This window comes from Anabrus simplex, chromosome 14 (genome assembly GCF_040414725.1).
Source record: "Anabrus simplex isolate iqAnaSimp1 chromosome 14, ASM4041472v1, whole genome shotgun sequence".
Classification (NCBI taxonomy): domain Eukaryota; kingdom Metazoa; phylum Arthropoda; class Insecta; order Orthoptera; family Tettigoniidae; genus Anabrus; species Anabrus simplex.
Window position 1 is genome coordinate 7,021,720 of NC_090278.1, and position 144,179 is coordinate 7,165,898.

A 144,179-nucleotide genomic window follows, 5' to 3' on the forward strand; every position below is an offset into this window, starting at 1 on the left:
TCACGGGGGGCTATGAACCATACTGTTCATGGGACAATTGTATTGATTTTAGTATTGGATATTGGGATTACACAAGGCCACCCACGAAGCCATTGTCTTACAGTATATTTCATAAAGGAGTCCAGAAGAAGCATTCTTGTGTGAAGTGAGCTAGAGCGTCATTATGAGAAATCTCCAGAACCTCATTAAAGGGAGTTATGTCCCAAGCCACCTCTTGATGAAGATTGGGGACGCTTCCTAGATCCCGGCAAAACTTATATTAGGAGGGAAGAAAGAATTAAATTAATATCTTTGGTTACGGAAGAGTTGCATTGGATTTTATACAAGAATTGCAACCTGCATAATTTCTGCTTAATTTTGATATGCATTAGGGCTGCATTCATGAATGCATTCATTAAATAGAGTACTTGGCGGGAGTTGCGCAGGAGAACGGCAAGTCGCGGGCGCGCGTATCTTGCACGCGACCAAGCGGCGTGATGACGCTATACTGGATTATAAAAATAAGGCCGCCTGGCATATCAGTCTCATTCTTTGACCGGAAGGCCGCTTGAACAAGTCGTCATACTGCGTGTTGGTACTGAGAACAACGCTTTGTCTTCGAGCTGCACATACTACTAGTACGACTGTACCTGCGAGGAAGTAAGTAATCAACTTGAATATTCAGCTGAATTTAAGATTTTACCTGTGAGGATAGGCTATGGGGAGATGAGGTACTGCTTGTAAGAGACTAATGAACTAGTAGCTTCATATTTCTGTGAGGTCAAGGTTTTACTGACGAAATGCTAGAATTAATATTGGCTCAGGATAGTAATTCAAAACAACATGTTGTCCGAGTGAAGGGATGAAATAACCGTGACTAAAAGTAGTGAAGAAATTATTGTGTACCAGGTTTAAAACTCTGAACGAGACTTGGTCAATGTGACGTGTGAGACACGATAGTAGTGGAAACAGGCATCGAGTTTGGACAGTCTGTAATGAATGAATTTGTTTTCAGTTACCCCAGCATCAAGTCAGAACGAGTGTTTGACATCAGCATTGCGAGGAAGCCACAACCAGGAGCTGAAGCCAACACGACAACGGGCATCGATCCAGGAACGTTGGGAGCACCTGATCAGCGCGACGCCGAAGGGGACATCTTCCAGCCACATAGGGAGCTGTACGAAGGAGCCACACAAGAAAGAATGTCTCCAAGTGGTCAACAGTATCAGATGCAAGCGCCGCAGTCTATCATGATGTGGTAAATTCAGTGGTCCACAGGGAGGGCCGCTTCGTCATGTCATCGATAACATAAGGTCAGAGCTTTCCAATTCTGTTTCAAGCATGTCATTTAAATTTAGATAGGAATATGGGGGCCGTCAGTCAACAGATTAGTTATGGTAGGAAATTTTCTTGGTAATAATGAGCTAGGCCTCAAGCTCGAACCCCGTACATTAGGGTAGATGATATTTTGTAGATTCCTTGTTAGCGTGTTTATATTTCATTTCGATTGTATTATTTTTACGTACGTGTGATTTTTATGGGTCTGATCGAACTCCTTTGGTCATAGTAGGTTAGTCTAACAGACAGGCACTTTTTATTATATCGCATTTAGGCATTTGTCTCTGCAAACGTAGATGTGTATAGTTGAGACCAGGATGGAACCCGTAATTCATCCAGCTTCACTGATAGAGCGAGCGAGTCCGAATATTTGAGAGATATGAGCCCATGACAGGCAGAAGTAAGATTTGCGATTGATATGAGAGAGCCCAGCACAGTTGAGAGGATATTGGATGTATTGGAGATGCCTAGTATGGCCATGTGACTATCGCTTAATGATTAGTGTTTTGTAGCACCAAGGCTGAGCCCGTGAGAGGCGGAAGTAAGATTTGCGATATTGCTGGTGATATTGAGACGAGGGCAAATCGCCCAGGTGTATTTAAAAGAGTACTTTTTAGCAGCCCGGTTACGTGAGGTATTTTGAGAGGCGAGATGTTTTTGCTGGCAGTCAGCTGAGCTCATCAATTATGTGGACTGTCGCTGGTGAAGTGGTTGCAGGGGTGAGGGTGCTATGCCTGACGTCACAGTCTTGAGAATTGGTTTTTGCTGTCTGCAGCTTGTCAAGTGTGCCAAGGGGAGGAGGACCTTGATGTTTTGAAAGCAGGAAGAGATCTTTTTTATGTCCTATTTGTTCTACGTTAATTTTTAACACTGGCCCGTTTGATATTGACACCCGTGGATATGTTGGTTGTGTTCTTTTTATTTTGTTTGCATATGAATCTTATACGCCTTACTCGTCATGGGACTAGGGTTCGTGACCGAGTCAGGTCATTGTACATTCTGTGTTGATATTTGTTAGCACCGGGGTTCGACGGTTCGAGGCATAGTAAATTTTGTGGGAATCACTGTTTGATGTGTATTTCAGCAGATATCCGTTTTTATAGAGTTCGTTACTTACACTATTGTAACATGCTTGTTACAGCACAGCTGTTTTCGTGAAGGCAGTGAACTGGTTGTCATCGGCTCAGCATTATCTTGACCCAAGCATTTTAAAAGCTATTATATTTGTAAATAATTCAATTTTATGTAATAAATCCCTATTTGTTATACTTTGAATGCAGCGATGTTTTCTGTTAGATACTTTATTTTATTTTAATTTAGCGAATTCTTACCTGAGTAGGCACATGTCCTAGTGTTTTATCTTTATGTTGCCCCGTTATCCCCATGTTATCCCTGAGTAGAGCGCTCTTATCCGGCTGAGTGAAGAGGAATGTGTTCAGGTAAGACTATGTGCACCAGCTCACGTCTGTGAGAGTTCTTTCACTACTGTACTCTGGGTTCGAGACCGGCTTTCGCCTGGCCGGAACTTGAGAGTCCAGTAGGGCACAATATTTTTTAAATGTGTTGTAAAGCATTTTGAGGATCCAGATATTTATGGATGTTTTTAATATTTGTGATAACTGATGAAGATCCTTTCTCAAAAAATGTTTGCTATGTCTGTCACTGTATGCATTAGGTATTGACAGAGCAGACCCAATAAAGAACCTTTGAGTATTATTATTGTCATAGTCAATATGGAGCATCTAGGACCAAAAAATTGTCAAATTTGTTAAGCCTTGAATACTACGCTCTTTCAGTTCATTGATGTCTTCTTCCTGACAGTTTATTTTATACCTTAATTTTGAAATCCCCCTTCACCGGTTTGCTATTATCCTTGTCAATTTCCTCCATTCCTCTCTAAACGACATTGAAATTTTAAATTTAGTTGCTGGCGAACAGTGAGTATTTATACTTACACGCTCCATAAGATCGGGATTCTCAGAAGAGAGCGAGGTTGAAGCTATATCATTTTTATTAGAAATCCTGTTCCTTTTACCTAATGGGTTTGCCGAAACTGGGCTTTCTTCGATTAGCCACCTTTTCCGGGATCTTCTTTGATTATATGCTCCCTTTTTGTGAAGTGGGAAATTTTCAAACACTGAGGGAACAACTGTAGGAAGCAGTCTTTTTTTGGTCGTACTAATACTAAAATCCGGTTCTTTAAAATGCTTGCCACACACATAAGACCTATCCTTAGGCATCCATAAAGAACCCTGCTGATCCCCCTGCCGTGAAATAGCTAAAGCCCATTGTTTTCGAAGAGATACACAGGATGGAAATTCGTGAAAAGTTACTCCTTCAGCACCCGATCTTGACTTGCAGTATGGCACACAACAGTAAACCATTTTAAGCTTGTAAAGTCGATCCCACCACACACACACACACACACGCGCGCGCGCGCGCGCAAAAATACAGCTCTAATTTGAAACAAAACTATTTTTTTAATACGTGGCCGCATTGGGATACAACACTATGGAACGCGAACTATGGAATGGGACAGTACAAAAGATCGTAGCGGCAAAACTGAGAACTTATATACTTGGACCCGTGGACCATGTTTTGAAGGTAAAAAGCGGTTCTATTTGACGGTCTTGTGTATAGCGTAGGCAACGATATAGACTTTTTTCTAGTTTCTCTGGTTACCTTCGATCGTATATCATATTAATGCTCTAAGGGCGTTACCCAACGGACAAGTTTGGAAAAATATATCCAAATTATTTGACGAGGAACGGCATTGAACGAATCACCCACTTAGAATTGAAATCCTGTGCACAAATAAAGCATATTTAGGTTAAACTAATTGAACAAACTGTCTGTCGACTTACATAGCCATTATAAAACAAACAAACAAAAATATTGTAAAGTACCGTAATTCGAAAAAAAAAAAAAAACCGCAACCTAAACCACTCTAAAACCTAATATGCCATATCGCCATTCAATTCTTCAACGGGTACGAGTTAATTAAAGCGATTACACGATATGTCATAACAACAAATTTTTAAGACTGAGCCAATATTTTTATTTCTCTGTCAGTCACGGATTTCCATAATAGGGAACATGCATGATCCAGGGTTTTAATTAAAAATGTGCTAGTCTGATTCAAAATTTCAAGCAGAATTCAAAAATGTAGTCGGAATGTAGAAATAATAACTCCAAACACGATAAAAATCCAAATTAAAGTACGAAAATGTCAGGTAACGCAAGTACGCGATCTCATTGGTCTGACGTCATCGTACAGGTTGACGGTATTAGCAGACGAAATAACACAGTGAGCTGTAAGAAACAGGATACTCTAACGCTTTTCTACTTTATGTTAGTGTCTGCTATAATAAAATTCAATATCTGTACATTGTGAAATAATCTAAGTGTTATTTTCTGGACTTGAAATGAATCCTGTCCAGACAGTTAAGCTGAAAACTTACAAATGGTGCATAGTTCCGATGTGCACTAATACGTCGCATACCACCCCAAACAAATTGTTTGTAAATGTGCCAAAAGACCCTAAAACTAGGAAAAAATGGATTTTGGCGAGCCGAAGAAATGCCAGTGATATATCGAACAAGTCTACGGTTTATTGCTGTGAAGATCATTTTAACGTAAGTTGAATTTCTTTGAAGTTTCAATCACTTTTCCATGTCAGCTGTTCTGGTGGAATAATATAAATTTTAATGTATGATGCCTTAATTAAATGCTTCAATCACGTCTTGAAATATGAAAGTAATAAATAGTGCATCAATTAATGCTGATTATAAAAGTATTCTCTAAACCTAACCCAAGTTTCAGGTAGGCCATGTCAAAGTAATAAATCAAAGGTTTTATGAACCAAATTGACAACCCTAATTATACCAATATATTTTGGCATGCAACATTTATTTATATATTTATCGAATATCTTACATTTGCAAACAAATTTAGTCTACAAGTAAATATTCTATGTATGTTCAGTCCGTCAGCGATGCCGCTGGTGGGATCCTCAACAGCTCTGCCATCAGCTGTCATAGATGGCCTAGGCATCACTGAAGAGGCGTACTAGGGAAATGAGGAGTGAGGTAGTTTCCCGTTGCTTTCCTCACCGAGCCAGAGTTGCTATTACATATCAGTCTGCCAAGCCCACTGAAATGCATACAGCAACCGACCCTATGAGCAACATTTTCACACCATTCATAGCAGGGACTGGCTGCATAAGGATTGGCATTACTAGCATCGCTCATACCTCAGTCACTTTCATATTGTCAAAGCCAAGGATAAGACAGAGACAGATCTATGAAAGTAACAAAATTGCTCTAGCCTATACCAGAAGACATAGTGCACTATAAACACTAGGTTCTGCCAGCAAAGGCAGAAATAATATAACATAAAGTAGGCATGTACATCATGAAAGAAAAATGTATAGGCCTATCTCTACAAAACCAGTGCTTTTCGGTTGGGGTGCTCTCAGTCTTTTAAGTTAACTATGGTCAGTTTTAATAATTATCATAATATTAATGAAATAAATAGCACAATTGCACACTGCAGTGAAAATGCATTACTGGTACTACTTACTGGTGTTTAAAATATTGTCCATACTTAGGCTAAGTTTTAGGTTATACATACCGAGCTCGATAGCTGCAGTCGCTTAAGTGCGGCCAGTATCCAGTATTCGGGAGATAGTAGGTTCGAACCCCACTGTCGGCAGCCCTGAAAATGGTTTTCCGTGGTTTCCCATTTTCACACCAGGCAAATGCTGGGGCTGTACCTTAATTAAGGCCACGGCCGCTTCCTTCCCACTCCTAGCCCTTTCCTGTCCCATCGTCGCAGTAAGACCTATCTGTGTCGGTGCGACGTAAAACAACTAGCAAAAAAAAAAAAAAAAATTAGGTTATACATGCCAAAACAGTACCGGTAAACCAAAGGGTAAAAATCACAGCACTCAAAGACATTCCTATACTGAGTGACAAAAATGTCACTAGAATGTTCTTGCTTGATATGCTCAGCTTGTGAAAAACTAGATGAAGTCATATTTGTCTTCAGAAAAGTAGCAAATGGTCAGTAAAGCTCATAAGTTATCATTTATTAATTAAAATGTTTTTAATATTCTTACATTTTGCTTAATCTGTAATTTTTCAGCTGGAAAATGATATGGAGAACTGGGTTAAATTCAGAATAATGGGAGGTCCAATTAAAATGAAGTCTGGAGTCATCCCCCACATATTTGAATGCCAGTCAGACAGGAAGAGGACAATGATTCATTCACTGAGGCCTGCTGCTGCCAAACGTTTGCGAGCTGAGTTGATTGAAGAAGTGCTTAGGCCAAAAGAAATACAAGATACCCTACCACAGGAAGTAGCTAAAGAAAGTGATGTTGAGGGGGCAGAAGTAAACACCTTGTCCTCACAAGAAATTGAAAGGTCTACACCTAATACCAGCACATCAGATGTTGGAATTCAAGTAGTTCCTCATTTTCGAAGTAAGGCCATTCAAACTAAACTCCCTGTGACAAATACTGCCTCATCTCCAATTAAATTCAACCATCTGGTTCCATCCCCAATAAAAACAGAGAGTTCCAGACAGAGCTGTAGTTCTGACTGTGAGAGTAGCGACTCTAATTATGAAGTTGAAGATGGTGTCAGTGACGAAGAACTAGACAAGGTACTTGTAAGTGAAATTTAATTGTTAAAAATAAAATAGTTAAGAGTAGGCTAGAACTAATAATTAAATGTATGCCTAAGCTGTATCTTGGATTGCCAGAGCAATGTTTATATGTATTGGACTTGCTTGTTAAGCAAACTAACCTTGAAACACCTTGTCCTCACAAGAAATTGAAAGGTCTACACCTAATACCAGCACATCAGATGTTGGAATTCAAGTAGTTCCTCATTTTCGAAGTAAGGCCATTCAAACTAAACTCCCTGTGACAAATACTGCCTCATCTCCAATTAAATTCAACCATCTGGTTCCATCCCCAATAAAAACAGAGAGTTCCAGACAGAGCTGTAGTTCTGACTGTGAGAGTAGCGACTCTAATTATGAAGTTGAAGATGGTGTCAGTGACGAAGAACTAGACAAGGTACTTGTAAGTGAAATTTAATTGTTAAAAATAAAATAGTTAAGAGTAGGCTAGAACTAATAATTAAATGTATGCCTAAGCTGTATCTTGGATTGCCAGAGCAATGTTTATATGTATTGGACTTGCTTGTTAAGCAAACTAACCTTGAACCACATTTTACTAACACTAAAATAAATTAGGCTCGCTTAACCATTTAATATTCTAGCAGATGACTGAACTAATAATTAAATGTAAGCCTAAGCTGTATCTTGGATTACCAGAGCAATGTTTATATGTATTGGACTTGCTTGTTAAGCAAACTAACCTTGAAATGAACCACATTTTACTAACACTAAAATAAATTAGGCTCACTTAACTATTTAATATTCTAGCAGATGACTTTGGAATTTTGGCCAGTTGTACTAGTTGCATTTTTTGTAAAACTGCCCCATTATTGTTAGCTCAGTGTCTGAAGGAATTAATATTTTGGCCTGAAAGAAGCAAAATTGTACAGTTTTTGCCCATGCCATTCAGGGCAAGATACAGTAATGTTCAGTCTATTATTGACTATCTAGAAATAGAAATTGAGAAACCATCCAATTCAGTGCACCAAGCACTTACTTGGTCAGAATATAAACACTGCAATACTGTCAAGTATCTTATATCTTCCACACCAGATGGTTTCATCAATTTCATTTCTGAAGGATATGGTGGTCGCATAAGTGATTCCCTGTTGTTTGAAAAATGTGACTTCCTCAAAAAGTTACCTTCTGACTGTGCAGCTGTGGCTGACAGAGGGTTCAAACATGTGGAACCACTTCTGATAAAAAAGGGATGCACACTGGTTCGACCACCTAGTGTACGTATTGGAGCAAAAATATCAAAGGAAGATGTAATGCAGACCAAGAGAATAGCCAGCTTAAGAATTCATATAGAGCGTTTAATTAGAAGACTCAGAGAATTCAATATGTTGAAACCTCATGCATGTGTTGATAGCTGTGTGTGATGAAGTTATTGTAATAGCTAGTGCACTGATTAATTTACAAGTACCACTGGTAAGGTATTAAGGCTATTTATAGAGTGAGACAATTAACAATAAATATATATATACTGTATATATGTAATCAACAAATGAAACCATTTGCATAGAAGCAATCTGTTCATATATATATATATGAACAGATATCTATATATATAAAGTAGCTTGTCCTGACTGACTGACTGACTGACTGACTGACTGACTGATTCATCATCGCCGAGCCAAAACTACTGGACATAAAGAAATGAAATTTTGGGCATATATTCATATTAAGATGTAGGTGCTCGCTAAGAGAGGATTTTTGGATATTCCGTCGCTAAGGGGGTGAAAAGGGGGGTGAAATTTTAAAATGAGTGTGTCTATATCTCAAAACTTTAAAAGTTTACAGATGTGAAAATTGGTATTTAGAATCTTCTTTAAAAATAAAGAAACACGTATTTTTTTTTTTTTTTCAGACAATCCCAATAGGAGTGGTGAAAAAGGGTGAAAAAGTGGTTGAATGCCTTTAATCAGGATACGCTACTTATATCTCAGAAACTGAAGATATTACAGACCTCAAAATTGTTACTTTTGATCGCTGTTAAAAATAAAGAAACACATATTTTTTTCTTTTTGGAAAATCCAATTAATGCGAGGGTGAAAGGGGGGTGAATTTTTAAAATGAGTGCATCTATATCTCAAAGGTTTTAAAGTTTAGAGATGTAAAAATTAGTATTTAGAATCTTCATTAAAAATAAAGGAACACGTATTTTTTGTTTTCGGAAAATCCCAATAGGAGGGGTGAAAAGGGGTGAAAAATGTGTTGAATGCCTTTAAAGAGAATACATATAACTCAGAAACTGAAGATATTACAGACCTCAAAATTGGTACTTTTGATCGCCTTCAAAAATAAAGAAACACACATTTTTTGTTTTTGGAAAATCCAATTAATGCGAGGGTGAAAAGGGGGGTGAATTTTTAAAATAAGTGCATCTATATCTCAAAAGTTTTAAAGTTTAGAGATGTAAAAATTGGTATTTAGAATCTTCATTAAAAATAAAGGAACACGTATTTTTTGTTTTCGGAAAATCCCAATAGGAGAGGTGAAAAGGGGTGAAAAATGGGTTGAATGCCTTTAAAGAGAATACTTATATCTTAGAAACTGAATATATTACAGACCTGAAAATTGGTATTTGGGATCTACTTTAAAAATAAAGAAACAGGTATTTTTTCGTTTTGGGAAAATCCAAATAATGGGGGGTGAAAAGGGGGATGAAATTTTTAAAATGAGTGTATCTATATCTCAAAACGTCTAAAGTTTATAGATGTAAAATTTGGTATTTAGAAATCTCCTTTAAAAATAAAGAAACACGTACTTTTTCGTTTTCGGAAAATCCTAATAGGAAGGGTGAAAAGGGTGAAAAATAGGTTGAATGCCTTTAATGAGGCTACTTATATTTCAGAACCTGAAGATATTACAGACCTGAAAATTGGTATTTGGGATCCACTTTAAAAATAAAGAAACAGGTATTTTTTCGTTTTTGGAAAATCCAAATAATGGGGGGTGAAAAGGGGGTACATTTTTAAAATGAGTGTGTCTACATCTTAAAATTTTAAACGTTTACAGATGTAAAAATTGGTGTTTAGAATCTCCCTTAAAAATAAAGGAACACGTATTTCTTTGTTTTCTCTAAATCCCAATAGGAGGGGTGTAAAAGGGTGAATAATGGGTTGAATGCCTTTAATGAGCATACATATATCCCAGAAACTGAAGATATTACAGAACTGAAAATTTGTATATGGGATCTCCTTTAAAAATATGGAAACACGTATATTTTTGCTTTTGGAAAATTCAATTAATGGCGGTTAAACAGGAGTGGCAAATTGGGGTGAATTTTTTGAAAGACTATATCTACAGAATATCTGAGAAGCGTAAAATGTTACAGACGTAAATAGTGGGTATTTGGAATCTCCTGTAAGTGTAAAGAAACATAGGTGATTTGTCTTTGGAAACTCCACTTAATGGGAACTAAAATGAGGTGAAATTTTAAAATGAGAATTTCTACAGTATATCTCAAAAAACTTAACATGTACACAAGTTAAAAATGGTCATTTTTTTATCCTATTAAAAATAAAGAAAAGTGTATTTTTAGTTTTCGGAAATACAACTTGGGTAGTGGGGGGTGGGGGCGTAAAAGTGACTGAAAATGGTGTTGAATTCTTTTAATTAGGCTACTGATATCTCAAAAATGAAGATGTTACACACGTGAAATTTTATTTTTGGAATCTGCTTTAAAAGTAAACAAACACGTATTCTCGGAAAATCCAATGAAGGGGATTTGGAGTGTTAAAGGATAGAAAAAATTAATTGACTTAATTGTATGAGAATTCATACATCTAATAAAAACTAAAGTTGTTACAGACGTGAAAATTGGTATTTTGATCTCCTTTAAAAACAAAGAAAAGCGGGTTTTGGGGGGGAAACAATCTTGGGGGGGGGGGGCGGGAGTGAAAAGGAGTTAATTCCTTTCATGAGGACACATAAATCAAAAACTGAAGAGGTTAGAGTGGTGATAACTGGTATTTAGAAGATCCTTTACTATTAAAGGAACAAGTATTTTTTGCTTTAATATCACTTTGTGAGGGAGGGGTGGGGGGAGTGTGGAAGGAAGTTAAAAACGTGAATTATTTTTAAGGGGATACTTATATCTCAAAACTGAAGGTAATAAACGTGAATATTGGTATTTGGAATCTCCTTTAAACATAAAGAAACACGCCTTCTTTTAATTTTTTGGAGGGTGGGGTTAAATAAACTTAACGGCGGTGGGGTGTAAAAGGAGGTGAGACCAATTGATTTTACTGTTCGTAATGTACTTATAAGGAGCCTCCGTTGCTCAGTCGGCAGCGCGCCGGCCTCACAGCTGGGTTCCGTGTTTCAAATCCCGGTCACTCCATGTGACATTCGTGCTGGACAAAATGGAGGCGACACAGGTTTTTCTCCGGATACTCCGGCTTTCCCTGTCATCATTCATTCCAGCAACACTGTCCAATATTTCATTTCATTAGTCACTCATCGATCATTGCCCCAGAGGGGAGCTTCGGCAGCCGGCACAATTCCTATTGTCGCCGCTAGATGGGGCTTTATTCATTCCATCACTGATCCTGTCGAATGATAGGAAACAGGCTGTAGACTTGCGATGTACTTATTCTGATCATAAACCGATCATTTTTAATCTTTCCTGGGTTCTTTTTCAACAGCCATATTTTCCTTCGGAGAACGTTCTTAGATTAGAGAAGATTCTCCTGGCATATAAATAAAAATTTAAACACATTTGAAATAAACGATAGGAATGAGATTGGCCGTCAAATTGTTCACCTCTATAATAAGGTCAATAATACACGGAGGTATGTCATTCGTATCGCCAGAAATTGCGCACACTTGCCTACGCGCAACAATGGTGCTGGTCACATTGTTAGCAATGACAATGGCAGCAGATGTATTTTACCGCCAAGTAGTGGTCTTGCATATTGCTGTGGGGTCCAGAACATCAATAATAATAATAATAATAATAATAATAATAATAATAATAATAATAATAATATCCTGGACCGTCGTCAACATGTGCGGACCGTGCTGGAAACGGGTCCTGGACGGGTAATGACTACGATTGCAGTCCGGCCGCCGGTTTAGTACCGCCAAGGCACCTAAGAGGACACCACGCCGGATCTCCTCAAGGATTTGATCCACATTAAAAATGCTTATAGGAAAGCATGGCTAAGATTTAGGAACCCAACTGACCGGGTGGAATACCTGGACCCAGCCCGGGAAATACGAAATCGATTGCTGGAAAGAAAGATTGAAAAATGGGAGGAACGTTGCCGTAATCTCTCAGTAAACGAGTCAGATCACGAATATCGGCGGGTTGTATATAAAACGATAAGCATTCAATTATAAATTTCAGTATATTACCGTAGCGAAGCACGGGTATCTTGCTAGTATATATATATATGTGTGTGTGTGTACTGGTATATATATTTACATTTTGAAATGAATTAGGCCTACCTACTTTACTTTGCACATTGGTGATAATCACAAAATTGTATTTTATTTTTTTATGATATATATATATATCTTTAAGGTGCCTTTTATACCCCCATTCCACACTCAACTCCACCCACCATCATCACCACACACATTCATACCTGTCATACATGAAGAGCAGCTTTTTATTACTATTCTTATATCAGTCCATGTTAGCATTTGGGGTTATTTTTTTGGAGTACATATGGGTAAATATAGTAGGCCTATTTTTCCTGCAAAAGAATCTTAAAAATACAAATCAAACTCTATAAACAAAGGCCAGCCTACTTAATACTTATGGGACTAACACTTCTCATAAGTACTGGAAATATGCAGTCTTTCCAGAATTTCTCTCCTTCAGTAATGGCTCTAATAGCCAATTACCTATCATAGTCCACCCAATAAACTGAAATACTGTTTGTTACTTTAAAATTTGGATCTGCAACACAAAAAAAACACATTTATTTCATTTTAGAAAAATGCATCTGTATTTGAATCTGCAGTAGGAACTTGTCCTTAATTTTTGCCATTGTTGACATAATTTCCTACTGTAGCTTCTCGAGCTGGACACTTCACTTCAACAACAAAGTCCTTTCCAACACCATCTGGTGAAGCTCCCATCATAGGATGTGATGCAGAAAGCAGGGGACCACATTTTTGTATTTTGATGCCAAGTTGTGTTTGTACTGTGGCTATGACATCCGTTTCGAGTGTACATCCCCTTTTCATTGTCTTAGTCTGCTTTGTTTTCACAGCACCGATCACTCGTTATGCAAATGTCCCATCTGTTGTTTTGCACCTAGTTGCTTCATAGAGCTTGGATGCTGTGATTCTCATATATCTGAGTTTATGCCAAGCTGGATCATCATTTTGTTTCAAAGTTTGCCTTTCTGCTAACTTAATAGACTCAAATGGCATGTTCTCCTGAGCAAACTTGAAGAAAGAATCACTATCTCCACCTCTTTCTGCAAATTTAATTGCAAGATAGTGCAATGACAGCTTTTTGATGCAGCTGCTTTCTGTGAAATACCTGCACAGTTGATTTTTGATTTTGAGCTCTTTACCCGTAACAACTACAGCATTTAAGAAGCTGCCATTAGAGACACTGCTGTTAGTTGTTACCCCAGTACCTTGCTTTGTTGTTCCCAAGTCTTTTGCAGTGATAAATTTTTTTGATGTCCCAACGGCAGATAGCTCTGATTTTTTTCCAGTACCACTTCACAGATGTCGTAGCTTTCTCCTCACTTTGACGGTGCATCCACATCAGAAATGCTACTGCATGTTTGCAACCACCTGTATTGAAAGAAATCAAAATTATGTCACCTGTGGGTTTTCTGATAGCCTAAGGGGGCAAAGGAAGGGAAAAATCATAGGCTGTGGTTGTATAGGCCTGTTAAAAATGTATAAAATCAACAAATGAATGAACAAATAATAAATTAAAATAATAGTATGACAGAATGTTATACTTTCCCGTCTGCTGGCTTTAAGTAGGCCTACATACTGTAAATTATTAAATTTGTTTTTTCTGTTTATATTATAAAATTGTCTAGTTAGTTGCTAGTATTATTGTTATGTATATACTCTACTTTATAAGTTGTTGTGTTTCTCTCTCCACCATATACATTTAAGACTTCACAGTACATATCTATCTTTATATGAATGGAAACTTTTTCCCTCCAAAAAAAGGTGTAATCATTAGCAAAAGACTTTAAAAATTTTTAGGCCTAGTTTAGTGTTTGCTAAGTTTATTTACTCACCAGATGATGCAGCACAGTCATGACATTCTACACTGTCTATGCAGCACTGTTCCTCATCCACAATTAGTGTGACTGTATAGTTTTTGGATCTGACCTTGTGCTCAGGACATATTTTGCATTTTACTATGCATTTACCACTTTGTCTCTTTACTTGAACATAACCTATAGCACTGTCACCATAATTTTCTCTGCCAGCACTGTAACATGAATATAGTTCATTGTTCAGTAGTGGTATAGAAAAATGAACTAAAGATATTTAATATTTCTCTTTCATGGGTGTAGGAAGAGGGAGGCCAGTTGCCCCAACCATAAATATATACATATTTCAGGAATAATAGGTTATAGAACTACAGTACTATAATGCTACCTGTATTTTTATGTTAGTGCTGAAGTCCGATTTGTTACTTTAGTTATGGCGAAAGCCCAAAATGTAAAGTTATTCTCTAATATGGGAATCAATCTAGAAATAAATGGCAAAGGTGATTTAAGCGATTTCTATCCATGTTGATTGTTACCCCAATATTATGAGTTACAGTACATTGTACGTATATAAAAGATGTCACTTTCCTATTTGCTTTCGACCCGCGAATTTCTGCAGCCACAAAACAGTCGCTACTTTTTAAGAATGATGCCACCATTATGGCATCCACACATGGTAGATTGTCTGACTGTGCTTTCTTGAAACCTTCCTCAGTCATTTTCAATTCACGATCACAAATATAGAACATTCAGCTTGTAGTAACAGCTGATGCACAATGGCTGGGAGAGCTGCATGTGGTACTGGATCGTGACGTCACAGCCCGTCGCTTACGTCAGAGGCCGTTTTACTCGCCTTCCAGAAAGAGACTTTTAAATATACTTTTAATGGTAGAAAACAAGGCAACTTATCACAATATAATATGTTTACATACTATTTCATTGATGAACTTTTCAAAAATTATATTTTCGAAAATTACGCATGTTCCCTGTTCTTATTCTTTGTATTTGATTGAACTCGGATTGAACATGAGAGACCAGTTTAATACTAGAGAACACCGGTTCGGATACAGGAGTTCCGTAGTCCGTACAGTATCACAGCATTGCAATGGTGAATCCCTAGTAAGTAGAAGGGAAGGCTATTCTTAAGGTATCGTTTCACATAACTTTTCAACATAACTGCTTCTCAAACATGCGAAACCTACCAAGCTCAATAGTTGCAGTCGCTTAAGTGCGGCCAGTATCCAGTATTCGGGAGATAGTAGGTTCGAACCCCACTGTCGGCAGCCCTGAAGATGGTTTTCCGTGGTTTCTCATTTTCAGACCAGGCTGTACCTTACCACAGCCACTTCCTTCCCACTCCTAGCCCTTCCCTGTCCCATCGTCGCCATAAGACCTATCTGTGTCGGTGCGACGTAAAGCAACTACAAATAAATAAACTTTTGGTATTTCCACCTATTCAATACAAAATTTAATGCTCTTATTCAATTACAACATTTATAGAATTATACAGAACTAGTTTCGACGCATAATAGTGTCATCCTCAGCTGTTATTGAAAAATAGGCATACATACAATTCATAATATGACTTAAAGTGGGTGTGGAAAAACTATTTAAAACTGTTTTGAAAATATTAACACATTAAAAACATTTATAACAAGTAAAGAACTTGCAAGTCAGTTATATGTTAAAATAGTTCATTAAGGTCTCTTTATAAACAGGCGGTTGCGATGTTCTTGAATTTGTGCTCTTGATAAAATGCTGTGTTTCATTCATGTGTATAATGCAACAAAGTCATAAAAGTTGTGAAGGCTTGCAATTTTTAGTTTATGTCCTAGGCTTATGAGGTGGAAAACATTCAGATGGCTTTTTAAGATCGTACTAGAGGTTATGTTTCTTAGTTCAATATGGAACCCGTCATGAAATGAAACGCCGGTAAAAAACCTATATTGGAATTATCTGAGTCGGTACAACCTGAATGATGAAGATGAAATGTTTTTAAAAGGGGGAAGACTCACCTCAAACTGCCGTAGGAAGAACCTCTTGTTATCCGCACGCTATGACCGGCGAGACAGCACTGAGTGTGTGTTCGCAGTCGGACGATGTTAGGAGGGGGGAATGGGGCGGGCTGAGGCGGCGCGTGTGGGTCGCAATGCAGGGAGAATCAGGTGGGCGTGGGCTCCAGAACGAATACTGAGAGAACTTATTGTGTATTATACGTAGAATTAAATGCTTGTTTGGAATCTGGACTTTATTAAGAAATGTTATCAAAAAGTCGAAAAGAACTTTCAGAGTTTCAGAAATATCAAGAGATTAAGATTGGCATTAAAGTATTGGTCTATATGATTGTAGCATAATTCCGTAGCATCGAGTAATGGTCCTTTACTCAAAGATTCTAGTATTTGGATATCCTGTTCCAAATTTGTAAAATTATGTTTTAAATCATGTATATGTTGCCCGGCAGCGGAGAATCTATTATATTTTACTGCGTTGACATGCTCAACGTACCTAATCTTAAACTTGCGCTCTGTTTGTCCTAGGTGGGCGCTGCCGCAATCATTGCATTGAAATCTGTAAACACCTGAACTTAAATAAGGGTTGGATTTATTTAAGGTAGCTGTGTTGTGTAAAACATCGGAACTTTTATTATCTGTTCGAAAAGAAATCTTTACATTGTTCTTTTTTAAATATGTTGGTAACTCTATGAATGTTATTATTAAACGTGAAGCTTGAATAAGAATTATGACTTGGTTTATCCCTAATGACCTTAGTTTGTGGGCGATGTTTAATCTTATTGATTATGCCTTCAATAAAAGAAGTCTTGTAGCCGTTAGCATGAGATATTTTACGGATAATATTCAACTCTTTATTTAAATCGGTTTTTGACATTGGAATTCTAAAAGCACGGTCTACTAGTCTGAAATAGGTGGCTCTTTTATGAGCTTGTGGGTGTATTGAGTCATGCCTTATGGTTATGCTGGTTTGTGTTGGCTTCCTGTAGATGCTGAAAGAAAATGACGGGGCTGTCTCTTAACAGTTAAATCTAAATAGTTAATTGATCCCTTATTTTCAGTCTCCAAAGTAAACTTGATGTGTGGGTCTATGTCATGGAGTTTATTTAAAGTGATCTTAGCATCTACTATCCTTTTGTCTAAGACTACGTATACGTCGTCTACATACCTAGACCAAAAGTGTATAGTGTTGTATTGTTGAATATGTTCATATTATCAATCATGGAACCTTCCAAAAAAATGCATATAAATTTCTGCAAGTATCCCTGAGGAGGGAGACCCCATGGATAGCATGTTTTGTTTATAAATCGTGTTGTCAAAAATGAAATAATTGTTGTTGATTAACAACTTTAATAAACTCAAAGTCCTGTATCTCTAGTGCACTAAGGTGACTATAAGTTTTTAAATTTTTATAAATGATCGGTATTATCTTACTGGTATTAACACTTGGAAACATGTTAACCACGTCGAACGAATGTATTGTGTGATATGGTTGTAGTTCAAAGTAACTCAAATTATTAACTAATTCAATGGTATTCTTAATTGATTTATTAGCACTAAATCTATAATGTTGTTTTAGAAATTTCTGATTGAACTGTGCTACTTTGTAAAAAGGACTTGGCCTGTAATTAATTATCGGTCTAATGAGGATTCAGGTCTTGTGGATTTTTGGAAGGGCTTTTACTGTTGGAAGCCCTGGGTTCATTTTAATTAATTTGGTTTTTTCTTGTTCTGTAAATAGAAAATTTGTTTTCTTTAGTGTTTGTTTTAATTGTTTTTGAAGTATCTGTGTTGGATCTTTCTTAGTCACTGTGAAAGTCTTATCTTCAAAAATGTTTAAGTTTTTTGAATGTAATCCGTCTTGTGCCTGATAACTGTCGTATTACCTTTATCCGCCTTGGTTACGATAAGTTCTTCATCTGTAATCTTCTTTTGAAGATCTGTGATGTGCTTTCTTTCGGTAAAAGTAGCTTCTGAATTGCCGTCGGTTCTATTATTGTTCACGATGAAAATTTTTTGTAATTGCCTTTTTACATCTGTCCTAACATCGTATTGCAAATCCTGTGGCATTTTTCGTATTGCTACTTCAGATTCTATCACTAATTTGGAAGCTATGTTGGCTAAGTTTACATTAGGGCAATTGTGTTTGGGCCCTTTAGACAGAATACTCTTTTCTACTTCATTTAAATCAATTTTAGAAAAGTTAACTAGAGGAGTATGGAATTGATTCGTTGAATCTTTATTGGCATTATATTTAGGTTTATTAGCGGGGGGGTTTTGCTAGAGACTACTTCATTATGTAACATATTGAGTTTCTTTTCTAGTGTTGTTTGTTTGATGTTAAGCAAATTGGTAAGCTTATCTTGAACCTGAGCTTGAAAAAGGTTCCATTGAGCCTTCGTGAGTAAAGCTGTGGCCTTAGGTGAGCATCATACAGTTTCTGGTTTAAAAAGGATTTTTTCTTATGAAGAAACTTTAGTTCATTCTTTAACCATAACTTTTTAGCTTCTAAATGAACATCGCTTTTGTGTTTAAGAACTTTAGGCAAAGACATAAAATTTATTAAACAGTGTATTACACAGAATTTGACCCCCAAATTCCTTATGAGCATTTTAAGAAAACCTAAAGTTCTTAAACACCAAAGCGATGTTAATTTTAAAGCTAAAAAGTTATGGTTAAAGAAGGAACTAAAGTTTCTTCATAAGAAAAAATCCTTTTTAAACCAGAAACTGTATGAGGCTCACCTCAAGGCCACAGCTTTACTCACAAAGGCTCAATGGAACCTTTTTCAAGCTCAGGTTCAAGATAAGCTTACCAATTTGCTTAACATCAAACAAACAACACTAGAAAAGAAACTCAATATGTTACATAATGAAGTAGTCTCTAGCAGAATCCCCCCCGCTAATAAACCTAAATATAATGCCAATAAAGATTCAACGAATCAATTCCATACTCCTCTAGTTAACTTATCTAAAATTGATTTAAATGAAGTAGAAAAGAGTATTCTGTCTAAAGGGCCCAAACACAATTGGCCTAATGTAAACTTAGCCCACATAGCTTCCAAATTAGTAATAGAATCTGAAGTAGCAATACGAAAAATGCCACAGGATTTGCAATACGATGTTAGGACCGATGTAAAAAGGCAATTACAAAAAATTTTCATCGCGAACAATAATAGAACCGGCGGCAATTCAGAAGCTACTTTTACGGAAAGAAAGCACATCAGAGATCTTAAAAAGAAGATTACAGATGAAGAACTTATCGTAACCAAGGCGGATAAAGGTAATACAACAGTTATCAGGCACAAGACGGATTACATTCAAAAAACTTAAACATTTTTGAAGATAAGACTTTCATACTGACTAAGAAAGACCCAACACAGATACTTCAAAAACAATTAAAACAAACACTAAAGAAAAATTTTCTATTTACAGAACAAGAAAAAAACAAATTAATTAACATGAACCCAGGGCTTCCAACAGTAAAAGCCCTTCCAAAAAATTCACAAGACCGGAATCCCCATTAGACCGATAATTAATTACAGACCAAGTCCTTTTTACAAAGTAGCACAGTTCAATCAGAAATTTCTAAAACAACATTATAGAGTTAGTGCTAATAAATCAATTAAGAATACCATTGAATTAGTTAGTAATTTGAGTAACTTTGAACTACTACCATATCACACAATACATTCGTTCGACGTGGTTAACATGTTCCCAAGTGTTAATACCAGTAAGATAATACCGATCATTTACAAAAATTTAAAAACTTATAGTCAGCTTAGTGAACTAGAGGTACGGGACTTTATGAGTTTATTAATGTTGTTAATCAACAACAATTATTTCATTTTCGACAACACGATTTATAAACAAAACGGGCTATCCATGGGGTCTCCCGCCTCAGGGATACTTGCAGAAATTTATATGGATTTTTTGGAAGGTTCCGCGATTAATAACAATAATGTTATTTGTTTTATGTCCCACTAACTACTCTTTTACGGTTTTTGGAGATGCCGAGCTGCTGGAATTTAGTCCCGCAGGAGTTCTTTTACGTGCCAGTAAATCTACCGACACGAGGCTGCCTTAACCGTCTGAGCCACTCAGCCCGGCGTGATTTAACTATTAAGAGACAGCCCCCGTCATTTTCTTTCAGCATATACAGGAAGCCAACACAAACCACCGTAACCATAAGGCATGACTGAATACACCCACAAGCTCATGAAAAGCCACCTATTTCAGACTAGTAGACCGTGCTTTTAGAATTCCAATGTCAAAAACCGATTTAAATAAAGAGTTGAATATTATCCGTAAAATATCTCATGCTAACGGCTACAAGACTTCTTTTATTGAAGGCATAATCAATAAGATTAAACATCGCCCACAAACTAAGGTCATTAGGGATAAACCAAGTCATAATTCTTATTCAAGCTTCACGTTTAATAATAACATTCATAGAGTTACCAACATATTTAAAAAGAACAATGTAAAGATTTCTTTTCGAACGGATAATAAAAGTTCCGATGTTTTACACAACACAGCTACCTTAAATAAATCCAACCCTTATTTAAGTTCAGGTGTTTACAGATTTCAATGCAATGACTGCGGCAGCACCTACCTAGGACAAACAGGGCACAACTTTAAGACAGGTACGCTGAGCATGTCAACGCAGTAAAATATAATAGATTCTCCGCTGTCGGGCAACATATACATGATTTAAAACATAATTTTACAAATTTGGAACAGGATATCCAAATACTAGAATCTTTGAGTAAAGGACCATTACTCGACACTACGGAATTATGCTACATTCATATAGAACAATACTTTAATGCCAATCTTAATCTCAATGATATTTCTGAAACTCCGGAAGTCCTTTTAGACTTTTTGATAACATTTCTTAATAAAGTCCAGATTCCAAACAAGCATTTAATTCTACGTATAATACACAATAAGTTCTCTCAGTATTCGTTCTGGAGCTCACGCCCACCTGATTCTCCCCGCATGTGCGACCCACACGCGCCGCCTCGGCCCGCCCCATTCCCCCTCCTAACATCGTCCGACTGCGAACACACACTCAGTGCTGTCTCGCCGGTCTTAGCGTGCGGATAACAAGAGGTTCATCCTACAGGAGTTTGAGGTGAGTCTTCCCCCTTTTAAAAACATTTCATCTTTATCATTCAGGTTGTACCGACTCAGATAATTCCAATATAGGTTTTTTACCGGCGTTTCATTTCATTCCAGGTTCGATATTGAACTAAGAAACATGCACTCTAGTAAGATCTTAAGAAGTCATCTGAATGTTTTCCACCTCATAAGCCTAGGACATAAACTAAAAATTGCAAGCCTTTACAACTTTTATGACTTTGTTGCATTATACACATGAATGAAACACAGCATTTTATCAAGAGCACAATTTCAAGAACATCGCAACCGCCTGTTTATAAGGAGACCTTAATGAACTCTTTTAACACATAACTGCCTTGCAAGTTCTTTACTTGTTATAAATGTTTTTAATGTGTTAATATTTTCAAAACAGTTTTAAATAGTTTTTCCACACCCACTTTAGGTCATATTATGAATTGTATGTATGCCGATTTTTCAATAACAGCTGAGGATGGCACTATTATCTGTTGAAACTAGTTCTGTATAATTCTATAAATGTTGTAGTTGAATAACAGCATTAAATTTTGTATTGAATAGGTGGAAATACCCAAATGTTATTTATTTGTAATTCTTAGTTCAATACGGAATAATGAAATTTTTTACGTTAAAAAAAAATGTAAAGCAACTAGCAAAAAAAAAAAACAATAAAAACCGCTGGGGATACCTCCTTATTTAAAAATGAAAACCGGGATGGTGGTTAAGGTTACCGTGTTGTGAAGTTTAAAAACTAGGAGCATTCAGTCAATCAATCAATCAATACTTATCTGCATTTAGGGCAGTCAACTAGGTGGTAGATTCCCTATTTGTTTTCTTCCTGGCCTTTTCTGAAATGATTGCAAAGAAATTGGAAATTTATTGAACATCTTCCTTGGTAAGTTATTCCAATACCTAACTCCCCTTCCTATAAACTATTATTTACCCTAATTCGTCCTCTTGAATTCCATCTTTATCTTCATATTGTGATCTTTCGTACTTTTAAAGACACCCCCTAAACTTATTCCTGTACTAATGTCATTCCATGCCATCTCTCCACTGACACCTCAGAACATACCCACTTATGATATAGATGTTGATTCCCATAGGGAACCTGAAATATTTGTTCCGAATGTGTAAATTTATAATACCAATATAAATGGTCCGATATTGGACATTATAAATTTTCCAGCTAATGCATTCCATGGCCAATGCACTATGAGAGACTTTGTCTCTTTACTGAAAATTGTTTGCCGGTGGCTCCAAGTAGCCTACGCTGTGGCTTCCACGGTTTGCACTAGCCATGCGTCTTGGTGGGTGTGCTATGTACCAACTGATGAGCCCAACTTAGCACTCAGGAGCAAAATGCTGGCAACCAGGCATGAGTTGGCTGGAAAATTTATAATGTCCAATAACGGACCATTTATATTGGTATTACATACCCACTTAGTCGAGCAGCTTGTCTTCTTTCTCCGAAGTGTTCCTGCCCAAACTTTGCAACATTTTTGTAACGCTATTCTTTTGTCGGAAATCACCCAGAATAAATCGAGCTGCTTTTCTTAGGTTTATTTCCAGTTTTCAAATCAAGTACTCCTGGTGAGGGTCCCATTAACTGGAACTATAGTCTAGTTGGTGTCTTTCCAGAGACTTATATGCCCTCACCCTTACTGCAACCCTTAATACCCTCATAAATATATACAGAGATGTGTACCCCTACCCTTTATTTACAATCATATTTATGTGATTACCCCAATGAAGATCGTTCATCATATTAGCACCTAGGTACTTACAATGATCTCCAAAAGAAACTTTCACCACATCAACGCAGTAATTAAAACTGAGAGGATTTTTCCTATTTGTGAAACTCACAACCTGACTTTTAACCCCGTTCATCATCATACCATTGCCTACTGTCCATCTTACAACATTATCAAGGTCATTTTGCAGTTGCTCACAATCTTGTAACTTATTTATTACTCTGTACAGAATGACTTCATCTGCAAAACACCTTATCTCTGATTCCGCTCTTTACTCATATCATTTATATATAAGAAAATATAAAGTCCAATAATACTGCCTCAAGGAATTCCCCTCTTAATTATTACAGGGTCAGATAAAGCTTCACCTGTTCTGATTCTCTGAGTTTTTTTTTTAAATACAGCCACGCATTCAGTCACCCTTTCATCGAGTAGTCAAAGAAATATGGGGTGCGTAAAAGTGAGAATTCTTATAGACCGTCACCTACTGTCGGCTGTCACCTGCTGTCAGCTGAGAAAGTACAACAATTCTCAGGGCTTGTCATCCATGTGGCACATCAGATAATGAATCTGTGTATAAATGTTAAAATATTTTGTCGTTTCACGGGGCATGTTGCCATCTTGAGAATTGTCTCTAGGCACGTGCATTAAGATCATCCTTATATATAGGTTGATTTCATTGTTACAGTTATCGTACCGAGCTCGATAGCTGCAGTCGCTTAACTGCGGCCAGTATCCAGTATTCGGGAGATAGTAGGTTCGAACCCCACTGTCGGCAGCCCTGAAGATGGTTTTCCGTGGTATCCCATTTTCACACCAGGCAAATGCTGGGGCTGTACCTTAATTAAGGCCACGGCCACTTCCTTCCCACTCCTAGCCCTTCCCTGTCCCATCGTCGCAATAAGACCTATCTGTGTCGGTGTCAGTGCGACGTAAAGCAAAAAAAAAAAAAAAAAAAAAAAAGAGAAAAAACCAGTTATCGTAAAGGTGGAAAAGAAATATTGGCATTAACATCAATAAGGATACTAATCCAAGATATGATGACAAATACTTCAAACTTTAGCTAACAGACAGCGCAACAAGCTGAAAACTAAGCCAGTATATAAGAGCAGAGATTTCTGGGGACCTTCCACAACTGCTGGTCACAGTAATATGGAGATCTCCGGGGCAGGTCTTCAGTGTGTTAAGAATAAACAAAGTTTTATTTAATGTTACTGAATGGGTATTTATCAAGGATATTATTTACCTTTTCTACAACATTTAGTTTAAAAAATTTAAATTGTAATATGTATGTTGTTTTGGTGGTTAAAGTCTATTTTTCTCTCTATGTATGTACATATACAATCGAACCTCTTTTCTGCAGACACCCTTGTTTCCATGGAAGAATGTCCGTTGCAAGATGTGTCCGCTAAAACAAGGTAGTAAAAATTAATTGAACATTTTAATGTTAAAGAACATCCACCTTAAATATAAGCATACATATCTATTTAGATTATTCTAAATAATTTCTAACTAAACATTTGTTCGGGAGATATTACAAGTGAGCCCTTACATTCATTACACCTTTGGAAAATTAATCATTCAGCTGGGTGTACAAATTTAGCACATTTTTCTTTACTGCGATATTCTCAAAAAGGGAATAACAACCCAGCATGACACACAAATTATTTGCGGAATTAAACTCAACTTTCAGGTTATTTGTGATCTTTCACATTTTTTTTCTTGTAACATTGACCTTCACTCACACTTTCTTTGCTCGAACAAACTTGAATCACTTATGTGCTACAATGTTCAGTTCTGCAAAAACTGACTCCTACTTTATTTTCATTCCTCGATTCCTACTTTTTAAAAATGTCATTCTTATTCTTCACAGTTGTGCTGTCTCACAGTTTAATTTTTCAAGGAGCTTTTCTCAATAAATGTCCTTTTGCACTACATTTTTACTTGCTTGAGATCTAAACATGCTTGTCCTTCCTACACATGTTTACTGGGCAACTGAAATGCTATGGCATTTCTGCCTCAACAATCAACACATGAAGTTGCAAGATATGCTGGAAAATCCTTTGGTAACTTGTGAGTAAGCAGTCACTGGTAGCATTCCCGGGCAACTAGAATTCTCAGAATGTACACTAATGAGAAGACAAGATGACCCTTATGAAAGATTTGGAGAGAGCCTTGTGCAGAACAATTAACTTCACGGCTACTTCAGCATTTGATGTGGATGTTGATTCCCATAGGGAACCTAAAATATTTGTCCCGAATGAGTAAATTTATAATACCAATATAATGGTCCGTTATTGGACATTATAAATTTTCCAGCTAACTCATTCTTGGTTGCCTGAGTTAGCTGGAAAATTTATAATGTCCAATAACGGACCATTATATTGGTATTATAAATTTACTCATTCGGGACAAATATTTTAGGTTCCCTATGGGAATCAACATCCACATCATTTGATGGCCAGGCAGGCATCAATTTTTGGAAATGAGACATAGCTCTCATAGTGCATTGGCACTGCTGGTGGCTTCAAGTAGCCTATGCAGTGGCCTCCACGGTATGCACTAGCCTTGCATCTTGGGTGGTGTGCTAAGTCCCAACTGACGAGCCTAACTTAGCACACGAGGGCGAAACGCAGGCAACCAAGAATGAGTTAGCTGGAAAATTTATAATGTCCAATAACGGACCATTATATTGGTATTACTTCAGCATTCCTATGTATGTTTCTTTTGGTTTTCCTTGAACACGAAATAGTACAAACATTCGAAAGGAATTCTCGTATGTCTGCAGAAGGATTTTAAAAGCAAGAGTGACATAGCCCTGTGTAAGGGAAGTGTCCTTGACCGTGTGAAGTGTCCGCTCAAGACAAGTAGACGAGCCAAATGGCAGTGTCCACTGTCCGGAATTCAAGGTGTTTGCTTAAATGTGGCTTATTTAACATATGTCTTATGGAAAATAAAATTGGTTCCATGGAGAATTGTCCATATAGGGAGGTGTCCATTGAATAAAGGTGTCCATTAAGGCAGGTTTGACTGTATATATTTTCTGAAATTCTATTATGCCGTTTTCCCATGATGTCATGGCAGATAGACAAAAGTATTGAACCTACTTTCTACTTTTGTGTATAAAATCCAAAATTATAATTTTATTCTTATAGATAATTTGTTATTATATTATGTGGTGACTTGGAGAATTATAATAATATTTATTTACAGTGTCCACTTGATGTAGAAAACATGGAGCAACCAGTCAAAATCAAAGCTGAATGGGATGTTATGGAGGATAATGAGGAGTCTTCGTTTGTGGTGAGTTGCACACAGAGTTTTTTTAACTGTTATGGTATTTGATGTGGATTTGATTTAGAGCTCTGACCTGTGGCTATTTCTTGATGGATGTTGTATATTTTTATACCTTACTACCTTTGTTTTGGCTCAGGACAGGGAAAAATGTAGCTTCTACTGGAGTCTCATTCTAATTTGTGACTGCATGGAATTGTCTGACATTTGAGAGGTCCTCAGTAGTGATATTCAGTGACACTAGTGCATCTGTATGTTATGAAAGATGCTACTGATAGGTCCAGTTCCACTACAATAGTATAAGGGCCATTCAAAATGAAGCAAGCTGAAGGCTATAAGATGAAAACCTGTACTGTTATTTCAAAAGTATTGCCCAGCACTGTTGAGGCACTTGTCCCACTGTGACACATGGCAGTGAATGGCCATCTCGTAAAATTCCTGAAGGTGCGTTGCGATCTAGTTCCGAACGTACTGCTTGACGTTGGTGTCCAAGGTAAATCGTTTCCATCTCAGAGCCTTCTTTAGTTCACATTGGATTTTTTGGGTCGCGGCGACCCTGCATGCTTCCACCGGAGACTTTTTCATTTTTACTCAGGTTTCGAAGTGATGACACCATGTCTCATCTCCAAGACCACTCATGACAGGAACTGATTCCCTTCTTTGGCACAGTGCAGCAGATATTCAAGAGAGAGATCCATTCGACATGCTTCCTATGATGGTTGAATAGTGTGAGGCGCCCATTGGGTGTACTTTTAGTGAAATTTCAACCTGTCCGTCATGATGGCCTGAACACCTCCGACGCTCACTCCGACCTCTGCGGGAATGGTTGCTACTGTAACTTGCCGGTCTTACATAATGAGGGCATTCACCTGCTGGACAATGGCATCGGTAATGCGGTGTGGTGTTTCAGACTGTGTATCATCGGCAAACGACATGTGTTCTTCCTTGAATCGTTCGGTGCCATATCTTGACCCTTGCAATGGACATGCAGTGTTATCCATACACTTGTGCCGTTCTTTGATGAATTTGTGTTCCCCTCACGTCTTCTGCTTTCAGGAAACGCTTTCCTCTTCTTTTGAAGCCTCTATTTTACTGTTTTCAGCACAGCTGGGTGCAGTGGACAATCAACACATGTGTGTGCTTGCTCTCTTGTCACATGGTGTATACCCATGTCCCTCCAATGGTGAGTTTAGGATCTCGGCTCTCTTATAGGGACTGCACCTTCTTCTGCAGGCAGTTGCATTATGATCCTTTCAGCAATTTTAATTTTATAGCCTCCAGCTCCTTTCTTTTTGAATGGCCCTCATACTTTATTGTCCAGTGAGGAAAGCATTGGCAAAGCACCTCACTCCTCATCTTGCCTGGTGTGCCTGATTAGACAGCGTTGTCATTATTTCTGTTTTCCCATGATGATGTAACTAGCAATCGAACAACAGTAGTACTGAACCTGCTTCCTGATGTTGTGTACCTAATTTGAGATAAAAACATAGTATGAGGCAAAACTTTCGAGTTTTCTCTGAATATTGTAATTTTATTTATAAATATAATTTGTTATTGGATTATGTGGTGACTTACAGAATTTAATTGTATTTTCTTACAGTCTCCGCTCGATACAGTAACTATGGAGCAACCGGTCAGTATCAAGGTTGAATGGGATGTCCTGCAGGATCATGGGGAGTCTTCATCCGTGGTTAGTTGCAGAGAGAGTTTTCTAAGTCTTTCAGAATTTTTATGTGGATATGATTTTGTACATATGGATATAGATTCCCTTAGGGAATATAAATTATTTGTCCCCAGTGAGTAAATTTATAATACCAATATAATGGGTCTGTTATTGGATATTATAAATTTTCAGGCTAACTCATTCCTCTTGCCCCAGTGTGCTAATTTGGGCTCATCAGTTGGTAATGCCAATGCACTATGAGAGACTTTGTCTCTTTTGCAAAAGATGAAGCTTGCCAGGCTATCAGATGTTATGGATATAGATTTCCTTTGGTACCGGTACCTAAATTTCAGGGTTACCATGTAAGTCTTAGAATGTAGTGACTTGGGGTATTGTAATCATATATATTTATTTATAGTGTCAACTTGTTACAGTAACCGTGGAGCTTTATTAGGCAGCACCATTAGTTCCCATGTTCAGAATGGGTCTGCGTTACCTATGAGCAGTACCACTATACGAAGAACACCACATGTTTATGTTACCTGTGGATAGTACCACTATGTGAGGAAAACCACGGGTCTGCATTGCCTGAGAGTAGTAGCATTATGTGAGGAACACCATGGGTCTGTGTTGCCTGTAGGTGGTACCATAGTGTGAGATACGCCGTGGGTTTGCATTGCCTATGATAATACGTGTGAGGAACACCCTAGGTTTGTGTTGCCTGCAAGTGGTGCCATTGTGTGTGGCATACCATGAGTCTGCATTACCATTGATTAGTACCACTGTAGGAGGAACATGATGGTTCTGCTTTACCAGTACCGGACAAGTTGGCCGTGCGGTTAGAGGCGCGCGGCTGTGAGCTTGCATCCAGGACATAGTGGGTTCGAATCCCACTGTCGGCAGCCCTGAAGATGGTTTTCCGTGGTTTTCCATTTTCACACCAGGCAGATGCCGGGGCTGTACCTTAATTAAGGCCACGGCCGCTTCCTTTCATCTCCTAGGCCTTTCCTCTTCCATCGTCGCCATGAGACCTATCTGTGTCGGTGTGACATAAAGCAACTTGCTTTACCAGTAGTACCATTATGAGGGGCCGGTGACCTGGATTGTGGATCCCTTTTTATAACAAGAATCATCTCAGAAAAGAAGGAATTGTGAACTGTATCCACTCATTAGTTTGGACTCATAGTCGTTTTTTTCATCATCATTCGTTTTATGTTTTAGTCAGTGGATAAATTTTGAAGTTTTAATTGCCGTTTCATTTAATTGCACTTTGTACCATTAGGGGCTGATGACCTAACTGTCAGGTCCCTTTAAACAACAAACATCACCATCTTTGGTGGTGTTATCTGAGGACCCAATTTCCTGGGCTGGAGACTTAACAGACATTATAACCCTATATGTATGGTCCACCTGAAATTAAATAAAACGCCCAGTTTCGCCCAATGAAATCGTTTCACAATACACGTGGTTAATCTTGTAAAAAAATCTCAGACTAAAAGAGAATTTTTCTTTTTATCTTTTGTGATGGTATTTGTCAAGGCACTGAAAGTCTCTCAATATTGTAACCAAAACATTTTGTATTATTTTACACACTTAAAGATGGAAGATATGTCAGTCCAGTCACCTCTTAATTATTACTGAACAGATTTTCTAGTTATGCAACTATTACAAGACCTAATAACTTTCAAACCTGCTAGACTGTCTTAAATTTGAAATAAAACTTTTCCCACATAAGTTTTAGCATGTAATGTTTTTGGGGTATTGTAATCATATTTATTTACAGTGTCAACTTGATACAGTAACCACAGAGCAACCATTTAATATCAAGGCTGAACTGGATGTCTGGGAGAATCATCAAGATCCTTCATCCATGGTGAGTTGCACACAGAATGTTTTACTGTTATATTTTTTGATGTGGATTTAATTTTTTCTGTGAGCAGTAGCATACTTCTTGATGGGTGGAGTATTTTTGTACCTGTCTCTTGGCTTAGGCTAGAGGAGGCATGTCAGGGTCATAATTTGACTGAAGTTTCTGCATGCATAAGAAACAGCTGTTCGAATCACAACCCTGGGACATTATAAGATAGTGCAAGCGTTGAGAGGTGTACATTACATGTTCATAACTAGGGTCCCGATGTTCATGACATGTCATATTTTTTCCTGTTATATTCTTTCCATAGAAAAAACTACTTAAGCATGATTATAATACCAATATAAATGGTCCGTTATTGGACATTATAAATTTTCCAGTTAACTCATTCCTGGTTGCCAGCGTTTTGCCCCCATGTGCTAGGTTGGGCTCATCAGTTGGTACCTAGCATACCTACCAAGTCGCGTGGCTAGTGCATACTGTGGAGGCCACTGTGTAGGCTACTTGGAGCCACCGGCAGTGCCAATGCACTTAAGACTTTGTCTCATTACCAAAAATTGATGCCTGCCTGGCCATCAGATGATACAGATGTTGATACCTATTGGGAATCTGAAATATTTGTCCTGAATGAGTAAATTTATAATACCAATATAAATGGTCCGTTATTGGACATTATAATTTTTCCAGCTAACTCATTCCTGGTTGCCAGCGTTTTGCAATTTTCATGGGTCATATAAAGACATATTCTGGCCTTTTTTGATGTTTTTTGTCATTTCCCAGTAATTTTCCATATTATGGTCATATTTCCCTATGAATTTTCATATTTTTGTCATATTTTTATCTTTTGTATTCCATTTTCCCATACCTGCTTCCAGTCATCTCAAAGATGGATTTTTCACATATCCTGATTGTTATCTGTAGTTTCTTACAATTATCTTTCTTAGACATATATCTTTATGTGAATTAGGAGAGTCTCTAATGAATCCATCAGGGAGAGATTTGGCGTTGCACCGATTCAGGAAAAAATGTGTGAGAGTTGTCTGTGATGGTTTGGACATGTACTAAGGGCAGACGTCGACACTATTGTAAAGACACGTTACACGTTAGAAGTTGCTGGTAAGAGACCAAAAGGACCACCAAAACAGCGATGGGCCAATACCCTTCACAAAGATCCACTCTGACATGACCCATTACAGAACTAAATGGAGACGAATCCATGTAGCATGCCCCATCAGCAGGAGGGACAAATGCCGAAGAAAAAAGAAAAAGATGATGTGAATTAGAAGAATAAGCTGTGTGGAAGAGACAGATGGGTCGAAAGTGACAGAAAGATGAGCTTCAATTGAACTCTAATGATTTGACATATTTCAAATGGGCACCAATAACATCCTGCGATGTTGAGCGGTCTTTTCCCTGTCGCAAGTCTATTTGCATAAAAATAGAAGATCGTTCCTGTTTGAACACTGTAAAATGTATGTACCGTATTTACATGAATAATTCCGCACCCTAATTTTAGGAAGGATAATTTTGAAAAAATTGAAATGAACTAAAATTCCTTCCAGCGAAAGAGTACCGTAGCCATAAACAAACATTTCATATCACTCCTGAAGTTCCACATGGTCTTTACGCAAATATGAACATGACGGATATAACTACTTTGCCTGAACATATTTGAGATGATATAAATGCCTTATCACTGCTATAAAATATATTTGCCATGAAAATTAGCAAGTACCGGGCGAGTTGGCTGTGCGCGTAGAGGCGCGCGGCTGTGAGCTTGCATCCGGGGGATAGTAGGTTCGAATCCCACTATCGGCAGCCCTGAAGATGGTTTTCCGTGGTTTCCCATTTTCACACCAGGCAAATGCTGGGGCTGTACCTTAATTAAGGCCACGGCTGCTTCCTTCCAACTCCTAGGCCTTTCCTATCCCATCGTCGCCATAAGACCTATCTGTGTCGGTGCGACGTAAAGCCGCTAGCAAAAAAAAAAATAAAAAAAATTAGCAAGTAGGCCTTCTTGCGTGACAGGTATTTTATTAATCTGAACATGCAATAGGCTCGATTCGCTGCAGATCGGAAGATTCTTTGTCTCTTGCATCACTAGAATCCTCTCTTAAATTACTTACAAATTCATCACACTCCACGTCTAGAAAACTTCTCACAAACAGTCACCTTTTACTCGAAGAGTAACACGATCAGTGGTAGATAATTCTTTTTTTTTGCAACGTAAACACTTGAAACAGGCACACCTGCGAACTCGTTTGTTAGTTTTCCATTACAGTAAAATCCCATTAATTCGAGGTCATAGGGATGCAAAAATGTGACTTCGAATTATGTTATTTTGAATTAACTGCCAACTCGTTATTCTGAAATGTCAACCCTTGCCAAGTCACGAAAGATTATAAGACCTGGTACTGCATGCAATTAACATTGATTCACAATTTAAACCTTTCAAATGCCACAGAAAAAAATCTATTTCCACATGTATCCAATGAGGTGCATATACAGTATTCAAATAATGCACTTGGATAACTCATTGGCAAACATAACCTCACGCAATAAAAGAACATAGATTGAAAGATGAAGAGAAATCTATGCAGGCTCCCCTTTGCAAGTACTTTATTCATTGGATTACTGTACTGTATGCATTTTAGATGCCTTGTACTTACACAGAATGTAGCCAATACCCTTAACACGTTGTACCGTTTTCATCGTCCTAATATCGGAGTGAAGTTTGCCATGCACGGTAATGATCGCGAAGATTACGTAATTGGGCCATACGTCACAAAAGAATGCATATATTAAGTAAATTAGGCCGTGATTTCAAAGTGTATACATTTTACGAGCGTGTATATATTCAAGAAGGCCGTGCACGTGACGGCAAGGATATTTATTTGATGAATTAAAGATGCCTAGATCACGGGTCGAGACGGAAAGTTATCAAGGATCCATGCGGCCGTGGTAAAATAATAGAAGGTTTTAAAAAATTGTTAAAAACAAGAACAAGAAGCTGAACAATAAGAAAAATCCGTAACGTAAATCGAAATAAATTTATCCTCAAGAAGTAAAGCCAATCTTCGTGTGAATAGAAGGGAGATATTGTAGTAGTTAACGACAGGAGAACCTGCGAAGCAAGAGAATATTTGGAAAACAGACATACACGAAGGAATATCGTGAAGAGCGAGTTAGGAAATACCCGAACAGTAGTCGGAGTGGATACTCAAGTCCGTGCGAGCAACCAGGTTGAATATTACGTAGTATAGGTTGATTAGCCGAACAAAAGAAAATATTTACAGAGATAACTTGAAATAATTTAACTGATAAATTGCTACCAAAGATTAATATTGAAGTATTGTCCTAAAAACCTGATATTAGAGACAAGCCTGATATTTATTCCTGAGAATATGAATATGAAATTAATTCACGATTTGGAAATGTTTCTTTCTGTTATGATTGACTGCAACAACATGATGAGAGGCTAAACCGAAAAATGGAGCCGGCTGTCTGACGGAAACCGCCCAGCTGTTACTGCTATCCCGAGTCCTAAAACTACAACCGAATGGTGACGTAGCAGAGGATGGAGCCGTACGACGCAATCCCTAGATGACAACATCAAGGCCAAAGCCGACCATCTAACGTCAGTGATCACAAGATAAGTTCCAAAGAGTTATTTTAATTTCTTGAAATTGATATGTAATAAGTTAGTAGTGGTAGTTAAAGTGTATATTTGGTACGTTGTTTACCTAGTTCTTCGTGATAAAATCACAGACGTTACTATCTTCGAAACGAGATTGCCCATGTAGAATTATTACTATTAATAGGGGAATAGGTACTTCTTCCAGACTCTACAATCTATGCCATAATATAAGAATGCTTTAAACTAAATCAGGAGAGATTTGGAATGTAATTTCTAACCTTTATGGGACAAAAACATCGTATTTAAAGTGACGTAACCTTAATTTTATATTCTTGAAGAAGATAGTTGATTTACGAATAACCTAAATGTGTTTGCCGATACGACGCAACGAAATGTGAGTACGTATTAACTCATTTGATTTATATATGCATTTCATTTTTAGGCTAGCGTGTTTACGCGTATAATATATGAATTCTAACCCAAAAGAGTACCATTGTAGTAAAGTAATGTGATGTTGAAATGATTTGCCGTCATGTTGGTGATGATAAGTGTTTACATAGAGAATTTATGATTTGAGTGGCATGTTAATGTGCAATTGTGAATAATTATTCGTCGTGATATGTTTATGAGATTGAATTATGAGACATTATGGTAATTAATGGTAGTAGACGGAAAGATAGATATATTTATGGGTAGTTTTGGCGGTAAATACGACATATTATGGGCCGATGGTGATGATTACCATTTGCGGCAAAATAATGAAATGGTAATGAGTGGTATATAGGGTTAATAGTACACGCGTACAATGAAATACATCGCACATTTCGTATATTTGGGTTACCATATACTGTCTTCGGAAGAAATATCCAAGTAGGAAATAAATGAAGGGAAACTTGTTGTCTTCATAGTTATTTTATACCAACGTTGTACTAAATATTATTGGAAGTTTGTTGTCAAGAATGAATTTGATTCAAAGAATAATCCCATAATTTAAAATCTTTACCGCAATTAAATATAAGAGGTAACCAAATGCATTCCTACGGAATCAGTGAAACCTGATTAATTATTGCTAAACCCTAAAACATGTTTGGTACAATTTCTATTAGAACTACAATTATAATTAGACTTTGAACGATACCTACATTTATTTAAGGTGTTATTTGAATATTTTAATCATATGATACGGTCGAGGAGATCAATATTTCTCATTTTAAGAACAAAATATATTTAAAATAGCCATTTTTGGGCCAAAATATTTGGAACTTACTTGTGATTACTAACGTTAAGACGCCGAAACGAGTGAATAGTGAAAGAATGTTGAAATGATAATGATGAAAATAAGCATTTTTTTAAAATTATTTTTTTTAATTATCGGTTTTTTTTTTATATATATATAGAAGAAACAAGAACTGATGGACTTAAACTATATTTTATTAAGAAATTTAATTAGGATTAGGGACTTAGACTTATTTTCAACCTAAAGATTTCTTTATTAGAGAAGAAGATAATTGAAGATGATAATTATTTGTGGATTTTCTTTTGTGATTCCGGAATCAAGAAATAAAATATAGATTTTCTAATTTAGAGGTTATTATTCTAGGAGATAGGCTAATATTATTAGGATTTAGATAATTTTGAATTAATCCATTAAAAAAAAATATTTTATTTATTTTCTTCACTTATATTCGGATGATTGGACTTGGAAAACATAATAATGATTTAAGATGATGAATGGTATCGATAATAATTTATTGAAGTAGAAATGTGGTGCCTCAGTTGACCTCACGGTAAAATAGTATGGTTCAAAAAAGCAATTTAATTATCCCTGAGAGGTGTCACGAGGCAAAGTAAGGATTACCGTATCATATATTCTGATAGGAGAATTCTACGACATCGCTAAATTCTATGAAGCGATAATTGTCTATACGAAGAATATTAAAAGCGAACTTAGCCAACGACACTTGGCATCACATTTATTATGCATTCATCCATTTAATGATCTATTAGAGCGATGGGTGATTGAGGGGAAAATAGCCCGAGCAATTGTTACCCAAGTTAGCGCTCATATTAAAAATGGTCGCCCAATATGGTGCAAGGATGAAACTACCCCTCAGGATGGTGCATATTAAAAATGGCGCCCAACTTCGGAGCAAAACTGAGGACACCCAGACCATATTAAAAATGACGCATAATTTCGTAGCAAAACTGAGGACACCATTTATGGCGCATATTAAAAATAAAATAACGCCAAACGTTGGAACAAAAATTGAGGATACGCAGGGGCAGTGACAAGGTAATTGCAGGATACAGTAAATTAATGCCCAGCAATAAAGTAAGATTGAAGATACCTTAGCCCAAATGTTGAATTGGCAATTCACCGTTGAAACATGATTGAGGATACTCGATGTGGGAGTATGGGAGAAAATAATGAAGGAGGATGGCTGAGAAAGATAATAATCAGCAGTGAGGCGAAAAATAGATGATTATCTGAGATCGGATATTTTCAGAAGATACCAAGAATGAAAGAAGAAGTTGAGAGAAAGATAAACAATCCAAGGCTATGGAAGAAAGGCGAAAGAAGAGATGGATAAAAATTATTAAAATAGATTGTATTAATAATTTAAATAATTAATTGGTTAAGATAATTTATAATATTGTTTTCAATCATTATATTGTATTATGCCTAGATAACAGTAGATAATAGGGTAGTAATATAAAAAAAAATGCTTATTTTCAATATTTTAGATGACTGGGTTGGTAGGACGGCTGATTAGCGGGGGAAGTCAGATAGTCGGTGTCCATATTGATTGAGCAATTGATATAATTTTTAGTGAATTTAAGTCATAATTTAGAGAATTTGGAATCTTAAGAAGGTTGGATAATAGTAAATGCAAATATGACGAGTTTGAACCAACTTCGTTTACAATTAGAGGAATATCAGAAGGAGCAGGGAGAGAAACTGCAAGGACAGGATGAGGAGATAAATAGAATGATAGAGGATGCAGAAAAGGCAAAAAGAGAATAGGAACAGAAATTTAAGGAAAAGGATGAGCAGATAAACCAGATAACCGAAGAGTTAGGCAAGACAAAGGACGAACAGAAGGGAATAATAGAAATGTTAAAAGAAATGATGAGGAAACAAGAAGAGAAACAGCAAGAAATGATGAGGAAACAAGAGGAGAAACAGCAAGAAATGATGAGGAAGCAAGAAGAGAGACAGAAAGAGCAATTGGAAGAAATATTTGGAAGATTTCGAGAAGAATACCGACAGAAACAAGAAGAGTGTAATCAGAAACAAGAGGAGTACCAAATAAGACAAGAAGAGAGGCATCGAAGCCAGATTGAGGAGATGAGGAAAATGGAGAAGAGGCAAGAGGAGATGATTAGAGCAGGAATTGGCAAGATTGAAGAAGAAGTTTCCCAGATGAAAAACGGGATAAGCGAACTTCGAACTGAAATGATGGAAAAGATGGAGGATAAAAACAAAGAGATCCATAGTGAAATGGATAAAATTAAAGGAGAATTAGCTGAAAATAGAAATTATATCCAGGAATTGAAAGAGGATGAAATTAAGAAGCTAACGGAAAATATGGAGTCGATGAGGGTAGATTCCCAAGAAAAATGGAATCAATATGAAGAGAAGTTAAAAGACATAAATGAAAACGTAATAACAGCAAATAAAACGCTGGGAGATAATTTTATATTAGCACGTGACCATATTGGAGAAGAGATGAAAATTTTAAATGAAGAGATGAAGAAGAACAAAAATGAAACGGAGAAGAGAATGATTAGAATGGAGCAGGGAATTGATGAGATGAAGAAAGAAATTCAGAATATTAGGGGTGAAATTCAAACTACAAAATTAGAGATGTCAAAACAATTGAATGAACAGAGAATCGTAGATATAAATATAAATGACAGGGAAGGAACACCGACAATTTCGGGTGAAACTGATCAGAGCAGTAAGGACGTTATAGTTGGAAATATTGGAAATGGAAGCCCAGCCATTATAAATATTGTAAAAACGTACGATGACAGGCCCAAAAATTTTAGCAATACTGCGGCAATGTCACCAAAGAGGTTCTTGTGAGAAATGGAGGAATATTTTAAAGAGAATAGAATACCTGACGAAAAGAAACTTAGGATAGTGGAAAAACACTTAGATGCAAATCCGAATTTGTGGTATCAGGCATTTAAATATACTTTCCACGATTACGATGAGTTCAGGGTCGCATTTCTCAAACGATTTTGGAATCCAGAGATTCAACAAAACCTTAGATTGGAGTTTTATTCGAAAAGATATTCATCGGTAGGACCAACGAGATTTAGTGACTACTTTTCGTACCAGTTTCATAGGTTCCAGGACCTAGATTCTGCACCCAGCGAATTAGAGGCGATAAAGACAATTCAAAAGCAGTTTCCTCCAGAAACTCAAAGATTATTAGCTGCTGCAAATGTGACTTCCGCAATAGAAATGGAAAGCATTTTAAGGCAGTTGGATATGACGTCGAGTCATCCGACAGCAAGAATCCATAGGAACGCAAACAATCAAGAAGAAGTGAACGTAATAAATTGGGAAAACGCTCAGAAGAAATCGGTATCCGAGAAAAGAGAAAACGATAGAAGCTCAAGGAAAAGAGAACTTAGTGATGATGATGAGAGGACAGGTGATCGAAACCGATGCAGATGCAGGCAGAATGGGCATGATAGTGGAAGGCAGAATGAAGAGAGACGATTTTTGCCATATCATCGACAGCCTAGCCGATTTAGAAATGAAAGAGAAAGAGGAAGTTACAGACAGAGACCAATGTATCATGGAGCATCGATGAACAGGTACAATAATAGGGAGAATAGGAACAGACAGTATATACAGGAATTGAGAAAAGAAACTAGAGAAAAGAAAAGATGGGAAGAAGCGATCAGGGATCGAGACATCAATGGAGACATAGAAGGAGCCGAGAGTCTAGAGCTTCAGGAATACAAAAGAAAAGATAGAGAAGGGCAAAAACTGAATCCAGAAGCTCAATCGTATCAAACAGACTCCCAGAGTAAAAAAAAAAAAACGCCAATTTCGATGTAGAGAATAGGAAAGATAATATTTTGGAAAAATTGGGTAAAGAAATTAAAAGTTGGTATGTACTACAAATTGAGGCTTGGGATATCGATCCGGATGAATTACTAGATGAGACACAAGAAATTCACAAAGAAAATAAATCGTACTTACCCATTATTACCGCACGAATAAATGGCCTGAAAACACATTGTTTGGTTGATTCAGGAGCGAGTATAAGTGTTATATCAAAAGCGTTATTTGTTGAGGTAAATCAAGAAGGAAAATTGCCAATTATACCAGTTGCACAAATGAAAATAAGAGGAATTATACCAGATAAATCTGTTGAATGTAAAATACAAACTTATTTAAATGTCAGGATTGGTAGATTTATATTTGAACACCCATTCATAATTATGAACAAAATTAAGTACAATGTGATTCTTGGGGTGGATTTTATAATAACAACGGAGATGATAATTGACTTGAAAAATCAGGAAGTAAGATTCCCAATCGTTAAGGAAAGTGGAAAGATAATCAAGGAAAGGATAAAGTTAGAGGGAAAGGCAGAAAACGCGGAGCATATGAAATTTGAAGCTATTGAAACTGAAAAGTTAATGGAAGAGGAAATACCGTTAAATGAGACTGAGGAAATGGAAGAAATTATACATAGCTTGGAGAAGATTTTGATAAAAGATGAAGAAAAAGAAGAGTCAGACATTTGGAGAAAGATCGCAGAAACGAAATTGAGTCCGAAATAAGAAATTCCACCCACCATTCCGGGTTGATGACCTGGTAATGATAAAGAAAGTACCAATCTCTAACGTTTCAGAAAGAATATTCGCCAAATTCGTTCATTTATATGATGGTCCATATGTGGTAAAGAAGGTTTATGGAAACAACGCCTATATGATAGAAAGTCTAGATGGGACATATCAAAACATATACAACGCGTCAAACATGAAACCATATTATAAAGAAGATCAAGAATAGAGTACTAACTAAAATTCGAAACATATGATATAAATGAGCGAAATCAGGCCGATGAAAAGCTACATCAGTTTAGAATAACAAAAATTGAAATAAATATACTGCGAGCAGCATATTTATTTATCTATGGCAGGAGGATAAATGTACCGTTTTCATCGTCCTAATATCGGAATGAAGGTCGTCATACGAAATTATAAGTTTGCCATGCACGGTAATGATCGCGAAGATTACGTAATTGGGCCATACGTCACAAAAGAATGCATATATTAAGTAAATTAGGCCGTGATTTCAAAGTGTATACATTTTACGAGCGTGTATATATTCAAGAAGGCCGTGCACGTGACGGCAAGGATATTTATTTGATGAATTAAAGATGCCTAGATCACGGGTCGAGACGGAAAGTTATCAAGGATCCATGCGGCCGTGGTAAAATAATAGAAGGTTTTAAAAAATTGTTAAAAACAAGAACAAGAAGCTGAACAATAAGAAAAATCCGTAACGTAAATCGAAATAAATTTATCCTCAAGAAGTAAAGCCAATCTTCGTGTGAATAGAAGGGAGATATTGTAGTAGTTAACGACAGGAGAACCTGCGAAGCAAGAGAATATTTGGAAAACAGACATACACGAAGGAATATCGTGAAGAGCGAGTTAGGAAATACCCGAACAGTAGTCGGAGTGGATACTCAAGTCCGTGCGAGCAACCAGGTTGAATATTACGTAGTATAGGTTGATTAGCCGAACAAAAGAAAATATTTACAGAGATAACTTGAAATAATTTAACTGATAAATTGCTACCAAAGATTAATATTGAAGTATTGTCCTAAAAACCTGATATTAGAGACAAGCCTGATATTTATTCCTGAGAATATGAATATGAAATTAATTCACGATTTGGAAATGTTTCTTTCTGTTATGATTGACTGCAACAACATGATGAGAGGCTAAACCGAAAAATGGAGCCGGCTGTCTGACGGAAACCGCCCAGCTGTTACTGCTATCCCGAGTCCTAAAACTACAACCGAATGGTGACGTAGCAGAGGATGGAGCCGTACGACGCAATCCCTAGATGACAACATCAAGGCCAAAGCCGACCATCTAACGTCAGTGATCACAAGATAAGTTCCAAAGAGTTATTTTAATTTCTTGAAATTGATATGTAATAAGTTAGTAGTGGTAGTTAAAGTGTATATTTGGTACGTTGTTTACCTAGTTCTTCGTGATAAAATCACAGACGTTACTATCTTCGAAACGAGATTGCCCATGTAGAATTATTACTATTAATAGGGGAATAGGTACTTCTTCCAGACTCTACAATCTATGCCATAATATAAGAATGCTTTAAACTAAATCAGGAGAGATTTGGAATGTAATTTCTAACCTTTATGGGACAAAAACATCGTATTTAAAGTGACGTAACCTTAATTTTATATTCTTGAAGAAGATAGTTGATTTACGAATAACCTAAATGTGTTTGCCGATACGACGCAACGAAATGTGAGTACGTATTAACTCATTTGATTTATATATGCATTTCATTTTTAGGCTAGCGTGTTTACGCGTATAATATATGAATTCTAACCCAAAAGAGTACCATTGTAGTAAAGTAATGTGATGTTGAAATGATTTGCCGTCATGTTGGTGATGATAAGTGTTTACATAGAGAATTTATGATTTGAGTGGCATGTTAATGTGCAATTGTGAATAATTATTCGTCATGATATGTTTATGAGATTGAATTATGAGACATTATGGTAATTAATGGTAGTAGACGGAAAGATAGATATATTTATGGGTAGTTTTGGCGGTAAATACGACATATTATGGGCCGATGGTGATGATTACCATTTGCGGCAAAATAATGAAATGGTAATGAGTGGTATATAGGGTTAATAGTACACGCGTACAATGAAATACATCGCACATTTCGTATATTTGGGTTACCATATACTGTCTTCGGAAGAAATATCCAAGTAGGAAATAAATGAAGGGAAACTTGTTGTCTTCATAGTTATTTTATACCAACGTTGTACTAAATATTATTGGAAGTTTGTTGTCAAGAATGAATTTGATTCAAAGAATAATCCCATAATTTAAAATCTTTACCGCAATTAAATATAAGAGGTAACCAAATGCATTCCTACGGAATCAGTGAAACCTGATTAATTATTGCTAAACCCTAAAACATGTTTGGTACAATTTCTATTAGAACTACAATTATAATTAGACTTTGAACGATACCTACATTTATTTAAGGTGTTATTTGAATATTTTAATCATATGATACGGTCGAGGAGATCAATATTTCTCATTTTAAGAACAAAATATATTTAAAATAGCCATTTTTGGGCCAAAATATTTGGAACTTACTTGTGATTACTAACGTTAAGACGCCGAAATGAGTGAATAGTGAAAGAATGTTGAAATGATAATGATGAAAATAAGCATTTTTTTAAAATTATTTTTTTTAATTATCAGTTTTTTTTTATATATAGAAGAAACAAGAACTGATGGACTTAAACTATATTTTATTAAGAAATTTAATTAGGATTAGGGACTTAGACTTATTTTCAACCTAAAGATTTCTTTATTAGAGAAGAAGATAATTGAAGATGATAATTATTTGTGGATTTTCTTTTGTGATTCCGGAATCAAGAAATAAAATATAGATTTTCTAATTTAGAGGTTATTATTCTAGGAGATAGGCTAATATTATTAGGATTTAGATAATTTTGAATTAATCCATTAAAAAAAATATTTTATTTATTTTCTTCACTTATATTCGGATGATTGGACTTGGAAAACATAATAATGATTTAAGATGATGAATGGTATCGATAATAATTTATTGAAGTAGAAATGTGGTGCCTCAGTTGACCTCACGGTAAAATAGTATGGTTCAAAAAAGCAATTTAATTATCCCTGAGAGGTGTCACGAGGCAAAGTAAGGATTACCATATCATATATTCTGATAGGAGAATTCTACGACATCGCTAAATTCTATGAAGCGATAATTGTCTATACGAAGAATATTAAAAGCGAACTTAGCCAACGACACTTGGCATCACATTTATTATGCATTCATCCATTTAATGATCTATTAGAGCGATGGGTGATTGAGGGGAAAATAGCCCGAGCAATTGTTACCCAAGTTAGCGCTCATATTAAAAATGGTCGCCCAATATGGTGCAAGGATGAAACTACCCCTCAGGATGGTGCAACGTTGAGTGCCAGACCAATTTTCATAGGATTGCCGTCTAGTGCCGTGAGCTAATAACATTTAGTTACTCCCTGGTGCCAAAACGTTCACAGGCTTAACCAAGCACATGATCGCTGACATGAGGATGTATTTATGATATATTAGGTTAAATTATTATGTATATTAGATAAAATATTGCGACCCCATATGGGGTCGTATTGGTCATTACAAACTGTACACGTACACGTGCCCCCATATGGGGTCATACTTATACAGTAGTTACTGACACGAACCTCGGTAATATTTATGTTTCCCTTTGCAGGGACGCATTAAATGCTGTTGATTATGAGAGATGTGTTAGCTTGTTCATACTGGAGCCGTAAAAATGTATGATCCCCGATTTTAGGTCAGGAAATGTTTGTAAATGATGATCTTCCGATTTTAGGTTAGGAAATTTTCGTATAGAATATAGTTATATAAAGTAATGAAAATCATGTGAATTTGGTAAATTAGGATGCAACAGAATAATATTATAAAAAGAATTAATAGTTAAGTAATACTGAACAAGTATATAATTTTGTCTGTATACATTTTAATTTGAGTAAGAGAACCTAGCAGCGATGATTGTTCAACATGGAAAACCAGTGACTATATTGGTGAAGACGGTCATAATTTTTGCAACAGCTGGCTTAGACACCCGGATGACAGTGGGGATACGTATGCTGAAGACAGTAACATCAATGTGGATAAACGTGCGAGATCGCTATTTGCTCTGTACTGGGTTTAAAATCACTGTAACTATATACTTCGTCTACATCATCATTGTCCGACTTGTTCGATATATCGTCCAGGCTATCTGCACTAAATCTTTTACTGTTCAATTTACTCGTAATGACAAAAAAGAAAAGAAAACTCACAGCTCTGCACACTTACATAAACAATCCGTGCGCGAGATAGGCAATGACTTTGTCACCCTACAAGGCACTTTGACGTACCCATATGGGATCGCGCCAAAACAGGAATTGAGGAATGGAAGGTGGACTATGCACGTACTTAAATAGACGACCAACAGATGGCAGGAAGAGACTTCATAGAGCTTCGAAACACATACCTACTGCGCACCCAAATGGGTTCGCACAGTTCTCGAGTTAGAATGAACGTACGACCCCATATGGGGACGTGAAGTTCAAAAACTTGACTACTCTCACATACCCAAATGGGGTCGCATGGCACTCAACGTGTTAAAGCACTGTGGTTTATTGAACATTTGTATGATGAGGGGAGGAAGTGGGAAGTCTCTCGCTTCCATGTGTATTGCAACACAGGACAGTGCGATTGTACGAATTGATTATAATTATGAGCCACGCTTTTTCGTCAACTGTCGGCATCACCAGTGTTCATGGATTCTCTTTCTGCGCACACTGCCTCCTATGCAGGGCCGGATTAAGAGGGGGGCTAAAGGGGCTCTTGGCCGACCCTAAAATTGTATAAAAAGGCCTGCTGCTCCACCTCCGTGCATGTATATGAAAATTTACGCTCGCAAAATATCAAACACGCACTCTTCCTTCCTTCTTATCAGCTGTCCGCGTTAGTATTTCGTCACTGCTAGAATCAATTACCGTCCGGAGACACGAATACTCGCTACTTACGCACTGTAATTATTGTAAAGGTTATTGCTGACGAAAATTTAAATCTGGCAGCTTGGGAGTACGGGCAGAGGGGGAAGGGGTCTAGGAGGTGAGCGGGAGGGGACAGGGGAAGTACGGTGGAATGCGCATGCTATACTATATCTTTGCTTCAGGAAGAGAACTTCCAGTTCACCTCTGATTATTGAACCATTCTTAAGTTACAACTGTAATGTTTTTGTAAAATGGATAGAAAATATCCTAGTGGTGCCACAAAACGTAAGTTCTGTTTTGTATGTCGATTTGATAGTGATGATGAGACAAATGTAAAATATGTTTTGGCATTATGAAATATTAACATGAAAAATAGAGAAAAATTGTAGTCTATTTCAATACTTCCCTATTCATTAATTTAAGTGCAAGTAGTTCTATAATGACTTCAGTATGCTAGTCTTACGTGATGTTACGAAGAAGGGGCCCCACATTTTTAAATAGCCCAGGGCCCCCAAACACCTTCATCAGCACTGCTGCTATGTGATATTGTGGCGAATCCGTAAAACGCTGAATACTAACAAATTATGATTTCTCTCAAACTTAGCAACCATGAAACACACTGTAGACACACTGAAGCGAACGAAAGTGTGGAGAGCTACCCTGCACATTCTGGAAGACGTGTTCTACCGTGACACCGAGAACATTTGAATTTAAATTACTCTGTAAAAACTATTTTTTAGAATGTAAAGGCAGTTTTGAATTAAACGTTTGAGTTGTTTTCTGTTTAAATATGAAATATGGGGGCAGTTTTCTTCCATCTGCAGTTACACAAAGCATAACTGTACATCCAACATCGGTAACTATGTGAACAAGGAGCGTGTTGCCAACCTTGATGCAAATAAAACCCACACCCCACTTTCATGCGCCTCAAAATTGTTTTAAAAGTATGTGGGGATTATTTGCGTAAATACGGTAATTTGCTATTGTAATTCTTTCTGATCGCCCATCAAATTGTGACATTTATTTCATTCTGTGCAGAGTCGAGAGTTACCTCTGGATTGAGTAATTAAATAAATTCAAAATACCGTATAATAATAAAAAATATTATTACTTAGGTCCGTTTATTGTTATTGAATATACTAGATTTTAAAAGTATATTTTCCACGAACCGACTACGCTGGCGTAGCAGGGGGAGAGGTGATACTCCCACGTGGCGCGTCCCAGGTGGCGGATAGGGGGTCCTAACCGGCTTGCTGGCGGACTTGAGGGAAATAAAATACCTCTCGCGGTCCAAACACACTACCCCCTGCGGGTGGGGGACGCACATGTAGAATACACCTGCGGTACCCCTGCCTGTCGTAAGAGGTGACTAAATGGGGCGACCAAGGGATGATTGTCTTGGAACCATGAAACTACTTGTGATTAGTACCACCACGCGGAGAGCATCATGGGTCGCTTTTACTTGCGTGTAGTACCACTATATTAGGTACCGAATAGGTTTGTGGTTAGTAGCACACAGGAGCACCATGCGGTCAGCTTTTGCAGTACCTGTGATTAGTACCACCATATGAGCAGGACCATGGGATGATAGCTACCATGGTTCTGCCTTGCCTATGATTAGTACCCACTATATGAGGAACACCATGGGATAGGGGAAGGTCCCTGTGGTTAGTACTCTTACGTGATGAACACCATAGGTTTGCGTTGCCTGTAAATGGCGCTGCAAAGTGAGAAAAACCATAGGTCTGTATTATATGTCGCATTTCATAACCTGTGAGTAGTACCATAACGTGTGGAATACCGCAAGTCTCTGCTACTTTAGATTCATACCGCAACATGACAGATACCATGGTTCTACTTTCCTAGCGATAATTACCGTTATGAGGGGCCGATAACTTGGATTTTGGACCCCCTTTAGACTGCAAGCATCATCGATTCAGTGTAATGCTCTAGCAGCAGTCCCTTGGTCAGTAATCCTATTGTTTTACGTCAGTTTCAGTGAATGTAAGGCATTGCGGGTCGCATCCACTGATTGTTTTAACTTCATGTCCATCCATTCATTCTTCGTCCTCACGTTTTGAATTCTGGTCAGTGGAGAATTTTTGACTTTTAATTTGCCATTCCATTTTGTCTCATTTCGTACCATTAGGGGCCGATGACCTTGATGTTAGGCCCCTTTAAACAACAAGCATCATCATCATCAAAAGTATATTTTGAATATAATATTAACTTAAACAGCGGCAAGATTTTGAAGATTTCAAGAATGTTAACAAAAAAATTTTATTGTCATATTTTAATACTTTTTTAGGTCATAAATGCTTGCATATTTCCATAATTTTTAGGTGATAAACATCCGGGCCCTATTCATAACTATGGTATTCCATACAATACATAACCTCCTTCTGTGGATCAATGGTAGAGTGTCGACCTCAGAGGTGGTCGGATGTTTTAAGGGCAGAAAAAAGCGCATTGATCACTCCATATCGTATGATGTCAACTTGTAAAAGATTTGGTGTTTACTCAAAAAAATTAATTAAAACTCAGCCATAGACACTGAAGAGAGCGATTCGGTTTACTCTGCCATCTAGTAGGCCTAGAGTAAAACAGAACGTTGAAATTGATGAGCAAGCAGCCAGATGGCGTCTAATGAAAATTCTTGCATATGGTAACTGAGGCCATATGATTATTTTTATTCTTTAAATAAGGACATACATAATGAAATGTGTTCAACAAGACATTTGCACAATCACTGTGTACCAGGAAAATAAATAAGATTACCATAAGCAGTAAAATACAAAATACAAGACTTTTGTTTAGGGATTTAACATGTTGAGCTCTCCTATGAATAATTGTATGCAGGTCCAATGTATGTATGTACATCTAACCCTTGTCTCTTTTCTCTATGGACCGGGCAAGTTGGCCGTCCGGTTAGGAGCGCGCAGCTGTGAGCTCGCATCCGGGAGATAGTGGGTTCGAACCCCACTGTCGGCGGCCCTGAAGATGGTTTTCTGTGGTTTCCCATTTTCACACCATTTTCACACCATGCAAATGCTAGGGCTGTGCCTTAATTAAGACCACGGCCGCTTCCTTCCCATTCCTAGGCCTTTCCTGTCCCATCGTCGCCATAAGACCTGTCTGTGTCGGTGCGACTTAAAGCAAATAACAGTTTTCTCTATGGGGTCGGGTATGAAATGAGATGAATTTCCATAGCGAGTTTTTAATAACCAAATGCTCTTTCTGACTTCAACCTCTTCAAAGGAGTTAATGAGGTGAAATGAATCAAGTGATATATCATAGTAGGAAGGGAGAGGGTGAGACCTGGTGCCAGCACCTAGCCTACTCCTGTTGAATAGCAACAAGGGGTCTGATCAAGCCTTAACATCCCCATCTGACAGACGAATCACCATCATGACTTCACTCTATAATAACACTGCAGAAAGTTAGTAATGAAATCCAGGATTTTGGAAATCAATCCAGTGATTAGAAACTGTATACTACCATCTTTACTTGCCTGCCAGCCAACATTCTGATGGTGAACATTTTTTCAACCAGTGAGACTTAAATCGGTGAACCACAGTGTCAGACCAAATAGACATGACGCCACAATGACCATGGTAACCAGGTCGGCTTCCAATGAACAATTATGATGAAGAATAATGTCTAATTCTATGCTGCTTCTATATTATTTCTGTACATAAAGTTATGAATTTTTTAAACTGTTCTATTAATATACTTAGAGATTGAACACAATTTAATAATTTGGCTATTAAGGGCTTTCTGATCCTCTCCTGCAATGTCCTTGTAGTCATAAGAAAGATACACTTCATAGTGTCTCCACACATTAACTTCTTATATTTATATGTTATGTTTTTTTCATCCAAGACACTGTACTTCCACTCGACATGTTTCAGCCATTACTTGTAGACCACATCTGGTAACTGGGGCTTATCATCAGTAGTTGTGCACAGTGATGAGTCAGCAACATGGGGAAGTACAAGCTGACTGGTATGTGGAGTGAGGAATAACGTTTTGGTGTTATTATTACTCTCTACATGTGAAGAGAGATAATACACCTGATAGCCACTCCTATTAGGGAATGGAAATGAATGGCATTTAATCAGTTCATGTGAACAATATTTCTCTTATCTCTTGTTTGGGTGAAAGCAGGGTTTGTGTTAAAACTCAGAATTAAAAGTGTCAAACATCAGGTGGTCTTTTTGATTTTATTGGAAGAAAAAATCCAATACATGGTGTTTCAGGTTAGGGAATACAAATGGTATCTAACAATCACCCAAGAAATGTTCAGAACAGAGTCTACTATGGTCTGGACAATGAAGTCCAGGATTTTTTGCATTTGTAGGAAGTTCTGCATCTCCTTAGGAATTGTCCTTATAGTGCCAATCATAAACTCAATGACTTCCCATTTTTTAATCTCTTACTTCTTTCTAAGATTCTCAGAGCTTGCTTGATATATGACCTTTCTTTCATCACACACTAATCAAGGTGGTTGTTCATTTTCATCAAATCATATAGTGGGATCAGTCACCATACCCATACCTTCAATTACAACAATAGAATACAGCATTTTGAGCGTGCTCACTTGATTTGTCAGCAGTAAATAATTTGGTACAGTTTGGAGAAATATGGTAGTGTACTTCTGATTGAAGGCTTACATTTTCATGGATCTCACAGTGTCACATACTTTTGCTCTTTAAATTTATACCGTAATATTCTGTTCCAGGATTTTGATAGGCAGCAGGACACAGACTTCATCTTTGTCAGATGTAAGCGTGAATGGAAAAGCGAAATTGAAGAAAATACCCAGTATGAGCCAAAATTGAGAAATGAGGCTGAAGGAGATGTTTTCCATAGTAAGTTAATTATTTCTCTTTAAATTCTCCTTGCTTTATGTTTCAAAACTATAAAGATTTCAATGTTATTAGCACAGATATTTTGTTGGTACTTCCTAGCCAGTATCATCACATTGCAATTGGATCACGTGGCCTGCGCACAGCTATAAGACATTTTGTCCCAAATGTCCTGTCCCTTGCTCTTTCCTGCCATTCATTCCCAGTGCTGATCTGTCCCCGGGTTTGATGTAGTCCATCACTCCAACTTTTCCTAGTTCTTCTCTGGCAGGGCACAAAATCCAGCAGTTTCACAGGCCATGTATGTATGAGACATACTCTGTCCACACAAGATGTTTACTTCTTATGCAGCTTAGATCTTTATACTTTTGATCCAGCTCTAAGTGTACATTGCCTGCATTATAAATCTGTGTAATGTCACTGGTTCTCAGAAAAGAGCAAATGACATTCTACTAGTCTCCAGAAAAATGTTTCTAACATTACTCTCTTCCTTTACTTGCAACGTTGACCGTAATGTACTATCGAGTGCCAAGTGCTCAGGATATGTCATTGAACTTGGAATGGCAAGGATGCCAGTCACGCCATCCTTTAAATTCTTAGAAAGGCCATGGCTACTCATATGCAAAGTAATAACACATCTAATGTACTGTATCAGCCAGTCCCCAGTAATCGCATGTTTTATTTCTCCTTAGATCTTCTGCAGAACTGTTATTTCTGTGTTGTATGGACTGTTGTAATCCTGCTTCCAGACACTTCAGGTTTGCACCCGTCCAACACAACAGCGAAGATAACAGTCCTATTAAGACAACATGCGTGTTCTGACAGCTCACAGCTCATTGCACCCAGTAAAGGTGCGAGAGCACTCTGTTGCCACATGTTCCGGCTGGTATAATCAACCCCTGTCTGTATTTCTCTCTCTATTCCTCCTTGTCTTCTGAACCATACTCGTCAGGAATTTCATTCCAGCTACCTGTACTCTACTCCCATCTCTCCGTGTCATTGTCCAGGTTTCTGCTACTTGTGTTATTATAGGTAAGTAATATCCCTTGTATATTACCTCTTTAGCCTTCATTGCTACATATTTATTCCATATTAATCTCTGTACCTGGTGGTAGAAGGCACTTCCCAGTTGTATCCTCCTGTTATTAAATGACAACAATGTTTCTTTTCACTGACCAGATAAATATCAACATACATTTAAGTACATCTTTCTTATTTTTTTTAAATTTCGAAAACCATCAGATCTTTTTTGCCAGACCCTGTACATCAGTGGTATTCAAACTTTTTGATTAGTGTACCCCCAAAATCCAATTCTTTCACCTTTGTACCCCTGAAGTACAAGTATATTACGATTATACTGGAAATAACAAATGAATGTTTAAAAAAATGAAAAATGAAAATCCACAGCCTGTTTCCAGTCATTCGACCAGGTCAGGAATGGAATGAATTAAGCCCCTATCTAGCGATGAGGATGTGAGTTGCACTGGCTGCCAAGGCCTGCCACACTCCTCTGGGGCAATGATTAATGAATGACATGTGAAACGAAATGATAGTGGAGAGCGTTGCTGGAATGAAAGATGACAGGGAAAACCAGAGTACCCAGAGAAAAACCTGTCCTGCCTCTGCTTTCTCCAGCACAAATCTCACAGGAAGTGACCTGAATTTGAACCACGGAACCCAGTGGTGAGTGGCCGGCGTGCTGCCGCCTGAGTCACGGAGACTCTAAATGATTGTTGCTGGATGTCAAATAATAATAATCTGCAGCTTATACCACTTGCTTCAGAGTCCCTGAATGCACTGAGGTATGGAAGTTGTGGCCGGGGATTTAAGGTCGCATGCTTTTGCTGAAACCACAGGATTTTGAATTGAAAATCCCACCCCAGCAACACCAGGAATCAAACCACAGTTGCCGGAATGACAGGCAAATATCTAAGCCGCTACACCACTTTTTTCCCCAATAACAACAGTACTGTATTGTGTATATATACATGTGAGTGTAATTAATAACGCAACAGTTATTATTGTACTGTATACACTGCTACTGAAAAAAATTGAAGTGAATGAGTGGATTTCAAAACAAAAATTTAAAAACAGCACGAGCAGCCGATGCATTTTTACATACCTAGTCTTTGGGAGGTACAATCTGATAGCTACATCTTTTAGAATGAATAGTTCTGAAAGAGGACTCTTGTGTAGTGGTAGATTAAATCAAAACAAGATATTGTTGAAAGTGAACAGTCTGAATTCTTTTTTAAACTGCTCACGAAAAACAGAAACAGAAGCTACGATAAATTTGCGTACCCCTCAAGATGACCCAGTGTACCACACTTTGAATATCACTGCTGTACGTCATCTCTTTACATTTTCTCCTTCCTGATCAAGTTCCTCACACTCATATAAAATGCATCTCCCTGTTTTGTTCTTTTACTGATCTCCATGTCAAATCCTCGTTTACCGGGCAAGGTGGCCGTGCAGTTACGGGCGTGCAGCTGTGAGCTTCCATCTGGAAGAGAGTGGGTTCGAACCGCACTCTCAGCAGCCCTGAAGATGTTTTTCTGTTGTTTCCCATTTTCACACTATGCAAATGCTGAGGCTGTACGTTAATTAAGTCCATGGCGGCTTCCTTCCCACTCCTAGCCCTTTCTTATCCCATCATTGCTGTAAGCCCTATTCTGTGTCAGTGCAATGTAAAGCAAATTGTAAAAAAGAAATCCTCTCTATCAGTTCAGTTCCCAAGTACTCGAAGCTTTCGACAATTTCAAGGTCTTGTCCCCCTGTTTCATACATTACCTTTCCCTTCCCTTCTCTTCCTTTTCTAGTCAGCACCATTTTGTTGCTCTTCTCCATGCTTATTTTCATTCCATAATAAATTACAAATATACTCAATCATTATATCCAGGTGACCTTGTACTTCCCTGTTTTCTCTCCACACTGCAGTGTCATCTGCAGGCTTCACCACCTTCAGCTGTCTCTGCCCACATTTAGGCCCCAGGGGCTCATAAGTTGGGTGTGCTAGTTGGAGACCGTAGGGCCCTTAGCTCAGTCCTGCTATTGCTTCCATTTGTGCCAGGCTCCTCACTTTCACCTATCCTATTTGTCCTCCATTGTTCACTCTTTCTTTTGCAACCCTCTTAGTATTAGAGCATTCGAGGCCTAGGGCATCTCATTTTTACTCCCTTTGTGGATTTTTCCTTTCTTTGGTTGATATATTCATCTTTCAATGTCTCCCATTGTCTTGCCCATTTGTGTTAATATAGGATGTTTGCCTAGTAGTTCTTCTTCTTAAAACAATAATTATCACCACCACCACCACCCATATTTTGTCTCCTTTACAATTTCATGCAGAGTAGCCGGTCTGTATTTCCCATTCACAGTCGGTCGAATGATGTTAGTTGTGTAGTTTAGTCCTGCTAGTAAACGTGACCCCTCGGCCCGCTTGGCGTTCAACAGTCTGAGCGAATGCACCAGATTCGGTTCAACTGATTCATATTCACAGTTACTATGACATTTACTGCAAAAATGGACGGGAATGTAAAAACAGGGTGAAAGCAAAACCTGAGAGGAAGCAATATAGATTACTAAATTGGCTTGTAAATTAAGTGTTGGAAGGTGGAATCTTCTTTTAAACCAAAGTTACAAAAGGTTGATGAGCGAATGTAGGAATGCTTCTTATTAGTAGCAACTGCGAATGTTCAATACGTAGGATATGTACCTTGTAAAGGTTGTACTTCCTTATTGACTTTTGCATCTACTACTTTACATATGAATGCATATGAGTGTAAAGTGCGACCGAGTACAGTGCGAACAGTACCACATGATATCGAACAAGTGCATCAAAATGTGTGCAGTGTATCCCAACCCCTTCAAATTTTTTTGGGGGAATAGGTTCCTAGATCTATGTCAGAAGCAAGTTAATGTTGGCGCAAACTATGGACAAATAATCATTGCCCATATTTTTACTACAGCAGTTTATTTATTAAAAGATCACCTTTCTGATGACGATCCACTTGCATAGTGGAGAAATAACAGCACAGAATATCTAAGACTTGCTCTGGTAGCGAAGAAAATATTGTCAATTCGATCCTCCATTGAGGCAAGTGAAAGAAATTTCAGTTCAGCTTACAACTTTATTAGTGACAAAAGGAGTTTGCTTAATCAAAATATAGTAAATGATGCTTTCTTGATTCATTCTGTACTAAAACAGACAACACAGTAATGATGAATGTTTATTGTGACGTTGTGAAATACAGTACAAGTTGATGTTCCACGCGAGTTGATCTGACAGTGTTTATAGAAAGTTTGTAATTACATTACCTCAGTGTATATTTCGTTAGAGTATTTGCATCATGTCCAACATTTTATAGTCAGCCACTCGCTTTTCCTTGCTTCTTTTAAGTTTGTTCATCATAACTTAGTTGATGCTGTCCGTAAGTGCATCAGTCACCTTTCCTTAAACTACATGCTGCTAGCCAACCTGTTCAAGGTCAATTGTATGAGGTTTGAATGTATGAACTGGATGCTTTGAATACCTTTAGTAGAGACCTTCTTTTGAAGCACTCTGCTCAGGGACTGACAACCCTGCCTTATGAGTCCCAGAGCACATTGAACCAGTGTGTAGTATCTGGTAAGGGTCTCAGCTCAGGGGTACAAATGACAACCTCAATGGTACCTACAGCAGAGAAGAAGGGCTTCCATACAATGTCATTGTAGAAGAGGCAGCCCACTCCTCGGGTTAATTGAGTAACAGGTATCTGTTTCCAAGTTGGGATCTAGACAATTTGAAATAAAAAGAAAAAAGGGAGTGAGGGATTGTTTCAAGGAACATCTTGCACTAGGACTAAATGAAAAGGCTGAAGGAAACACAATAGAGGAAGAGTGGATAGTCATGAAAAATGAAGTCAGTAGGGCTGTTGAAGAAATGTTAGGAAGGAAGAAAAGATCAACTAAGAATCAATGGATAACTCAGGAGACACTAGACTTGATTGATAAACAAAGAAAATATAAGAATGCTAGAAATGAAGAAGGTAGGAAAGTATACAGGCGATTGAAGAATGAAGTGGGTGGAAAGTGCAAGGTAGCTAAGGAAGAATGGCTGAAGGGAAAGTGCAAGGATGTCGAAGGTTGTATGGTCCTAGGAAAGATAGATGCTGCATACAGAAAAATCAAGGAAACCTTTGGAGAAAGGAAATCTAGGTGTATGAACATTAAGAGCTCAGATGGAAAGCCACTTCTAGGGAAAGAAGACAAAGCAGAAAGATGGCAGAAACATATCCAACAGTTATATCAAGGTAAAGATGTAGATAATTTGGTTCTTTAACAAGAAGAGGCTGTTGATGCTGATGAAATGGGAGACCCAATTTTGAGGTCAGAGTTTGACAGCTGTGAGCGACCTAAATAGGAACAAGTCATATGGAATTAATGACATTTCCTCTGAATTACTGACTGCCTTAGGAGAAACCAGCATGGCAAGGTTATTCCATTTAGTGTGCAAGATGTATGAGACAGGAGAAGTCCCATCCGATTTTCGGCAGAAAGTTGTTATACCTATTCCCAAGAAAGCTGGTGCTGACAGGTGTGAAATCTACTGCACCATTAGTTTAGTATCTCATGCCTGCAAAATTTTAACACGTATTATTTACAGAAGAATGGAAAAACAAGTTGAAGCTGAGTTGGGAGAAGATCAATTTGGCTTCAGAAGAAATGTAGTAACACGTGAAGCAATCCTGACTTTACGTCTGATCTTAGAGGATCAAATCAAGAAGGACAAGCCCACGTACATGACATTCGTAGATCTAGAAAAGGCATTCGATAATGTTGATTGGACCAAGCTATTTATGATTCTGAAGATGATAGGGATCAGATACCGAGAACGAAGAATTATCTACAATCTGTATAAAAATCAGTCTGCAGTGATAAGAATCGAGGGCTTTGAAAAAGAAGCAGCAATCCAGAAAGGAGTGAGGTAAGGCTGCAGTTTGTCCCCTCTCCTTTTCAGTGTTTACATAGAACAGGCAGTAAAGGAAATCAAAGAGAAATTTGGAAAGGGAATCACAGTCCAAGGAGAGGAAATCAAAACCTTGAGATTTGCCGATGATATTGTTATCTGAGACTGCAGAAGATCTCGAGAAGTTGCTGAATGGTATGGATGAAGTCTTGGGTAAGGAGTCCCGGATGAAAATAAATAAGTCCAAAACAAAAGTAATGGAGTGCAGTCGAACGAAGGCAGGTGTTGTAGGAAATATTAGATTAGGAAATGAAGTCTTAAAGGAAGTAGATGAATATTGTTACTTGGGTAGTAAACTAACTAATGATGGCAGAAGTAAGGAGGACATAAAACGCAGACTAGCACAAGCAAGGGAGAGCTTTCTTAAGAAAAGAAATTTGCTCACTTCAAACATTGATATCGGAATTTGAAAGATGTTTTTGAAGACTTTTGTGTGGAGCGTGGCATTGTATGCAAGTGAAACATGGACGATAACTAGCTCAGAAAGAAAGAGAATAGAAGCTTTTGAAATGTGGTGTTACAGAAGAATGCTGAAGGTGAGATGGATAGATCGGATCACGAATGAAGAAATACTGAATCGAATTGGTGAGAGGAGATTGATTTGGCTAAATTTGATGAAAAGAAGAGATAGAATGATAGGATACATCTTAATACTCCCAGGACTTGTTCAGTTGGTTTTTGAAGGAAGTGTGGGTGGTAAGAACGGTAGGGGTAGAACAAGGTATGAATATGATAAGCAGATTAGAGCAGATGTAGAATGCAGTAGTTATGTAGAAATGAAAAGTTTAGCACAGGATAGGGTGGCATGGAGTGCTGCAGCAAACCAGTCTATGGACTGATGACTCAAACAACATCATTCAACTTGGAAGCAGATATCAGCCATAGTGCCTGTACCTCAGAGAGGCAGTTACCTCAGCAACTGTTCCCTATATTAAGGGTGGCTGGGCTGATAAAGAGCCTAAAATGACATTGACAAAGGCAGTGGGAAACGACCTCAATTAATTTTCCCCAGGATATCATGATTTTATCACAGCCACGATTGGTCCTGCCAAAAGGCAGACCAATGCACGATGATGATAATGATCATAATGATGACAGTTTCATTGATTGCCATTATGGACAAGAACAGAGACAGCACACTTCCCTGTCTGTAGTTATATTTCGATACCATTCTGCCCTACCCAGAGGGCTCTTTTGATAACTGTTAGGAAAATTATAAAGCGGAAAGCTGGTTCTGATTAATACACATGGGATTGTAGTGATAAGTTCTCGGACTTGGATGGAAGGCAGATGTACACTGCATACCTTGACTTCATTGCACCCCAACCTACCTGTATGAATGCTTTTGTAGCCTTTCTGAACACCATAATAATAATATCAAAGCACTGAACACAATATTACTCGCTACCCCTCATAACAGGAAACATTTACACCTTTTCAGAAGCTTTCTTTGCAGCCCAGTATCGATGCATTCTCTCTCTCTGGCAGCCTGTCTCCTTTCTGCTGTCCACCCACTGTTCTGCTGTTCTTCTTCACGAAAGCCCTTGAAGTTACTGATCTGATGTCGGTACTTGGTTTTGTTAGCAGTGTCTTCATGGTTTAGTCCAATTTTTTTTCAGATACTTCTTGACCTCTTTGAACCACTTACCACATGTGTTAGGTCTACTATTTAGTATGGTAAAAATTTTCTTAGTCAACCGCTTGTCTTCCATTCTAAATAGGTGGCCATAGAGCTTCAGTCGTCGCTTCTTGATGGATTTCATCAGTCATTCGGTTTTCTGATATAGTTTCTCTCGTCCTCGCAACCTGTATTGTCCAGCCATGAACATTGGACCCATTATCTTTCAAAGGATCTTCTTCTCAAACTTCTCAGCTTCTCTCAAACCAACCTTTCCAGGAAACTGGAGGCATTCACTTCCATAGAGACATGCAGGTGTAATCACTGTGTTGTAATATCCGAGTTTAGCTTGCATTGAAATTGCCTTTTCCTTGTACAGGTCGTGTTTTCTGCAAAATGCTGCGGCCATTCTATCTCATTTACTGTTGTTAGCTTCTGTTTCATTAGATCCCATCTGCGCAGTCTCACCGAGATATTTGAAGCTGCTAACTTTTTCAATCTTAACGTAGCTTGTCTTTAGTTGTTGGGGAGCTGTGGGGATATTAATCAGGTACTTTGTTTTTTCAAAGGAGGTCCTAAGTCCAGCCTTTTCAGCGTGTTGTTTCAAAATATTTTTCTCTTTTACAGGTGTATCTGTGTTTCTAGAAAGGATTGCTAAATCATCAGCGAAAGTTAGACAATTAATCTTGACACCGTTCTTTGAACCTCCAATGAATACTTGGTTCAGTAAATTTTTCTTGTTATTGTTGTTGAAATTTATTGTATTTTAATTTCTTCATAGATATTATATTTACCGAGTGAGTTGGCCATGCGGTTAGGGGCGCGCGGCTGTGAGCTTGCGTCCGGGAGATAGAGAGTTCGAATCCCACTGTCGGCATCCCTGAAGATGGTTTTCCGTGTTTTCCCATTTTTTTACACCAGGCAAATGCTGGGGCTGTACCTGAATTAAGGCCACGGCCACTTCCTTCCCACTCCTAGGCCTTTCCTATGCCATCGTCGCCATAAGACCTATCTGTGTCAGTGCGATGTAAAGCCACTAGCAATAAAAGGTATTATATTACTGTAGTTAGGAAGCAGATTGTTCATTTATTTTATATTGTGTAGTATAATAGATATTTTGTATACAGTAAGATACAGTAGCATAGTATTTGGTTCAGTCTATTTTTTAAATATTTTATTTATGTATTCACTGGTTAAATGTAATACAGGGACACTTTTCCAGTTATAATAAACCATATACAGGCCAGGGCAGAGCAACTTGCTTATTTCAAAATTCGATAAAAAAAGACGTAATGAAGATATATATTGAATTCTTTTAACAGCATCAAGTAGAACAATTACATTTTAAGTTTACACAGTTTTAAAGATGATATCAGGCAGATGGCATCTATTATTCTCCATGCACTGCGTTAATCAAACTGATTTTAGATAACACCATAATAAATAGTCACAGGGGGCTAAATCAGGCAACCATGCAGGCCAGTGCAGGTTGCTCCTCAAGGAGATGAGTCATTCTGGGAAGTGTTGCTGCAAAACAGTCATTGACACATGCGCTCTGTGTGTCGTGACACCATCCTGCTGGAACCATACATCTCCCACATCCATCCTCTTGAGTGCAGGCAGGAATAACTGCATATCATGTGGTCATAATGGTCACCAGTCACCAACACTGCCCATTAATTTTCTTCAAAAAACCCAAAGACCAGTTATTAGTACTTGTGATAGTGCACACTAAACATTTACATGTTGTGAATGTAGGGGATGCTGATGGAGTAGTCTTGGGGTTCACAAGGCTCCATTTTCTGCTTATTTACAGTTCCCAAAAGATGGAATTGAGCCTCAACACTGAAGAAAACAAGTGTGTTGTGAGGCATACCGAGAAGGACCTCACATGCATTTTCTCGAGCAACAAAATCGCGGGGATTAAGTTTCTACATCCCACCCATTTTGTAGGGATGACATTTCAGTTCTTCACGAAGGATTCGCCCCACAGAATGAATAGACAACCCAACAGCAGCTGCATGTTTGGTGGCAGAATGCTCAGGTGATTCCGCAACAGAATATCTTAACCTGTCGGTGATTTGGGGTGACCTTGCTGGGAAAGCCAGGGGATTTTTTTCTTCACATCGACTACCGACCAGGAACACGACCACAGGGCACAATGTTGAAATGGGTACAAAATGCATGTTGCATGGTGAAGATTGAGTGACCGTTGGAAAACTATGCCTCGACAGTGAATGCACACTCCTCCTTCGCCTACTCCATAATGGTCACTAAGCCAAGTAGAGTGGCAACTTTACACCCTGCCCTCTCAAAATGTGCCTACCCCCAGCCTCCTCAGAGCAAGCATCGATTCAGGGCGCCAAATTCAAATAAGAAAGTTCCTTTGCTCCACCCTGTTTCTATCTATCTACTTATAAATAGAAATGTGATTGCTACGTTTCTTTCTTTTGAGTATTGAATAGGTTGAACCTCCTTTCCAGGTATTTAATTTTTAACATACTTATAACTGGGCAACCATCCTCCAAAGTGAAATTATAAGAGTAAGAAAAATTGTGAGACAAAGGGTTTGAAGCATGAAAAAGGAGATTTATGTTTGCTATCTTGTTTGTTTAGGGTTTGAAGGAAGCAGGTTGTGATATTGAAGACGGAACAAGCAAATCTTCGTACTTACAGTTAAGTATCCATCAATTTCTGTATATCCATGTTGAGGACTATGACTGTGAACTACTGCTTTAACTCAAATTTGAGAGTTTCATTGGTCCATAGGGAGTGGTGTTCTCATAATGTTTTAACCTTTTCAATGCTAGATTTTTTTATGTATATATACTCCCTCTTTAGCTGCCTCTGTGGATCAGTGGTAGAGTGTTCGCCTACAGACCCCAAGATAGCAGGTTCAAACCTGTCAGAGGTAGTTGGGTTTCTGAAGGGTGGAAAATGTTCATTTGACACACTGTGTCGTACAATATCAGTGTGTAAAAGATCTCTGGTGACACATTTGGTGTTTACCTAACAAAAGAAATTAAAACTCGACCATACACGTCGAAGGGAGATTCTTTTTATTGTGCCATCTAGTAGGCCTAGAGTAAAACAGAACGTCAAAACTGACAAGCAGGCAGCCAGATGGCATCAAATACCTACACATGGTAGCTGAGGCCATACAAGTATATACGAGTATTATTATTATTATTACCAAGCTCGATAGCTGCAGTCGCTTAAGTGCGGCCAGTCCAGTAATCGGGAGATAGTGGGTTCGAGCCCCACTGTCGGCAGCCCTGAAGGTGGTTTTCCGTGGTTTCCCATTTTCACACCAGGCAAATTCCGGGGCTGTACCTTAATTAAGGCCACGGCCGCTTCCTTCAAATTCCTAGGCCTTTCCCATCCTATCGGTGCCGATGCGACGTAAAAAAAAATTAAAAAAAAAAAAAAAAAAAGCAAAATTATTATTATTATTATTATTTACTCCCTCTGTGCTGATTTTTTCTTCCGTGAGTATGAGAATTTTGAAAAATATTTGTTGCTTGTTGTGTAAAGGAGCTTAACATCTAGGTCATTCGCCCTATTGAAAAATATCTTTACTACTTATTTAAATGACATTTTAAGATAACAAATTCAAAGTAAGCACAAATTTACAATTACAATGATGTTCAAAGTCTAAAAATGGGTAACACATAATTGTCTGTTATCTCTTACATCATTTCATTTTAACATGTTGCATCTCTTTTCATTTTATCTCGTTTAGGTTTTATCTTGTCTGATCCTATCTGATCTCATTTTATTTCATCCTGTTTTACATTTTAGGACTTGTTCTACCTTGTTTTAATCCATCTTGTTGGTTTACCTTGCCTCCGAGGATATATTATGATCTTTAAAGAATATTCATTCAATCATTAATTTATTATGACTATTCTGAGTTAAATGTCATCCAAAAGATTCTTTGCACAACACAAATAAATTCACTTTCAATGCTGAAATGATCCTCCTTGACAGAACATGGGAAAAATCACAACCCACAAAGACATTAATTTACTTGGAGAATGATCGTATCATATAGTCACATACCAACTCATACACATCCATGCACACAAACGCACAGGGTACATGGTATTTACAAACTTATTTACATGTTCCTAAGCTTTCCGTATTTTTGTCAGTGATTATTAGGTTGTAACAGTCGGTAATTAAACATATCGATGTCCATCACTTCACTAACACGCCTTAAATGCATCATCAGCATGTGAAGTCCATGACTGAATAATTGTAAAATCACTTAATGGCACTATCATTTAACAGTGTCGCCTACGTCAGTCATGAAATTAATTAGAAGAAGGCTAAGCCGTTTCTGTCTCAGTATAATCACTGAGCGCATGGCATGGGCTTTCACATGGCTAATAAACATCAATTAAAGGAGTGTTGAGTGTGTATTATTATTATTATTATTATTATTATTATTATTATTATTATTATTATTATTATTATTATTATCTTATAAATTGTTGCTTTGCATAATGCAGTATGTGCTCTTTAAATCCCAAACAGCCAGGCTGAGTGGCTCAGTCAGCTGAGGCACTGGATTTCTGAACCCAACTTGGCAGGTTTGATCCTGGTTTAGTCTGATGGTATTTGAAGGTACTCAGATACGTTTGCCTCATGTCAGTAGATTTACTGGCACATAAAAGAACTCATGCGGGACCAAATTCTGGCACATCGGCGTCTCCAAAAATGGTAAAAGTAGTTAGTGGGACATAATCAAAGCAAGCTCTCAAGCCTACCATTTCACTGGCAAATCCAATTATAAATTGAGCACAACTTTGCATCATTCAAGAATATTATAAAATATGTTACTGTAATTAACACTCAATGCCATTTAATTGCCTTATTTATCCCGGTAACTTGATCATACATTTAGTGATTATTATTATTATTATTATTATTATTATTATTATTATTATTATTATTATTATTATTATTATTATCATCTTACAACCCAGCCACATTCACATTCAGAAATAAAACTGATGACTGGAAATAATCTCTTGATGTAGGAATAAAATGAGATGACAAGTTTTATTCCATTCACAATTCATTGAAATCTCATTCTTCAGAAAAATATTCCTTAAATTTACGTATTATTGCATGGGTGACTGATTATTTGTGAATTGATTTTTAAACCTGAACGCTGTTAGAAATATCAGTGAAAAGAGGACTATACTACACATACTCAAGTAGAATCTCCACTGCATTCGTACACAAATCTACCATCATCTAGATGAAAATTTTAGATGGAATTAAACAACAAAACATTACTAACAGAAAATATTACTACAGAGAGAAAATTTGTACTATATTGTATAAAGGATTGATAGGTAATATTAAAAAATTGGACTCAGTTTTGTTAATGAACGTTGATCTCCTGGAGTTGTAGCTCACTTTTCCAAATATTCTACTTAGAGAACCATGGCTACACTATCTTCTAGCCGGTCATTGTAATTGACAGGTTCCTTGTTGACATCTTCATGTCTGGAGCAGGTCCTCTTTTTGAAATACACATCTTGAAAGTCCTCCGGCACTGGTAAAAACTCATACAGTTCTCCATTTTTACTGGTGAAGTTCTTGGGGAGCTGAAATTAACATGATGCTTAGAATGTGCTCCGACCAGTCGTAGATTATATATGAAGCTATGTGAAAAATGTTTATCTTAGCTCAATCTTGAACACAAATGGGAGAGAACAAATTTAATCCCTGTTCACTTATATGTAATTGTCCAAGGAGATGTGATGGACAACAAATATCTGATTGCATGTCTAAAATCACTGTCTGCCATTTCATTGGTTCCTATCCCTTGTGATAGAAATTTCAGAGACTGGTATGCGCTGTCTAAAATAAGCTAACCTGGAAACTGTCACCAGCATGTCATGTGGTGTGCACTGCTCTCCTAACAGAGACCCGACAAAAAAGAAAAATTTCATCTCGCGTGAGAGAATACTTCAGCTCTCTTACAATCATGGTCAAGGCCATTCCAAATAAAGAAATACCATATGATCGCCCGCCTAATGTGAATAAATGTAGCTCTTCTGGTCTAATTCTTATAATCACAATTATGCCGCTGTTCTGACGGGGATAATTGATCAAATCATTGACATGATATAGGCTTTTGGGCTTGTGCTGTTTCAAGAAAACAAGGTGAAATTCCAATAGTGGAGAAAAATCTTCCTCGTGAACAGTCAAGATTTTCTTCTGAAGACATGTAACAAAGTTCTCTTTGGAACATAAAGAATTTCACCCTGTTTTTTTGACAAGCCCAAATTTATATCATGTCTACAAATACGGGCCGTGAAAGCATCAGTATTAACAATTCATTGTTGACGTGAGTGCATAATCTGATGTTGGAATGAAACTACTTGCTGAAGAAAGACAGGAGAGAGAGAGAAAGAATTGCTGCACACCAGCCATTAAGGAACCAAGAAGTGCTTAAAGAAATATTCATTTAACTCATAGCAAGGACTTCAAAACAAATTGTAAGTTCAGGAAAGGGTAGTTTGGTTTAATTGGTCATGACACAGTGACCACATTTTTCAGATCTGAACAAGAGAGCATTGTTGAAAAACCTATTATGCAATTAGATCATGTCAGGCAGTATTCTCGAAATGCAATCGGAATGACTTTTATGTTAGAATGATGGCAGAGTAGATGTGGTACAGAGGTTTTGAGAGTTGTTAAGATTTGTTGGAGTGGTGATCATTAGCAGTGACAGTATTCGGTGGCAATTTCAGTGCTAGACTTTACATGTTGCTATTTCTTTATGGATGTAGTATTTTTGCATCTGTATCTTGCCACAGGTGAGAGCAAAGCGGAGTTCCCATTCAAGTTTGTCTTACCTTTTACTGTGGCTGCCAAAGTAAGGATGGTGTTAGTTATGACATTAAGAGCATGATTAGTACATTCAGATGTTGTGAAAAGTGCTACTTGTACTACTGGTCATGTAGCAAAAACATATTTTGGTTCAGTGAGGAAAGCAGTGGCAAATTAACTCATTTCCTTGCATGCCTCATTATGGTACCACCATTTTTTTGTAGATTTCCCTGTTACAGCATAAGGTGTGGTGGCATTTTTCAGGATTGAGCCATTCTCGAGGCTGGCAACTTTACAGGCAGTGATAGGTCTGACAACAAAACAGAATGGTGTTGGAAGGAAATGGGTATGTTGGGAGAAATAAGTGGATGGAGCAAGTTGGCTGTGAGCTTGCATTCGGGAGATGGTGGTTCTCTGTGGTTTCCCATTTTTACACCAGGCAAATGCTGGGGTTGCACCTTAATTAAGCTACGGGTGCTTTCATCCCATCCTTGTGTTGCTGAAAACCTTCATTTCCTTATGGCATCATTAAAAAGCTAGCAAAAAATGTGGACATCATTTTTACCGTAGTTGGTGGGTCTATATTCCAAGGAATCTGTATTAATATTGTAAGTTGTAAGCACTTAAAGATAGAATTTCTTTTTATAAACACAGGTTATATGAACAAATAATATCCCTTGAATTTCATGATCGTAACTCTTAACTTGACCGATAGATGGTTCATGTTAGCAGCGGACTATTAGTATCTCTTAAAGTGACCAATAGTCATTGATAGGAAATCCAACAAAGGCATCATTATTGATCCAAAAGTCAGGTTTGAGCGAAATGAAAAGCAGTCCAGAAAGGTTGATACAGAAAATTAAAGGCACTATGAGCCTTGCTTGTGTGACTTTGGACACATGTATAAAATTAAGAACTGGAAAGTTATTGATTATGTTGTTTGTTGTGCGCAGAACAATCACAAATTTCTCTGTGAATATTTTCAAAAGCTTTTGACTATAGAGAATACGTTCCACTTTGCGAAATATCGCATGACACTGATTGCGAATGTACCTAGCGAGATGGCCTTGAAACTGAGTGTAGTAGTACACTATACACTACGAATTATGCTGAAAGGCGTCTTTAATTAAAAGTTGTTACAGGAGTTTTTTTCCATTTCACATTGGATTGTAAAATTATGTTCTGTGATGTTTGCAGCAAAGATGTGAGTAATACTTGTTTTATACTTCCTCCTAACTAGTTATTATCAATTTAGCAAAATAAGCATGGTATTTTAATTGATGTGTATTTAAATACGTAAAAATTGAAGCTGCCTAATAATATTTTAGAACCTATTTGAGAATCTATTTTAGGCAGCTAAAATAACAGTTAAACATCTAAAAATGTGAGGTCTAGTAATCACTATTGCATGTTTCTGCAGTGGATGGAAGTGTAGTGCATTGTCTGAATATGAAGAGAATCGTGTTGGAACAAACACAGACACCCAGTCCCTGAGCCAGAAAAATTAATTTAAACATGATTAAAATCCCCAGTCCAGCTGGGAATTGAATCCAGGATCTTGTGGACCGAAGGCCTCAACGCTGACCATTCGGCTAAGGATTCGGACAAAACAAAATCATTATTGAGTTTCATTATTTCTATCACTATTAACATTCAACTCTCGTAGTAGAACAAAGCAAAAATCATTATTTGGTTTCATTATTTGTATCAATTTTAAGATGGAACTTTTGTAGTTTGTCTTGCAGCCAGGTGCGCCACTGTCAACAAATCTCTCAGTTTAGTACGGGAGAATACAAAAGTGTCCAGTATTATCTATAATGTATTTGTTTATGGCTGGAGTTTCATGAATTTTATTTTGTTAGGTAAACATGTATTTTACACCTTGACATCGTATGGCATTGAGTGCCAAATAAAATATCCGTTGTTCAGAACTCTTACTTCCTCTGCATCTTTTAAACCTGCTATGTTGACAGTTGGAGGCCAACACCGTACCACTAATCCACAGAGGAAGGTGCTAAAAGTGAATAAGCAGAGTAAGAAGCAGCCCAATACTTGAGGAATAGTATGAGTGCATTATTCATCTGCAGCGTTTGTTTCCTGTGTTAGGGGCGGCTGCAAGGACATCTGTTCCCCATGTAAGGGGTGGCATAATAATTGCTGGCAGTAGCCCTAAAATGTCCTTGGGAGTGATGACCCCATTGTAACAATAGCCTAAAGTCAGTGATGGTATATCATCAACACTCCGACCTGGCAGGAGATAACAAGGAGAAATGGGAATAATGATGATGAAGAAGGGTAGTAAATAAGGTAATTAACAATTTTTTAACAGGGATTATGCTGCTCAATCATTTCCTACTGAGGTTGATGCTTCAGCTGCGGGAGGTCCTAGCGTTACTTCTGTGGAGAGGCATGCGTCTAGTTCCTCATCTAAGTCCACTGAAGAATTCACAAAACAGTCTGGTTTCAATGTGAGCATTGTGGATGGTGACAAATGTTTTACATGTACTATTTGTGAAAAGTCTTTCCAAAAAATGTATGATATGAGAAGGCATTTAACAGTTAAATGCTATCCTGAGAGGGAAACTTTTTGTCTGGTTTGTGGGGAGGGTTTCTTGCAAAAGAGTGATTTGAAAAGGCATTTGACTACACATGGTGAAAACGGTAGTTATCCCTGCCCCACATGCAAAAAAATCTTTCAATATGTTTTTCGCTTGGCTGGCTACATGCAGATCCATGTAGTTGGGAGACGAATTTTTTGTAGTGTATCCCGTAAAGCATTTTTAGATTAAGAGAAACTGAACTTGCATATGGCATACCACACTGGTAAATGTCCAACCTGTAATAAGACTCAGTGACCGTTCCAAACTAAAAAGGCATATGAAAGTTCACCCTTACGAGGCGTTGCTCGGGTGTAACAGATGCCAAAGGTCATTCTTCAATCGTTGCGATACGATAAGGACAGAAGGCAGGTAATCACCACCATTTGGCAGTCCATTCCGGGCAAATTTTAAACTAATACAGCCAGGATCCTAGTCATAACATACTAATTAATTTAAATTATGCTGAAAGGCATCTTTAATTAAAAGTTTTTACAGGAGTTTTTTTTCCATTTCACATTGGATTGTAAAATTATGTTCTGTGATGTTTGCAGCGAAGATGTGAGTAAAACTTGTTTTATACTTCCTCCTAACTAGTTATTATCAATTTAGCAAAATAAGCATGGTATGACCGTCACAAAACACAGCGAATGGGCGCCGCTTTAGCGTTTTTCCAGCGCTACCATGATGAAGGACCGGATTTTTTGAACAAAGTTGTCACAGGGGACGAGACATGGGTTCATTTTTTTTCAAGGTCCGATCGGTCGCGACAGTCAAACGCCCGCGAATATATGATGAACCGCTGCGCAGATGTGTTGTGCAACGTCTCTGAAATGACCGTTATGCGCCTCACCTCAGTCCCATCAGTAGTGAACGTACAGCGCGCTCGTAAACATGGCTACAACGATCGCTTCGCCCGCCAAGTGTGAAGTGCGCGGTGTAATTCGATTTCTTCAGGCTGAGGGGTGCAATGCAGCCGAAATTCATCGCCGAATAAGTCGTGTGTATGGTGAAACGTGCATGAGCGACAGCAAAGTGCGACAATGGTGCAGGAACTTTACAGCAGGGCGTACAGACGTCCATGATGCAGGCGGCCAGGGAAGGAAGCATGTGTCAACCGATGATCTTGTTCAGCGTGTGGATCAGGCAATTCGAGAAAATCGTCGGTTCACAATTTCTGTGTTGAGTGCTTCGTTTCCTGAAATTTCCAGGTCAGCTCTCTACACAATTGTGAGTGAGACACTTCAGTATCGCAAACTTTGTGCGAGATGGGTTCCGAAGATGCTGTCTGACTGTCACAAAACACAGCGAATGGGCGCCGCTTTAGCGTTTCTCCAGCGCTACCATGATGAAGGACCGGATTTTTTGAACAAAATTGTCACAGGGGACGAGACATGGGTTCATTTTGAAACGGAAGAAACAAAAGAGCAATCCAAACAGTGGATGCATTCGCACTCCCCGAGTAAGCCAAAGAAATTCAAGCGAACATTCTTCAACAGAAAGTGTATGGCTACTGTGTTCTGGGACCGGAAAGGAGTTCTGTTGGTGGAATTCATGGAACGTGGTTCCACCATCACTGCAGCCGCATACTATGTGACTATTCAACGTCTACGACGGGCAATTCAGAATAAGCGGAGAGGGATGTTGTCATCAGGCATTGTCCTCCTCCATGACAATGCTCGGGCGCACACTGCAGCTGCCACCACGAACCTCCTGCAGCGTTTCCAGTGGGATATTTTCGATCACCCAGCATACAGTCCGGACCTGGCTCCATCAGATTTTCACCTCTTTGCTCACCTTTTGACACCGACGAGGCGCTGCAGACCGGCGTACAAAGATGGTTACAGGCGCAGGCGGCGACGTTCTATCAAGAGGGCATTGACAAGTTGGTACCACGCTACGACAAATGTCTCAATCTGGGAGGCGACTATGTTGAAAAATAGCTGTGATGTATCAGTAAGTGTTACTAATAGAAAAGTGTCAAATTTGTACTGCTGTTTCATTTTGTGACCAATCAGACCTTGAAAAAAAAAAAAAAATAGCCTTCGTATTTGAAGTGTCTTTCCGACTGTTATTGTACAATTTCAAAATCCTGAATTAATTTGATCACTCATAATCGATTTATTTTGAAAACGTATGAAATAAATTTTGTTACTCTAAAAGTAAAACTCGTACAGGTACCTAATTTTTTGATAGGCTATAATACACATGCATACATACATATCTTTATTGTCCACCCTAGTGTACACCATCGGCTTACAGGCAATAAAGACAGACAGAGCGAAACAAAGGAAAACAAGCAATAATAGCAACTACATCTCTCTTAAAACTACTTAACTACATTTACTACTTCTACATCTACTCAGTATCATCCCACACGTACGCGGATAGCCAGCACACATGCAGGACGATACCGCACTACTAACTACCCAAAGCCCAACCCCTGACTACCACCTAAAAAAATAATTAAAAAAAAAAATTAATTAGACTGGTCACTGCAACAGCCCTGGCATGGAACGCACGCCCACCAACCCGTCAACAGCAGCCACCAGCCTTGCCACGTGAGAACTGGTATCGTATCTCACTGACCCTCGCTGACAAACACTGTGTTCCTTTCCTTATCATGTGTAACAAGCCACCCTGGCTGAAACCAGACCCAACAGGTGGCCTGCAACACACTTCCGCTATGTACGTCACACATACTCTTGTCCATTGTCAGCACACTACCTTCCCTATCCTTTTCATTTCCGTGCAGACATGCTCAAGTCTAACTTCTTTGGAGTGGGGTCAAGTCCCCCACCCCTCCCTCTTCCCTTGATACGTCACCCTCACCTCTCACGCACTACTCCCGCTATCTACATCTCACCTTATAAAACTTAAGACTTAAACATCAGCTAACAACCATTTAAAATCCCTCAACGCACCTAAAACAATTAACACTTTTTTTTTTTTACACAGACAAACTTTTTTCATTCGAAGTCCATTAGTTCACTCAGTCTTCTCCACCTACCGCACCACACTTCATATATCAAACCGACTCACCTTATTAAGCTTCAGACTTAAACATCAATTAACAATCATTTTATATCGCACTTAAAACAATTTGACTTTTTTTTTTTTTTTTTAACATTTCACTTACACACAAACAAACAGTTTCCATTCCAAATCCATTAGTTCACTCCGACTTCTCAGTCTACAACACCTCAATTACATCAAACTGTTAGATCCCATTTCTTCCATCCTATTAAACTTAATACATAAACATCAAGAATCCCTCAATTTTGCACCCCTCATCAAGGCATCTACACCGTTTAAATTTTTTAAATTTTTTTTTCATATGACCTACTTTCATAATTTCCATACTGCCAACATTTTCTCCTTAACTACATTCCCACTTAATCTATTACAATTCTATCACATATACCTTCTATATACTCCCTCCTCACACAAATACACTTAAACAATCCATTTTTTTTTCACGCCTCATTTACACACCAACAGACAGTACTCCATTCCAAGTCCATTAGTTCACTCAGTCAACTCGCTTTTTTTGTTTTATTTATTATTATTATTATTTTTTTTTTACTTCCACCTAAGCTTTACACTACCCTCAAACCTACTCAACCTCCCCTTTTCTCAACGCTTACCTAATTTTCTCAGGCTTTCCCTTTGCCCCAGGCGGATCACCTTTCCACAGGGCAAGGTGTTCTCCCCCTTTCCCCTAACACTACAGCCCCCTCTTCTGATATCATGATTACCATGATACCCTTCCCGCATTTGCTCAGGGCGGATATCCATTCCTCTGAGCAGAATGCCTTCCCCCTTTCTCCCTCAGCACGAACCACATTATCTGCACAACCCCTCTTACTCCCTCAATTTCTTTATAAATATAGCTCTGGCCACATTTAAGAATTTCGCTATATTCGTTCCTTTCTCCCACTCTCTACATAACCAAGATGTTATCTTATAGCTTTCCCCTACCATATGCAGCTCCTTCTTACTTAGTAGTTTGATCTTTATCTCCGCCAAAGGTCGGCATTGATTAAAAATATGCAGGTCCTCCCACTTCTCTCCACATAACACACATCTATCCCTATTCTCACTACCTACCCACCCCCTATTCCTCAGAAGACCCAGTACCCACCAATACAAACCTCTCTTATCCCTTCTACCCTCAAACTCCGTTTTCGGGTTTATTACTTCCACCAATTTATTTAATACTGATAAAGAGACTCTCTCTCTACATTCCCCTATTAAGCTCTGTCTTTCAATATCTAGTAGTCTTCGCTTTATCCTTTCCCATACCCATTTATTCCTACCATCCCCCCAATACCCCCAATCCAATCTTTTGTAACCATTTTTTGCACTTATTCACCCAGTAACCTTCATTCGTCATACCTTTCTGAAAATTAAACGTTTCTTGTACTAACGCCCCACCCTTCCCTTCCTCCAATCTAATCCAGTACTTGAACACCCTCTTAGCTATTTCAACCTCTATCGATTCTTTACAGACTAATCTGGCCCCGGCATAGGCTGTACAATTCGGTAGGTCCATCATGATCTTGCTAAATTTCGCCACCACCTGGTTTAGTTCACTCCTGTCTTCCTCCATTCCCCATAGTTCAACCCCAAATAGCATTTTGCCCATTACCAGTGATTTAAACACCATTTTCTGAATTTTGTATTTAACGTCTGGAAATTTCTTTTCTAATACTCCTACTACCGCAAGCGCTCCTCTTCCTTTAAGTTTTGCCTTCTTACACTGATTTTTCCAAGAAGCATTCTTACTAATTATTACACCTATGTACTCAATTTTTTCCCCTGGTTTAATTTCTTCCTGCTCCAGCCTCCAGACTTCCTTATTCTTTTTCCCACCCCTTTTCCTACACGCCATTATCTGAGAGGCTTCCTTATTCTTATTCCCACCCCTTTTCCTACACGCCATTATCTGAGTCTTTCTTACATTTACTCTGAGAGAGTATATTCAACTACCTTGTCCAACCCTTTTTGCAACCCATTTGCCGTCAAAGCCAAAATCAATAGGTCATCCGCGAATAGCAACCCCGGAACCTCCATTTTCCCTACCCAAGGGCATTGCCATGCGTCTCCACCATGACCCTCTAAAATATTATTTATAAATAATATAAATAATATCGGGGATAGCTTACATCCCTGTCTCACCCCGCTTTTCGATTCAAAACACTTACTCAACCTTCCATCCTGCAATTTAATCATCACAAACACTTCCTCATAAATAGTTTCAATTGCCACCCTCATTTTTTTCGACATTCCAACCTCCCCTAATCTCAAAAATAGCGCCTCCCTACTGACCGTATCAAAGGTTTTTTCTAAGTCAATCGCTGCTATAAATAATTTACGATCGTCGCCATAAGACCTATCTGTGTCGGTGCGACGTAAAGCAACTATAAAAAAAAAAAAAAAAAAAAAAATTTACGCCCTGCTATCCTGTCATACTTTGTAATCAAAGTGTCCAGAATCCAAACATTATCAACTGTATTACATCCTTTCCTAAATCCAGTTTGGAACTCAGATATCCTACCGTACTGTTCCGCCCAATTTGTTATCCTATTCGCCAAAACCCCTGTGTACACCTTTGACAGCAAGTCTAGGAGTGTAATTCCTGTATAGTTGTTTGGATCACTACTAGCTCCTTTATTTTTATAAATAGGGCATAATACCCCCTTCCTCCATTCTCTAGGAAATTTCCCCGTTTCCAGCAACCTATTAAAGAATTTCACAATCCCTCTCAACATCGGTTCATTTGTCCCTACCTCTTTCCATACACTATTGGAAATACCATTCACACCTCCTGCAGCCTTGGGTCTAGCATTTTTTAATACTGTAATTACCTCCTGCCTTGTTATCTCCCCATCCAATATTGTAATGCCTACTTCCAGTTCCCTTCCAATTTGTGACTTGTCTGTTTCTCTACCCAATTTCCTCTCCCCTTCTAAAAGCCTTTTAAAATGCCTAACCCACTCGTTTTCTCCTATTTTATCCCCCTTCCCCTCCGGTTTCGTTCTTCTGATCTTGTTTATTGACTCCCAAATCCTCTCAAATTTCTTCTCTCTACAATAAATATTTATTTTTTCAGCTTCCACCTCCTTCCATCCTCTTTTCTTCTCATCCAATACCCCCTTATATTCCCTTCTCAATTTACAATATTCCTTCCTTTTTTCTTGCACACCCTCCTTCCTAAACTCCGCTAGGGCTCTCATTACAACCTCACGTTTTCTCCTACAGTCTTCATCAAACCATCCATACATTTTATTCTTTTTTTCCTTCTACCCTTCTCCTCACTTTCTTCCCCACCCTCCATACAGGGAGTTCAATTAATTTTAGCACGTTATCCATATCATTCCCTTCTACCTCCCTTTCAATTCCTACCCTTAATATATCTCCCTCCTCTTTCAAATGCCATCTTAATTTCTCTTTAGTATTATTGAGACAATAATTTACGATACCCTCATTGTTGGACATATACATTTGTGTGTGGGGATTTTTATCTGCAATTCTCGGCCATTGTTTGCATTGCCGTCAAATTATGTGCCTGAAACTGTGGCGATTTAAAATGTATCTTCTTGGCATTGTTACGTCGGTTGCTTCGAAATTCTGATTGGCTCAATAACCAAATTTTTGACTTGAGTGTGCGCAGTGTCGAGCTTCAACTGAGCGACGCGCGGCTTGTCCGGCTAGCACGCCAGTCTGTTACCAGCAGCTCGCCAGGATGGATGCGTTTGGAGAAGTTGTGTACAAAATGCGATTGAAAGTTGTTGGAGTGGAGTTTGATAAACCAGGCTAATAGCCTCGTTAATTAAGGCATTGCCTGAATTATAGCGAAATAAGGTTGTGTGTTTCATATTTACAGTTTTTTTTAATATTAGTGTGACCGAACTATCTGAAGGAGGGTTCTTCATTACAAAATGAGCTAGAATGTAAGCTATTGGATTACAGTATATTAAATTGGACACCTAAAAATGTAAGTACAAGTATCTACTTAATTGTTTCGAAATTGTTCTGCTGCCGGATTATTTGGAGAAGAACGTGTGTATCAAGCTATCTGCGACAACTATTATATTAGAAGAAATGTTTTGGCAACGCTGTTAATATTACTTCGTCTCTACTCCGCTACTGTAATTGAAATTAGGCCTATAGTTTATGGACCTGGTGACCACCGTTTATGCATTAAATTAAGCTGGACTTTCTTCTTCATCGGACATTTTAATGATATAAATTGTATCTGCTAAATATTAAAATGTAACTTAACGTGATTTTGGTAATGTTCTGTATCCAAATTATTCTTATGAAGTAATTCTGGAACATGGTATATGCGCGGGTGAGAGACCTATTATTCCATTACTTTAATTTAACTGAGATTATCGTTGTGCTGCCTTTTTCCTGTTTCTTAAAGTTATTATTATTATTAATTTTGTTGGTGGATTACTTTTTACATTTCTTGGTTCATATTTGTGGCATCCGATGGACTGTTGACAACGTTTTGAAAGACGTTATGTACTAGTATTGTTTTCGTAATGGCTCATTGTTTAATTACTTAAAGGGATGGTTTATTTCCGGTCTTATTCGGCCATTACCGTTTTCCAAGGCCTCCTAAAATTAAAATTGTGTAACCGGCATTTAAATCCTTTATTAATATTTTGGTTGGAAGAAATGTTAAATTTAAAAGACTATACATAATTATTGTAATATTCTGGTTATAATAAACTGGAATTTGTTCCCTATTTCTTGATGATACTTTTGCCCTCCTCAGATTATTCGCGTCCGTTTTTCTTTCCTTCTTCTTTCATTATTGCGTGCCAGGTTTTTATCTTATCTCCGGTACGCTAATTTTGTGTGGGCTTTGCCTATTGTCTCTTTAGTCGGATGTTGGCTTCGGTTTTGGGAAGCAGTATGCTTCGTGTATACCATTGTTTTGTTGTCTGTGAAATTTTAAGTGTTTCCCTTCCTAATTTGTAGTTTATTTGAGACATATTTTTATTCGGGTTCGTGCGATTTTCTCTTGTGTCCTTTCAATTATTTTCGTGTGGAATTTTTTTTTTGGGTCTGCTATCGTTGCCTTATATATTGAGTGTGTTTCCGTGTTTCGGGGTGATTGAAATCCTTGTGTACTGGTTCCGGAAGCAAATTCCAGTTTATTGTGATTAATTGTAGTATACTTACTCACCAAGAAAAGCTGGCCAGTTATGTAATTAATATTTAATGCACGGATCCGTTTTAACATTTGTCATTCATTAATTCTAAGGCAACCTGTAGCTTGTAATCTGAGTGTGTTTTCACGATTTTATTTATCCTAAAAATAGACATTTGTCTCCTAATTTAATGAGTTGAATTATTACAATTTTTATCTTTCTTCTATTTACTTATTTATTACTACATAAAAATTATTTTACGTTGTTATCCGAGTGTGCACTCATAGTATATTTTGCTTTGAAAATTGATTTTTATCTATAATTTAAAGACATTATTTACAGATTTATTTTTTTGCTCTGCAGTTTTCATTCCTAAATTCTGTTTATATTTTTCCTAATTTTAAGTAAAGTTCAAGTTATTTAAACATTAATCTTGCTTTCATTTAGCAATCTTGACCTGGCAACCCCTCAAGTAGTTAGCTCGATCCAGTCCTTTCCCTTATGTTCTGTGCCCTCCACGCTGGTTTTGTTAATACTGCTCCTGCTCGATGGTAAGTATTTTGCTCCTTGTGCACATTTGGTTATATTTATGGGGTTTTATTATCATTCCTTTTTTATCTTTGTCGGGTTGCAATTATCATCCCATACATACTTCCATCCTCCATTCCTATACCTCTCCTTACTTTCCTCCATCTTTCCCTTCTCATCAGCGACCAACGTTCTCAATTTTATTTTGATAGGCATATGTTCTGTCAACCCATATTCTAACACCTCAAAACTTATTATTCTCCTTAACGCTATCTCTGAGCTTATTCCTATGTCCACCACACTCCCTCCATTTGTTGTAATATACGTCAAATCTCCCACACTATCCCCCTTCATCCACCCATTTAAAATAAATAAATAAATGTTCTAGAGCACATAACTCTAATAACCTTTCTCCATAACTATTTACAACATTATCCTTACTCTTCCTTTGCAGTACCCCGTCTACTTTTACTTCTTTCCCGTATATCGGTACTCTATTGCTCACTCTCGCATTCCAATCCCCCAATAAAATCATCCCATCTTCTACATACATTCCTTTAATTGTGTTTATTTCTTCAATCAGTTCGTCAAAAAAATGTTTATTTGCACACACTGAATCGCTCGGATGGTTATAAAGCAGTGCCAGACAAATTGCTTCCGCTGCCCCCTTCCCCATTTTTACTCTCAACCACACTACCCCTTCTACCCTAGTCTGTAAGGTCTCCACCCATTCAGCTATCTCATTTCTTATTAAAACTACTATGCCCCCTGGGTTTCGGCCCCTCTTCCCTATTTTTTTTCCTTAACACGTTAACTACTCTATAACCGTCCCATGTAATTTCAACCCCCTTCCCTAACCACGTCTCTACTAGAGCAATAATCTCAAAATCTTTCACTAAATCCACAATTTCCTTATTCCCTAACTTCCCCATCAACCCCTCAATATTCAGCATCCCTATCACCATATCTAGTTATTTATTTCCTCCCCCTCCCTCCCTATACTTCTGCATTTCACCACTTCCCCCCTTACTTCTCGTGATTCTTCCTTTTGGCTCCACCCCGTCCCTCTCTTTCTTCTCACCCCCATCCTTCCCCTTTTCCGTGCCAGAGCCTTTTTTCCCACCCCATAGATCTTTTAAACTTAAGGATCTCGCCTTATTTAACGCCTGCTTTCTCTCCAGGTTTATTTCTGCATTATTCCTATTCGGGGAGGTTGAGTCACTACCCTGACTCCTTTCCCTTCCCGTCACCTCTTCACTACCTGTATCCACTTCACTTCGGTCTAGTGTCCTACTTGTTGATTCACTCCTTCCTGGGCTGTTCTGACTCACCAAGGACTTGGCTGTCTTCGCTACCTGCCCGCTGACACTGCAGTCCCCTCTTCTCTCTTCCTTCTCCGTACTGATGTCGCCCTGCTCTCGATTTCTGCAACTCATTTCCTCCTCACATTTTTCCATCCTCAGCAGTTCCTCCTGTGTCCACGATCGCGACCAATTTCTGCCTGAAGTAACCAGACACCTCCCCACTATCTTGACTCGCAATCCCTGCGTTCTAGCACGCCACATATGCCGCTTATAGACATCCGACCGCATCCTGTCTTCTTTCTCTATCTCAGCCTTCAAATAAATGTTCGATCCTTTCAAATTTCCAGCATTCCTCAGAAGTATATCAGCCATCAGGGTTGATATTAATCTTAACTTCACCGGCCTATGTCCCTTGTTCCTTCCCACTCTATATATATCATCTATATCAACTTCAGAAAAGTTTATCTTCATTTTGTTCGAAACTATGTCCACCACTTTCAATACTAATTCCACTTTTGATTCTGTTCCTTCCTCAGGTACACCATACACAAACACATTTTTTCTTGCTGATTCGTTCCTCGCTAACCTCACTTCTCTCTTCATTGCTGTTAATTCCTCTTCCAGTACCACCACCTTCTTTTTCAAGCTCCCTACCTCATCTTCTATCTCCGCTAACTTGTCATTTACACCTCCAATTTCTTCTTTTATAAAACTTTTTAAGTCCTTCATCTCCTTCATGTGGGTTGCCTGGTGTTCCTGCATCATTTCCTTAATTTCTTCTCCTTTGCTTGCTTCCTTCACCACTCTCTTGATCTCTTCAAGCTCCTCCCAGCCGAACGGTCCCTGGTTTGGACCCGGATTTTTTTCTATACCTCCTACCACCAGCAGCGTCGCAATAACCGTCGCACACAACATAATCTCCAACAGTCCTTTATAACCACTAATTTCTCTTCCTCTCTCAACTCCACCTTCCTTCCAACACTGCCTTGCACCATGCCATCTTCCAATTTTTAGCCTGTATTGCTGTATCGTTATTCCCATATTGCGCACCTCAGCTCATTCACACGTCCGCACTTCCCGATGTCTCGCTCGTGACTAGGATATAATACAAGAAATTTGATATACTAAACACAAAATTATTTTTAAAGTGACCAACTGTTTATCAAAAACAAAATTTTAAAGTACATAATTTAATTTACCATAAAAAATTACTCATTTAATTTTTATATTTCAAATATTTTTGATTGCAGTAGCATAATTTTATGTTCACCTCTCTAAGGGTGGTTCGAAGGTACAACATAGAAAAAATCAGATTTTGATCTTCAATAGTTACTGAGAAATGTGCACCTGAATGTCTGAAAACTCAGTGTTTGAATAAATGAAGAAATAAAATAAAAGATCACTGACAAGTATCTAGAACATTCCTGCCATGTATTCAGCTTGTGTTTGGCTTTCTTCTTCTTCTTTCTTCTTTCTCTCCATCCTCTTCCTGGTCCTTGATTCCTTAATCAGGGCCTGAGCATTTTTTTCCGCCTTCATGAGTCATTGTTTATCAATGGCGTGAAGAGCTGTTGTCAAGTTTTCTCCAGGATTTATGCCTAACTTCCTCAACACAGTTTCCCTGGCTGCAGTTCCATCATTAAAGCAAATAACTGCATCCAGTACACCTATTTTTAGAGTATTCAGTCCAACAAATACTGTTTTGGGTACCCTTTCCCAGATACAGTGATTAAAACTTTCATTTGGGTTTTGGGTATTCCCATGCAAGAACTTTCGAAGAAGGTCCCTATCACTTAGATTCCTCTACACTGGCTTGATTGCTTCCATTACAGCTAATGGCAGAGAATGTTCATGATGGTATTCCATCCCTGTCACTTTTGACTTTTGGTAGCCACACCAGGAGTCAGCACCTTTTGGGCAAAGATAATGCTGTGGGTTACTATCAGTCGATAACTTATGAAAATAAGTAGCCCATACTGCCTCCCTCATTTCAGGTTCATCTGTATACCCTGTGTGCCTCCTTATTGCCATTCCATAATACTGTTGCAGCAGATCAATCTGCGCATCAGTTAGTCGACCCCGTCCAGACAGTGATTTCCCATCCAATAATTTTTTCCCTTGCATGTCTTTGCGCAGCTTTCGCAGTCTTGCTGCCATTCATTTCTGAACATGGCCACAGCATTCAAGTTTGGTAATTTTCACCTCTGGGCCATATATATTTGCCTCGCTCACCCTTACAAAGCCCTTGGAGTCACCATCCCCCTGATAGTGTATGTACCTGACACTCCGTATGGTCTCTGATCTCTGAAATATTCTCATTGCACCCTCACTCTCCATGCCCCCACTGTACCCATCATAGTTTTTGACACAGTTGTGATTATGTTCCTTATCACTTGTACAGTTATGACAATATTTGGTCAAGCATTCAACGTCAATCACTTTCCCAGTTTCTAAAGCAGTTGCAGTGACCACACCATTAAGTGATGTATGACCACGCTTTTGCCAAGAACCATCCAAGGCAACAGCCATATCTTTACAGTCATCATTCAGGGCTACTGCTTCATTCACTGCTCTAAGCACAGAGTCCTCTGCTACCTCCTTTAGTGCATTGTGAAGTATGTCAGTAAAAAGAGAGTATCTTGGTGGAGGTGGCAAATCCATCATAGCACAAAGAGTCTGAGATGACTTACCACCTTTTCCTATGCACCTCATACTGTAAAAAAGTCTAATGTTCACAGCATAACCTCTATCCACTTTCTTTGATGTCATAGATGAAGCTGAAGCCCTGCATGAACTACAGATTATAGTTAACTTAGTGGCCAGTCCCTTTCTACTTGTAGTGTCTTCAAACAAATTAATACATTCAACACCTTCACAATGTTTACACTTTACAAACTGTGTTATAAGTTCAGATAACAAACCAATATCAACTACAACATATCCTTCACTAGCTTCACCTTCAAATGTATCATCCTTACTCTCAGCCTGTATATATGAAAGTTTCCTCTTGGATGAACTAGGCCTATCCACTGTTTCAGATGAACAACTTACTGGAGTGAGGTTAGAGCCATTGTTTACATCTCTATCAATAATACTGCCTGATTTTTTAATGTATAAATTTCCGTAAAACTTTCGTTTACCAAACCTCTTTGTTCTACCCATCACAAAAACAATAAAATAGTAACACAGAGTACGGATAAACGTATACGTTTTGCATAAAAGAACTATAAGCCTATAACACACGTTTCAATGGAATCAAAACAAACAATAACCACATGTAATTAAACAAATGCAGCCTTCACTACCATCTGTACATAAGGCCAGTACCAACATAGAAAATGTTCATTTACCATACATGTATTATGTGAGAAGTGAAATGTGCAAGATGGCGGCGAGTGTGAGTAACTGTGTGTTTTTCCTCTGTATTCTTTTAGGAGTTTTAGTGTCAAAACAAGTAGTGTGCGCAAAAGAATATAGTGATGTTCATCTAGATGATCCAGCCAGTGATTCCATGTGTTGTGAAATGCTCGGAAGTAAGTCTGTTCAATATAAACGGCTTTGTTTTTATTCCACGTGCTACGGCGGCTGCTGGCGTACCCAAGCCTCCCTTGCCGGAAGTATACGACTCGCCGTCTCAAGACTGAATATACCTCAGGTTGGAAATTGGTTGACTGCCGTTCGTCAGTTTCATTTTCCTTCACTGCCGACTGCAAACCTCCCTTGCATTCTTGTAGCACCAGCTTCGATTCCAGCCTCCAGTAAATTATCTCGGTTTTCTACTCGGTCTACTTTAAGTTTGTTGTTGACATTCCTACTGTTAGCTGGTGATGTGGAGATAAACCCGGGACCCGCGGCGGATAGTGCGATCTCAGTTTACCATCAGAATATCTGCTCTCTTAAAAACAAAATTACTGACTGTGAGCTCTACCTACAAGAACTATCTTCTTTCGATATTGTCACCTTCTCTGAAAGTTGGTTAACTGACTTTCTTTCAGACACGGAAATCCCTTTTTCCAAAGAGTTTTCCATTTTCAGAACGGACCGTGGATCTCGGGGCGGGGAAGTTCTCCTGGCCGTTAAATCCAAATGGCATGCTAACCAATGTACTGATTTTAAGTAGTGACTGCGAAGCCATTTGGGTAGAAGTGAAATTTCAACATTCCAAATATCTATTTGCTTGTTTTTACAGGCCACCTCGATCAACCCTCAATTATTCTGAAAATTTTCTCTCTTCTGTAATGAAAGCCATTAATCTGAATCCTAATGTAATTATATTAGGCGACTTTAACCTCTCTATTTCTTGGAATTCCCCTACTCATGGTGTCCCTTCTAATAGCCTTGACAAGTGGTATCTCGACCATTATATTACGGGCCTAGGCCTCCAACAGTACGTCCTTGAGAACACCTGCGGGGTAGTCTTCTTGACTACCTGCTCTGCTCCGTGGAGCCTTCCGTTATTTCTGTGGGACGAAATATTTTTAAATCGAACCACACGTCTGTAGAGGCAACATACTCTGTTGCCCCTCCCCGCCCCCCGAAATGTCATCGACCCTTTACCAGGAACTGTGTACCCTTGTGGCGGAAGGTTAATTGGCAGGCTGTCAATCACACCCTCTCTCTTCTACCCTGGCACTTGCTGCAAGTGGGTGAAGTGCAAGAAGCAGTGGACCTGTTCTATGACTGGACTCGTGCTGTGATCCATGCCCTTGTTCCCACTCGTAAAACATCCGCCAAATGCCCACCTTGGAAGAAAAGTGACACCAAAATTGCAGAAATTAATAAAACGAAAGCCTGGAAAGACTGGAAAAGGTCACCTTCTGAAGCCAGCTATAAAACTTTTTCTGACCTTCGCAAACACCATAAACAGCTTCTAAAACGGGATTACCAGGACTACATAAACTCTGCCTGCCTAGAAGTGAGAAGTAATAGCAAAAGATTCTGGTCTCTGATAAACAGCAGGAAGAATACAAAGCGTGTGCCAGACACAGTGACTTGGGGTGATAATTTAGCCAGTGGTAGTAATAGACCGGAAATTTTCAACGATTACTTTGCGTCTAATTTTGTTGCACCTGTTCAGTTCCCTGATTTTCCGTCTATTGAGTCTGTTCCTTCTCATAGTCTCAGTAATCTTTCCACCTCTGTGTCAGAAGTCTATTCGTTACTTTCCTCCCTGCCAGAAAATAAACCTACTGGTCCGGATGGTCTCAGTCCTGTCTTCCTTAAGAATACCGCTACGACTCTTGCCCATCCTATTGCTGTTATATTTAACCGTTGCTTCTTAGCCAGCTACTTTCCTGACGACTGGAAAATCGCTAACATCACTCCGGTTTTTAAAAGTGGAAAGAGGTCTGATGTCAGAAACTATCGTCCAATTTCTATATTACCCACTCTGTCACTCATCTGTGAAAAGATTATCCACCAGCGCCTTCTTTCTTTCACACTTCCTTATATATCGTCCCAGCAGCATGGTTTTCTTCCTGGTAGCTCCTGCCTAACTAATCTGGCTGTTCTTCTCCATCGTGCAACATCTGCTCTTAATGCCGGTTCTCAACTGGACATGTGCTACATTGATATTGCTAAGGCTTTTGATACCGTAGACCACGCACTTCTTTCCTATAAACTCTCAGAACGTTTTAATATCCATGGTCGCTTGCTAACTCTCCTGCAGAGCTTCCTCAATACCAGAACTCAGCGTGTGGTTCTTGATGGGTTCAGTTCGACTCTTGTTATGGTACATTCTGGCGTCCCACAGGGCATTGTCCTAGGTCCGCTTCTTTTTGTCTTATTTATTGACGATCTCATTAATTCTATATCCTCCGTTTCTTGTGAAATTCTACTATTTGCAGATGACTGTAAAATATTCAAACAAATCGATTCTTTATCTGACGTAAACTCCTTACAGAGTGGGCTTAATTCACTCTCTGAATGGTGCTCCACATGGCGTCTTAAGCCTAATCCTGCCAAGTGTTCCTCTATTTTGATCACGCTTCGTAAATCCCCTATTCTCAGTAAATACTCCCTCCTCGGTAACCCGTTCCCAACTCTAACAGAACAAAATGACTTAGGAGTGATGTTTGACAGTAAATTGTTATTTGTCCCCCATATACAAAAGATAACCGCGTGAGCAATGTCACTTCTCGGTTTGTTGTATAGATTTTCTGACATCACCAATATCCGCGCCCTCCGAGCCTACTATGTATCTTGCATCCTACCGATTATTGAATTCGCGTCTCCCATTTGGTCTACCTCTTCACCCACTAATCTGAATCATATTGACCGCGTGCAGTCATTCTTCTGTGCCATTGTTAGAGCCAGAGTATCTGATTGTCGAAACTTGAGCAGTAATCAGATACTAGACAAGTTAAACCTTCACCCGTTATCTAGTCGCAGGAATGTAGCCGACCTTAGATTCCTATATAACGCTGTTAACGGTTTATTTCGTTCTCCTGAACCTGCATCCTTCTTTTCCTTACATGTTCCAACTCGCAAAACCAGGATTACTCCGCCCCTTCATATTCCATATTCCCGCCTCTCTCTCGTTCAAAGAAGTTTATTTATCCGCATACCAACCCTCCTTAACTCTTTATCTTCTGACAGGAACTGGGACGTTTTTTCTTCGTATGCCTCCTTTAATCGATTCTTCCTTAACTTAACCTAGTTCATTTTCTTCATATTCCTTTTTTCTCGTCTCATTGCTGTCCTCTCTTTTGTACATAATATAATATTTATTTATTTTTTACTGTACTGTACAATTACTTAAGTGTTATATCTGTATTTATCTTACTGTGCCTAGCTGTAAGTTCTTCTCTTCGTTTTACGTCCAACAATTTTTCTCATTGTTTCTTTAGCCTTTATTTTTTGTTTTTATATGTTGTGCCTCTAATTTTGTTAGTTTTTAATTTTTTCCTCTATTTTTATCGTTAGATGTTTTTTCGTCATTATTCTTCCACTTTTCTTTATGCTTGCCTTGTGCTACTCTATTGTAAATATGTATTTCATTGCGGAACTCTGTAATTCGGCTTCTCGCTGTTTTGGTTTCCCAAATAAATAAATAAATAAATAAATAAAAATAAAAAATAAATAAATAAATGTTCAAAGAGAAAATATACCTAGAGAACAAGACACTGGAATGAGGAAATGGGCGTGTCAGCTAGTGGCGGCCATTTTTAAAAACCCAATGTATGCCATTTATACGGATAAATACAACCCAAAAAATATATAGGCTTGTAGAGAAAAGCATGACGAATCATTTAAGATATAAAACAAAAAATGCATTTTTTGACCGATAATACCTGCCTTCTGTCCTAAGCACATGAATGTACATTCTGGAAGAAATCCGTTTGCCTGTCTTTCATGTCCAAAGTTTTTCCAGAATGATGAGGAGCTTAGCGAGCACCTGATGGGACATTCCGAGAACTGTCCGATATGCCATAAATCTTTCTATAAAGCCTACCTTACAGAAATGTAAAACTTTCACACAATATATAGTATCGAAAAGGTGGAACTTATCGTCCTTTCTTTGATGTTAGGACACATCCCCCAAACCATAGTGTACACAGGGCATTTAAGTGTGGAAGATGTGGGGAGCAGTTTCAAAGTGAATCGCTGTTGAGGAAACATCGTAAGAATTCACACTAAAACTATATGCCCTTTATCATATCGTACATGAAGGCATGATTAAGGAAGCACATGCAGACTCGTGCATACTGAGATCTTGTCCATTCCGAAGCACACTATGCATGAAACTATTCCAATACTGTTCAAGTTTGTAAAAACTGAAGTGTTCTTCATAAGCATAACCCTCATGTTATTCAATGATTTTAACTCCAGAAAGCGAACGTCCGTGATCATATTGCATTTTAGAGGAGTGTCAAATCTTCATTTAAAAAAATGCTATCTGAAACTGAACAGCAGGAGTCTGGGTAGCTCTTTCCTGCAAGTTCTGGTGCAGGGTTTGTAAATACTGGTAGGGTATTATGCTGTCGTGCCTTGGATTTTCTATACAGTAGAGTCTCGCTCATCCGACCTTCGCTTATCCGACATTCCGTGTTATCCGACACTGGTAGACTTAATTTGAACTTTTGGTGGAGACTAAATTCAGGCACACCGCTGTGGAGGGTGCGACCATGGGACAAGCACTGGCCTGACCGCTGGCGGTAGGACAGTTTTTTTTCTCAAGGACAGGTGCAGTGAGTCTTCAGTCATTGTTCATTGTAGTATTGGTTGGGTGCGGATGTTGTAGTTTTCATATCCTCTGTGAGTATAGCGAGTAAATGGAAGAAAGTGATTGTTTCTATGGAAGACAAGTTGAGTGCATTAAAGAGACTGGACAAAGGGGAAATGTGCCTTCAGATTATGGATGTTGGATGTGTTACAGTGGGAGACTGGAAAAAACAGAGGGAAGAAATTTAAAAGGGGTGCTCTACCAGAGCAGAGAAAAAATGAAAAATGTGAGTACGAAAAAGTAAGTGAAGCACTGTTTCTTTGGTTATCTCAACACCAGGAGAAGGACCTGCCATTATCTGGCCCCATTCTGCAGGAAAAGGCTGTGTATTTCCAGAAGGAGTTTTATTTTTCTAGGGGCTTTACGTCGCACCGACACAGATAGGTCTTATGGCGACAATGGGATAGGAAAGGGCTAGGAGTTGGAAGGAAGCGGCCGTGGCCTTAATTAAGGTACAGCCCCAGCATTTGCCTGGTGTGAAAATGGGAAACCACGGAAAACCATCTTCAGGGCTGCCGATAGTGGGATTCGAACCTACTATCTCCCGGATGCAAGCTCACAGCCGCGCGCCTCTACGCGCACGGCCAACTCGCCCGGTCAGAAGGAGTTTAATGAAGGGGACCCTAATTTTCCTGCCAGTGCTGGGTGGCTTGATCGGTGGAAGAAATGGTACGGCATTAGGCAGTTTAATATCTGTGGAGAAAAGTTTCTTTTCGTAAGACATCTGGAATGTTTTCGTTCAGTACTGCATGTACTGTACAATGATAATTCAATAAACAAAGTACGGTAAAACACGTCATTGTAGAGTATAGCCTTCCTGTTTGTTTTAGTTCAATTTCAAAGTTATTCTGTATTATCCGACATTTTCGGTGATCCGACGTACTCCAGGTCCCGTTTAGGTCGGATAATCGAGACTCTACTGTATGTATATATATATATGAGGTGCAATTTTTGGTTCTTGGGTATCCATTGGAATCCCACTCCAGGTACCCATTTGATTCCCATTTTTAATTAGCTACATTAATACCCTTGTTATATGCTCTATAGTACCCTACTAGCAGTCACATCTGTACATTTGATGCACTGTCCAATGCTGAAAATATTGGCTGATATTTGTAAGAGTCTAGAAGTTACTGCTTGTGTCTGCTCATAACTGGAAATGGGAAAGTGAGTTCGCTCAGAGGTGATATGCTGAAGAAATTGTTACAACAAATGAGCACATATTTGTAGTGTATAGTGACATGAACGAGTTCTGACTTATATACTGTCCAGCGTAGCTGGACCTCCAAAACACTGCCATTGCAATGCCGCTATTTATGCAGGATGAACAGTCTTCCAAGCTGGTTTCGTTAATGTCATAAAGAATCACAAAGTTCTGTTTCCTAAGTTTTATTTACCAGACAGGGCAAAAAAAAGGCAGGAGCAATGAAATAAGTTATACTGGAAATAAAATCATAGCTTGGCTTTAAATTTTATGGATAGTTTAAAAATGAAATATATAAACTAATGTTGAAACTTAAGCAGACCTGAAACAAACTGAGAAAATTCCCATTGCTCTGATACCCTTGGAAAAGGATATCTTTGAAACCATGAAGTACAAATATCTACTCGTTCCTTGTGCATGCTGAATATGCTGTTGACAGCCTATGAGTGTTAACTTACATTGGTGATGTCACGAATAATTGGTAGGCCATCCATCTGTTCTTTCAAATATGACTGCATGTAAATGCTTGAAACCTGTGAGTGATAAGTGAGGCGGTCCATTCCAAAACTCGTCTTATCCATCATAAGTGATTTTTCAGGAATGGCGAAAAACCTGTAATTTTTGTAATATAAGTCTCACTTATTTAAATGTATTACGACGCGCTCAAGTCCAATGTCATAGGGTCGTCTTACTGAAGAATTATAAATATAATTTTTAGAACGTCAATAAATTATATTTGTATTTTGGATGAGATGAGTTTTGGAGAACCCCAAGAAATTCAAAATATATTACCTCACACAACTTTTTTTAAACAAGAAAAATGAAAGGATTGAGAATATAATGTTGTAATAAAACTCACCAGTACACTCATGCACCTTTTTGCTATCAGTATAATGATATTCACAAATAAATTAAACACAGCAGTGTGATTTATCATATTTACATCCTATCCATAGTATTTGGAGAGAATTCTTCCTTTATAGGCTACACTACACTCACAATAGAAGTAACTTGAACAATAAAACATCACTTTGTTATCAAACTCTCAAATCTGTTCCCTCCTCTTGAGATCCATCACAAAGAACTTCTGTTTCTTCAACAAGATTGTTTTCGTCTACAGAAGTTGAGGTGAACAGATTCTTATAAAAAGAAAGCAACTCATTCCTATCCCAATCCATTCCAAAATGCTTTTCAAGCAAACTTTTTACGTCCTTTACTTTGGCGGGATTCAAGTTTACTCCTGGCAATAATTCAGGTGGCATTAGCATATCTCGCAGGCGTTTTCCCCTTTTCATTACGGATTTTCCTAAACCAATGTCTGAATTGTAATGAGGTTCTCCCCATAAGGGTGACATTTCCCAGTGAGTCTTTGCTAATAACAAATCGTTTCACTGAAGAAAATTCAAAGTGCCAAGATGCAGGCATTTTCATCATATTTTCAGAAACCATTTTCCAATTGTTCACCGAGCAGTCTCTGCCAAACTTGAAGACTTCAGCATGTTTGCTAAAGATGTCTTCACATTCTGCTGGATTACAGATTATAGGGCATTTCCGTATCTCTCTCTCTCGACTTGAGCAAATACCCTGTCAGAGGGCAGAAATGAGTGGCCTGTCATAGGAAAGACCAATTCAACACTTCCTATATTAGGCAGAATTCGTATAGTAGTGAAGTTTGACAAATCAGTTTGTGATAATCGATGGTAAACTGCAGATGACGTTTCATTAGACCCCTTGTTGAATTCATGCTCCATCCATGTGTATGTAAAAACATTCTCCTTTGTCAACTTGGCATGTGAGGTACCCCTCACAGTGGTAAAATTATAGGTGTACAATTGGCGACTGTAATAGGCAATTTGATCTGGAACTTTTGGATTCACAAGATTCTTTTGGCAGTCAAATGAAAATATTGCCATGCTGTCCCTTTCTTCTTGGAGCTTTTGGAAAAAAGCTGCAGCCCTTAGCTTGTGTACTCTAAGTTCCAAGATTATTCATTCTTAAGTGATACGTTCGAACTTTCAAGTTTAATTTTCTCCTTGAGCTCTATGCACTTTGAGGAAGCATCAGTAACTGGTGTTCGGAATCCTATGTTGTAGCAACGCGTAAAAATTTCGCGGAAGAACCACCGCTTCACCCTCACTTCTTCAGGTGATTTCTTGTTATACATTTTGTAAACTTAGTGATGCTTAAATTTCCGGGTAGATACTGTCTGACCGGTGACTTTCTGCGGCAATAGTGACTTTCACAACACTGCAAACTTTCAATGAAACATTTCACGGAGTGCCTCTTTTCAGTGTACTCTGGTTTGATCCTAGCTCCTCCCCTCTTTTGTGTTAGAAGTTTCCCGTCGTGAAGTGATTCCTGACAATCCTCTTAACCCAGTCTTTGTTGACATCCAATACATTCAAGAATGTCTTTTGGCAGACCTGAATGTGAAACTGTTCTGTATTAGATAGTTTTATTTACCTTCCACAACAAGAGCAATATTTTTGGTCATCTTAATACACTCTATTCACAGCACAAAACTGCATGAAAGACTAACACAGTTCAAGAACAACTCAAAGAGTGGAAAGACTGGCATAAAACGTGGGTAAATTGTAGCGTGAGTCACATGCTGAAATTATCCATTCCAATTGGTTGATTGTATATGGCGAGTTTTGGAACGACAAGCGCCGTGGATAAGGCGAGTTATAGAACAATAGCCTAAGTTTGGTGACAGATTTCTATGGGAAAAGGCGAGTTTTGGTGCTTAATTTTGTGTTAGAACTATCACAAATATCACCAAGAAGGCAATGCTATCTCTAACTCATTTAAAAAAAAATGGATAAGACGAGTTTTGGAACGGACCGCCTCAAGTGCATAATCAACCTTTCTGCATACAAGACTTAAATCATCTGTGTATAACACCCATGCCTCTATCATACAGGTTCTCTCATATAAACTCATACTGAATGCATGATGTTCGTACTCTGCACTACGACAGGTGCCTCAGCTGAACTTATGTCTCGTGTGAATACAGTCTTACATGAAATCTTACCTTATAAAAGGTGCTGGAAGTGATTTCCTTCCCCTTCCCGGGTTACGAGGTGCGGCAATTAAATAACTTTTATCCCCTTCAACATACTCCCCTCCCCTATCTATACACCGTTGCATACGTGCCTTCCACTGTCCAAAGCAATGCTGTAGGTCATTCTTTGTCACCCTGCGCAACAATTCTGCCGTTTTTATTTCTACGTGTTCCACAGACTGAAAATGTGTTCCCTTTAATACACTTTTCACTTATGGGAAGAGATAAAAGTCACATGGAGCAAGATCAGGCAAATACGGAGGATGTTCTAGCACAGGAATGCACTTGTCAGCTAAAAACTGCTTCACAGGCTGGGCGTTATGGGATGGTGTGTTGTCTTGGTGAAGAATCCATGAGCCGTTCTTCCATGCATCTGGTCTTTTCTTCCTTACTCTTTCCCTTAGCTTGATTAGGACTTCTTTATAGTATTGACGTCGGTCTTCCCGCACAATTTCGTTGACTTTCTGGACGTTTCCTTCACTTCTGACAGTCACAGTTCGTCCGGGACGTTCATCTCCTTCAACCTCATCCCGACCTTCAGAAATGCGTTTGTGCCACTCAAACACTCGTGCACATGACACAGCATTGTCACCAAACACCTCCTTTAACATTTGAAAACATTCCGTGGATGATTTCTTTAATTTCACTAGGAATTTCAGGTTAATGCGCTGCTCGAGTTTTACGTGCACCATGATCGCGGCACGACTACACAACAGCATCCACTACAACCAAGTCTCAAAAGCAAACTAAAGCAGGTAGAACGACGAAACGAAGTGTGCTTGCTCAGGAAGGACCAAGGTCAACTACAGTATATTCCAATGACAACCTCCCACCATGCGACCATGGAGTAGGTGGGGTGCAGTCTCGTTATTAAATTGCCGCACCTCGTATACAGGCGTTATATCTGGTAACCACATTCTGGCTGATACAAGTAAGTTCTGTCTCTATGATGTTTCTGATTTCATTCATAATGTTTTGTTTCAGTTCCTCCAATGTGTGAGGATTTGTTTGATACACTTTTTCTTTCAGTTGACCCCAGAGTAAAAGTCACACACTGTTAGATCTGGAGAACTAGGGGGAAATTTACTGTCATCTCTAAAAAAATAGACCCAATTATTTGTCTTGCACTAACAGCGTACCAAACACCAATCTTCCCATCATAATGAGGGCCTTCATAAATACCATTAGGATTTTCTGCACACCAGTAGTGTTATGACTGTTCACACGATCATTAAGATGAAACCAGAATGTTGTACATATGAAAATATAGTGTTGCAATGATAACTGTCTCACCACGTTAACAGCTGAGATTCATACTGCCGGGCTGAGTGGCTCAGACAGTTAAGGCGCTGGCCTTCTAACCCCAACTTGGCAGGTTCGATCCTGGCTCGGTCCGGTGGTATTTGAAGGTGCTCAAATACGACAGCCCCGTGTCGGTAGATTTACTGGCACGTAAAAGAACTCCTGCGGGACTAAATTCCGGCACCTCAGCGTCTCCAAAGACCTTAAAAAAAGTAGTTAGTGGGACGTAAAACAAATAACATTATTATAGATTCATACTGGTCATTCATGCTTGCCAGGTCGAGCATGTGCATGCTGCTTGCAAGGTCGAGAGCTATGCACATGCTTCACATACTGCGGCTGCCATAGCACAGAGTACATACACTATGTGTTCAGTCTGGGTTTATATGAGAGACCCTGTGTTTTGGGACAGAGGGAGTGGACGTAGAACTCTGCTACAGCGGGCTTTATTAGCATGATTCTGGGATTATTATGCAACAGCTAGTGTTATCACTCTCTTCTGTGTCACAAGATAATTTTGGATGCTTTTCTCCTGTTCCCTTTTACAGTGGTGCTTCAGTGGGCTTATTAGAGTTATTCTGTGATCATCAAAACAAGAGCTATATTTAATCACTCTGTTTTAACTACTAGATTATAAATTTCGGATCTATTCTCCTGTTCATTAAAACAGTGGTTCTCAAAGAGTGTGATGAGAAACTTGTGAGCCTTTGAGATATTACTGGAATTGTAATTAAAATTATTTAAAGGAAGAAACAAGAGACCAATATTTATGAACTTAAGGTAATTTTTTAGGGAATTTGTTGCCTTTCCCTGTACAATGGAATATTTGAGTTATTATTGAATAACTCAGGGTGGTAGTTTCCTAGATGAAGCTCAATTTATGGTAGAACTGAAGACAAATTGACTGAAGTCTCTCATGATCCTGGACTATCTTGTTTCCCCTCTATCCTGTTTACACAACACACTTGCTCGCAGTAGTTCTGTGATTCACAATTAAGTATTTAATTTATTATCCACCTAGTCGATACAATGATTGCTTAAGGCAATTTTTAATGGTCAAAAGTGGTACATGTTTCATATATTATCAACATCTTCAGCCACATAACACTGTTTAGATGAAAAATATATAAAATTGACAAAGTAATGCTTTAGAGGAAGCGTCCTTAAAATTAACATAAGATTGACAAGATTAAAACAAACAAATAACTCAAGAGAAAATATATAAATTATTTCTACAATAGAAAGCAGTCGTCAAGGAAACACTTGTACAATATTCCATAGAGAAATTGTCCTAATAAATATTCTTTTCTTAATAATTCATGAAAAAAGATCAATTTATAAATTAAAAATTATACAATTTATAAGTAATTATCGAAACGAAGAAATCCTGATATCACAGTGCGGCTCTTATTATTAATGTAGATGAAAATATAACTAATTCCTAGTTGTCAAATCTTATTAAGCCTGCTTTCCTTTGGAACAGTAACTCCTGTCATTCTTTCACAGTTTTGCGCCGGGTGTAATATTGATGATGCAATCTTCCTTGCTCTTGCACCTGAGGAGGTGGAGGAGCGGGGGATATAGGTGTGTCAAGAACTTCCTTGCTGTCACCTATAGCTTCAACTGAGGAGGAACAAGTTGTAGGGCTATCTGTAGGTGGAGAAATTCCAATTCTTTTTTCGTGATCCTTCTCAAGCATTTTCAAATATACTAGAATTTGATAATATAATGGATTCTTATATTCTACAGCCTCATTAAGGTTATCATTTTTCTTTACAAGTTGGTCTAGATGAATGTACAGGTCTTCATATGTGTTCATTAAGCTGCCCTTTTTTAACTTTTTTATGATGGTCAGGTCTTGTTCTATGTTGGTAAATTTATGACCTGTGGCAGTCATGTGTGATCCCATTGCTGAGAATCTTCTATGTTTTTCAGCATTCACATGTTCCAAATATCTAACTTTAAAATTGCGGCCAGATTGTCCTATGTATGTATTCTTACATTCAAAGCATGTGAGTTTATATATTCCGGAATCAAAAAATTTATCTTTTTCCGAGAGATTTATTGTATCATGGTTGAAAATACTATGTTTCATGTTGTTATTGGTGGAAAATGCAATTTTGAAATTTTTTCTCTTAAATAAATTTGTTATTACATGAATGTTTGGATTATTATATGTGAACTTGATATATTTTTCAGTTTTACTAGGTTCGACTGCTAATTTAGATTGTTGCTTCTCCGAAAATTTATTAATTATTTTATCAATCATGTTATTGTTGAAACCATTCAAGAGGGCTTGTTGTCGGATAAACAACAGTTCTTTATTCCTTTCAGATTTGGATAAAGGAATACTAAACGCTCTGTTAACGTAACTATAATATGCTGATCTTTTCTGTGCCTCAGGGTGTAACGAGTTGTTCTTGATAGTGGTCAGTGTGAAAGTGGATTTTCTGTGTATTTTGAAAGAAAATCCTTTTTCTTCTCTTGTTGTGACTATGTCCAGAAAATTCAGTGATTTTTCAACTTCTTCTTCTAAAGTGAATTTTATATTGGAATCCAAATTATTCAATATATTTAAAACTTTATTGCTATCGGTGAGTCTGTTATCTATTATAGCGTAAACATCGTCCACATAACGTGTCCAAAAATCCAAACCCTCTATTTGATTAATAATTTTCGTGTGTTCCAAATAGTCTAAGTATATATTAGCCAATATTCCTGATGCTGGGGCTCCCATTGAGAGTCCTTTTTGTCGGTAAATTTTATTATTAAACGTAAAATAATTTTGATTTAACACGAATTTTAAAACATTAATAAAATCTTCAATTTCTGGTATGCTTACTAATTTGTTCTTCGTTAAATTCTTCTTAATGATTCTGATAGTGTCTTCTATTGGAATGTTTGTATACATGTTGGTTATGTCAAACGAACATGTCGTGTGAGATGATCCAAGTTTAAAATCTTTAACTTGATTGCAAAAATCCACTGAGTTTTTGAAAGGTGTTTTACAATGAAATACGTATTTACTTGATAAGAAATTATGTATAAATCTAGAAGTTTTATAAATGGGGCTATTTTTGAAATTTATGATAGGTCTAATCGGTTCTCCCTGTTTATGTAATTTCGGTAGTGCTCTCGCAGTCGGGAGTCTAGGGTTCATATTTATTAATGTTTGCACATCATGTTCATTAAACAAGAAAGACGTGCTTTTTAATAGTTTTTTAAGATCCCTCTGAATACGTGATGTCGGGTCTTTATCAACTGTACTAAACGAATTGTTATTAAAAAATGTTTCTGTTTTATCAATATAAACAATTCTATCTAGGGCCACAACTGTTCCTCCTTTATCTGCTTTTGTGATAATTAAGTTATTTCGTTTGATTTTTTGTTTCAAGTTATTAACCGCCTTGTTGGTGCCTCGAAGTGATTGTAAACCTTTTACTAAAATAGGAATTTTCTTCTTAGCTTCATACCTTATGTCATTCTGTAAGTCTACAGGTAGATTCTGTATTGCTGTTTCTGTTTCAGCTAATGTGGTGATTAAATCATAACTTTTATTTGAACTTGGCCAATTGAAATTAGGGCCTTGACTTAAAATAGAGGTTTCTTCTTCATTAAATTCTATCTCAGACAAGTTTTTAATTGGAGGTGGATAAACACTATCATCAAACGTAACATTAGGAACTAACCTTCTTTCTTCTCTATTAGATGCTAAATTTTTCAACTTAAATAATTTATTATCCAAAATTTCTTGTTTCATTTTAAGTGTGTTCTGTGATGTAAAACAGTAACATTATAATTATTATTAGATTTACTTGCCTTTGTTAATGTTAAATTCTGTCATTGATTCATTTTCAGCTTCTCTTCTGTGCATCAGAAATAAACGTATTAACCTCAATAAAAAAAATCATGCCAGAACACAAAATAGCATTGCAAATGCCAGCGTGCAGACAACTCGCTGCTGAAGGCAAGCTGTGGGCATGCAAGACCAAGTCATGGATACTGTAATGAATTGCAAATTTATACCAGCTACAAATTAAAATGTGTCAGTTTTAACAATATCTTCATGTGCCATCCTGACAATGTCTAACAGCATTTCAGCATGATTTTAATAAGCACTAGGGGAACATTTCATTTTATTTACGTTGGTAGATGTGGAAAAACCATCTAGCAGTTCTGCATCAGCTCATGGTTATTGACAGTGGCGTCCAGTGGCTTGCATACTGCTAACACCACTCAAGTAGATTTCGTGTTTTACGATCTGACTACAGAATCAACATTTACCAGTTCCAGTTTTACAATTGAAATTGTAATGATTAGCTGTGATGGAACTAACAATTCTATGAATATGAATGCTAGAAAGAGTCTCGATGATAAGCATACTCCAGATGCTAAGAATTAAGAGCCTAATTTATTTTTCAAATTTTACACATAGTTCATCCCAGATTTTAATGTCAATTGTGTGTTTGCACACTTGTTTGTATGTCAATTGTGTTTTTGTACATTTGTTTAGTTATCAATCAATCAATACTGATCCGCATTTAGGGCAGTCGCCCAAGTGGGAGATTCCCTATCTCTTGTTTTCCTAGCCTTTTCTTAAATGATTTCAATGACATTGGAAATTTATTGAACATCTCCCTTGGTAAGTTCCGGGTTCCTTATTGTCTTCGTGCGAGCACCTGGCTCGTCATCATTGTTTGCCACACTTCCCTCCCTCGGAGTCATCACTAAAAATGCTGCCTTCAGAAACACTGTCTACAGCAATTTCTGAGAGAGTCCTCATCTCGTTTCCACACATGCGACTCTAACTTATGAATGATTATGTTAGCAACTGATATCAGAAAACTATGTGAATAAGGAGAGACAAATGGCATGATTAGATTAAGTGCGCCTCATTTCAGTGATAGGTGTGACCTTGAAACTTCCCAGCACAGAATCAATACTTGTCATTCATGGGCAATTAAGATTATTGGATTATTGTAGCAAAAGGCTGTAGACAAACAAGTTCGTCAACATTAATTAATTAAGTCTCCAGAGAAATATGCTGTAAGTGTTATTAAATTTCGTAAAAGACTTCTATTTAGCACTTCACTTATATGAGCCGAACTTCATTTCAAGATTGTATTAAGTTTCCTGATTCCATGGGGGAGTATAGTCTCGTGGGTGCGAACTGCAAATGATTCTAAATGGCTTTAGAAAGAAGGCAAGTAGTGGAGCTAAAAATAAAACTTGTGATGTATAATTTGATTATGTCACATATTAATGAATCAACAATTTGACTGTTGTTTCCCAGTTCTTAAAGTGATCGTGCCTTTCTGGAAGAAAAGAAAAGAAGTTGGTTTGGCAAAGGACAGATCACAAAGTTTCTTCAATTCTGTGAACTAAAGAACAAAGAGAATCTTCTTAGAGGTACCATATAATAATTATACACCTAACTTCGCTACTTTCTTGGACAAAATTTAGTTTTAATAACTTCTGATCCAGTTGAGAGCTTCGAAATTATAATAATAAAGAAGGAATTAGGGAGAAAGTTTTCGTTGGGTGTTCCGTAGTTAGAGAACGGTATTATAAAGCAGACTGTTGTGCGATCTCTTCGAAATTTACTCATATTTTCTGGTCCCAGGGAAAATATATGCTTTACCATTGCCCATAATAGAAATGGCAACGTGATAGAACTGTATTTTGTGTCTCCATTTTAAGTGTTTATGTGCTGTGAAATATAAAAACATGGATGTCTGCACAACTATGAAACCAATCTTCGTTGTTTCCAAGATTCTTGGAATCGCCCCTTTCAAATGCACCACTGACCAAATTCGTGGGACTCCCGTGGTGAAGGTTCACCAATCTAAAGCCAGTCTATGGTACACTGTCTTAGTACATATATTCCTCTTCTTAGCCTGTGTATATAGTTTTCACACTATATTCACCGACTTGCCGCTTAAGTCCTCCACTGCCACCGTTGTGCCATACACTTGTGCCGTACCCAGCTTGTATCTGGCAGTCGTAATAACCACTTTTAATTCTGCTCGAATCACTGAGAATTTACAGAGATTATTTATATTACTTGAGGACATCAAGTATACACTGAACAGTCAAACTCCTACATTCTACAACAAGATACGGTTATTCTCTGTCATATATATAGGTGTTTTATTCCTTCTTCTCATTCTGGAAGCACTCTACTTTATTTTAAAATATAGGGTGTTTTTCGGTCTATTTACATTTACTGAAATTTATATATTACATATTGCAACAATACAGTACATAAGCTTTGTCCTCGTAACAAAGAAGAAGTTCTCTTTCTTAAACAAGCGTATTCTAGAAAACTTTAATATCAACAACATACCATATTTTAACCTTTGTCTGTCTCGAGATTCTCTGTTATATTATAATGCTAACTTAGAACACGGCGATTCAGGAGATAGGAAAATGAAAAGTGGAGACATGATGTTTACTACAGTTGATCGACAGAGACGAGATATTTTAATTGATTTTAAAGACTTCGATGTGTTTGTCAAGACTTACATGAACTTATTTCATTCTGTGGATGTTATCAACGAAGCCTATGGTGTTCCCTTGGTGATGAATGTAACGCAGATTGCAATACTTTTATGCTCTCAAACGCACTTGACTATATTTACCACACTGAGAATGAACATCACGGCGACTGTGAATTTGATTTTTCTGTCAATCTTACTGTTCCCCCTCTTCCAGCTGATAATTCTTGTAGAATCTTGTCATCGTACAGTGATTGAGTCATCTCGAACTGCAGTAATAGTGCAACAGTTGTCAGTACTGTATCCTAAAAATGAGAGACTGAAGGAATTTGTATCTCTCTTACAGAACATGAAGGTTAATTTCAATGCCTGTGGGTACTTCTCTGTCAACCACTCCCTCCTGGTTATAGTAATCAGTGTATCCATAACATACCTCATTATTCTAGTACAATTCTTACTTTCTGAACAGAAAGTCTTTGATACAAGTCCCTGATCACTGCTGAATTCTGTTTGGTCAAAGAATGAACACAAAGATGACGCACTTCCCTAATATTTGTTACGCATTACAACCCAAAAACCACATGAATTTTTAACTAAAAATATTCACTCAGAACAGATCTTCCTGCGTAATTCTTTCGCGTTCTGCCTTTAATCACGACGAGCAATTCTATTCCCGTTGATATATAATTGAAGACGAAAGATGTAAGGGGTGAAAGTGCCGAAATCTGAAAAAAAAAAAATGTAATAAGGGGATGTATTAGCCATTCTGCTCATGGTAGTAACTTGTGGACGTGTCTGAGGTCGTTAGTTCAGATGGTAGGAAGTTCACTGTCCAATATGCCCAGCTGTGTTTGGTGAGGAAGGGCGAATGTCCCAGCATCTCGCGCTGTAATTCTTCTGTGCTGTCCATTGTGCAGTGTGCTATCACTCATGTATTTTATTAGTTCTGTGCCACTTAATTAAAGAAATGAAATGTATAGAAGCTTAATATTCTTATTTAATTACATAAAATGTATTGGATATAGTATACTTGCACTTCAAAGGCCGTAGGTAATCATCAATTCCTGGTCTCCTTTGGTAGATATGGGTGAAAGTGCCATTGTGCCTGGGAACTCTATTATAGGCGTTTACTCGAAAAGATGTTCTTGGCACTTTCACCCTCTTCCAACTTTGGTCCTCAGTTATACTGCGTCTAAATTTATTACTATTAAAATAAATTTTTGTATATTCTCTGAAAATACTTCAATTATCAAAATGTTGAACTGACATAACTGAACAAAAGTATTTTAATTTCTTAGACGATCTAGTTTTAACATTTAAAAGCTATTTATAATAATTTGTTCAAAATTCTTGTATGCATTTCTTGTAGATCCACTGAATGTTGCCAACTTCGTTAGTTGTATTTCTCGCTGGTATCACCATGTGAAGACTGAGCATTTCTGTGAATATTTTATGCGAGACATCATGTTTTGGCCAGATGATGTATTATAGAGAAACGTATATCTTGACTATAATCTATTGTCACTTTTGCGACTTCCGCATAATGGGATGAGGGTGCTCCAGTTATGAACAGCCTGGTGCGACTGTTTTAATTTCTCGTTCCTTTGTAGCGCTGAAAGTGTTTACGTTGCACAGCCAAAGCTAGCCAAATGTCATACTTCTGAAAGTCTTCGCTGCTACAAAAAATGGTCTTTTGGATAGTTGAACGTATGGGAAATCTTATGCCGCATTCTACTGATCCCTACATATAAACGTAAGTAGCTCCATTCAGTATAAACTTACAAGTCGTCTTCCGAGCACGTGTCTTTACTCAGCTCTGTCCCAGTTGCCTTCATTCAATAGATGATTAGTGAGTTCAGGGAGCTAAGGAAGGATCTTGAGCAGTCTGGATTAAAAATGGAAGACGTCCTAAAGAGAACAAAGTATAGATCAGTGATCGGTAGCTTCAGAGACTTCCAGTGACGAACATAAACCCTGTGACAGTAAAATTCGTTGAATAGTCCTGTACTATCAACATAGATGAACAATGCACGACCGTGACCTTACTCTCCTTCGAAATAGTCCCCTCCCATAACTATGCACTGCTGAGATCGGCGATAAATGTTCTGGAAACTTTGCAAGAAGGCTTCCTTTGGGATGATGTTCGAAAGCCTCGTCACGTTTCGTTGAATGTCAGGAATATCGTCAAGTCTCTTCCCTTTCAAAGCGGTTTGAGTCGTGACTTTCTGACGAGGGGATCCCGGGGAACGCCATTCCATGCTTTGCCGTTTCATTTCAGGGTCGTACCTTAGACACCAGGTTTCATCCTCAGTGACAATACAGTTCAAGAAATTTGGTGTCGCATCCGCCGTTTCGACAAAATCCTGTGAAGCCTCTAAACGTGCCTGCTTCTGATCGTCAGTCAAGTGATATGGCACAAGACAAGAACACGTTTTCCTCTTCCCTAACTTCTGGGTAACGATTTGTCCACGGATTCACGGTTAATCTGCAGTTCATCCGCTATCATGCGCACAGTTAATCGCCGATCGTTCGTGATTAATGTCCTCGACTTCTCAATGTCTTCGTCACTGACGGCGGTCGCCGGTCTTCCGCTACGGGGGTTGTCAGAAATACTTTCCCGGCCTCCTCGGAAACGGGATAATCCCTTGTATACACACTTCAAGGACAGTGCTTGATCTTCATAAACACGTACCAGCATCACATGCGTTTCTTTCGGCGTCTTGTCAAGCTTAAAACAAAACTGTATATTGATCTTTTGGCCATTCATGTTCCTGTTCGCAGTTCAGAACCAGTGTGTCAAACAGGTCTTACACAGCACACACACGATGCTCAACTGAACACCGTTGGGAGCAGGTGGTCAAAACCTGCTGCTATGCAGGTGCAGCGTTGTGTATCGCCAGTGTTGCCGGATCGACCGTTCTGACTTCATTCACTAAACTTTATTGTCACAGGTTGTACAATGAATAGGGATGGAGAGAGGAACGAAGACAAGATACCAGAGGAAGAATGGAAGGATTTTGGGCTGCAAAGAAGGCTTCCAGTAATGTGTGCTTCTTGCTTATCGTGGTCTCAAATGGCAGTAAAGGAATAGAATAATAATACAGGCTCGAATGAATTAGTTCAATCAATCAATCAAAAAGCGATCTGTATTTAGGGTTGTCACCTAGGTGGCAAATTGTGTATTGTAAATGATTTCAAAGAGCTTGGATTTTTTCCACACTGATAAATAATTCCAATCCCTTATTCCTCTCCCTATGAATGAATATTCGCCCCAATTTTTATCTTCGCTTCCAGCTTTATTTTTCCTCACCGCCGGCTCGATCCTCCTATATTGCCTGCTCTATCGGAGGGTTTTTGCGAATAGGCAGATGGCAGGCATATACGCACAAAGTTCTCAATGCATTATTATGGCGACAGCCTACAAAACACTATGCAGTATAGTCACTCGAAATAAAACGTGTATTTCCTTTAACTATAAACTAGGTTACGATGACCTGAAACCAGTAAATGAGGTTAAAGACCTCGGGATATTATTAGACCGAGAACTCACCTTCACTCCACATATACAGAAGGTAGTTGCTGAGTCATACAGGACATTAGGATTTGTGATGAGGAATGTCAAACCCTTTAAACTCCTAAAAACCTGTATACACCTCTACAGCTCTCTCGTCAGGCCCAAGGTAGAATACGCAAGCGTTATATGGAATCCAGCAAACAAAATATATATTGCACAGATCGAAAAAATCCAAAAGAGATATTTAAAATACTTACATTTCAAAAAAACCGGTAATTATCCACACATAGCATACAATGAACTTCTCCTAAATTTTGAAATAGAAAGCTTGGAACTGAGGAGAAAAAAGGATGACATGAAGTTTCTGTACAAAACTGTAAACTCTATTATTGACAACCCTGACACTTTATGCCTCTTGAACTCGCTTTAATGCGAGGACAAATGTAACTTTTCATAATAAAAAAGTCAGTACAACCGCTCACAAAAATTCTCCACTTTACAGGTTATGCAATGTCTACAACAGTGCAGTTCAGAAAAATAATTCTTTAGACTTCTGCGTACCTCTAGGCCTGTTTTTACAACAATTCACCATCTCCGTGAAAACTCTGTAATGCTGAACCAAAAAATGTATTATAAACATTCTACATTAAGCCCTATCCCACAAATGTAATAATAAGTGTTAGAACTAAAAACTAAAAACAAATAATAGTTTAAATAAGAAATTACGATTTTTAATTTATTTTTTATATTTTTTTCCTCTTTCATGTAAAGATTAAATTAGATAAGATGTTAAATACTGTTCGTTACTCATTGTAAATATAATATTAGAATAGTTTAGGTATTAGCTTATTAGACTAGTTTAGATATGAAAATATGTTTTTATATACTTGTTTCTTGCAAGGATTAGATATGTAATATTATTTATTTCTCAGCGTAAATATAATATTAGAATAGTTTAGATATTATATTAGACTGATTGAAACTAAAAAAAGTGTAAACATTTGCCACTGTAATTGGGATTAGAAATTCTGTAGTGCGCAGTAAATAAATAAATAAATAAATAAATAAATAAATAAATAAATATGTTCATTGAAGTTCGTAAATTACATCAGTAATATTACATTTCGGTAAATTTATCTGTATGAAGTCGCAGTTGGCCACTTTATGTCACAATTTAAAGATTTTCCTTGATGAAGGCTTGGGATGATACACCGGGCGGTTAACATTTTGTGTTCTTGCCGACACAATATCAGTTAATAAAGGTTTTAAGAACTTGGTTTGCTGATATTCTTTGACCTCACACTGTAACAGAACACATTCTGAAAGGGAAGATGTAGCAAATCCTCGTATTACGCTCGTAAGTTTGAAGGACTTCCGACAGTAGGGCACAGCAGCTACTTTAGACTCCTGCAGATGCTTCATCACTCCCACGCTGGTATCTTCATCTTGTCGCGATGTGGGAGCTTGCGTGCCTAAGTGATCCTGAGAGCTATACCGGCGGGAGCATAAGCTCCTGGTAGAGCCACCCAAGCCGGAAAGGTCAAAGGTGATAGGCCAGACTAAGAGGGATACCCTGGTCCTCAAGGTTGGGGGTTGATCATGGGGCTAACACCTTATATCGGAAAAATCAACTCGTTACGAAACTCATAGACAAGAATAGCCGGACTGATGATAATGGTAAACGACCCACGCGAGGAAATGGAAGATGCAAACGGAAATATGATATGTATATAGCAACCTGGAGTGTACGAACCCTGAATAAACCAGGAGCCCTAAGCATTCTGAAACAAGAAATGGAGAAATATAATATTGGAATAGCAGCAATTCAGGAAGTCAGATGGAAAGGAAATGGTGTTTTTAGAAGTGGTAGATATACAGTGCTGCATAGTGGTGGAGCCAGGTGTACAATAGGTGGCACAGGCTTCATAGTGGATGACAGATATAAGTCAGCAGTTTTGAATTTTAAACCTGTAAATGAAAGAATACGCACGCTAAGGATGAAGGCCCATTTTTTCCAATATCACCTGTGTGTGTGTGTGTGTGTGTGTGTGTGTGTGTGTGCGCGCACCTACAGAACAGGCTGAGGATGAAGAGAAAGATACGTTCTACGGACAATTGGAACAAGAAATAGAATGCATCCCAAGAAAAGATGTAAAAATCATACTAGGAGATTTCAACGCTAAAGTGGATAAAGAAGAAGCCTATAGGGAGACAGTTGGGAAGAAAGTTTGCATGATGAGTCAAATGATAGTGGACAGGGACTAATTGATTTTGCCATGGGAAACTCGATGGTGGTGAAGAGTACATGGTTTAAGAGAAAGAATATACGGAAAGCCACTTGGTGTTCACCAGATGGTGTCACCTTTAATCAAATAGACCATGTAGTAATCGATAGAAGACATGCATCTGATATACTACAAGTTGACAGTTGTAGGGGAGCTGATTGTGATTCGGACCATTACTTGGTACGGGTAAAATACAGGCAACGTATTGCAACTTACAGATCTTCTAAGAAAGGGAAAGCTCCAAGGAGATATATGGTCTCAAAATTGAAAGATAACGGAACTGCGCAGCTATACGAATCCAGAATGGAGAAGAAATTGGAGGCCAAACGACAAAACTGGGCAGTGGAAAACATCGAAGGAAAGTGGACTTTATTGAGGGATGCATTGCAGGAAACTGCGGATGAAGTACTAGGAGTGGAAGCAAAGACTGAAAGGCAAGGATGGTTTGATGATGATTGTAGAAGAGCAATTGAGGAGAGAAATGAGGCAAGGAAGAACATGTTTAGCAGGAAAATACGAACATGTTTGTTGTTTGAGTCATCAGTCCATAGATTGGTTTGATGCAGCTCTACATGCCACCCTGTCCTGTGCTAACCTTTTCATTTCTACGTAACTATTGCATCCTACATCTGCTCTAATCTGCTTGTCATATTCATACCTTGGTCTACCCCTACCGTTCTTACCACCTACACTTCCTTCAAAAACCAACTGAACAAGTCCTGGGTGTCTTAAGATGTGTCCTATCATTCTAACACTTCTTCTCGTCAAATTTAGCCAAATCGATCTCCTCTCACCAATTCGATTCAGTATCTCTTCATTCGTGATTCGATCTATCCATCTTACCTTCAGCATTCTTCTGTAACACCACATTTCAAAAGCTTCTATTCTCTTTCTTTCTGAGCTAGTTATCGTCCATGTTTCACTTCCATACAATGCCACGCTCCACACAAAAGTCTTCAAAAACATCTTTCTAATTCCGATATCAATGTTTGAAGTGAGCAAATTTCTTTTCTTAAGAAAGCTCTTCCTTGCTTGTGCTAGTCTGCATTTTATGTCCTCCTTACTTCTGCCATCGTTAGTTATTTTACTACCCAAGTAACAATATTCATCTACTTCCTTTAAGACTTCATTTCCTAATCTAATATTTCCTACATCACCTGCCTTCGTTCGACTGCACTCCATTACTTTTGTTTTGGACTTATTTATTTTCATCCGGGACTCCTTACCCAAGACTTCATCCATACCATTCAGCAACTTCTCGAGATTTTCTGCAGTCTCAGATAAAATAACAATATCATCGGCAAATCTCAAGGTTTTGATTACCTCTCCTTGGACTGTGATTCCCTTTCCAAATTTCTCTTTGATTTCCTTTACTGCCTGTTCTATGTAAACATTGAAAAGGAGGGGGACAAACTGCAGACTTGCCTCACTCCTTTCTGGATTACTGCTTCTTTTTCAAAGCCCTCGATTCTTATCACTGCAGACTGATTTTTATACAGATTGTAGATAATTCTTCGTTCTCGGTATCTGATCCCTGTCATCTTCAGAATCATAAATAGCTTGGTCCAATCAACATTATCGAATGCCTTTTCTAGATCTACGAATGCCATGTACGTGGGCTTGTCCTTCTTGATTCGATCCTCTAAGATCAGACGTAAAGTCAGAATTGCTTCACGTGTTCCTACATTTCTTCTGAAGCCAAATTGATCTTCTCCCAACTCAGCTTCAACTTGTTTTTCCATTCTACTGTAAATAATACGTGTTAAAATTTTGCAGGCATGAGATACTAAACTAATGGTGCGGTAGTTTTCACACCTGTCAGCACCGGCTTTCTTGGGAATAGGTATAACAACATTCTGCCGAAAATCGGATGGGACTTCTCCTGTCTCATACATCTTGCACACTAAATGAAATAACCTTGCCATGCTGGTTTCTCCTAAGGCAGTCAGTAATTCAGAGGGAATATCATCAATTCCAGGTGCCTTGTTCCTATTTATGTCACTCACAGCTCTGTCAAACTCTGACCTCAAAATTGGGTCTCCCATTTCATCAGCATCAACAGCCTCTTCTTGTTAAAGAACCAAATTATCTACACCTTTACATTGATACAACTGTTGGATATGCTCCTGCCATCTTTCTGCTTTGTCTTCTTTCCCTAGAAGTGGCTTTCCATCTGAGCTCTTAATATTCATGCACCTAGATTTCCTTTCTCCAAAGGTTTCCTTGATTTTCCTGTATGCAGCATCTCCCAGGACCATACAGCCTTCGACATCCTTGCACTTCTCCTTCAGCCATTCTTCCTTAGCTACCTTGCACTTTCTATCCACTTCATTCTTTAATCGCCTGTATTCTTTTCTGCCCTCTTCATTTCTAGCATTCTTGTATTTTCGTCGTTCATCAATCAGGTCTAGTATCTCCTGAGTTATCTACTGATTCTTAGTTGATCTTTTCTTCCTTCCTAACATTTCTTCAGCAGCCTTACTGACTTCATTTTTCATGACTCTCCACTCTTCCTCTATAGTGTTTCCTTCAGCCTTTTCATTTAGTCCTTGTGCAACATGTTCCTTGAAACAATCCCTCACACTATTTTCTTTCAACTTGTCTAGATCCCATCGTTTTGCATTCTTTCCTTTCTTCAATTTATTCAACTTCAGATGGCATTTCATGACCAACAAGTTGTGGTCAGAGTCCACGTCTGCTCCTGGGAAAGTTTTGCAATCCAACACCTGGTTTCTGAATCTCTGCCTAATCATAATGAAGTCTATTTGATACCTTCCAGTGTCTCCAGGTCTCGTCCACGTATACAGCCGTCGTTTGTGGTGTTTGAACCAAGAATTGGCAAGGACTAAATTATGATCAGTGCAGAATTCAACCAGCCGACTTCCTCTTTAGTTCCTTTGTCCCAATCCAAACTCTCCCACTGTACTACCTTCTCTTCCTTGGCCTACCACTGCATTCCAGTCTCCCGTCACAATTAGATTCTCATCACCTTTTACATATTGTATTAAATCTTCTATCTCCTCATATATTCTTTCAATTTCTTCATCATCCGCTGAACTAGTAGGCATATAGACCTACACTATTGTGGTGGGCATTGGTTTGGTGTCTATCTTGACGACAATAATTCTTTCACTATGCTGGTCGTAGTAGCTTACCCGCTGCCCTATTTTCTTATTCATTATTAAACCAACCCCTGCATTTCCCCTGTTTGATTTCGTGTTGATAATTCGGTAGTCGCCTGACCAAAAATCCTGTTCTTCCTGCCAACGTACTTCACTTATACCAACTACATCTAACTTTAGCCTATCCATCTCCCTTTTCAGATTCTCTAACCTACCACAACGATTCAAACTTCTAACATTCCACGCTCCGACTCGCAGAATGTCAGTATCCATCTTCCTGATGATCGCCCCCTGTCGTGTAGTCTCCACCCGGAGGTCCGAATGGGGGACTAGTTTACCTCCGAAATATTTTACCCGGGAGGAAGCCATCATCAGTACATCATTCATACAGAGAGAGCTGCATGTCCTCGGTAGGTAGTTACGGCTGTAGTTTCCCGTTGCTTTCAGCCGTGTAGCAGTATCAACACAGTTAAGCCATGTTGAGTATTATTACAAGGCCGTATCAGTCAATCATCTAGACTGCCGCCCTTGCAACTACCGAAAGGCTGCTCCCCCCCTTTCGATGAACCATTCGTTAGTCTGGTCTCTCAACAGATACCCATCCGATATGGTTGCACCTGCGGCTCGGCTATCTGCATCATTGGGACACGCAAGCCTCCCCACCGCGGCAAGGTCACATGGTTCGCAGAGGAGGAATAAGAACATATGTAGAGGAATTTAGGATGAAGTGGGAAGAGGCAGACAGAATTTGTAGGAGAAAGAAGAGAGAGGCAGAGAGGAAATGGATTACAGATTTGGAGGAACAATATGATATGCAAGAAGTACAGAAGTTCTATGGGAAAATAAAGGACTTACAGAAAGGTTTTCAACCACATGCTGTATTCTGTAGTGATAAAGAAGGAAACATGATTGGGGGAAGAGACCGGATTCTTGACCGATGGGCGGAATACTTTAGTGAACTGTTGAATATGGCTGCAGAGACGGTAAGATTGGAAGAAGAGGAAGAAGAGGATGAGCAGCCTTGGCAAGATCCTAGCCTACATTTAAAACCAGTGCCTGTATACGATCTATAGAAGAAGTGAGGACGGCAATTAAGTACTTGAAGAAGAATAATAAGGCTCCAGGAAGTGATAACATCTCAGCTGATATGATTAAATACGGGGGTGAAAGTTGACGCAACTTGTTCACCAATTAATTGTGGAAGTTTGGTAAACAGAACAAATGCCAGAGCACTGGAGCTTAGCAATTATTTGCCCAATTCATAAGAAGAAAGATAAAGCAAATTGTGAAAATTATAGAGGTATATCTTTGCTTAGTGTGGTCTATAAGGTCTTAGCCAAGGTTTGGTCTATGAGACTCACTCCACTGGTTGAGCAGATACTAGGAGACTACCAAAGTGGCTTTCGACAGGATAGATCAACAACAGATCACATCTTCACTGTCAGGCAAATAATGGAGAAATGCTATGAATATAATGTGGATGTGCATCAGCTGTTTGTGGATTTTCGGCAGGCTTATGATAGTGTGAAAAGGAGGAAAATGTATCAAACAATGATGGACTTGGAGTTCCCAACTAAATTGATAAGACTGGTACAAATGACCCTAACGGGTACTAAATGCATGGTTAAAATAGAAGGAAATCTTACTAAAGAGTTTGAAGTAAACCAAGGTTTGCGGGAATGGGATGTGTTATCTACCCTACTCTTCAATGTGGTTTTGGAGCGTGTGATGAGAAAGGTGGAGGTCAGTAATCCAGGCTGTACGCTGTTCAACCGTGTAACACAGAATCTGGCTTATGCTGATGATGTTGATATGCTTTCTAGAAGATTGAAAGACCTAGAGGAAGGACTGGATAGATTAGAAAAGGAAGGAGGAGAAATGGGCCTAAGAGTGAATAATGCCAAAACTCATTACCTGTTTGCATCTAGGAGGACCATAGTTAGGGAAGACAAGTGCATTCAATTGAATGGGATTAACTACGAGAGATGTGAAAAGTTTAAGTATTTAGGAGCGCTGGTTACAAAAGATAATAACAAAAAAGAGGAAATAAAAGCGAGGATTGCTGCAGGAAATAGGGTTTACTTAGCTTTACTGAAAGTGTTTAGATCACGCAGCCTTGGTAGAAGATTAAAGTTGACAGTCTATCGAACAGTATTACGACCAGTGGTAACTTATGGTTCTGAAACATGGACAATGACCAAGGCAGATGAACTGTTGAACAGATGGGAGATAAAAATACTGAGAAAGATTTTTGGCCCAGTGAAGGAAGGGGAATTTTGGAGAATAAGGAAAAACAAGGAATTGGAAGAACTCTATGGACATCCATGTATCGTAACCGAAACAAAAAGCAACAGATTAAGGTGGTTGGGACACATGGAGAGAATGCCGGATAATAGGGCTGTCAAGAAGATCTACAAAGGAAATCCAGGTGGTAGAAGATGGAAAGGAAGACCTCGGAAAAGATGGCTGGATGAGGTGGAGGAGGATTTAAGAAAGATGGGAATAAGAAGATGGAGGAGGCATGTAGAAGATCGTGAATATTGGGCTAGAATCGTCAGAGAGGCCAAGGCCCTACAAGGGCTGTAGCGCCCAGGAGTAAGTAAGTAAGTAAGTAAGTAAGAAGCTTCATCAGAGCAACAAAACAAGTTTTTGGGTATCGAACTTCTCCTCTGTCCTGATGCATAATCAGTTCCATTTATTGGAGTCGAAGCTCTAGGTAGGAAGATGCTGCTGACGCAAATGTCACACTCCATGCTCTCTTCAATAACACGACCAAAGTACCCGCGAATTACAGTTTGATTTTCTGTTTCTATATCGATTAGGACATTATTTGGATATTTGAGGTCCAAAATGTCTAAACATGAAGGCCTTTTTTATGATTGTCCGTCACAATTTTCATCAGAGGGTATCGACTATCCTGCACGGCTTTAATCACTTTCTGAAATACGGTGTTAATGTGTAAAGGATACAGAGGCGAGAGTATCCGAGAATATCAAACTACTTCCTTTGATATAGCCAACAGCTACTTTTCTCTTAATTCTCCCCGAGACGGTATTTTGTGGAATCGTATCTCTTCGGGCTGCGAACCACCTTGAGATTTGCAAAATAGTACACAACAGTTGAATATTTCGAGGAAAAAACTGAAGTTCCATTTCTACACACACACACACACACACAAAAGCGACTTGCACAAACGAAAGAAAACAAGTACACCTTAAATGAATTCATTTCACAGTTCTATACAACATAACCTACCACTTATACAAACGGAAGTGGACAGGCACGTTTACTCATTGTACGAAATAACTCAGCTTTTCGTACACATGCATGCATCAGTAACACAATGCAACACCCACACTGACCGCAAAGATTGTGCGTCTACTACTGCACTCTTGTGGCGACTTAAAGAAATATTGTTATTCGCGCCTTCCTATGTTAAATTAATGGCATAGAGCTGGCAGTATAGGAGGATCGAGAGGGCGGTGATTTTCCTGCCTGTCGCCGGCCCCGCAGTGTAGGGATAGTATGTCTGCCTCTTACTCGGAGAACCCGGGTTCGATTCCCGGCAAGGTCAGGGATTTTCACCTGCATCTGAGGGCTGGTTCGAGGTCCACTCAGCCTATGCGATTACAATGGAGGAGCTATCTGACGGTGAGGTGTCGGCCCCGGTCTAGAAAGCCAAGAATAACGGCCGTCGTGCTGACCACACGGCACCTCGTAATCTGCAGGCCTTCGGGCTGAGCAGCGGTCACTTGGTAGGCCATGGCCGTTCAGGGCTGTTGCGCCATGGAGTTTGGTTTGGTCATAGCTCAACTCAAGTTTATTCGACTACTAATATCACTAATATCATCTCTCCTCTGACAGCTCGGAACACACCACTTAGTCGTTGCCTTACGCCTATGTCTTCCGGGCCCAAGACATCCATATCAAATCTTGCTGCTTTCCTTTGGATATTTTCCAGTTCTCGTGTCAAGTAATTTTGGTGAAGGATCCCATACACTGGTACTATAATCTATAAGAGTCAGTGAAATGAAAAATGAACACCCACCATAACATACATTGAGCACGAAAGGTAGCAACATTGTTATTACGTATCGACAGTTCCATCGCTGTGATAGGAGAACTGAATAGTGGCAAATCTCAGATGCACGCTGTTGTTGGGTTTTCCCTTTGTTGAAGCGTGCACTGGTCTAGTGTGTTCGTCCAGCTGTAGAAATGGAGGCAAGCAAGGAAGAGCAGAGAAATGTGGCTCGTTTTCTGGTGGCTCAGGGTGCTGGAGTCGCATGTCTGCTGTGTATGACGAACACTGCATGTCCATGACGAGTGTGCACGAGTGGCATAGGGGATTCTGAGAAGGGCGCACTTCACTGCAAGACGAGCCATTACTGCTGTTGTGATAGGGCGGATTGATGGCCTTCTCCGGGAAAACTGACAAATCACAGAGAAATACATTCGTGTTCAGGGCGGCATAAGCCATGGCTCCGTGCATGCAATTTTCAAACGTCACTTCCAATTTGGTGAAGGTTACGCTTCAGCGATTTGGTTGGGAAACACTCAACATCCTCCGCACAGCCTGGATCCTTCACCTTGTGATTTTCGCATTTTGGCGACCTGAAGTGAGACATTCGTCGACATCGGTTTCATTCGGACGAGGAAGTGCAAGAGCGGGTGCGGTTGTGGATCTGTCAGTGACCTACCTCTTTCTACAAAACTGGAATTTATTGTCTCGTCTCCCAGTGGGATAAATATATAACGCATTTGGTAATTATTTTTGAAAACTATCCTATAGACACGTTGTAGCGGGTGTTCTATTTTCATTAGACTTCCCCTTATAATTGTGGTCTCACCACCAAAACTCAACACCAACAACTAAACGACGACAACTCTTTTAAGCGACCAACCTGCTTTTATATACCTGGTGACGAAATTCTAGTATCTCCGGGGAGCGAGAAAGTTCAAGTTTCACCTTCCAAACAATGTACGGAGACACCTGACGTAAAGCAGAGATCTTCAGCCTGATTTATACACCCGTCCTTTTGTGTGGGTGTTGAGGGTTCGTAGGTTTTGAAAATAATCCTCGGTTAGAGTCAGCGGTGGTACATAAGATTACACCCAGTGCATGGACATTCGAAGAGTAACGATGCAGTTCTACTGATATTTAACGCAGTGCCCTTATTATCTCAACAAATAATTGCTCATCTGATTATGCAAGGCTAAAAATATATATCTAATTTAAATAAAAGGGAACATCAAAATGTTAGTTTCTTGGAAGGATCCTCCGATTTGATGAAATCATAATAACTAAACTAATACAATAATATTTACATCGCAGCGTGCTTGGAGAATAATTATATAAAATGGGATCAAACTCTTTGTTGGCTACTATCCTTATCATTCACAATCATTAAAGAAATTAAATTTAAATTGAAAACTCTATCTTGATGAAATCAACATGGGACTTGCTGAAGACTTAGTGTCGTCCATAAAATTATTTCCTTGTTATTAATTGTCCACCCGTTATCAAAAAAATAAAATGAAAATCTTCACTGTTTCATTTATGTTTATCTTTCATGTATCCAAGATTTCATCTTTCAATGCCCTATCATTCTATCATTCTTCTCATAAATTGCCTAAATGTTAATCAACTTGATTTTCCTAATAATGATCTCTCAGTCAGCGTGACCATCCTTAAATGAGCGATCGCACAATATTTAAAGACATCATAATTGGATTTTGTAATAACTCAATCAAACAAGAACAGCGTGACCCAGGAATTCACGCTTGCCATATGGAAAAGAATACACAATACCTAGCTGATATTAACGTAATCAACAAGATCTAGAAATGATCATCTGATCTCTCCGGAACTGTCCTCCTGAAAGAAAATCATGAAGGTCTACTATCTACAAAGATTCATGCTACAAGCAACTACACAAAGAACACAACTTACACTGCACCAGGTGATAATAATTTGATTAATATGACACTCTACTACATCCATATTGTGATTATTTAATGTTGAAGTCAATGATCCTTCGTTCAGGATAGCCTATTCGGTATCCGTACCACATCATGTCGCAAAATAATGTCTCGATGATCGCATGCCAATCTCCATTCATAACCTGCGGACATGTTACACAACAAAATTAATGATAACCTTACTGCTTGCCTATCTCGAATTCTCTTAATTTGCACGATGAACGCTTAAATTCACATCTCAATCCTAAGTTCATTATAAACCTTCGAAAATTACTTATGACGCTTCCATAATACCTGTTCTCAACGAACCATTTACTATAATAACTTCATTCACCATTAAAACACTTTATCCGTATATCATTCACCATACTTATTCACAATTACTTACCCCAAGAAATACACAAGCATCTATCCGAAGAATAAGACATAGCACAATCATCACGGCACTAATCTCACGAAATATTCGCAACTGTGCAATGTCGTACGTGATATTATCACACAAGACAATCTTAAGATAAACATTAAATCATATCACCTCACGAAGATATTTATGCAGTGCTAGTATGATTCAAATGATGAAGACAACACCTCAGTACATTCACAGTAATCATAAAGAATTCCGGGTTACTCACGGCAAAAATGCTTATTCTACGAACTGAATCTCGCATAGGACAAATTATCTCAATACCTTCATATCGAACTTAATTGTAATCACGAGTATCACTGGGCACTTGCGATGATCGCATTAGGTCACTCAAGCTCTTCAATTAATATTACTTCATTATGAAATGAAATGAAATCTACTCTACCACTATGCGTCTACAGAGAGAATAAAGAGATGAAATCTTGGTACTTATCAGTGCAGATCACTTAACACTGCTCTCATCTCCGTTCCATCGGTCTTGGTTTGGCATTCATCTTAGCACCTTTCCGGGGCTGTTAGGACACTAATCCTTTAACTCTGCATGTCGACTCTCATCATTACATCAAGGGAATAGTCCTCATTCATTATGAGTCCAAGGACCTGAAACTTAAATAAATAGAATGTGCCATTTCACCGTTTTATAGTTGCAATATTTGGAACAAAAATGGCGTTCCAGCCATTAAAGGATCAATATAAAAGCAATTAACAGCGGTACGAGTCGAAAAGGTAATAATTTCAACCGGCAATCACCGAAAGAAAAAGAACCATTCTTAGAAGGCGGTGAGAATGAATGACAGGAGCGGATTATTTAAACTGATTATTGAAAAAAGACTTCCATTAGAACAAAAACTCAATCCAGCACTGCAGCGAAGAAAGGACGGGATCGTGTAAAGAAACGAGTTACATATCAGATTCTATAATCAATTATTGAAGAAGAGACTAAATCCGCGACAGCCCGCTCAACGTCAGCTGTAGGTTGACATATATACGTGAAATTATAGACCAGCTATAAAGAAACGTCAAGTTGGTTCTGTACTACGTCACGGTTGGGCTCGGAAGCATTATATTTTGCCCGATACTGCACAACGTAGAGAGAGCGGAATTCAACTGGCTATAGAGTGCAATTTTAAAAGCACAGAAAATTTACATCCGTTTAGCAAGCACGAGATTTGGCAAATAAGAGTACATTTAGAGCTGTTATAGTCAAATTAGACGGCCCAGAACACATATATTTCCTTTATCATTGGCAGAACGAAACGGATTACAGCATGTATAAATCAACTAATGCATTGTGTTATTCTGTCCCTGACGTATTGAAGACCACTATGATGTTCTAAGAGGCTGAGGCAGAGACTACTCCGACTATGGTGGCACTTCACGAGATTGATGACCCAGGAGGGTGGTAATCAGCTGAGAGGACGAGATGGACCCGATTACCTAAGCCGAACCATGGAGCGAGGCGTACCATTCCCGGTGAACAACAGCGAGATGGGAGTCACTACCCAATAAGCAAAGTTAAGTCCCCTATGAGTCGTTTTGTAAGTAGAAACCTTTATTCTTTTGGCTATATGTGATATGCTTTATGACATTGTGCGTGCGTAGTTAATATTCAAATGTAGTTACAAGGAAGTAGGTATTCATCTGAAGTTACCGTTAATCCCATACATAGGTGTAAAATACCAGTGAATGCCGTTCGCAAGTTTATCAATATGGTGTTAGAGAAGTGATTAATATTTTTAAATCGTTGTCAGTGAAGTGTTAGAGTTTTATGTGGAGGTTAATATACATGCGTGATGGCTTTAACAGAATACCAAGCGTGGAGATCGTATTTAGGGAATGTTTACGACAAAGTATAGTAGCACAGTTTAATGTTGTGATGTGCTTTTCTTTGATACTATGACGGTAAGGATAATGTTTTATATGTGTAGGTTATGGCACATATGCCGAGTATTTGATGAAATGAGTGCCTTGAGACGCACTAATATGAATGCTACGTGATATTTGAAGTGATAAATGGTGAATGAAATAATGATATGAGTTCATAGTAGATTATGATGGTGATAGTTATTGTTATTTGGAAAGTTGGTCATAGTATTCTTCGAGAGATGATAGTATGTGTAAATTGCGCATGCTAAGGTATATATTGAAACGTACTGTTTTCAATTGCTGTTTTTATTCCCTGATATACAAAATAGGTTAGGATACGATCTCAAATGCCATCAATATAGAGTTAATTGAGTATGTAGGATCATCAGAGGAGCCGAGAGGCCAATAACGTTAATATTTAGGCCTTCACTGACTTATCTACGATCATTTTCGAGTATTCTCACATACGGCAACTTAATTTATGGTTTTATGGGAGCAGTTTGACACATCACTGGTAACTTAGTCACACATATATAGACTTTTAGATGAAGGTAGAGTCTTCTAATATGTCAATTTTTCCACTTATGGTATTATTTGTTGGAAGGTTAGTTAAATACACTTGGCAATGCTACATTCAGCCAGATACGCACTTTAATTGAATTTCAACCATGAATTAAAATAATAATTGAGTGATTTAGCCACATAAGCCTTATGATAGAATTAATTTGAGATTACTTACGACTTAAAGTGGACTTGAATTTGCTTATATGGAGGTCAGACAACATGAAATATGAAAGATTTTGGAAATTTTCAAACTTAAATTAATGGAAATCCCTAAAGCACAAACATTACTTTCTACCACGATTTTCCTACTGTGCATGGACATGGAAGTGAAGTTTTCAGCAAAGTGATATTCATTTCTCTAGTCACATGTGAATTTAAGTTCAAATGATAGAATTTTTGGTAATTTTGAGTAACAATCCAGCTCAATAAGGAAAGATTCCAGACCTTAATTAATTAATTAATTATTGGCTATTTTCACTGCGTTTTTTACGTTCTTAATTGAAACCACAATTTGAAATGTTGTATATAGTAGGGAGTATGATTTTGTTTTCACTTAAACCAATTGGATGCATCTAATTATTTCAACTATATTGAATAATTTTTCACTTGATTATATATAATTTAATTTTTCCTTTTCATTTGATTTTTACGGATATTACTTAATTACAACATAATATTTCGACAGGCCAGAATTAACGTATCGATGAATGAGGCCTGATTTCCATTTATTTGTTAAAGGTTTTTCAAAACTGTTTTCTTTCAATGTAACATAATTACGGCACATAGAGATGCTGATTGCGTTATAGGACTATCTACATTATATGAGACAATTTCTCACGATACTCTACGAAATTTTTTAATCATACTTAGATTGATTTGTCAATAAAAGCTGAGTAGTGAAAATATAAAAATTCTTTTAATGCCTACTTAGAATAAGAACTAGATATAAGGCTATAATGACTCTATTTCTGATTGCGATTTCGATAGCAACATGCACGAATTTCTTGAAATACCATAATAAACTTGATTTTGCGATAAATTTCGGCAACATGCGAGTATGGTATCCAACTGATAGCGTGTTGGAGACGTCCTTCTGCGTAGGTTGAGATTTACCATAGACCATCGACGTATTTTCTCACGCGGAACTCACAACCCAGTAATATTGGATAGATGGAATCGTTATTAAGAGCTAGTCTGGAACTCATGTACCCCCACCTGGACGCGGGAGCGGTGCAAGAATTAATACAGTGATATTCTTCTTCTTCTTCATGTGCCATGTCCTCGCAGAACGTTGGCGATCAGTAGCATGATCTGTTGTTTGTCCATAGCTGTTCTGAACAGAGTAAGCTTTGTCACCCCAAATCACTGGCTCAAAATGCCGAGCCATAATGTCCTACTTCTCCCCGGACCACGTTTTCCATTAATTTTCCCCTGGAGTATTACTTGCAAAAAGTGGTATTTACAGTTCCGCATCATATGACCAAAGTATTCTAGCTTCCTTCTCTTGATGGTAGTGAGAATTTCTGGTTCTTTGTTCATACGGTGCAAAACGTCTATATTGGTCATTGTAGCTGTCCAGGGTATCTTCAGCATCCTTCGGTACGTCCACATTTCAAATGCTTGCAACTTCTTGCACATGGTCTCAGTTAGTGTCCATGCCTCAACGCCGTATAACAGAATGCTGAAAACGTAGCACCGGCGTAGTCGTGTCCGTAGTGAAATGGAAAGGTCATGGCTTGTCAGAAGTTTCCTAAATCTTTGAAATGAAGTTCTGGCCTGCTCAATTCTGCATTGGACCTTGTGAGTAAGGTCCCAGTCATCATTGATGTGACATCCTAGGTATTTAAATGTTGCCACTCTCGCGATCTGTTCCTTTGCTGCTGTGAGATTACCTCGAATGCCATCTTCTTTCCTACTTATGACCATCCACTTGGTCTTCTATACATTAAGCCTCAAACCCATTGCGCTGCTGGCTTCAGTGACATCATTAAGTAGTTCCTGTAGATCCTGGAGATTGGTTGCAAGTAGCACAGTGTCATCGGCGTACCTGATGTTATTTATGATGAAACCATTAACCACAACTCCTTGAGTCTTTCCGTAAAGAGCATCTCGAAAAGTCTTTTCTGAATAGATGTTGAAAAGCATGGGGGAAAGAATACAGCCTTGGCGAACTTCTTTCATAATTGAGACTTCTTCCGAGACAGGACCATCAACTCTTATGCCAGCACACTGGTTCCAGTAGAGATTACCAATAATACGAATGTCCAGTCCATCAAGTCCTAATTCTCGAAGAATGTTCATAAGTTCATCATGGCGGACTGTATCAAAGGCCTTTTCGTAATCGACGAAACAAGCAAAAACATCGACATTGACATCTCGGCACCGTTGGACTAATACCTGCGGACTGAATAACGCCTCTCTAGTACCAAAACCATGCCTGAAGCCAAACTGTGAGGTTCCGATATTCTCCTCACATGTATGATAAATTCTCGCATGCAAGACTTTTAGGAATACTTTCAGAACGTGCCTCATCAAACTAATTGTTCTATATTCATTGCAGAATTTTGCATTGGCTCTCTTAGGCAATATTACGAAAGTCGATTTGATCCAGTCTCGAGGAATGGTTCCACTGCGGTGAATACTGGTGAATAGGTCAACTAATAATGAAAGGCATTTTTCCTTCTCAAGCAGTTTCAGTATCTCAGCCTTCCCGTTCTTCGCTGTTCTTATGGCATATTCTACTTCTGCACGTGTGATATCCACACCTTCGTCTGCGATCCAAGAAGAGATTTTGTACATATTCCATCCATTCCTTCAGTTTCTCTTCTGTGCTCGCTAAGATGTCACCATTCTTATTAAGGAGGACTCCACTACCTTTCTTGTTATATGCACCTGTTACAGTGATATTGGCGTTATACAATGATTCCAATATTATTCCAGAAGACTCGCCTTATTTAAATATCAAATATTGGATCGTTATTCAATACAATATCATTATTCTCCTAATATGTCTTTCAATATTTCCTTTAACTTCTGCTTCTCCAAATGCTCCTTCTTAAGACGTGTGAATCGCTATTATGTCAACCGTCAATCTCAGTTTTTCATAGAATACAATTGTTCGTAAAAATAAAAGTTCATAAAATTGTTAGATTAATAATCTTGGTCCGCGTTTCATATCGTATGCTAAGTTCGCTACTTCGTAACTTCTCTTCCATATGTTTTTGACATTTGAGGAAATAAGCTCCGAGATAACGTCTTCTCTTCTGATTAGGAAGATGTGCAAAGGGACACTTCACTGTTTATTGATCTTCATGACGTATACAATCGATTTACTTTCTTCAACGCCTTCTTGATCATTTAACCTATAACGTTAAGGCATGGCCTCCGCCGCGTTATTGCTGGACCTTTATATTATCATATGGTAGACTTGCTTCTTCTTGCTGTTGAAAATGCAAACCTTACTTGCTAGCCTCTGCTCCTATATTAAATAACATTTCATGATTGTAAACATCCGATGACCATAGGGTTCCGAGCTTATGCATCTCCGTCTTTTTTATATCCATCCAACTTCTTGTTTGAATGAGCGAGTTATTCCGGTTATTATACACAATTGGACGTATGATAACTTGATCTGTGGCTGCTGGACGTATTTTACGAGTAATTCGCGTTGATCTTTTCCTTGGCATAACCTTCAATGGCTCAACAGCTGACTCACATGCCATTGAACGGTTATATTTACTAAGTGCTCCCAGTAAATACCGAATGGTGTACAACAGGGCTGACAGCCGCCGACCATTTCCTGACAAGCGTGAGATCTACACCAAGGAGCAAATAAAATCCATTTTTGAAAGAAACTTTGGACATGGTACTGCCTACTGCAACCTCCAAAAGGGCAAGGAGGAGTTATTTGCAGATGAAAGGAGATTTTCAGGGGAGGAAACGTGCATTTCGTCTATATATTGATCAGTGGCGTTTCCTCTGCCAGAAGTTCAGGGTTAGTTCTAGATGAAATTTATGGATTAAAAATAAGTTTCACATTTTGCCCTCGCCCATTTTCCCCCTCCGGCTATTTCTTATACCAGATCATTCAGATCATGAAATGAGTTAATCTAATAGAAACACATGGTGAAAGAAAGAGGTAGTCTGCAGAGAAGTACGATTTTCTTTTAGAGCGGAAAAACGTACTTGGGTTTTTCCTTTACTATATGAAAGCGGTGAAAAAGTAGTGTTTAATAATTGTTTTACTATGCTTTCACTACCTATGTTAACACATTTGAACCTCAGACTTTATAGTGTAAGCAATAATGCACTCGCGTGGAACACGAAGACAAAATTAACACAAAGCGTAGGAAAGAGAAACAACGCTTTGGTCAGGTTTAGCAAGCACGAGGCAAGAGGAGTGAGAGCGTATGTGCGCATGCGTAATTCCAGAGGGAAAACCTGCCGAGTCGTTGGAAAGAGAACCCGACTGACAAGCGGTTCCGGAAAGTACCTACAGTATGTGGAGGGGAACAACGAACGATAATGAAAGAAACACATTAAAATGTAAGATTATATTTAAGAAATAAAATAAAACAATATTTTGTTTTGTTCTTTTTGATTTTATTTGTGAGTTGGCACACCACACCCTGAGAAAACGTCACTGACACTTTATGAGTCGTGTTTCACTGACTATGAATTGAACTGTCTAGTTATAAAACAGAATTGTTTCTCTCAAAGGTTTTTAATTCTAAAGAAAGAGTTCTGTGGCAATGTTACACGAATATAAGTAGAGCTAAAACAATATCGATTGCTATTACAAAGAAACTACATCTACAGTTATAGAGGCAGCGGAAATAATAATTGGTAATGAGTAAAGTAAGAATTATTTATCATAATTTTACAAAACATTAATCCCATTTTTAAGTGTTTAATTTTAAGAAAAAGTGTTACATTAAAACATACTTTGAACTATGTAAGAAAATAATACTCCGCTGTACGTTGGTTACATCAAGGAAATAAAGTAATAAATTGCACACAATGTCTTTTGAGTATTGTGTTAGATATTTATACATTAGAACTTAGTTATAAAATAAGAATTGCAGTAGTATTCCACTATAATGTGTTTGCTGAATGATGTAATATTATTCATTGCATTAAATGTGTTATTAAATAAATGTAAATTTCATCATCCTTATGAACTGTTCAATTCTTGTGATAAGAATCACCACCAGCCTGAGACTGTGAACACGTTCATCGCCGGAATTACGCACACGATGTTGGACGCTCAGAGATAAGGATACCAGTGCGGTCTAAACTGATTCCTTCGTGGTTCTTCTACTTCCTGAGAAAGTCTTGTCTTACTATGCAAAATTGGAAAACAAATAGGCTTTCCCATACCTTCATAAGTTTACAGCCACAGATATATTATAAACAAACCCATCAGTGGTCTTCAACTTTGACAAGGGCCGGTAATCACATTAAGATGTTATATATAAAGGTTACATTTTCTTCCATTTGATTATGAGTCTATGTTTATTCTTTAATGCCCGTAAGCAATACAACAATAAAGTTTTATTAGGCCAAGTGAGCAATTAAGATGTAATGCGGTTCAACACGTACAAAATTGTTTTGAGGCTTCCGTAGACTTACTTATTAGCCAAAAAATGTGGTCCGCTTGGAATGTAGGTAATAAATCGATATAATATGTGTCTGTGATGTGAGAAATAAGAGATATAATTTAGGACTTACTTGTTGTGAATTCCATTTGCTGTTTCCATTCATCATAGTAACGCCCATTCCGCTCTACTCTTTTCAATTTTTTATCTTCATCATTCACTTTTCACGGTTCATCCCTTTCTTTCGTACGTTTTTCTCCGAATCCCATTCAAATCTGTCGTTTCCATTATTAAATTTATCACAATCACACAATCAGTCACTACTGATCTGCATTTAGGGCAGTCGTCCAGGTGGCAGATTCCCTATCTGTTGTTTTCCTAGCCTTTTCTTAAATAATTGCAAAGAAGTTGGAAATTTATTGATCATCTCCCTTGGTAAGTTATCCAATCCCTAACTCCCCTTCCTATAAACGAATATTTGCCCTAATCTGTCCTCTTGAATTCCAACTTTATCTTTATATTGTGATCTTTCCTACTTTTAAAGACACCACTCAAACTTATTCGTACCGGGCGAGTTGGCCGTGCGCGTAGAGGCGCGCGGCTGTGAGCTTGCATCCGGGAGATAGTAGGTTCGAATCCCACTATCGGCAGCCCTGAAGATGGTTTTCCGTGGTTTCCCATTTTCACACCAGGCAAATGCTGGGGCTGTACCTTAATGAAGGCCACGGCCGCTTCCTTCCAACTCCTAGGCCTTTCCCATCCCATCGTCGCCATAAGACCTATCTGTGTCGGTGCGACGTAAAGCCCCTAGCAAAAAAAAAAAAAAAAACTTATTCGTCTACTGATGTCATTCCACGCCATCTCTCCACTGACAGCTCGGAACATAGCACTTAGTCACTTAGTGGAGCAACTCGTCTGCTACTCCCACGTCTTCCCAGCCCAAACTGTGCAACATTTTTGTAACGCTACTCTTTTGTCGAAAATCACCCAGAACAAATCGAGCTGCTTTTCTTTGGACTTTTTCCATTTCGAATCAAGTAATCCTAGTGAGGGTCCCATACACTGGAACCATACTCTAGTTGGGGTCTTACCAGAGACTTACATGCCCTCACCTTTACACCCTTACTACAACCCCTAAATAGGCTACACTCACAACTGACCACGATGTATTCACAACGACAGGTAACCTCCAACTCAGCGCGCGAGTCGATACAGCGCCATCTTATAACAGAGTATATTTTGTTGGTTTTTAATTATAAACTATTTATTACTACAACTACGTAATACAAAGATCGATACCAGTTGTTGGTTAGGTTAGAACAAAAGAGTAATAGAATATAAAACTCGGAGAAAATACGAAACAAACAACGCCAGTCAAGGAGTAATTTGGAAATGTTAAGGATCCACCTTTTCAATACAGTGACAATTTAATGACATGAGTTAGATCGCATTTCGTTTTATACAAGATTGGTACTAGTTTCGATGCTCTTTGCACGTCATCATCAGCCAATGAATCAATTGAGTAAATCACAACTAATCAAAAAACAATATAAAACACTTGACAGCACCTACAATGACAAATGTTAAATAGAATCAAGTTAAAATTGTGGTACAAGATGATGAGAGTATGGTGCGTCTGACCATAAAGTAAAATTCTATAAAATCTGAAAAGGTGACCGAGTTGTTAAGTCTAGATACACAAGAAAGCCAAGAGTAGCCCAGCTCCACTCCTTTCAACAACTGCGCCACACGCTGCTCAAGGTCTCCACGATTTCATATCGAACTGGGAATCATAACATTGGTTCAAATTAAGATCTTCACACGACCACATCCCCCTGTGGGTGGGGGCGTAAGAATAACACCCACGATATCTCCTGCCTGTCGTAAGAGGCGACTAAAAGGGGCCCAGGGGCTCTTAACTTTGGAGCGTGGTTTGGCTACCACTGGTCCCTTAGCTGAGTCCTTGCATTGCTTCCACTTACTTGTGCCAGGCTCCTCACTTTCATCTATCCTAACCGACCTCTCGTGGTCAACTCTTGTTCTTTTCCGACCCCGACGCTATGAGGTTTGCGAGGGTTAGGGAGTCTTTCATTTTCACGCCCTTCGTGGGCCCTTGTCTTCCTTTGGCTGATATCTTCATATTTCGAAGTGTCGGATCCCTTCCACTTTTTCCCTCTGATTGGTGTTATATAGAGGATGGTTACCTACTTGCACTTCCTCTTAAAGCAATAATCACCACCACCACCACCATCATCACATTTTTTGCTTCGGAACCACCTGAGTTAAGCCTGTTGAATACCACAGATTAAGAGAACAAGATTTATTCTTCCCACGGATAATACATGTTTTGCATTTTTTTAACAAACTGTTCGGCTCCATGGCTAAATGGTTAGCGTGCTGGCCTTTGGTCACCGGGGTTCCGGGTTCGATTCCCGGCACGGTCGGGAATTTTAACCATCATTGGTTGATTCCGCCGGCACGGGGGCTAGGGGTGTTTGTGGCGTCTTCATCATGATTTCATCATCATCATCATCATCATCATCATCATCATCGTCACGACGCGCAGGTCGCCTACGGGAGTCAAATCAAAAGACCTGCACCTGGCGAGCCGAACATGTCTTCAGACATTCCCGGCACTAAAAGCCATACGCTATTTCATTTCATTTAACAAGACTAAAGTTACACCTTACGATCTATACGCCTCAAGCTGGACTATTTTCTTGTGTATCAAGACTTAACAACTCGGTCACCTTCTCAGATTTTATAAAATTTTACTTTATGGTCAGACGTACCATACTCTCATCATATTGTACCACAAATTTAACTTGTTACTATTTAACATTTGTCATTGTAGGTGCTGTCATGTGGTTTATATTGTTTTTTGATTCATAGTGATTTGCTCAATTGATTCATTGGCTGATGATGACGCGCAATGAGCGTCGAAACTAGTACCACCAATCTTATATAAAAAGACATGTGATCTAACTCACATCATTAAATTGTTATTGTAATGAAAAGGTGGATCCTTAACATTTTCAATTTACTGTAATCTCAGTTCAATACGGAACAAAATGTAGTTTCTAACTTTTAACTAGTCAAGGAGGTTAACAGTTCATGAATCACAGGCCACCACATACTACTCCCTACCCGGTGACAGCGTGGATAAATCTACTGGGGAAGCGCACTTGCTGGACTGATGACTGTATCCAGGGTTGATCATAATGCTGGATTGGTGGTGGTGGTGGTGATTTTGGTTTTAAGAGGAAGTTCAACTAGGTAATCATCCTCTCTGAACAAGTCAAGTGGAAAGGAAATTTAAAATTTAAAAAAATGATTTACTCAACGAAGGAATTTCGAAACGAAGTACAAAATAAAACAAAAACAGTACTGGATTAAGCCGAAAAGATCACTAATCAATCAAAAGGAACGTGACTTCCCTGAGTAACAGGACAGTTGAAATTTACATACACTTGATTAATCCATGGTCGCACATAAAGCGGATGATGAGATCAGCAGTAGTCGCGTCATTGGCTAATATGCGTTCGAGTGTTTGCTGTAGGCCGAGGCTCTGTATTAGGCCAGAGAGATCAGCGCACTCTGTGAGGATGTGGGCCACGATGAAGTCGGCACCACAAGAACACACTGCTGGGGTCTTCCTTCTTTAGTAGGTAAGAGTGCGAAGATCATCCGTGTCCTATCCTCAGCCTACACAATACTATAGCCTCTCTCCGTGAAGGTCTGAAAGAGGACCGCCACACAGTAGTTGTCTTCTTAATTGCTCTCTGCTTGTTGGGAGTTCGGATAGTCTCTCCGATTCCCAGGACGCCAAGATGGTTCAACGTAGCTGAGAACAGAGATCTTTAGCAGGTACATTCATAGTTCTTGGAGGTAAAAATACCGCTTCCTTTGCAGCTTCATCCGCAAGTTTTTTCCCGCGATCCCAACGTGGCTTGGAAGCCACGCAAAGACGATTCTGGTGCCAGCATCACTTAACCTAACTAGGTCACGAATCTGCTGCATCAGAGGGTGTTGCGAGAAACAGGTTTCAATAGACTGCGGAGAACCTAACGAGTCGGTAATATGAGATATTGGTTTTTTTCGTCACACAGTGCAAACTGCAGAGCTTCTAAGTTGGCGTAAAGCTCCGGAGTATACACGCTACATACACCAGGAAGCGACATCTTCATGCTTATATCATCGGTGACGAAAGAGCAACCAACATTTTCTACGTTATATCCGGTTTCGGTACTAACCACGGAGGTACCTCGCTGAAAGTCCGCTCAAGACAACTGCCGACATCTATGTTCAACTCACGACGAAAGATATCAATTAGAATCCCGAAACGCCGCGGTACCTCTGTTGGTACTGGGTACTAAATATGCATTGATAGCTTGGATGTAGCGGCATTTCACGAATTTTGGCAGCGTACGTGAGGAGTAACTGCTGCTTCCTTATTCGTAAAGATGGAACTCCCACTTCAGCGAGTTGGCTGGGAATGGAGCTAGTACGAAAACCTCCCGTTGCCAGCCTAACTCAACTATGGTGAACACTGTCTAACAGCGTAGATCTTGATGCTGAACGATAAGCCGCACTACCATAGTACATTCGGGAGAGGAACGTTGCCATGTAGAAACGTAGCAGCACCGCACAGTCAGCAAGGACGAAGGGCCACTGAGAAACTCAAGCATGTTAGGTCCCTTCATGCAGGCAAACTTCACCTGACGGATGCGGAGCTGCCACGTTAGTCTCTTATCAAAATGGAAACCCAGGAATCTGGACGTGTCTACCACTGGTAAGGCTCTGTTTCGCAAGAGGAGCTTTGTTTCTGGATCAACAAGCCGACGTCGACAGAAGTGTACAGCTGAGTTGTACGTATTTAATCTTCCACTTGTGTGAGGCCATATTTGTTGGTGTACTTATGGATCTGTATTATTTTCTTTCTATGTTGCATTGCACCATACGCTAAATCAATAAGCCGTGCTACTCTTACTTATCAACGCTTATGATGGCCACTGATATCAGAAAACTTTGTGAATAAAGAGAGATAAATGGCGCAATTGGATTAAGTGCCTCTATGTTAACATTTCAGTGATGAGTGTGACCTTGAAACTTCCCAGCACAGAATCGATCCTTATCTTAGGTGGGCAATTAGTATTATTGGATCTTTACAGCAAGTGCCCATAGACATAAAAAAATGTCGACATTAACGAATTAAGTCCCCAGAGAAATATGCAGTAAGTGTTATTGGATTTCGTGAAAGCCTCAACATTTCACGTGTAAGAGTGTATTCAGGTTCCTGATTCCATGGACAGCGCATTATTTTAGTTTAGAACTACAAATGGTCTTTGTGTCTTAAATAGTTTTAGAAATAAGGCAAGTAGTGGGGCTAAAACAAAAACTTGTGATGTTTAATATTATTACGGCACATATAAATGAACCAACAATTTCACTGTTAAAAAAGACTTCACCTGTTCTTTATGTGATCGTGCCTTTCTGGAAGAAAATGAAATATCTTGGTTTGGCAAAGGACTGGTCATAAATTCTCTTCAATTTTGTGTACTAACGGAGAACGAGCGTCTTGTTAGAGAGGTATATTAATTACACGCATAACTTTGGTACTTTGTTAGAAGCATCCCATCACTTGTGTTTAAAAATATAGAAATTCTGATTCACTTGAGAGATTTGGAATTATCAGAGCAAAGAAGACATTACAAAGAATTAAGTGTTCCAAACTGAAAATATCCTGAAAGCAGAGACTGTGTTGTGATCTCTCTGAGATAAACGTTTTGATTTACTCATATTTCTGATCCTAGGGAAAATATACGGTACGCTTTACCACTGCTCATAATTGGCAAGGCAACATGATATAACTGTATTTCAGCACTGCAGTCCAACTATTTAGGAGTTTAGCTGTTGTGAAATAAAAAATGGATGTCTGCGCAACTATGAAATCAATCTTCGTTGTTTCAAAGATTCTCGGAATAGCTCCCTTCGAATGTACCACTGTCAGAATTCGTGGAACTCCAGAGGTTAAGATTCACCTATCTAAAGCCAGTCTATGCTACAGTGTCTTAGTACAGATAATCCTCTTCACAACCTGTGTTTCTAATTGTCTCACCACGTTCACCGACTTCTCATTTAAGTTTCCTTTGGCCATCGCCGTGCCATATTCTTGTGGCGTAATCAGCTCGTATCTGACAGTCGTAGTAACCACTTATAATGCCACTCGAATCACTGGGAATTTACAGAGCTTATTTATGTTACTTGAAGACATTGAGTATGCTTTGAACAGTCAAACTCCTATATTCTACAAGAGGATACGATTGTTCTCTGTCATGTATATGGGGGTCTTCTTTGTTATTCTCAGTTTGGAAGCACTATATTTAATTTTTATATATAACTTCTCCCTTTCTCTATTTATATATACTATAATCTATATATTACATATTACAACAATACAGTACATAACCTTTGTACTGGTAACGAAGTATAAGTTCATTTCCTTAAACGAGCGTATTCTGGAAATCTTTAATATCAACAACATACCACATTTTAACCTTTGTCTAACTCGAAAGTCTCTGTTGTGTTGTAATGCTCACTTAGAAAATGGCGATGCAGTAGATAGGAAAATGAAAAGCGGAAACGTGATGTTTACTGCAGTTTATCGACAAAGACGCGACATTTTAATAGATTTTAAGGACTTGAATATGCTTGTTAAGACTTACATGAACTTGTTTTATTCTGTTGATGTTATCAACGAAGCCTATGGTCTTCCATTACTGATGAATCTGACGCAGATTGTAATAAATATATGCTCCCAAACATACTTGACTATATTTAACACATTGAGAATTAACTACACGGTAACTTATGATTTAATCTTTCTGTCAAGGTCACTGTTTCCCCTCGTCCAGCTGCTATTGCTTGTAGAATCTTGTCATCGTACAGTGACTGAGTCATCTCGAACAGCAATAATAGTGCAACAGTTGTTAGTACTGCATCCAAAAAATGAGAGACTGAAGGAGTTTTTATCTCTCTTACAAAACATGAAGGTAAATTTCACTGCCTGTGGGTACTTATCTATCAATCGCTCCATCCTGGTTACAATAATAAGTGTATCCGTGACATACCTCATTATTCTAGTACAATTCATACTTTCTGAACAGTAAATCATTGATACAAGTCCCTGATCTCTAATGAATGCTGTTTTTCAAAGAATAGACACGAACATGGCGGCTAAGTGAAAAAGCCGGGAATAAGGAGATTCTGCAACGTGTGTATTAACAAGTCTCACATTCGCGAGTGTATATGTGATATGATTATAGAGTGTGCGGTATTTAACTACTACTGTCAAAGTGACAACACCTAATTAAGCAATATACCCGAGTAATTATAGGTAATAAGTAGGGCGTCGATTACTCAGTAAAATGAGCGCCTACGAGGAATGTGCCATCGATCTGGACAGGGCTAGCAAGGTACAATGCGTGGTGTGTAAAAAGTGGTACCGGTACCATAAAATGTGTGCATACAATATAAACAGACAGACGGAGTGGAATTGAAATAAGTGTAAAAAGGCACGAAGTAAGAAACAGTGCGCGAAAATCAACCTCACTGACTGCTATCAACAATCCCTCATTAGACAGCATTTACGCTTTGTTGAAATCAGGGATGCAGTGGTGCCGGAACGTACCGGAACGGATTCCGAAACCGATCTGGAAAGGGAAAACCCAGTGTGAAACCCATTTCCCTTTTACTTGGCTGAAGCTTCTTTATTTTGTAATATTTTAAACCTCCCGCATTATTTTTCAAAGGTCAATAGTGAAGAATTTCCGTATCTAATCAGTTCTGCCAACTGTATTTTCACCTGCACTGCTTCATAAATCTCTGGAATGTGTGATACTAATTGTTACTTTAAACATTCAAGAGTGACAAAACCTCTTATTTTTAAATAAAGGGGTAAACTGAAAAACATAATTTTGCTGCTGTTATTATTATTATTATTATTATTATTATTATTATTATTATTATTATTATTATTATTATTATTATTATTGTTACCGTGTTTTTGTGGTAGTTATGCGTGAAAGAAGGTGCGGGGTGGTGAACAGGTCTCAAGCTACGAAAGTAAAATTAATTTAAAATTTAACAAGGTTATATTTTCTTTTCAAAATTAAGAAATAACAAGTACGGCAGGTACAGAGTAGCAAGGCAACAAAAGGTACAATTACAGTATTTACAGTATTTGGGCTTCGAGCCCCGAATTCACACTTCTAGGGCAATTAGCCCAACTTTACTCCAAAATAAGTTTTACCAGAGGAGCAGAAAACCCCATTCATGTTCAAGAGCACTTGCTCCAAATTACACAGACAAGCCTCCTCGAGGCATACAACACTTAATTTTCAAGAAAGAGCCACACGCTCTCAAACTTTAAGCCTCTCAAAGGCCACACCAAACTCCACCTTCAAGTTGTCCTCTCAGGACATAGACACAGGGGTAACATACCCAACCTACTGAGGTCTATTAAATGAAAAAAAGGGTAATTACATGACCTCTAAAATAACAATTTGAGAGGAGGCGATCTGCACTCCTAATGTATTTGTTTCAAAACCTAATTTGGCTCTAGGCCACTGATGCAAGGGCTAATCCCATACTACGGAGGTGACTTTAGAAAAGAAACAAATTTACATAATGTTAAGGAAGAATAGGTTGAGAAAATAAGTTCACCTCAAAACAATATGAGTGGAAGCTCGAGAGGGTTAAGCACTCTCTATCCCAATATGTAATTTAAAAGATAGAATAGATACAAGTTTCTTTACATTTTAAGGAAGGTTACATAATGGAAAAACTTCGGACCCGCCCCGAGAGTTAAACTGCTGAGCAAGCAAGAAAAGAAGTAATTAATCGGCCATTACCTGGTTGTTGACTGCCGCCGAAGAAAGAGGCGCTTCCCGCCCCCTGCTATGTACTTTACACACGAAAAGATGGAACAGAAGTGGCCCGGAGACCCTAAAATCAGCAGTTTATATACTCTCGCGGAAAGTTCGAGGCGTTAGGGGAATGAGAACACCCTCCCACAAAAACTTTATTGGCTAACCAAGAAAACCCCTACACAATATGAAGAAGAAACACATAATTGGTGGAAAATTAATTCAAGAAATTCGGGATTGGCTAAATACAAAACAAGGGGAAAGAAAGGGTTAATATTGCCAACTTAAACAACGACTGAAAGAAATTTAGCAAAGAACAAACTTTTGAAATTAAATTTTCTCCAAAAAAACAGTTCTTTCACTCCGCACTAGGGTGCACTATTGTTGATCTTCAGTAGTGTCCTCTAGAAGAGAAAGTTCACACTTCTTACTACAAGCAAAACAAAAATACGTCGAAAATGACACAGTTCAAAAACTCCAAATTTTCCACGTAGTGACATCTTCTGAGAAATTTGAAAATTAATACCGTCAATAAAGTTCAGACTTCCTCCAGCAGAGGAGTTTCAATTGGCGCACATTTTAAATTAGCGGCGTGGAGGTGTACCGCCCGGTACAATTATTATTATTATTATTATTATTATTATTATTATTATTTTTATTATTATTATTATTATTATTATTATTATTATTATTATTATTATTATTATTATTATTATTATTATTATTATTATTATTATTATTATTATTATTATTATTTAAAAGTTACTCTAGAAAATTATTAAGGCGTATAATAACCAATTGATAGTGGTAAATATAGAAACCAGTTTAAACTTACAAAACTATTTCAAATAAGTGATCACCCATTGAGTTAAGCTAACAAAGCATAATATATTCTAATATTTTGCTGTTGTGGTGTGGAGTTTTCTTGCCCTTCTGATTGTACATTTTCTTCAAATAAACTGATGTATATTGAGACATATATATACCACTTCTTGTTTTGATTGGTCCAAAGCCCTTCTAAGCAACCCGTTATACGGGTCTTCATATTTTGTCATTTCACGAATGATTCTGAAACCTATTTCTGTTTCCACTACAGCCCTGTTGAAATAGTTAACTGAAGAAATTAAGCAAATGAAGGAAGAACAGGAACTTCGAGAGGCTGATTTAAGAAATTCCCTTGAACTATAGCACAAGAAATTAGATGACACGGCACTTTGGATCTCCAAAGGACAAAATAATTAAATGGTGCCATGTTTTCAAGATATAGAGATCCTTACCCAGGAAAACCAACATCTGAAGGATAAGGTAAAATTTTTGGACATCTTGACCAGTAACTGTTGAACAGTATACGTAATTTAATATGATCGGAATACATGGGATTCCGGATTTACCGAATGAATTCGTTCTGGACACATTAAAAAATGTCGGGGATGCGTTGGGCATAGAAATAAAAGAAGTAATGATGTAAACTTGCTATCGACTCCTTAAACCCTGTTTTTAGTGACGGCCCTTAGTGACCTTTTAAAAATCACTGCAGGAACTGCAGATTATCTGGAATCCGGACGGGACTTCTCAAGTCGTCTTTAGAAATAGTTCTGGAATGTATTAAGATATGGCAGCATCGATCAAACACGATATACAGCAACTGTCTGGCTGAAATGTGTGATGCTACGCAGTGGTGGTGAAGCTATTTTGGTGAATGCTGAAGTGCAAAGAACATTTGATTTTTAATAGCATTTCTACTGCTCAAATGGCAAGCTAACATTTTTCTCCACTAAAGGATTAATCTACTTAAACTTACAAATTATTCTCTGTAAACTTGGTCTTTATGTAGCATTGTGCAATTCTGGTGTTATGAAATACTGGAGACTTTAAAGTCCCGTCGGGTACCAGAGACAATAATTAGTAGTTGAGGTTATGTTTTAAAATTTCTAACTGTATTGGTATTCCCGAGTTGTTGGATATCATATTCATGGTAAATAGCATCAGTGCCGAATAAATAAGTCTTCAGTTTTATTACAGCAGTTGAGTGTTCAGATATAAATATTTATATAGATATATTTATTACCACTCTACTGAGTCTGCAGTAAAAATCCTTTCTTACTTTTCAGCATTAACATGGCTCTCTGCAGAAAATGCCTCAAAGTAATGGTATAGTATATGAGCTGGTAAAGTATACCTAAGTGCATAGATCCATAATACTGAAATGCAAAAGAGGACATTACACAAGATGAATTCTAATGATGAGGACGGCACAAATACTCAAACCCCAAGCCAGAGGAAGTGAAAGTTAAAATCCATGACCTGGACGGGTATTGAACTTGGAACCTCCTCGACCAACGGCTACCCACGGAGCTGGACACCACGGTTAGATGAAATTCGCTATTTTTTAGGCTTACAATTACGTTTTGGCTTCCATGATAGTGAAGTAGTTTGCAATTCATATGCACCTTGAAAATATTCCCGTCAATCCTGTCGGGACTTTAAAGCCCCAAGTTATATTTAGGACTAATATTTAGCATATATGTATCGTTCCATGCGTGTCTAAAAATTTTTGTTTAAAAATAAATTAATAATTCAGTAAAGGAAAGGTTAAGGCATCAAACGAGAAATAATTTGAGATCATAGACAAATTTGTTTGAAGAACGGACAGGGACCGTTTCTTGGAGCGAAAGCGAGTTAAGAGAAATTTCTCCAAGAGACAAGTGAGGTTTTCGGGTGATATAATCAAATATCCGGGTACCTTATTGCCTTCGTGTGAGCGCCTGGCTCGTCTCATTGTTTGCGACATTTTCCTCCCCCTCAGTGCCATCGGCATAAATTATCTCAACTCGTCGTCATTAAAAATGCTGCCTTCAGAAACACTGTCTAAAACAATTTCTAAGAAATTCCTTATCTCGTATTAACCCGCGCGACTCCAAATTAACAGCGCTGTGATGGCAATTGATATCAAAAACTATGTGAATAAGGAGAGACAAACAGCGCGATTAGATTAAGCGCGCCTCATTTAAATGATGAGTGTGACCTTGAAACTTCCCCGCACATAATCAATTCCTATCATTCGTAAGCAATTACGATTATTGGATTGTTATAGCAAGAGTCCATAGACACAAATTTCGTTAACATTAATGAAGTTCCCAGAGAAATATGCATTAGTGTAGGTGTTATTGGATTATTATAGCAAGAGTCCATAGACACTCAAATTCGTCAACATTAATTAATTAAGTCCCCAGAGAAATACGTATAAAGTGTTACAGGATTTCGTGAAGGACTTGAACACTTCACTTATAAGAATATATTAAGGTTCCTGATTCCATGGGCAGTGCAGTCTTTTAGGTGCGAACTACAAATTATTCTAAATAGGTTTAGAAATAAGGCAAGCAGTGGAGCTGAAAAGAAAACTTGTGATGTATAATTAGATTATGTCACATATAAATGAACCGACAATTTGACTGTTTAATATGAGTTTCTCAGTTTTTAATGTGATCGTACCTGGATGGAAGATGTTGGTTTGCCAAAAGGAAAGGTAATAAATTACATCCAATTTTTTGAACTAATGGAGAAATTGCATCTTATTTTGGAAGTATAGGAATTACGCACCAAATTCGGTACTTAGTTAGAAGCATACCGTCACGTGTGTCTAAAAAAATTACATATTACTGTTTCTTTTTACAAAATTCCGATAGAATTGAGAGCTTGGAAATTGGCGAAATAAAGAAGAAAGTAGAAAGAGAGGATTAATTTAGTGTTCCACGCTAAAAGTATCCTGAAAGCAGAGACTGTGTTGTGATCTATTTGAGAAAAAACGTTTTGATTTTTCACATGACCCTAGCGAATATACGCTTTGCTGGAACTCATAAATATAAGCCAACTTGATAGGACTGTATTTCACCTCTTTAAACAGATCATGGAAGTGTTTGTATGTTGTTAAATAAAAGACAATGGATGTCTGCACAACTATGAAACAAATTATAGTCGTTTCAAAGATTCCCGTAATCGCTTCCTTTGAGTGCACCACTGACCAAATTCGTGGGACTCTCGTGGTGAAGGTTCACAGATCTTAATCCAGTCTATGGTACAATGTCTTATTACAAATAATCGTCTTCTTAACCCAGTGGCGTGCGGTGAACATATCCATTACCCCAGCTGCAAATATATATATATATATATATATATATATATATATATATATACTAGCAATTGTACCCGTGCTTCGCTACGGTATTCCGGATTGTATACGGATATCGAAGTAAATTGCTGTACATGAAGTTAATAATAATTTGTAAATTGCATGTAAATTGGCGTTAACCGAGAAAAGCATAGGGAAGTCCGCAGACGGTGTTTCCAATGTAAAGTGCGAGTTGTGGAGTTGTGATGATAACGACAGGTGCACTTGTCTACCACAATTCATTATGTTTTAGAAACGTTGAATAGGGTGAAATTTGTGTAAGATTTTCACACAGTGCATTACTTCTCAGATACTTATGCGGCAGCTTCAAACATAGAATTTGGCTCACATATGGCTACTGGGTGCGCCAATATTCGTGTAGAATTTCATGATCCCATCTTTCCTATAAGTGAATCAAACCATCAATTGTACGTGTACAAAGTGCAAAATTTAGGTAAATCCAGAAATAGAGAAAAATTTCTTGTATAAGGGATAGAGATACGACAAAAGGTCATAGGACCGAAGTTGTAGATCACTCCAAATTGAACGGAGATTGTGCCATCCGTTTCGTGATACGACTTACCGTTTAGCCACGAAATACATCGAAAGGAAGGACTGCAAAGTAATTAAAATTGGCTCCATATTTCGATATTTTTCGGCGGTAAAAAATAAAATTTTTTAACATCTCGTAAAATTTTTGTCGGTTACATGCTAAAAGTTATAATTTTGCAAAATTTCAGTTTTCTAACTTGTCTGGGAGATTGTGCTGCGATCTTGATATGAGGGAGTGGGTTAAAATTAAGAACTTTAAGGAAACTTTTAAGCCCATAAAACCTGTAGGTTCTGGATAAATATCACCGACTGTGTTCTTATGCAGGTTTGAAACTCCCAGCATGTACCCCTCAGAGAATTATGAGAATTTGAGATTTTTCTAGGGTTCCTGAAGTCATCAGGTTGTCTGGTACAAAGTTTTAAATTTCTAATATGCTAGAATGGCCTCACTAATTTACGTCTGGAACATACACACGTCCATTATCTCGGTCATTTCTGACAATTTATTTTTTCACCCTTTCTCACCCCCTATGCCAAATGGGGCTGAAGTTAGACTTTAAACATCCGAAATGTTACTATTCAGCTCAGCGACCCGGAAAACTATGGATTCGGCAGTATATTCGATTACTATTATATCTCACTCCCCCTTCCCCCACCCTAAAGGGGGATAAACTTTGAGTTTTAAAAAATCGGAATGTTACTATTCATCTCAGCGACCCCGAAAAGTATGGATTCGACACTACTTTCGATGATTTGTATATCTCAGTCCCCTTGCCCCCCCCCCTCCCACGCCCCTAAGGGTTCCTGGGGTGTTTTACCCCCATGTGGTTTGTCTCCTGATACTAAAAATTCGGAATGTCACTATTCACCTCAGCGACTATGTATTCGACACTATTATTTCTATATATCATTATTATTTATATATATCACTCTCCCATCGTCCCCCACCACGAAGGGGCTGAACTTGGACTTTAAAAATTTCCGGAGTGTCACTGTTCATCTCAGCGACCCCGAAAAGTATGGATTCGACACTATTTTCGATGATTTTTATATCTCAGCCCCCTCGCCCCCCCCCTGCCCCTAAGCGTTCCTGGGCTGTCTTACCCCCACGTGGTTTGTCTCCTGATACTAAAATCCGGAGTATACAATTCACCTCGGCGGCCCCGAAAACTATGTATTCGACACTATTTTCGTTTAACTTTATATATCATTCCCCCTCGCCCCCTACCCCAAAGGGGGTTGAACTTGAACTTTAAAAAAATCCGGAGTGTCCCTATTCATCTCAGCGACCCTAAAAGTATGGATTCGACAGTATTTTCGTTAATTGGTTTATCTGACCCCCCTCGCCCCCCGGCCCTAAGGGCTCCTGGGCTTTCTTACCCCCACGTTGTTTGTCTCCTGATAATAAAAATCCAGAGTATACAATTCACTTCGGCGACCCCAGAAAACTATATATTCGACATTATTTTCGTTTCATTTTATATATCAATCCCCCTCGCCCCCCATGCGAAAGGGAGCTGAACTTTGACATTTGAAAAATGGGAGTGTCACCGTTCATCTCAGCGACCCCGAAAACTGTGGATTGGACATTTTTCGATTATTTTTACACCTTGCCCCCCCTGACCCCCCACCCCTAAGAGAGCTACGGATGGCTTACCGCCACATTGCTCGTCTCCAGATAGTAAGTCATAAGTGTACCAAGTTTGGATGAAATTGCTCCAGTGGTTTAGGAGATGTGTCATTTATACACACACATACATGCATAGCCTACATCCATTTTATATATAGTAAGAAGAAGAAGAGGAAGAAGAAGAAGATTATGCTTGCTTTATTATTACATAGAGAAATTTTATTTTGAACACTGCAGAGATCTAAACTTAAACTGTATATCTGAAGAAATTATTCGAATCCGAGGAGCTTGTTGAAAGAAATGAATGACATGATATATGATAGCAAGAATAGCTCAAGACTTAACGTCCCGATCCGACGGACGAAACATCATCAACACCGTCATATGCCCTCACACCATATAAGACCAAACACAGCTTCCTACGTCCTGGACGTAAAATGGCTCCTTGAATATTGTGTTCTCTACCTGTACGTTGCCTACGACAGCGACTCTATGCATTTAATCTTGGTGACAGCACGTTGGATTGTCATATCCCAAAGCACGTTTTCCGATGGTTCTTCGTTCATAACTCACCAACGAAAGCGAAAATGAAAATTCCGGCTTCGAGGTGCATTCGTACCCCTTTCCATCTACCTATGTTCAAAATTTCAGATCTCTACGTGCTGTAGATTTTGCTGGGCATCGCGCACAGACACACAGACAGACAGACAAACACTTCCTTTTATAATTATAGATATATTTAAATATTAACAATCGTAGGCCCACTACACTCTCTAAAGTCAACATTGCCATTTTATAAGGCTGCATTTTTTCTACTTGAGAAAGGTCTTTCAAGAATATTTTCAACTACACGCTCGCACATACTTCCAAATTGATATTCACGGCAGTGACGGCACCATCATAACTTAATCTACAGCAGATTTTAAACAATGTACTTACATTTTCATCCGGTGACGCTTTGTGATAGTACAGTCATGGTTTTCACAAGCATACACTGGGATTAACTATTTGTTTTTGACTTAAAAAGCATAATCTAAACTAATGAGCAAAATTTGACTGATATTTTACCATTGTTGAAGTTTTATAGTTTCACTCGCATACTGAGTGTACGTGCAACAACGACAAACGAGGGAAAATATTTGTCACAACGCACAATACACGTTATATTCATGAAGAATGCCACAGAACTCGCGAAATCTTCACTTATAATCCAAGAGAAACACTACAAAAATTCACTATATACCACTTCACAGGCTACCAAATACAAATTCTGTGTTCATGCTGGGCAACCTAAATATTTTTCTGCGGCTATCGGAACACATACTGTACACGTGCCATCAATGAATTGCTTGAAAAAACTGTATACATGCCGAAACCCAAGACTAATATATAATCTTCTATATTACTATTGATTTCACATACTGGCTCTATTTTTATTAGCAAGACGATGTGCAAGTGGCTATACTATTAAGATATTGATATTTTTCTTGCAGTCTGTAGTGTGTGGCGCTGAAGACTTCGAGTGTCAAGTATTAAAACTAACACCCCTTACCTAAGCTAGTTGGCCTGTCGCAGTAAATTGCTGTCGGGGAGTGGTCACAGCCCCGCCTCGCTGCCAGGACAAGGAAGCTTTAAGTGCATGCGCCACCCAAGCGACCTTAAATTTCGCTGGGGGTAGCTCTCTATCGCGCCAGCAAGAAAACCCAGCTCTCTGAAGAAGGTGAACTGCGGTAGTGCGAGAGGATTGTCGAGACAGCTGTATAAAAAGCGTTCTAAGGAATAATTAGAAAATGTTAATACAGAGTTCTTTACCCCACCAGCTCTGGGGTAGATGCGGTTCAGTGCACGCCACTGTCTTAGCCTGTGTTTGTAATTTACTCACCATCTTCATCACCTTCTCATTAATTCCTCCCTGGCCACTGCTGTGCCATACTCTTGTGCTGTAGCCAGCTCATACCAGGCAGTCGTAGTAACTACTTTTAATGCCACTCAAATCACTCGGAATTTACAGAGATTATTTGTACTCATGTTCATAAAAAACAGAAATTGAAAGACTAGACATAGGAAGTTCGTATTCTCAAGACATGTTCATTAGTATGTTCTGCAGAAACGATTAGCATTTCAGTCACCTAGGTTCAGCAAGTGTCCTGTTGCCTAGTAGGCACTGGGTCCTCCATGGGCACTGATACATTGTTCCATGCCTATTGGCATCGACGCGTACAAGGCGCGAATGGCGTCCAGGGATTTAGCCACCATGCTGCATTCAACTGTTGCAACAGTTCATTTTTTGGTGGTTGGCATAGGGTTACAGTGCCACACCAGTCGTTTCACCATATTGTGCCCTACTGGACTCTAAAGTTCCGGCCAGGCGAAAGCCGGTCTCGAACCCAGAGTACAGTAGTGAAAGAACTCTCACAGACGTGAGCTTGTGCACATAGTCTTACCTGAACACAGTCCTCTTCACTCAGCCGGATAAGCGCTCTTCTCAGGGATAACATGGGGATAACGGAGCAACATAAAGATAAAACATTAGGACATGTGCCTACTCAGGTAAGAATTCGCTAAATCTAACAGAAAACATCGCTGCATTCAAAGTTTAACAAATAGGGATTTATTACATGAAATCGAATTATTTACAAAGGATAGAGCTTTTCATTATGATAGGGTAAAATAACGCTGAGCCGATGACAACCAGTTCACTGCCTTCACGAAAACAGTTGAGCTGCAATAAGCATGTTACAATAGTGTGAGTAACGAAGTTTAGAAAGATGGATATCCGCTTAACTACTCATAAACAGTTATTCCCAAAAATTTACAATGCCTCGCGCCGTCGAATCCCGGTGCAAACCAAAATCACCACAAAATGTACAATGACCTGACTCGGTCACGAACCCTAGTCCCATGACGAGTAAGGCGTCAAAGATACCAATGCAACCAAAATAACAAGGACACAATCAACATATACACGTGTGTAAGTATCAAACGGGCCAGTGTTACAATCTTACGTAAACAAATAGGACATAAAACAAATCTCTCCCTGCTTTCAAAACCTGAAGGTCGTTTCTTCCTCCCTGGCACACTTGACAAACTGCAGACGACAATAACCAATTCTCAAGACTGTGACGTCCGGCGCAGCACCCTCACCCCTGTAACCACTTCACCAGCGACAGTCCACATAATTGATGGGCTCAGCTGACTGCCAGAAAAACATCTCGCCTCTCAAAATACCTCACGTAACCTGGCTGCTAAAAAGTACTTTTTTAAATACACCTGGGCGATCTGCCCTCATCTCAATATCCCCAGCGATATAACTCATCTTATTTCAGCCTCCCATGGGCTCAACCTTGATACGACAAAGACACAAATCAATATGCGATAAACATATGGCCATACTAGGCCTCTCCAATACATACTCTCAACTGCGCTGGGCTCTCTCATATCAATCGCAAATCTTATTTCTGCCTCTCATGGGCTCATATCTCTCAAATATTCGGACTCGCTCGCTCTATTAGTGAATCTGGGTGAATTACTGGTTACATCTTGGTCACAACTATACACATCTACGTCTGCAGAAACAAATGCCTAAATGCGATATAAAAAAACCTATCTGTAAGACTAACCTCCTATGACCAAAGGAGTTCGATCAGACCCTTAAAACACATGTACGTAAAATAACACAATCAAAATGAAATATGTACACGCTAACAAGGACTCTACAAATAACATCTACCTTAATGTACGGGGTTCGAGTTTGAGGCCTAGCTCTAAATTACAAGGAAAAATTTCCTACCATAACTAATCTGTGGACTGACGGCCCCCATATTCCTATCTAAATTTAAATGACATGCTTGAAACAGAATTGGAAAGCTCTGACCTTATGTTATCGATGACATTACGGAGCGGCCTTCCCTGTGGACCACTGAATCTACCACCTCATGATAGACTGCGGGGCTGGCATCAGATACTGTTGACCACTTGGAGACATTCTTTCTTGTGTTGCGTCTTCGTACAGCTCCCTCTGTAGTTGGAAGGTGTCCCCTTCGACGTTGTGCTGATCAAGTGCTCCCAACGTTCCTGGATCGATGCCCGTTGTCGTGTTGGCTTCAGCTCCTGGTTGTGGCTTCCTTGCAATGGTGATGTCAAACACTCGTTCTGACTTGATGCTGGGGTAACTGAAAACAAATTCATTCATTACAGACTGTCCAAACTCGATGCCTGTTTCCACTACTATCGTGTCTCACACGTCACATTGACCAAGTCTCGTTCAGAGTTTTAAACCTGGTACACAATAATTTCTTCACTACTTTTAGTCACGGTTATTTCATCCCTTCACTCGGACAACATGTCGTTTTGAATTACTATCCTGAGCCAATATTAATTCTAGCATTTCGTCAGTAAAACCTTGACCTCACAGAAATATGAAGCTACTAGTTCATTAGTCTCTTACAAGCAGTACCTCATCTCCCCATAGCCTATCCTCACAGGTAAAATCTTAAATTCATCTGAATATTCAAGTTGATTACTTACTTCCTTGCAGAAATAGCAGTACGGGTAGGAGGTGTAGCTCGCAGACAAAGCGTTGTTCTCAGTACCAACACGCAGTATGACGATTCGTTCAAGCAGCCTCTTGGTCCAAGAATGATTCTGATATGCCCGGCGGCCTTATTTTATAATCCCGGATAGCGTCATCAAGCCGCTTGACTGCGTGCAATCTTAGCGCGCCCGGGAAGTTTTCCCGCATTAATTATATCATGAGCTCTAATTAGCGAATGCATTAATGAATGCAGCCCTAATGCATATCAAAATAAAGCAGAAATTATACAGGTTGCAATTCTTGTCACAAATCCAATGCAACTCTTCCGTAACCAAAGATATTAATTTAATTCTTTCTTCCCTCTTATAATAAGTTTTGCCGGGATCTGGGAAGCGTCCCCAATCTTCATCAAGAGGCTTGGCTTGGGACATAACTCCTTTTAATGCGTTTCTGGAGATTTCTCATAATGACGCTCGCGCTCACTTCACATAAGAACGCTTCTTCTGGACTCCTTTATGACATATACTGTAAGACATTGGCTTCGTGGGTGGCCTTGTGTGATACTAATATCCAATACTAAAATTAATACAATTGTCCCAATGAACAGAATGGTTCAATATGCCCCACATTTTCGATTGGCGACAAGTCCGGTGATCAGGCGGGCCAGGGCAACAGTCTGACATCCTGTGACAACAAGAAGGCACGTGTTCGTGCAGCAACATGTGGTCACGCATTGTCCTGCCTCTGGAGTGTCGTGCAGAAAGGGTATGGCTACGGGTCGCAGGATGTCATTCACGTAGGTCAGACTGGTCACAGTACCCTGGGCACGCACCAACTGTGATTTGTGGTTGTACCCAATAGCACTCCACGCCATAAGGCCTTGAGTTGGTGCTGTATGTCTTGTGCGAATGCAGTCAGTAAAATTTCTCTCCCCCTGTCTGTGGCGAACTACAATGCGACCATATTTTTCAAACAAACAGAACCTGGATTCATCCGAAAATACTACCTAATGCCATTCCTGTCTCCTGTGATGTCGTTCCATACACCATTGTAGTCTAGCATGTTTATGCACATTAGTCGAAGGTAGGCAGAGAAGTGGACGACGCGCCGGTAACCCAGCCCGTAATAAACGGCGACGGACTGTCACTCCTGATAGTGTACGACGTGTTACACTGTTCCACTGTTGCGCCAGAGCCGAGAAGATCGCAGATCTGTCCTGCAATGCCATTCGGATGAGGTGTCGATCTTCTCGGGGGGTGGTCTAGGTGGTGCGACCAGACCCATCTCGTCGTGTTCTACGGCCTTCTGTGAACCATTTTGTACACACCCGTTCCACTGCCGACACACTGCGTCGCACACGAGCAGCTATTTCACGGATGGATTCATCACGTTCTCTCATTCCAATAATGCACTCTCTTTCAACCTCACTCATTTGACGGTACGGTTCTCGCATATGTCTGCGAGGCGTCCTGCACGTCTGCTCAAGTCACACTGATTCTTTACCTTCGGTTTATAACGACAACGAGAGCCGCAGGCACATTTTACTTGTCAGTGGTGGTGCGCAGAAATATTGTTGTGGACCTTGAACCTGATGACCGATAGGGTTCAAATGCCAATCATTCCTCCAGAACATGCTAATACACATGCCCATTGAATATTAACTTCCTATCTCTAGTCCTTCAAGGTGTTCTGGTTTTTATGGACATGAGTATATATTACTTGAAGACATTGAGTATGCTTTGAACAATCAAACTCCTACGTTCTACAAGAAGATACGATTATTCTCTGTCATGTACATGGGATGTCTTATTCGTTCTTCTCATTCTGGAGCCACTATACTCTATTTTTGTGTATAAGTGGTTCGTTGTACTATTTATATTTACTACAATCTGTATATTACATATTACAACAATACAGTACATAAGCTTTATCCTCGTAACAAAGAAGAAGTTCACATTCCTAAACGAGCGTATTCTGGAAAACTTTAATATTAACAACATACCATATTTTAACCTTTCTCTTCCCGATAGTCTCTCCTCTGTTATAATTCTAACTTAGAACGTGGCGATGAAGGAGACAGGAAAATGAAAAGCGGAATATGATGCTTCAAACAGTTAATCGACAAAGACTTCAAATGTATTCGATTTTAAAGGTTTCGATGTGCTTGCCAAGACTTACATGTACTTACTTCACTCCGTGGATGTTATCAAGGAAGCCTATGGTATTCCTCTGGTGACGAATCTGACGCAGATTGCGATAAGTACATTATGCTCTCAAACGTATTTGGTTATATTTAACGCATTAAGAAGTAGCTACACGGTATCTGATTTTATAATATTTATGTCAAGGTCACTGTTCCCCCTTTTACAGCTGCTAATTCTTAGAGAATCTTGTTATCGTACAGTGAACCAGTAATTTCAAACTGCAATAATAGTGCATAAGGTGTTAGTACTGTATCCTAAAAATGAGAGACTGAAAGAGTTTTTATCTCTCTTACAGAACATGAAGGTAAATTTCACTGCCTGTGGGTACGTCTCTGTCAACCGCTCCCTCCTAGTTACAATAATCAGGGTATCCATAACATACCTCATTATTCTAGTACAATTCTTACTTCCTGAACTGAAAGTCATTGATACAATTCCCTGATTTCTAATGAGTATTGTTTGGTCAAAGAATGGACACGAACTTGGCGGCGAATGAAGAACCCAAGAATAAGGAGTTCCTGCAGAGTGTTTTCTAACAAGTGTCACACTTGCGAGTGAGTCTTTGATGTGATTAGAGTGTGCGTAATTTCACTACTACTATCAAAATGACAATATCCCATTAAGCAATAAATCCGATTAAATGTTTGGTAACAGAGGGGGGCGTCAATTACTCAGCAAAATGAGCGCCTACGACGAATGTGCGGTCGATCCTGGCAGGGCTAGTAACGTACAGTGCGTGGTATTATGAAAAGGGATACAGTAAAAGTGTGCACACTGTTTAAACTGATACACGGAAATGACTTGCAATAAGTGAACAAGACAAACTAAGAAACAGTGCGCGAAAATCTACCTCATCACTAAGTCCCCCTCGTTAGACAGCGTTTACTGTTTGTATAAATAGTTAACTAAAGAAATTAGGAAAATGGAGGGTGACCAGAAAACTCGAGAGACTGATTTGGGCAATTCTCCTGAGCAATGTCCCAAGAAATTAGATGACAAGGGACTTCAGATCACTAAACAGCAAAAAGATATGGAAACAATGTTTTCAAGATATAAAGAACCTTGCCAGGCAACCCAACATCTGAAGGATAAGATAAAATCCTTGGACTTCCGTGTGGGGGAGCAAGATGAATAACATACGAGAAGTAATACCATCGAAATACATGGGATTCCGGATGTACAGAATTAAGCCGTTGTTGACGCGGTAAAGGAAGTGGGCGTGCGTTGGACTTACAACTAATAGAAGTAATGGTGTAGGATTGTCATCGACTCGTTAAGGGACCAAACGAGAAACTATTTGGGTACATATACAAGAAGAACGGACAAGGACCACTTCATAGAGCGAAGGCGAGTTAAGCAAAATCTTTCCAGGAGACAAGTGGGATTTTCCGCTAAGATCATCAAATATTCGGTTTCCTTAGCGTCGTAGTGCGAGCGGCTGGCGCGTCATAATTGTTTGCGGCACTTTCCTCACCCTCAGTATCGTATCAGTATCATCGACACATCGTCTTAACTCGCCGTCTTGTCATCACTAAAAATGCTGCCGTCAGAAACAGTGTATGAAACAATTTCTAATGGATTCCTTATTTCGTCTCATCCGCGCCACTCTAACTTATCAAGCTTATGATGGTAACGAATATCAGAATGCTATGTGCATAAAGACAGACAAATGGTGCGATTGGGTTAAATGAATCACTTCAGTGATGGATCCTTATCTTTCGTCAGCAATTACGTTTAGTGGACCTTGATAGCAAATACCCATAGACTCACAACTCTGTCAACATTAACACCTTCAGTTACAAGATTTCGTGAAGGGCTTGAACACTTCACTTATAAGAAGTGTAATAAGGTTCCTAGTCTCATAAACAGTGCAGTCTTTTAGGTGCGAACTGCAAAATATTCCGTATAGCTTAAAATTAAGGCAAGTAGGTAGTGCAGATGAAAATAATATTTGTGATGCGTAATTTGATTACCGGTATGTCACATTTCAATGAATCAAGAATTTGACTTTTAAATATGAATTTCCCAGTTCTTACTGTGGTCGTCCCTTTCTGAAGGAAAATAAAGGAGGTTGGTTTGGCAAAGAACAGGTCAAAAATTCTCTTCAGTTCTGTGAACTAACGAACAACGAGCATTTTCTTAGAT

General features: G+C 38.6%; 1 protein-coding gene across 1 annotated transcript; it reads left to right on the forward strand.

The window, feature by feature from the left end:
- The first annotated feature begins 7,137 nt into the window (after window positions 1-7,137).
- Window positions 7,138-100,801, forward strand: LOC136885412 (uncharacterized). Its single transcript, XM_068230333.1, has 7 exons — window positions 7,138-7,402; window positions 26,331-26,420; window positions 28,012-28,101; window positions 29,858-29,947; window positions 49,180-49,309; window positions 59,545-59,603; window positions 100,685-100,801. The coding sequence occupies exons 2-6, from the start codon at window positions 26,352-26,354 to the stop codon at window positions 59,565-59,567; spliced, it is 402 nt and encodes a 133-aa protein (XP_068086434.1). The 5' UTR covers window positions 7,138-7,402; window positions 26,331-26,351; the 3' UTR covers window positions 59,568-59,603; window positions 100,685-100,801.
- The last annotated feature ends 43,378 nt before the right edge of the window (window positions 100,802-144,179 follow it).

Coding starts and splice junctions, on each gene's coding strand:
- LOC136885412 (XM_068230333.1), top strand. CDS start 26,352: ATGGAGCAACCAGTCAAAATCAAAGCTGAATGGGATGTTATGGAGGAT. Junction 28,102..29,857: donor ATGGGGAGTCTTCATCCGTG/GTTAGTTGCAGA, acceptor ATTTATTTACAG/TGTCAACTTGATACAGTAAC. Junction 29,948..49,179: donor ATCAAGATCCTTCATCCATG/GTGAGTTGCACA, acceptor ATTCTGTTCCAG/GATTTTGATAGGCAGCAGGA.